Below are 144,179 nucleotides of genomic sequence, written 5' to 3' on the forward strand. Positions count from 1 at the left end.
TTTTAATGCTATAAAGTCATTGTCCTGGTTTGGTGGCCAGATAACGACAATTCCATTGACCGGTAAAAGTTAGCTCGTGATGAGAACCCTTATCTTATAATTAAAAGTTGTAAGCCATTACCCTGATTTGGTGTTCAGTGTGGTAATGTCAGTTTAATTGGTTCCCTATGAACATGGTAAGAAGACTCGTGATGAGACCTCTTATCTTTTTAGATTTATTATATTTTAGAATTACACTCTAAAAATTCCCTTTTTAATGGATGGGGAGGACTATTGACTCCTTAAGAGTTTTGGATGACGAATCTGAGTTGAAAGTTCTAAAGTTGTAAGACAGTCTTTACTTTTTAAGGATAACCTTTTTGACTGAAACTAGAGTAAAATGATATAATTTTTTGAGGTTTTTTTAAAGATTTTACAACTTAATGGAAAATATTTTCAAAGTTCTATAATTTTTATCTATTTTTTAATTTTGGTAATCACTTCTTAAAAGTTTCTGCCTTCAAAATGAAAAACAAAAATAACTTCAATAGATGTTTGAAAAGTCAATAAGATACTATTCAACATTTTATTAACAAAATCTGTAAAAGGAAAATAAATTGCAGCGAGATGTACAATGGGAGTGATTTTTAACAGATTTTATTCTTTATTCTATATATATATATATATATATATATATATATATATATATATATATATATATATATTTTATGAAAATACCTAAGAAAAGAATTTATTTAAGATGAGCCCATTTACAGGGAGAGAATCTCTCTTTCCTGATAAATCTTAAAGTATAAATGTAGATGGGCTTATCTGTACAACAATCTGAAATGGACCAAGCCATAATTTTTTAAATTTGGTATGTTTCCCTTTTTCTTCGAGTGTTTGTCCCACTTGTGATCCAAGTGGATATTGGTGGCCACCCGCCAATTCCACGTGGACCCCCACCATTGTTCTTTCAGTTTTTCAATTTCCTTAATTGTAACACAATTTACTATTTTAGCAGTTTTTTGGGTCCTAAACTTCCAGAGCCGTTTTGAGGCCCTAAACGACATTTTTTTTGCAATATAACGCCAGCGAATTTTAATAAGTGATTTTTTTCTTCGTAGTCCTCGGGGAGATCTTTCCAACGGGGTACAATGCACATCAAACAGAGATAATATGACAAAGTCACGACCCCAAGAAGTTGGCTGCCCAACTAACCCTAATGGGGCCCATAAACTCTTGGTGTTACATTTCCTCAGGTTAGGGTTTTGGTTGTTTAGGTTTTTCTCTTATTGTTCAATAATAAAAAGGCCCTTGAGCCTCATTGTAACACTATTTGGAGGCATGTAGCCGCCACATCTCTCCTCAGAGATAAGCTACCATTATCCGAGCTAGTTTATTTCCATTTCTGTTTGTAAGAATATTTTAGTATTTTACATTAATGAAATGAAGTATTATTTATTTTGCATCTCTATATTTATGGTAATCTCTGTAATTTGTTGCGTTCCTGCATAAATTTGGATCAGGGGTATCAGAGTGGTCTTCTCTTTCTCTGTTTTTCTTTGCATGTCCCCAACGAGATCGAGATATAAGGAGTTAGGGCTTGAATTGGTCGAACCTTTGCAAGACGAGCCTCACAAATCTCGACGGCCTCCCATGGTGGATGAAAAGAATTTAGATGAGGGGGCAAGAGATCCTATCAAAATCTTACTCGAAGAAGCCCTCGAGTGACAAAGGAACACGATGATGGAAAACATTGCCCAGATCCTTCAGTGGCTACCCAGGGGCGACACATCTAACAGCTACTCTGAAAACACCACACCCTTTAAGGTACAAGTTAACTTTGAAATCCCCATATTCGAGGGTAAATAGATGCAGACATTGTCGGTAAATGGTTGAATCTGCTAGAAGGATATTTTTCTGTTCATGATTTTTCTAGTCCAGAAAATATTACTTTCGCTCTTCTCAAAGCAGCCCCCCGCGTCAAGGACTGGTGGGAAACCTACTGCGAGCAGAAGGATGAAAGTATGAACTCACGGTTTTCATCAGCTCCCACTTGTAATTCATTCTGGGATGCCATCAAGGACCAGTACATAAAGTGGACCACGCTGCGGCAGGGGAAGGGACCAAGATGTGCTGGAGTTTACCAATGTTTTTCATACCCTTCGCATGAAGTTAGGTAGCAAGGATTCTAAGAAACATTTGGTACTCAAGTACCGTGACTGCCTACACAAGTACATCCAGGATGAGATGGAGTTCCTAGACATCTCCTTGCTTGGTACGACGTACCGATACGTCGTCAAGATGGATCAGAAATTTAAACAAAAGAAGCAAGACTTTGGTTCTGTGAATCCAAAGAACAAAGGACAAAGCCAAGGCAGGGTGACCCAAGACAACCTGTCGAAGCCACAAGAAAATAACAACACCACGAAGTCAAAGGACACAGGAAAGTGGTGTGAGTTCCATAAGAGCCCACTCACAGCACAAGTGAGTGTCGAGCCAAGCAATTGTTGGTGGCCGAGTTGAATGCTTCAAAATCAGATGCATGTTCTGACCCTGAGTCAAAACCTGACAAGAGGAATGACAAAGGGAAGCAGATCATTGATATGGAGCCCAGCGCCACTATTGCCACTGCTAAGATCCAGAAGAATGAGCCCAAAGATCTAGAGGAGGGGGTGCGTCTTTTCCACTCACAGATGTGAGTGAAGGGTTCGCCGCTGCAATTCATTGTTGACAGTGGGAGCCAAAAGAACCTCATTTCAGCAGAGGTTGTGAAGTGGCTGGGACTACGACCATATCACACCCGCAACTATACAGCATCGGGTGGCTTCACCAAGGACGAGATCTCCAAGTCCACTAGCAGTGTTGCCTTCCCTACAGCATCAAGCCCTTCACATATGAGGTATTGTGTGATGTTGCACCTCTTGATGTTTGTGATGTATTATTAGGCCAACCATACTTGTGGAAGCGACATGCTATGTATGAGTCAAGGCCTCACACTGTTATTATTTCTTTGTGTAATACATTATATAGGATACCGGAGGTAGCCCCACCTACCGCCACTTCTTTGATCTCTGCTAAGAAAGGCAGTAAGATCATCTCCCAGACTAGAAAATTCATTTTCTATCTGGTTTGCTCTTAAAGTAAGGGGAAGATCGTAGCCACATCCATGGCCCCCAGGAAGGGTTCCTCCACGCAGTAGAAGTAGGTGTATATGATCATAAAAGGATACGGGGACATCTTCTCCTCACTGACAGGGGTACCATTACACTGTCAAGTCAAGCATTTGTTCGATCTAACTCCTAGAGCACCTCTACCCAACGGGTCGATATATCACATCTCCATTCTGGAAAATGCCAAGTACAAGCAGTGACATGATCAACATCAGGTGTCACACAAGTTTCAAGTGGGCGACAAAATTTGGTTGCATTTACAGAAAGAATGCCTTACCATAGCCCATCAGAAGCTCAGTCCACTCCGATATGGTCCTTACACCATTAACAAAGATGTGGGAAAAAATGCTTTGGAACACAACATTTCCCCATTCCTTGGCTTGCACCGAGTGTTCAATGTGGACCACCCTCAACCATGCTTCCCACCATTAATGGACACATCAGAGATTGCAGAACAACTCACCAAGGACCAAGTTCAGCAGAAGTTTCTTCACCTCATGGAGGAACTCAACGTAATGGGGATGATTGCTTCCTAAGGGGGGAAGAATGATCCAGGTGGATATTTTTGACCACCCGCCAATTCCACGTGGACCCCCACCATTGTTCTTTTAGTTTTTCAGTTTCCTTAATTGTAGCACAATTTACTATTTTTAGCATTTTTTCGGGTCCTAAACTTCTGGAGCCATTTTGAGGCCCTAAACAACATTTTTTTGGCAATCTACCACCAGCGACTTTTGATAAGTCATTTTTTTTGTCATATTCCTCGGAGAAATATTTCCAACAGGTATCATGAGCATCAAATAGAGATAATATGACCAAGTCACAACCCCGGGAAGTTGGCTGCCCAACTAACTCCAACGGGGCCCATAAACTCTATGTGTTACATCTCCTCGGGTTAGGGTTTTGGTTGTTTAGGGTTTGATCTTATTGTTCAATAATAAAAAGGCCCTTGAGCCTCATTGTAATGCAGTTCAAAGGCATGTAGCCACCACATCTCTCCTCAGAGATAAGATACCATCGCCCAAGCTAGTTTATTTCCATTTCTGTTTGTAAGCATATTTCAATATTTTACATTATTGAAATGAAGTATTATTTCTGTTGCATCTTTGTATTTATGGTCATATCTATAATTTGTTGTGTTCCTGCATAAATCTGGATCAACTTGAGAACTAGGTATCCAACTTGGAAGGATCTTTGTTTGACTGAACTTGCATCAAAATAAGCTTTCACCATTTGTTGATGTTTTGTGTGTGTGAGTTTGGCCTTTTACCCCTCTTCTTCTAGTTTTAGGATTTGTGAATTTCTTAATTGCAATGAAAAAGAAGGTGTTTCATCAATAAATTGAACTAGGGCTAATGAAGGAAGAGCTAAATGTGATGTAATAATGGCTTCCTTCCCATAGACTAGGTTAAATGGAGAAGTGCCTATAGGGGCCTTCTGAGTTATCCTGTCAGCCCATAGAGAAAATATTAAAGCTTTGTGCCAATTTCTTTAATTTTGTTCTACAGTTATTTTGATTATTCTAAGGATATTTTTATTAGTGGATTCTACCAAACCGTTTCCTTGAGGATAGTAATTATCAGAATATTTGAGTTCTCCTAATTGGAAATTCAATCATACTAGTACCTGAAAAATAAGATGCATTATCAAATATAAGTGCAGAAGGCAAACAAAATGTTGTAATGATAAATTGATCAATAAATTCAATAACCGATTCAGAATTAACTACCTTTAGCAGAATTGCTTCCACCCACTTAGTGACGTAATATGTAGCAGTCAGAATATATCTATGTTTTTTAGAAGAATGAGGAAGGATCTCACTTGTGATGTCCAGTCCCATTGTTCGAAAGGTTGTTTGATGTTGACTGGCTACAAAGATAAGTCTGGTTTCCTTTGTCTTCTAGAAGCAATTAGGCATGTTTTTCATTTTCTTACGTAGTTGTGGGAATCTTTGAAGAGAGTAGGCCAGTAGTATCCAACATGTAAGATTTTGTGTGCAACAGTATCTCCTCCAAAGTGTCCAAATACTGGTCCATCGTGAAGTTCCTGCGAAATTGTTTGTGCTTCAGACTTTTCTAAGCATTTTAACCATACGGAATCATAATTTCTCCTAAATAACACATTATCAACAATCTCATAATGACTTCCTTTTAATCGTAAAGCTCCTTTTCTTTTATAATTGAGTTCGAGAGGAGCATATCCATTTTTCAAGTAAAAAATGAAATCAACATATTAGGAATCAACATCAGTTACACTTACCTCATAAACGTGTTCATTGTTACCTATGTCCCCTTCGGCTAGTATGTTGGATTCTCCTATAAATAGCTTGCAGAAACCTTGCCCTATGACAATTTTGGCTGGTTTTATTTCAATATCGTATTCCTGCAGAGTTGTTACCCAATTTTCTCTCTTTTCTCCTAATTATTTCTGCATTAGTAATTGTCTCACTACTGGGAATGGGACTATTACTTTCGTGTGTGTTTTTAAAATAAAAGGTCTAAAATGCTTTACAGATTTATATACAACAAATGTATGTTTTTCTACTTTTGAATAATTCAATTCAGCACCCTGAAAATTTGAACTGAAAAATGAGATGGGTGCTTCAATTTTTTTATTATTAATTTGTGTCAAAACAACAGTATAAGACGTTGAAGAAGCAAAAGTGTATAAGATGAAATGATCGGAGAAATTCGTAGTATTTAAAGAAGGAGCATCGATAATTGCCTATTTGATTAAATCAAATGCTTGCTTTTCATGATGACCCCATTTAAAAATTGTGTCTTTCTTAATCATTTGTTGTAATGACAAAATAATTTGTGAGAAATCAGGGACAAACCTTTTGACAAAATTGATCTGTCCAAAAAATGATTGCATGTTTTTTTTGTTATATGGTGGAGAAATTTATGAAATTTCTTTTATTCTATCAGGGTCAATGTAAATTCCATTTTTTGACACAATGAATCCTAAAAGTTTCCCTTCACTAAGAGTGAAAAAAGACTTTTTTGGATTTAATGAGATCCCATATTTTCTACAACGTTCAAAAATTTGTTTTAAGTCCTGCAAATGATTATTTCTATTCTTTGAATAAACAGTAATGTCATCTAAATAAACAACAATTGTTTTATTTAACAGACCTTTGAAAGTTATATCCATGGCTCATTGGAAAGTGGCCCCTATGTTTATTAAACTGAATGGCATTTTTTGGTATGCATAAGTTCCCCATTTGGTTCTGAAAGTAGTCTTTAGCCTATCATCTAGGTGGACCATGATTTGATTGTATCCTGAGAAACCATCAAGGAAAGACATAAGTTTAGAACCAGCGACTGATCGTAAAATCTGTTCCATAGTGGGTAGAGGGAAATTATCCTTTTGACTGGCCTTATTAAGATTCCTAAAATCTATACAAATGCGGATATCACCATTTTTCTTCCTAACGGGTACCAAGTTGGAAACCCATATTGAATGCCTAACAGGAAAAATGATTTTAGCCTTAAGGAGTTTATTCAATTCCGTTTTGATTTGATTTTCTAAGTTCATATGAATTTTCCTTAATTTTTGTTGGACAGGTTTATCATTAGATATCATCGGAATTGTATGTTGAAGATGGAAATTTCAAATTTTTTGAGATATTCGTAACTCCAAGCGAAGGCATCCTTATATTTTTTTAACAAATGAATGAAGGATAATCTTTCTTTAGACGACAGACCAAGTCCTAAACTGATGTTCTGAGGTTTAATATATGTCCCAATATTTATTAATTCAAATCTCAAAGTTGAACTCTGCAGTTTTGAATTAGTAACTCTTTTAAATTTGTATTCTAAATCATATAGATCCTCAAGTTTAACTACAGATTTGGGTATGGGATTATCCTCTATTTTATATTTTAATTGATTTTCGTGTTAATCTTCATCAATTGTTTGGTCATCGTATGATTTTTCAGAAGTTAAGAAGCTTAAAATGTCTTCATCATCATTAAATACCCGCCAATCAGTGATATTATCAAGGATGGATGGTCTAAAGATTAATTCTACAGAAAATCTATCAAGACTATAATCTTCGAATGGGATCAGTTTTGATGCAACGTTAGCAAGAAGGTCAGCGTTGGAATTCTGAATCCTAGGAATAGCATAAATGTTAAATGCTTAAAATGTGAATTGAGAGACTGAACCAAATACTGATAATGCTTCAAGTGTGTAGAGACACAATGCATCATGTTTCTTACTTGTTTAATTACAATTTCTAAATCTCCATAAACTTGAAGATATTTAACGTCAAGGCTAATTTCTTTGTACATAACTTAGACCAATGCTTCATATTCTGTAATATTATTTGTGCATTCGAATTCCAAACTGCAAGTCAGCATTGTCTTCACACCATCACTTGATTTCGACCCATCAAAATACAATGTCCAGAATAAAGAATTAACTAATGGTTTTTCTAGCATATTTACACATCTGGAAAAGTATTTCTATGAAAAATTTTCAATTTGAAAAGTTGCATAATTACTCAGAAATGGTGACGTTTGTGCTTTAAAATTCTTAAGAAATGATCCAGTAGATTAGTTTCCAAGAATGTTGTTATTAAATGCTACTGCGTCATTTTCACCTTCGAAATCTCTTACTGAATGCTTCATGTGTTTTTCTCGTTTGATTCTAATTTTATTTGGCTTTCCATTAAATGGGAACCATAAGTGAGAACAACCAGTGGCAAAATAACTGTGTAGTTTTTCTGACCAATCTCTATTAAGAATTAAACCGTATAAATCTGGGATATCAACAGCAAGTATATCAATTATTTGACAAACTTCAGGATTTGAAGATAATCTAATAAGAACTGAATTCATTTCCCCTATGACTTTTACTTTTGTCCTATCGAGTTGTATAATGTGAACTGGAGTTTTCTGGGGTGTCATGTTTAATTTCAGACAAACTAAATACGGCATGATATTTGAAGATGCCCCTGAATCTACCAAACAATTATGTACATTTTTATTAAATATTTAAAAATTCAAAAGAAAATGACGGGTATGTGAGTTAGACTTGTGACCTATCATAATAGCATTAGAGGAATTGAATAATGAATGACTAGGAGGTTTTCCTATTTCGTTAGAAGCTTTGGATACTACAACAACATGAAGAGGAGAATCAGGTACTGCATTCAATTCTTTCAGTAAAAATTTATGTTGTTGTTTGAGTTTAGTGAGTTCATGAAGGTAATGTTTGCTTTTATTTTCTTCATATCCTCAGCTATGTTGTACTCAATAGTATCTAAGACTACTAAGGTTTTGGGTAAAGATGGAGAATTGGATGAAGACAAAATTACTTGGGGGGAAGTGGATGTTATAGACATTTTTGGGCACTGCAACCCCAAGCATAAAATTTCCATAAACCAAGGGCTCCTAAGTCCCTAAAAGTGTTGTACCAACCCCTAAAGGAACAAGGTCAACTGATTACAGCTTCTCCCAGAAGTTCTCCATGAAAAACTACTCAGAACTGGTCAAAATAGGATCATTTCACCTGCTCCATAGGCAAAGTGCATTGCATCTCACCTAAGTACACTCAGTGGGTGCGTTGCATTTCAAAAATACCTTCTATGGGGTGCAATGGGCTAGAAGAGACAAATGGCAGTGTCAATCCGCGAGGTGGAGAAGCATGGAATCTTCCAGAAACTTCTCCTGTGACACTTGCCTTTCTGAATTCGACCAAGGATGAGTAAGAGATCATCAATCTCCAAGTGGAAGCAAGAACTATCAAAGGGAAGACACTAATCAAATCACAAGCTGACTCATCTCCCTTACAGATATCTATATATGGATCCCTCATCCCAGAGATCCAGGGGCTAGAATTTTTCATCTTGTAAGGAATTGTTGTTGGTTTCTTGAGGCAACATCATAGTGTTGGGTGATCTAAGCTTTGCATGAGGTGAAGAAGGGCTTACTTGCTGAGAGGATGATGCTGGGTCAGAACAACTGGTTGTAACTCTCTTTGCTCTTTCTTGATTATCAATAAAGCTATTCAAGTTTTCCTCCATACTCTTGTGTAATCTATGTTTTGTGCATTTGTATGGTCAATTTACATCTGATCCTAGATTGTTTGTGATAATAGATCCATGTTCTCGTATAGTGTTATGCTGCTTTGATTCTACAAGTACTCTGTAAAGCTGGGTATACAAGGAAGCAAGTAGCAAAGGACTATCAGAAGAGAGAGGAATCGAGCAAGGAACCAAGCGCAAGACAGAGCTTGGTCTCCTTTATTCTTCTCTCATCTATCTTTCATAAAGGAAAACGAAAGTAGTTTTACTTTGTTTGTTTCTAAGGTAGCTACCACACCTTAGTGGGATTAGCAGTTCTGCATAGACACTTTTCCCTGTAACAAAATGGCAACTCCACTGGGGACCGACTAGGTTGTTTGTTTACCTACATTTGTTTACTTTATAAACTTACAGACAAAGCCTGAAGTTGAGCTAGGTAGCTTTCGAACTGCATTTTCTATGCAAATGCAAAGTAGATAAATGCCGCTTCAGTCAATCTCTGGGTTTTGTTTATGAATTAAATAACTGATTTACAAAATCTCTAATTGCCCTTGTGGTGGCTCTAGTAACCTCCTTAGATCTACCCCTGTTGTTGATTTACTGATTACCACTTGCTCGGCCAAAATCCCTGAACTGAACTGCAAACTGTGACTTGGAACCCAAACAAAGTCTCGTCCCTGGCCCAACACACTCTTTGTTCTGTGAATCTGAAATTCAGCGCACTTCCCGAGTGTAGTAGGTGCGCTGCATTTCAAATTCACTATGTTACAGGTGCACTGATCAGACTAGGCATTGTTCCTGAATTTTGGTTTTTGTTCACTCTTTTCAGATCTATTCAAGAATTTTGTTGCCTGTAGTCAGTACACCTCTGTTTGAAACCCCTTTCCTTGTTGATATTCCGCCTCCATTGTGCAAAGAACTGTAAATGTTTTTGTGTATTTGTTGAGTCATTTTCAGTTCTCCTTTGCAAAAAAGTAATGTAATTGTACTGTCGTTTCTTGATTTGAAAGTGTCACAAGTGTCGTTTTCAGTCATAGAAGAGAGTCTGATTGCTCTTGATAGTCGATTACCCTATTACTGTTGTATGTGATCAGAATTTGTAGTTTTTCTAGTGTCAAAAGCAAGTCTTCATTTCCAAATCGCAAAGTGTTGTCATTGTCTTCATTTTGATTTTAAAAAGAAACTTGTTAGTAATTGTCGCTTGAAAAGTAATTCAGATTTGCGCATTAGCTTTCTTTTTATCATTCACATATTAAGAAGGCTGAAAACAAATACATGCATGTGCATTTGCATTTAGACTGTTTGATTGGTTTGCTTTAGGACGGTGCATATAGTGTGTGCTCTTTGCTCTTTGTTGAAAGAATTCTGTCTTTCTTTCCTTAGTAGCTAAGATTTTCATTGCACAAAGAAGATAAAAGATTGTTTATCATCTTAGATTGCATTTTAGGAATTGTACATCTACATCACGTGGTGAACCTGAAAAGCAAATTTCTTAAGCAAGATCAACTATAAACTAAATTTAATGAATCTAACAACGCTTTGGAACCTAACACACAACATCTAGAAGTCTAGGCTAGAGACGTATTCCGGCGTCGTAAACCCTGGTAACTGTTGTTCTCACTGCTGGTTGGGTGATTCCTCCACTTTGAGACGATAACTGCCAGTAAGGACTTGTGCTCCCACGTACCGTCAAGTATATTTTGGGAGACCGCAATAGGCTTAATCCTTTATCCTTAGGAAGCTGTGTCTGCCACCCTATCGATCGCAATGCACTAAACACAACATTCGGGAAGATTGACTCTTGTACCGTAAAAAGTATTCTACAGTTTTGCGATTGGTTTGGTAATCCCTCTGCCTAGATTTCCAGAGCAGTCCCTTTCGTTCCTTTTCATACTTCTTAACGGAAAAGGTCCATCTGAGCACTTGTCACTTCAGGCTCATTAAAAATCGAAGGCGACTAGAGTCATCTTTTGTTTTTTCTTGACTCTTTAAAATTGAAAAAACAAGTTGTGTCAAAGCGTCTAAAATTTATTTTAAACGGAATAATCATCACCTTTCCTACGTTGGTCTTAGGTTGAGAAAATGGAGTCTACCAACCAAGGAGTTCCCCTTGGAGGAAATCCTAGTCCCTTCTCCTCTTGGGGAGATGTTGGTGCACCCCACATGGCCACATTGTCACTTCCAGGATTGACGATTGGCTTGCCCGTATGGCTTTTCTCAACCTCCATCGTTCAGAACACCGCGATTCCTAAACAATCGAGTCAGTAACTAGACAATTACAGAGTTACCCCCCAACCTCTACTTCGTCCAATTCTTCCTCTCCTCCTTCCTCTTCGCTTGATGGGGCTGGTAAAGCCAAAGATCAAGTATCTGAGAAGAAGAAGGAAAAGAAGAAGAAAGAGAAGAAGAAGAAGGAGCCAAAGGCGAAAGGGGGCAACCAAGCGTAGTCTAGCGAAAATCCACACACTGCACCGACCAGGCCTAAATCGCCATGTGTCATTTGCAAAGGAGACCACTATCATAGAGATTGTCCCTACATCCCTCAGATCTTAAGGGACTGATCTCCTCGTTTGCACAACCCGGTGTCATCAACCTCTGATTATCATGTTGAAAGCACACCGTCGACTAGTGAAAGTGAAGTCCCTGGACAAAAAGGAAAGTACAAATTTCCTTGTAAACTGTGTGAAGGCGATCACACCGTCCACCATTGTCCCTTCTTAGACGAGGCTAAGAGAGTTTTGGATGATCGTCCGGTTTCACCGTTACGACTTCCTCCTGGATATAAGAAACTCTTGCCGAGTCCGTCGCTAGTTGAAAATCCGACTGACCCGCCCAGGTGGTCGGCCAAAGCATCTATCATTGAAGATAAACCATCTGAACCCATACCAGACGAAAGTGAAAAGGTCAAGGCGGCAGTTGACCCGGTCTTGCCTTCAAAGGTTCCATCTTCAGATGATACAGTCATCGAAGAGAACAAGGATGACACCGTCCAAATTCTTTTCGTAAACACAGACTCCGATGAACATGGGGACAATTTACCCATTCCTTTACCGCAGGAAGGAAGTTCGTCAGAGTCGTACCCGGCCGTCTATTCGGTCCCACCTCCAAGAAACCTAGTTGTTTCCTTCGACTGGAATTAGCTAGGCAGACCCCGTTTACCGGCTAGTATACCATTTCGAATAATTGCTCAAGTATATAGAATGGTTATGGCCGGTACCATCATAGATGAAGGGGCTTCTGTGAGTATCCTTTCCTCAACTGCTTGGAAAGCGCTTGGTTCGCCATCGCTTTTGCCTGAGATGAGAAATCTAACAGGCTTTGACAAAGGAACCAGTCAACCGTTAGGGATCCTTCCCAATGTGCCCATAACATTGAGAGGGAAAATTGTTCACATGAATGTAATGGTAGTCCAAGGACCCCTGGATTATAATCTACTCCTTGGACGAGACTATATTTATTGCATGGGAGCCATTGTCTCATCACTCTTTAGAGTAATGTGTTTTCCGCACGAAGGAAGAGTGGTCAAGCTCATAGACCAGCTTTCATTCCCTGGTTCACGCATAGCAAATAGTCATATACCATCCCTGAATGGTCTTTTCACACAAGGAATGTCTCATCAATCCCCAGTCCGTCCACCTGATGAGCGCGAGTGATTCGGGGGACATGACTGAAACCCAGGGGGCATGCACCCTGGTCTGCTTCGGCAGGAAAACTTTAGATATAGGATAGGTTTCCACGAGAGATATATGACTAGTCTGACACTCCCATCCGTGATTGGAAAAGGGGGTTGGACTTGAATAAGATTCCCTTGTCAAAGTTATGTGGGTGGAGGCGTCTGCGCCACTCCCCTTTGTATATTTCGGTAGGCATCGCCGAAAAAGTGTTTTGTTTGCGGGACAGATAAAACAATATTTGGTAACCTGAAAGAGGTAGGCCTTTCCCGATAAAATGAATGTCTTGTCGGTAGAATAAAAGGTGACCTTGAAACCTTTTGGCGTGCAAGCGAAGAGCGACCATTTATTTTTTTTAATTTGTAGGTCCTCTAACCCTTTAAATTCGTAGGATTGGTCATTTCCTAACTTGCATAAAGAAAGGATGTGGGGCAAAACTTTAAAAATTGTTGTTTTCATATATGAGACATTATTATTATACGACTGGATTATTCGAGCAGTTTTAACGCGGACTTCATGCTCGTTAGAAAATAAACATAAGCAATGAGCAAATGTTTCCCCCAGCGTTTAAGCTCAATAAAAAATGAACCAATTCCCAGTAAATAATCATTTTGAATGTAATACTTCAGCCTTTAAAGCCTTGGTCATGTTCCCATCATCACCTCCACTCTGTATTGGTCGATCATTCACCTCCATTTGATTGTTTACCCCTTTTGAGGAACAGCTACGAAGAGTGATCCTATTAGCCATCATTGTAACACTGCCGTGATTGGAAAATTCCAAACCTTACCTGGAATCAGCTGCTACCCAATTTTATCACTCGTTCCTCAAAGACGAGTCTCCTTTAAGCTCTTTTCAACTGACTCGTAAAATATGAAAAGATTGCTGAGCCATTGGCCTCTCCAGCTCGTTAAAGGGACCGGAAGTGCTATCCCTCCTTTAGATTTTAATCTTTTTGGACCTAAGGGATTATTACACAAAAAGATCGAGCGCTTGTTTTGTTCGACTCGTTAAAAGTATCGAAAATTCATCCCTTTTGTATTGTTTTATACTTTTTCAGACTTAAGGGATTAGATGACGAAAAAGGATTTTGGAGTTTCCTTTACGTCCCTTTTTAGACTCTCTAAAATTGAAAAGGACCGAGTTATCTTTGTCGTTAAACTCGTTAAAACCTAATAGCGACAAACTTGTCCATAGCAGACAAGAACGAGTTTCACTATCGCTAGGCTCATTAAAACATAGCGATGGGTTTGCCCGAAGGGCAAATTATAGAACAAGCATATGTTATCCTCCTCAAGCTTGACAAAAGTAAATAGGTACTGGTCAGTGATGACTGGGGAAAAATTGGGAAGAAAACTTGAAGAAACTTTGTTGGTAGCAAGTCGCTCTTGAACATGACACTTTCACTCCGCATCCAAGTCGGGTTGGGTTGTTTCATTCACCGGTCACATCACCATGGTCCCATCACGCCATCCACATTCGGGGTTAATGCTACCAATCCATCACGTCAGTGTTGCCGATATGTCCAAGAGAAGTCACTCAGAGAATTCACCTGTGTCTCACCTTCTACAATACATTTACGCTCCATTCTTTCATGACCACCACCCTGAACCTTATATCACCAGATCGTTTTCACCTCCATTAAAATCACTTGCTCCATTCCGTGTCATTGATGTGGGATTCATTAAGGCCCTCCTATGACGGATCGCTTCTTGTCGACATCAGCTCATTATCCACGAAGCCGATCTAGGGACACCCCTTTCAGTACTTTGAAGCTTTCATGCCTCAATGGCAAGTTTCTCGCTTCTGGTGACAGGTTTACATCAATGGCCTTCGACCGAAAGATTTTGCGTGGTGTTCGACGCCAAGTCCTTTATTCACACCACGTGAATTGTACTGCAGTACCTTGAGGGTCATTATCATTATCGGTGATTCCTCTCGCGCCTGTTAACAGCTTACATCATTGGCTGGTAATCAGGCGATGTCTTTCCATGTTCGACTCCAGAACATCTCTCACATGGATCGACTTGTACTTTGAGTGAAGATCGTACGAGATTGAAGACCCCGGATCTAGTTTCATCCATCCAGGCTGCGATATATATTCAGGAAAATAAAGACATCAAATGTACATCATTGCTGCACAGATAATCATCCAATCAAAGGGATGATGGCTCTACCAGAATCATCAGTCTACACTTAGACGATTGTCTATCCTATGTACATGAAAATGAATTTATAAAGCTGAGCATGGGAATGCCCGCCTCAGCTAGATCATGAAAATATTATGAAGATAATTTATTGTATTGTATCTTATTACAGGTCTCCTCCCAGCTTGAAAGAACTTCGGATCCTCATGATAAAGCATTTCACCCGACATCAAAAAAGATTAACGACCTCATGTTTTAGGGGTCAACTGTTATAGACATTTTTGGCACTGCAGCCCCAAGCATAAAATGTCCATAAACCAAGGGCTCCTAAGTCCCTAAAAGTGTTGTTCCAACCCCTAAAGGAACAAGGTCAACTGATTACAGCTTCTCCCAGAAGTTCTCCATGAAAAACTACTCAGAACTGGTCAAAATAGGATCATTTCACCTACTCCATAAGCAAAGTGCGTTGCATCTCACCTAAGTACACTCAGTGGGTGCATTGCATTTCAAAAATACCTTCTATGGGGTGCGATGGGCGAGAAGAGACAAATGGCAGTGTCAATCCGCGAGGTGGAGAAGCATGGAATCATCCAAAAACTTATCCTGTGACACTTGCCTTTCTGAATTCGACCAAGGATGAGTAAGAGATCATCAATCTCCAAGTGGAAGCAAGAACTATCAGAGGAAAGACACTAATCAAATCACAAGCTGACTCATCTCCCTTACAGATATCTATATATGGATCCCTCATCCCAAAGATCCAGGGGCTGGAATTTTGCATCTTGTAAGGAATTGTTGTTAGTTTCTTGAGGCAACGTCATAGTGTTGGGTGATCTAAGCTTTGCATGAGGTGAAGAAGGGCTTACTTGCTGAGAGGATGATGCTGGGTCAGAACAACTGGTTGTAACTCTCTTGGATCTTTCTTGATTATCAATAAATCTATTCAAGTTTTCCTCCATACTCTTGTGTAATCTATGTTTTGTGCATTTGTATGGTCAATTTACATCTGATCCTAGATTGTTTATGATAATAGATCCATGTTCTCATATAGTGGTATGCTGCTTTGATTCTACAGGTACTTTGTAAAGTTGGGTATACAAGGAAGCAAGTAGCAAAGGACTATCAAAAGAGAGAGGAATCGAGCAAGGAACCAAGCGCAAGACGGAGGTTGGTCTCCTTTATTCTTCTCTCATCTATCTTTCATAAAGGAAAACGAAAGTAGTTTTACTTTGTTTGTTTCTAAGGTAGCTACCACACGTTAGTGGGATTAGCAGTTTTGCATAGACACTTTTCCCTGTAACAGTGGAAGTGGATTTTCTAACATCAACTTTATCTTTAGCAGTGGAGGTTGAAGGTTTCTGTTTTTTAATTGGTTGTATAGGATTAACTTGACCTTTACTTGTTGTGCTAACAAAGTAATGTTTCATATTCATTTTCACTATCAGAAATAGGAAGAATATATTCCCACATTATATTTAACTCAACTATTTGTTCATCTTGGGATTCATCAGTAGAAAATGTTGCTTCCTCCTCATCTTCATCATCAGTTTCTGCATTAGAGATCGTGTTTGGATATTGTGGATTAGGTGGTTGATTTCTTCTGAATTTTCTAAAAGGTTTTTTGGAAGAAGATTCAACTACTTGTTTTTCTATCTCTACCGTCTCGTTAGACAAAGTCTTAAGGACTTGTTGTAAGCCTTCAAGTCAAAGGGATCTTTAGGTGCTTTCTTTTTAGCTTCATCCTTAAATGTAACTCTTTTTAATTTTCTGTCTTCCTAATCTTTTTTCTTTTCTAGAGCATTTATCCCCTTCTCTACAAACACAGCTTCTTTCATGTTTTCTACCAAGGTATTTTTATTAGCTCTATCTACAAAAATTCCTATGTTAGAAGGAAGAGATGAAATATACCATTCAATTTGTACATCGACAACAGGTCTAGAAGTAGCTGGGATTTTATTTAACAATTTGTTAAATATGGAATTGAAATATTTTATCTTTTCCCATTAATTCGTTTTTAAATTGGAATTGTCATTGATAAGAGATGTGGTTGAGCGATCATCACCAAATTTATTCAAAACTTGTTCCTCAAAAATATCCCAACTAGTAATAGAATTCACTAGGAATGAAAAGAACTAAGACCCTGCTGATCCTGGAAGAGTGTACAGAATAATCTAACAACAACATCTTCTTCATCTACCTCATTGAGATTGATGGCTAACATATAATTATGAAGGTGCTCTTCAGCAAGTAACCCATCATCAGAAAAGTTAATTTGGGAAGCCATCTTTCAGGATGTTTTGGTAGAGGATGAAGTGGTGCTCGCATTTGAATAGCTCCCAGATTGGACCATGCTCTAGCTTCCATTGTAACAGTTGAGGAGTTTGATGTGATGAAAGAAGAACTAGTAGCTGTGATAGTACTGCTTGAGGCAGCACTAGTTGTTTGTGTAGAGGAAATGGAAATAGATGAAGTGATCAATAGAGAGAAAGGAAATGAAAAAGGAAGAAATGGAGATGTTGGTGAATGAGAGAATGAGGTAGGCTCACTAGTAGATGTCTGGGAATATGATGTAGCAGTTTTTTTCCAGCGTGATTGAAGTGGAAATTCAAATGGTGACATGCCAAGTTTTTCACTTCGGGACAGAGTTAAAACAATAGTTCCTTGGAATATAGAAGTTATACTTCCTTCAGAAACTTTAGATGATTCAGACTTTTCTACTGAAATTGATATGTCTTTTAATTTCTTTATCAAAGATGTAATTCCTGGTGATTCTGGGGTATAATCGACAGGGATTACCTCAAGAAGTATTCTAGGAGACTTGGGAGGAGATTGTACAACTCCGGATCTAAAAATAGGAGATTCTGGAGGGGATCTGGAAGTTGTAGGAGATTTGGAGGGAGAATGACTCTTCGAATGGCCTTTTATTTTTGGATTGGACTCACTTGCCATTCATAGTCTACAAGCCCTCCTTCTACCTCCAAAAAAGTGTTGAGGCCTCGAAAATCATTGCTTCAACACAGGGGGAAAACCACCCGGTCCGGACCTTAAGACAACTCCCTTTCCGCTTAAGTAGTGGCTTCGAATGGATTATATGGGACTAGTTTCCCCATGAAAGGTGATTGAATGAGTGTGTAATGCTTATAGTGAAAGTGAAATAGATGGATTTTTAGTAATGAATTAAATAGAAAAATATATGCATTAATCTACTCTATAACCCGAGATTATTTAATTTTTATCTAGATGTGATCTATAATGATTTTCCTTCGTAAATGACAATATAGATTTCTCAAACAAAAATGGAAATGAAACTATTTCAAGATTATTTGTTTGATTAAATAGTTAATCAAAATAATTTGTAAACTCATATCACATTTATAATATCAAAGAAAATTTCTTAACATGTATAAAAATATCAATGGCAGCATGATCAGTAGTGAATACATGTAACATTGTTCTTTAAATATCAAGTAATAAGCAATATGAAAAGATACATTTACATTTTACTTATGAACAAAATAGAGGTACGATGATAGAAATACCAGATGCACTTCACTCAGCTCATAAAAGAAATAACAACAGTTTAGTCCTTCTCACAAAGATGATTCTTTATGAAAATTCGAAAAAACAATGTTCCAGTCGTTCTATTGGGAAAAGTATGAAAGTATAATAGTGCGAGATTTCATAAGCCTTTCTTCATAAAATTCAAGACCCTTATTTAATATAACAAGTAAGCTTAAATAACATAAAACAACTAAATCTATTGTGTAGAGCGTTGAGGGAATTTAAACAGATCCCTTCAATACGCTTAAAGAAAAACAGTTTTTTGGTAGCAATGTTCTGAAAGTGATTTGTTGTCTTCATCAGCTTTGTTTGTTCCATCGGATTCTCTAGATGTTTGTCTATCTGTTTGAATTGAACTGCCACTTATCAGCACAACTGTCTTCCTTTGTCATGAACCTGAACAAGAAAAACAGGAATCGATAAGCTGGAAATGAATGAAACTGATAAGCGAGTTTTATTTGAAACAAATCACTTTTGTAGGAAATCAAGAAAAATGTAGAGTTGTAATAAATTTTGAACACAACCATCATGGAGAGGAATGCGGAGTGAGGTCTGTGATAGGACAAGTCAGAATTTACGGTAAATCGCAATTTCTTTCTAGGTTGAGAGTAGTCTAAATAAAATCCAAAGGGGGCTTTCTTTAAAACATATCACAATCGCTTTGGAATCAGGGTATGAATTATCGTCATATTTCAAACAGGGAGAATCCCTATTGAAATATACGAAAATCCAAATAAGACCAAATCGCGATTAGAATGGGCAGAGGAGGAATGGTTTAAGTCCCATGGCTTTTGCAATAGTTGCGGATGCAGGGAATTTATGAAATGGAATTTATAATCCTATCAGGTCTCGGGCTTGATTGCATATTGCAATACTAAATAATATCGCAATCGCAATTATGGAGTCGCAGATGATAAGAGTTGGCTGGGAGATTTACGATTTGCGATATGCGGGACGGGATGATGTCATGGTGACGTCACTATGACATGGGAGATCCAAGTGGAATGGTGATGTGGAGGATGACTTGGATCTGACGTGGCAATGATGTGGAGTATGTAGAAATTTCACCGTAGATTAAACTGATTATGCAATGTACTAAAGCAAAATACTTAATCTAATTCTACCATCAAACTTGCAGAAGCTTAATCGATTTTGAGCAAGATCAAATAGAACACATATAACAGAGAAGAAGATTCAATCACACATGAAACACAGAAGAATACTATGGGGAAAGCCTCAGCTACAAACCCTACTATCTGTATTATGATACAAGTGGAAATATCTCAAGATTACACAAAGCTTTAGCTCTCAAGCTATCCAGATCTCAGTACAATCCCTCATTGCTGCTCATAGACAAAATAGACAACACATATGCCTTCCTTCAGTCCTCCAAGCCTCCCATTTCCTTGCGCAATTTCTCCTGGGTCCTCAAGTTACCACCTTTGTGTAATAATTCCTCACACACTGCTCTGACCTCTGAAATAACTGCGCAATCCTGAAAGAGTGAATTCCTTTTGCATGGATGAGTTTCCTTTATAGGAAAATTCCTCCAACTGATAGTACACTGTCCCTTCCTTTAATTTCAACTGGGTCTTTCTCTGAACTAACATGCATGAGTTATTTATGAGAGAATATTCAGTTATCTAGAGAACACTAGTTGCATGCATGCATGCATTAACTGACTGAACTCACTATTAGTTCCAAAAACTATTTGGAACTAATTTAACTGGACTTAACTCAGTTAACTGAGCTAACTAATTACAACGCATCCTTATCTACTTAATTAAGGGATAAGTTTCTCAATCAAAGGGATAACTGTTGCATGTCTTCACAAAGACTTCATGTTTGATTTTCTCCGACTAATTAAATCAAGATGAATTAATTAATTATTTTTCAAACAGCTAGTGAGACTAAATTCGAATTTTAATTCTCAATTTTGATTCAAGGACAAATCAAAATTGGAATATATCCCAAAATGATATTTATAGCAATGTTATTTTTAGCTTTTTTAATTTTAACATTCCTTGTTGCTATTTTCCATACTGGTACCTGAAATACTATCTATAGCAATGCTATTTATAGCATTTCTATTTTTAGCATTTCTTGTTGCTATTTTCAAAAGAGTATGACGTGGAGGATGATGTCACATATGTCGTCATATTGCAATTGGCATGAGGAAGGATATCACAATCGCAATTCAAATGAGGCATGACTCTTGGAACTTTGCGATTGCACGGATGCGATATTTAATTTAATTGCATTGTATAATTCCAACAGGTCCGGTTACATCACATATTGCAATTGGCATTGTGTAGTGGGGCATGGACTTTTGGAAACTGTGATAGCTCCGGACGCGGGGATTTATGGAATGGATTTTATAATCTCGTCGGGTCCGGTCTAATCACAATCACAATGGATAATGGTGGAGGGGTCTTGAGCCTTTGAAACTTTTTATTATTTGTGATGTGGGGAAGTCTTTTCCTTTAGGATAAGTCAGAGTTTACAGGGAAGTTGTGAGTCAGAGATTATAAACAATAAAACCATTGGGAATTAGAACTCCAACTATTTTTTTTAATCAAATAACCACTATTGTTTATTATTTAAGGCTTTTTAAAGTCTAAAAATAAGTCCTGGTTCCAGGGGCTATTTAATTTGGTTTTTTGGTATAATCAAGGTTTAATACTTGGGTTTTAATTATAAAACCTAAGTATTAAACTTTGATTATAAGATTTTTTTTTAAATTGAAGGGTCCTTATTTTCATATAATAAATTTCATAGGAAATTTACAATATATTAAAATAGGGTTGTTGAACAGTACAAGAGGACTACCATCCACTGAAGGCCACCATTATCATCAATCCTCATGCAAATCTGATTGGACTATCCAACTACCATTGGATGAGAAATTGTTCCTTTTGTTGAAGCTTCGATATCACTGCTCCTCTATCATGAAGTCACTGCTCCTATACTACTATGTGGACCTCCTTTCATCTATTTTCAAACTATATCCAAGATACTATGATCAACAAGAAATCAACTCTACATACATGCTCTCAGTAACAATCTATCATCATCAAATCAAAGATAAAAATCACAAGAAGTATGCTCTCCAAAATAGAAAACAATGGCCACACTAAATCTTAATACAATCATTGTAGAAATTTCTCTATAGATCAGCTACCTCTGATACCATGTAGAAATGATCACTATAGATCACCTGATAATGCAATGTACTAAAGCAAAATACTTGATCTAATTCTACTATCAAACTTTACAGAAGCTTAATCAATTTGAGCAAGATCAATCGAAACACATATAACAGAGAAGAAGAAATCATACACATGAAACATAGAAGAATACTCTGGGGAAAGCCTCAGCTAAAAACCCCGCTATCTGTATTATCATACAAGTGGAAATATCTCAGGATTACACAAAGTTGTAGCTCACAAGCTATCCAACTCTCAGTATAATCCCTCACTGCTGCTCATAGACAAAATAGACAACACATATGCCTTCCTTCAGTCCTCCAAGCCTCCTATTTCCTTGTGCAGTTTCTCCTGGGTCCTCTAGCTCCAACCTGTGTGATAATCACCTCACACACAACTCTGACCTATGAAATAACTACGCAATCCTGAAGGAGATAATTCCTTCTGCATGGATGAGTTTCCTATATAGGAAAAATCTTCCAACTGATAGTACACTCTCCCTTCCTCTGATCTCAACTGGGTCTCTGACTAAACTAACATGCATGAGTTATTTATGAGAGAATATTCAATTATGTGAAGTACACTAGTTACATGCATGCATGCATTAACTAACTAAACTCACAACCAGTTCCACAAACTATTGAAACTAATCTAACTGAACTTAACTCAGTTAACTGAGCTAACTAATTACAACTTAAAGTACAACTCATCCTGATCTCCTTAATTAAGGGATAACTTCCTCAATCAAAGGGATAACTGTTGCATGTCTTCACATAGACTTCATGTTTGATTTTCTCCAACTAGTTAACTCAAGATGAATTAATTAATTATTCTTCAAACAGCTGCTAAGATCAAATTCGAATTTTAATTCTCAATTTTAGTTCAGGGACTAACTAAAATTGGATTGTATCCCGAAATGATATTTATAGCAATGCTATTTTTAGCATTTCTATTTTATCATTCCTTGTTGCTATTTCCAACACTGGTAGCTGAAATGCTATTTATAGCAATTCTATTTATAGCATTTCTAATTTTAGCATTTCTTGTTGCTATTTTCAACACTCCCTCTCAACAAGAAAGGCATTCAACATGAACGCAATCCTAAACCTTTGGAATGTTCTGCAAGCCACACTTCTCCCTAGTGTTGTTGCTCCAGCAACTCTAGAAACAAAAAAATATCCAACTTGAATCAGAATGATGCCTCTATCATCAAAGTCTCTGATTGCTATTGCCTCTATCGACTAAAAAACTCTGCACCTCTGTGCTCTTGAATATCTGACTACTCTAGCCTTTGTCACTTTGATCTCTGACTGCATCAATCACACTGATTCCTCCTGCTGCATCTGTGTTGTTGTTGGTCCTATCTCCCAGCACTGCATTCGCACTGCACCTCCTCTCATCATGTTGCATCGTGCTGCCCACTGCTGCACTGCAACTCAGTTACTGAGAAGTAAGTAACTGATCTCCCAACTAACCTCCCTGTTGGGCTAGAAACACCCTCTGATGCTGAAGCTCCCTCTGCTGCTCCATCCACATCCGTCTTTACCCACTCAACTAGTATTGCTACTCCTCGTTGGGGTTCCCGTAGCAAGGTATAATCAAAGAGGCTGGGTACCTCAAGGATCCTACCCCTATTTCAACCTTCTTGGGACTATCACTCCACATCACCCCACCTCACACCTGGAGGTATGGATGCATGTGATCCCTCTGCCCACTTGGCTCAAAATTTCCCCCTACTGGAGGTCTCTGCATGAGTGGATGCCTCCACTTGGTCTCCTCTTGGCTTCTCCAATTGTGGCTACTCCATAACCTCCTGACGCTGCTTCACCAATTGTGGCTCCTCCATAATTATCTGAGACTTCTTCTGGCGCTGCATGTTGAGAGGTAGTGTACTCTCCCTCTCAACCACCAAGTCTCCAACAGTTGCCTTGCTCCTCAAGGCTTTGCATGCATCTTGAACCTCAAGAGCATACAGGTTCTTGACTCGTGAACTAATCTGCTTCACCTATCTCGTGGTGATGTGTCTAAGTGAAACCTTTCCCTTACTGAAGACTACATTATAGCCTTTGTCTTCAAGCATCACAATCGATACCAAATTCTTCTTCAGTCCTGGCACATACTTCACATCTGTCAAGGTAATGCAAGCTCCATGCTCCCTCTGAAAAGAAACCGTGACCACACCTGAAACACTATACTTTTCATCATTACCCATCTCTATGAGTATCTTGAGGTATTTCTCCTCCAAGGTACTAAACAGACTCTTATCGTCGGTCATGTGGAATGAGTCTCCACTGTCAAGAAACCAACCACAACCCATCATCAATGAAACCATGCATGCGATGAGGGTAAAATCCAATTCGAACTGAGAGGCCAATGCCTCACCTTCAGATCCTTCCAAGGATCCCTTCTTGGACTTCGTCAATGGACAATTAGCTGCATAATGGCCCACCTCATGACAATTAAAGCATCTCACTTTAGATTTGTTAATCGTCTTCCCTCCATGGGAAGAATTTGATTTGGAATGGGAAGCCTTCCCTTTCCCTTTCCTCACCTTACTTTCTAAGGCTAGATTTTCTTCATCATCATTCTTTGATGAAGAACCATCTCCGGTGCTTCTCCTGATCTCCTCCTGCATCAGATCTGACCACAGTCGTTCCCAATCTGGCAATTTCTCTCTTCCATTCACTGAGTCCTGGTAACTGTGCCAGCTCTTAGGAAGATCGAGGAGAGCAAGAATCACCATATCATCATCAGCTGTCATGATTCCTACACTTCCAAGCTCATCTCTGCAGGTGGTGAGCTTGTTCAGGTATGTAGAGATCATGTCTCCCTTTTCACACTTGATTTTCCAAAGCTTGTCTTTCAACGCCAGTTTCCTCTGATCGCTGATGTTCTAATATAGATCCTTCAATGTCTTCCACATTGAAAATGGTGTCTCCTTCCCATGGAGACTTGAGACAATATGGTCTCGAACTCCCTCCAGAAGAATCCTCCTCACTCTGGCCACACATTGCTTCCATTCCGCCAATTCTTGCGCATTAGCTGCTGCTGGCTTGGGGACTTCTTGATCAATGAAGTCCTTCAACCCATTGTCCTCTAATACTGGTTCCATGTGATCCTTCCAGGCTATGTAATTCGAGCTTCCATCCAGGGCATACTCGAGTCTCAAGCCATTGAACGCCATTGGTGAATTTTGAGATGTGATAAGAAATCGATTTTGTACCTACAATCAAGAACTTCAAAACTTCGAACTTCACAGTATACTATTCTCTGCTTTGATCACCTTTGCTCTGATACCATGTAGAAATTTCTCTACAGATCAGCTACCTCTAATACCATGTAGAAATTCTCACTGTAGATCACCTGATAATGCAATGTACTAAAGAAAAATACTTGATCTACTTCTACTATCAAACTTTGCGGAAGCTTAATAAATTTGAGCAAGATCAATCAGAACACATATAACAGAGAAGAAGAAATCATACACATGAAACATAGAAGAATACTCTGGGGAAAGCCTCAGCTAAAAACCCCATTATCTGTATTATCATACAAGTGGAAATATCTCAGGATTACACAAAGCTTTAGCTCACAAGCTATCCAGCTCTCAGTAAAATCCCTCACTGCTGCTCATAGACAGAATAGACAACACATATGCCTTCCTTCAGTCCTCCAAGCCTCGTATTTCCTTGTGCAGTTTCTCCTGGGTCCTCTAGCTGCAACCTGTGTGATAATCACCTCACACACAACTCTGACCTCTGAAATAACTACGCAATCCTGAAGGAGATAATTCCTTCTGCATGGATGAGTTTCCTATATAAGAAAAATCCTCCAACTGATAGTACATTATCCCTTCCTCTGATCTCAACTGGGTCTCTGACTAAACTGACATGCATGAGTTATTTATGAGAGAATATTCAGTTATCTGAAGTACACTAGTTACATGCATGCATGCATTAACTAACTGAACTCACAATCAGTTCCACAAACTGTTGGAACTAATCTAACTGGACTTAACTCAGTTAACTGAGCTAACTAATTACAACTCAAAGTACAACTCATCCTGATCTCCTTAATTAAGGGATAACTTCCTCAATCAAAGGGATAACTATTGCATGTCTTCACATAGACTTCATGTTTGATTTTCTCCAACTAATTAACTCAAGATGAATTAATTAATTATTTTTCAAACAACTGCTAAGATCAAATTCGAATTTTAATTCTAAATTTTAGTTTAGGGACTAACTAACACTGGAATGTATCCTGAAATGCTATTTATAGCAATGCTATTTTTAGCATTTCTATTTTATCATTCCTTGTTGCTATTTCCAACACTGGTACTTGAAATGCTATTTATAGCATTTCTTGTTGCTATTTTCAACAATCATATCCTCCCAGAAATATGATGTTGCATAATATAATCAACGACAAAAGACACTATGGCTATGTGCCAAATGCATCAGCAACTCCTGCAGAAAATAAGTGTGAGAACCACCAACATAAACAATACCTAACAACATACAAAACTTTCCAAGGAATCTCTACTCCAACAACTTCAATTTTGAACTATTTTGAATCATGCTTCAAATCTGCTCATTATGCAATAATTAAAACCCATATACTGAAGCATCTACACTCTCCAATAGGTGAAAAGAATACACTACTTCTTTGCAGCCTTCTCACTCATATACACATTCCTTCTACTGACAATCAACAACCACAAAGCTCACAAGACAAGAATATAAAACATGAGTTGAGCTTGCGACTAGAATCAAAGAAAATTGGACCAAATCAATCCACTAACACCACTTGTGCACTAAATGTATTCACATAATGGGAGGACCATTTCAAACCATTTTCGACCTTTTTCAAACAATTTTGGAAGCCTTTAGGAATTTCCAAGCTAATTTACTTCCGATCAACGCAAGGAATGCGGCGAAAATCTTGTCAAGTTCCTCAGTCGCATGCATGTCATTGACTCCATGTGACTAAGACCTATATTCGCTCACATAGGCTTGTCTTCCAGTGACTGGAGCCTTTCAGTCACTCCCATAGGCTTGGCTCCATGCGACTGTGGTTAAGGATGAGGAAAACCAATGAATCTTCAGTCCAAAACCTCTACCATCAGTTGGATCCTCTTCTCCAGCATTTGTACTAGCCTCCAAACCTATGACATGGCCTCTAACACATCTACAAGTAGATCAAACATATCTCCCAATTGTCACTACCAATTTGACCTACAAGGGCCAACAAACAAGTTTGGTAAGAGTGCCAACAAGTCCTCCACTCTCCAAAAAATATCTCCACAAGATGCAACACCTCTATCAGACTTGCAAAAATCTCTGTAGCACCATCATCAAGCCATCATATCACTACAACAATTCATCCTCATAAGCATAGACATGAAGACCTAATGAATACCTAGTTGAAAACTTAACTAATGTGCCATCAACCACAACTCAACTAGTGTGCCATCAACCATCACCATCACATGTAGTTTGCATGATCAACCTATAGTAGCATCATCATCCAAACCAATGCCATCATCTGACCATCATGAGTGTGTCATCAAATGTGATCAACATCAATCCCAACACATACTGACACACACCAATCGCTCCATAAATCTTCATCATCATGAGGTTGACATAGTTCATGACCTCATAAGCATAGACATCAATGGAAACACAACCATATCATTGCCAATACAAGTAGCTGCAACCATGCTACAATGAAGACATACAAACATCAACTAGTCCACAAGTGGTTGACATCAATGCCAACATCAGCTAGTAGTGATCATGAACTCATGCCAGCATCAGCTAGCTGGATCCATGCACACCATAATGCCACAGTCTCCCCATGAATTCCAACATAGACGACTAATATAATTCTATAGGATGATAAACCCATGAGATGTAGGTCAATTGGTTTTCGTGAGATTTAGTCCTCATGAGGTCACTGGTTCAAATTTAATGGGGAGGGGTTGAGTGATGGAGCTACATGTGGGAGATAAAATATATCCCAAGGGATGTCGAGGCTCAACACATCCCATAGGGTAGATCATTATTCCATCCAACATTGGGGTTAGACCTAGTGTTGCATCAACATAGATGGGAAAAAACAATGGTTAGTAAAATCATATCAATTTCAATATCAAATGTTCTAGTGACAGTCGTTGGCTAATAGAATCATTTTCAATATAAAATGTCATAAAAAATTGGCTAATAAAATCATTTTCAATATCAATTGTTGGCTACTAAAAAACATTTTCAATGGTGATATCATCCCATAGGGAAAATTATTCTTCTATCCCACATTAGGGTTGGCCCTGACCTAAGCTCAACCTACTTGAAAAAAGAAAAAAGAAAAAAGAAAAAGATGATGATAAAACCATTTTCAATATCAATCATCCTAGTGAAAACATCCCAAAGGACATCATTTTTCCATCCAACATTAGGGTTGATAGTGGCCTAAGGTCAACCTAGCTAAAAAGAAAAGACAAGATAAAAAAAAAAAAAAATTTAAAAAGAAAAGAAAGAAAAGAGGATGATAAAAAAATTTTCAATGTTGATCATCCTAGTGACAACATCTCATATGGCAAATCATTCTTCCATCCAACATTAGGGCTAGTTTCTACCTAGGCTCAATCTAGTTTAAAAAATGATTACATCATTTTTAATATCAATCAATTAATAAATTTAATGACTAATTAATCAATTTAATGACTTGTTTTTATGATATCCATTCCAATTTTAGTAGACATTCATCATCATTATCATCATTAATATCAAATTAAAATAAATAATAAAACATAATATTTCTCATAAATTTTAAAAATAACTCATTTCTTTTTTATTTTTTAAAGTAGGTTTAAATTTTCCTAGATGCGGGTGATTAAGAGGGCTGGTGCAATGCAACTCATCCGGGCAGGCAAGTGGCGTAGCCACATGGCCACCCGCGCTGCAACCAAGATGCCCACCACCAGTTTTAATGTTGTCTAAAATCTGAAAAACATTAATGATGGATGAGGATCGAGGCTACCTAATTCTGATCCTTAAGATGGAGAATGCAAACCGCCTTCCCCTTGTTCTGTGTCCTCTGGCCTGTAACTGCCTCCCCACTGCTACAGAGCCAAGCTCTCAAACGACCATGGGGAGAAGGTGCCAGATCCTCTGTTTCATTGAGATGATCAAAGGTGCCCACTTCTCGCACAACCTGCTTTGCTACTACAGAGCTGCTGATTCGGCCCTGACTTCCACCTCTGGTAATCGAATTCCTCACTCTCCTGCCTCCACGAGCCATTCCATCCCTTCTCCTGCTCCTCCAAGCACCCGGCGTTCCGATATTCACCAAGCAAACATGCCCCGTTTGAGGCAAAGAATGAGAAGTCGAAGGGGTAGCAGCAGAGGCAGAGAAACTCGCCCTCCCTCGCTGTCCCTATCTGCCTCAACTCCTACGGATTCCTCCTCGCCCTCGACTGCTGCTCACTGCACGGGTCAGTATCCCAACACCCGCAGTGGCAAAGGGCATGCCTAGAGGACTGGCTTTAGGCATGATGCGGAAGCCCAGCACCCCCCTGATGACTCTGTGCCGATGATGAATCCCTGTCATTCAACCCAGTTCCAGTTTAGATGCACTTTGGAACACCCTTGTATTATCGCCACCATTTCTGTCGCCTTCCGAGAAGAGCCACAGAGTATTGTCGTCCCGGCTTGAATCATACAGGACAAGACTGGCACTAGCAGACGGAACACTCATGGTAGCAGCTCAGGGACTCGTAGATCTCCTGATGACGCTTTGACCTGGACGGACGTTGCTCGCTCTGAACTGAACAAACAACACTCCAGAAGGTAATGTGAAGATGGAAGCCACGACGAGCACTCCTGGTGGCAAGACGCAGACGGAAGCCACGACGAGCACTCCTGGTGGCAAGACGCAGACAGAAGCCACGACAAGTGGTCAACAACAAGACGTCGAAGACAGGTATGCCTACAGGTGTCTCATCGTGGAGGAACCTTTGCCACCTGTTGACACCAAGCAGGCCTCAGTTTTTTTCAGGTTTTCAGACACCCGGTCACCATTTTAGGGGTCCTTTTTGTAGTTTTTTATTGTTATTGTTGTTATTTGGAGTCAATTTTGTTTTTGTCATGCTCAAAAACTCTTATACATGGGAATTACAGGCTGGTTCCCCTGCGTGGGCAGCTCACCCCATGATTTTTGGACTGGTTTCCCCTTGAGGGCAGTCTCTTTTTTTAGTTACTGTTGGTTAATACTTGGTAAACTCTGAGACAGGTTTTTCAGAGGCCGGTGCCTCCATGTATCATTATCTTTTGTATCTTTAATAGATTTAGTCTTACTTAGAAAAAAGAAAAAAATAGGTTTAAATTAACTTTTCTTTTCCACATACATTTTATAATATTGATATAAATTAAAATTAATATATAAAACACACACACACACACACAGACATATATATTGTTTTTTTCTTGTATATTTCCATAATTATTCATGTTAGAAAATATTTTTCTTTTCTAGAAGAGAACTGTGTATAATAGCTAGTTTGTCCAACTTTTTTGGTAGAACTCCACCCATCACCAGGGACTAGAAAGTTATGTGATGTTTGAGTGAGTGCCAAATAATCCTTTAAATAGATAATAGTACCTAATAACCATTAGATAAATGTTATAAATAATTAGATGGCCATTAGAAACAATAAATTAATTAATTAAATAATTAGATGACCAAAACAAATGGTATAAATTAAATGAATTAATTATTAGAATCCAAGATTAAAGCTCAATTAAGAAAGGAAAGATTGTGGAATTATATATATATATATATATATATATGGATTATTTAATAATAGTCATATAATTACTCTCTCATTACAAACTTATGTGATCCATATTGTTTTTGAAACTGCCTTTTGGATTAATCACATAATTAGTTATTTGATCAGTGGTTCATCCTCAAGACAAAGATGTAAAAACTCAATCTATCCACATGTTTAAGTAGTCAAGATGCACCATGTTCCAAATATAAACGTTAAAGAAAGTCAAATAAGATTAATAAAATTTAATATTAAGTTAAAATATGAATGTTAGGTTCTAAACTCGCACTTGCACTAGCTGTTGCAAAGGAAACACTAAGGCCTAAAATCGAGAAGAATCGTGACAAATAAAAAATCATTGAAGATAAAATTAGTAAACAAAATGCCATTCAAAGCTAGAAGATAAAGATAAATACCTTACATTATGCCAAATTGACAGATTCTATAACCTTTCCAACATAGACTACCTCTTAATCTTCAAACATGGCCTCTCAAGTTCCAATAGCAAATATTTGATAGATTTTGAAAAAAATACTAGTAGATGACATCAAATAAGCTAAATAAAGCAATATTTATTCATGAAAAATATGATGGTTATATTTCCAAATCTAAATTTGCATCACAACCTCAAAAATTTAGATATCATCACGTGTTAGATGGAAATGAGTCAAACATCAACTCCTAATTATTCATAACTTTTGTTGTAAAATCTACAACTTTGATGGGAAACTCTAGTGCAGTGCGGTTGATGATGTTCAATATCTCTAATGTTTCCTCTAAGAACATCATCTCTGAAATTGTAAAGAAACATTTTGAATTGCACTGACACTAGCAACACACTATTTTAGTATTTTGTATTTCCCCCTCAACAATATAGGGTTTACATCTCTTGGTGCAAAAATTCTAATATGTATTATAACTTCTTGTATATATCATCAATTTATAATGATAATTACAACAAACCATTGTAACAGTTTACATGGTGAAGAACCATCTACATGGTTGAAGAGATTGATTATTCACACAATCCAATAAACCACTAACCACCTATAACTTGACCAACTCAAAACTACCCAACAAAAATTAATTAAAAAAAACAATAACGAAGAATTTTTATTTTAGCATATGATTATTTTTATTTTTATTTCAAATTTACCCTAACTACTCAACAAAAGTTGATAAAAAATTAATGTAGAAATTTTATTTTAACATAGGGTTCTGTAAGTTTTCATGAGCTTCAAACTTAGGTATACATACTAATTTCGGAACATGTAATTTGAGCTCAAGGGGTTGGGGCTAGAGAAGGGCTTGGAAGAACAAATATGTCCTCAGGGAGCAGTGCTTTCTGCAAAATGTAAACAATGCTAATGATCAGTGTGGAAAAAGAAAAGTACTCCTCAAACTACTGTAAAGATTAAGGCCACGTTTTTAACAGAAGAAGCATCTATATTTATTGTTGTATAAATTCCAATTTAATCTTGTATAAGAGAATATAAATTTATAGTTATTTATTTACATTTGAATACCTGATTTTCATCTAGGCAGCCTGGGTTCAAATCATAGCACGAGAAAGTAACATTTTAGATATACCATGTAATGTAGAGACTTAATGTGAATTGTTCCTTCCTTCAAATTGCAGCATCAAAGAGTAATGGCACACATAATAAATCCACAAAACTATCGCTAAAATAATTCAATTGAGAGCATGACTTTCTAGAAGCCGATATGTGGCTATAATAACTCAGTTGTCATCTAGACTTCAGGGGCATGCTTGACCACAAAATACTCTGAAGGAAGGAACATTGGGCTTAACATGTGTTCAAGCTTCTATTGGAGTCATATTCAACACTTCCCTAGGAGGCATGCAATTCTGAATGTAATTTTCACAGTTCATTGTTTTAGCCTAGAAAGAAGGGGTTGTGTTCTTGCAGTTCGCCACTCTTTCAGTGACTAGTTCTTTTTTAGCAATGCCATTTTGCTGAAGGGTGTACACATTGATGTTGAATACCATATTTTCTACAAAATATTTGAATGCTTGACTGACATACTCCCCCATTTTTTGTGCACATTTTCTTCATAGTAAGGGATAATTGTTGCTTAGTAAAATCCTTAAAAAGGTATTAAAAGAAACAAAGACCTCACTCTTGTACTTAAGAAAGTACACCTAAGAGAGACATAAGTATCATTAAAGGTGAGTGCATACTTAGCCCCGAAAATAAATGAGTCAGAAATGGGATAAGATCACTATGTACCATCTTACAACATTTGATAACACACAAGCCCTTAACTTTTGGAAAAGGATCTTGATGTATGAAACTTTAGGAAGACCAAGCATCAAATTTTGTGGTCTCAATTATTGCAGATACCTGTAATTCATATGTCCAAATATTTCATGCAAAAATCTTCTCAATAAATCAACATGTACAATAAAGGAGGAACCTAAAGAAGGCTCAAAACCAATGAATGTGTATAACCAATAAATATGATCAACTCTTCCAAAAAAACATAATTTTTGAATTTGTATTTCTTAATGACCGCATCATGAAGAGAAAAGTTAAAACTCTATTGTCTTCCCATCACCAAAGTGACAAATCTAATAAATAGAGAGTAGATTGGTAGAAATTTTAAGAGTAAGGAGAACATTATCAATGTAGCCATTAGGTAAGTGTGCAATGCCTAAACCTAAAACATCAGGTCGAGAAGAATCTCCAACTGTAATTTGCGAAATGCTATTGTCAGATGGGGAAGGAAGAAATTCGTGAGAATGAGTCATTACATGAGGCTCTATAATCTCGAACATTCAACTATTTGAAATGCATGTAAAGGTTGAGTGGAAATTACATGCGTTTTAAAAGTTGAAGAAGGTTTGTCACTAAAATTTTGTGCTACTACATGGCTTCAATCAATGCTTCTAGTTTTTTCCAATATTTCCTCATGCCTAATTATGTTGTGAAAAATTCATGTTACACTTAACTTCTTCTTTGTCTTGGAATAAGATTCACCAAACTTGGAAGATAGAGGACAAGAGGATTTTATTTCTATTGAGGCTTGGAGGTAGCCTTACTAGCTTGAGTAGTATCAATCTCTTGTTTGTGTAGAGTTTTGTGCTTAGCTTTGGAGGTTTAAGCCACAAGGGATTCATTCTTAAATTTAGAAGGAACATCTAATTGCCCAAGCTTAGATTGTTTCTTGGTAAGACATTGACAGAAAAGATGAAAAGAGGGCACTTTGAGCTCTTATACAAGCACATCCATAGTGAAATACAAGGTAGAGAAAAATACCTAACAATGGCCTTTAAGCTTGGATAAAATAAGGGGAATGCATTCATTATTTGATTTGGATTTTCCACAACCTTTTAGTTGTGCTAATAGTAACCTAAATTTGGCAAGAAAATATTCAATGAAGAATGCTCATTATGTACACGGGATGAAAATTTGGTTTTCAAATAGTAAATTCAACTTGTCCTAACTCTATTTTGGCATTTTACATTCACCGATATGAAACATCATATTATTCGAAAAATACGGTCCAATCAAACCTATGGATTTATCAAGATTGTTCATATAAGAAAGTCTTTCAATTTCCTTGGTAACATGTAGCTTCAGCCAACATTTTCCATAGATCTTTAGATTGTATAACATGTTCGTCTTGAGTTTCCAAATGTAATATATGGGGAGTTATGATCTCAACAGTCTTAGACTTCACAATTTGAAAAGTAACCTTAGAAAAGTATAAAAAAAATAAAAACACTAAAATGTTCCTTGCAATTTCCAAGTAGCTAAAAGTGTTAAAAACTTAACCCCTAGGAACAAAATAACAAAGGGTGAGAAAGAGAAATTTATGGAGAAAACAACTAAAGAAGAAAAGAGCAGAGATTTTGCGAAATATGAAATCTGGATTTTTAGATTTGAATTGACAAGGTACATTAGATGTCTTAAAATGCATATCTAGAATGATGAATGGCATGTATTAAATTTAGGCATGTAGATCTAAAGTCAATGCAATGCCAAAAAAAAAAATCAATTTGCAGACTAAGTTCAAGATTGTTGGGAGCAGAGAATGGGAGTGGGAAGCGCAAATTTTCAAAGGCTTCTAAGAGCATAGCACTTATTATATACTATATACAATGGGAAATGCTTTCAAGTCCTATAAGTTGCAAGTTGGAAGGTTTGTCCCATATTTGTTCATGTCTCATCTGAATTTCATTTGATGTCAAGCTCTTGGAAATAACATAAAAGCCCTATTTGCTATGGGCATAATAACATAAATAGATTGTTGTGGGTATAGAAATGATGCAGTTGAGTGACTTTCTGAGTAAGTATTACCGGATGAAGAAGATGAGGTAGTGGTCCTTGAGGGAGATAGATTTTCAGCTTCAGTAGTAGGGGTTGGGGTTGGAGAAAGGCTTGGAAGACCAAATATGTCCTGAGGGAGCAGTACTTTCTGCACAGTGTAAAGTGCCATGGGATCTGTAACATGCATAGTGCAAAGGAAAATACATGTTTTGGGCATGAAGACTAAGCCTTAAATTTTCTATGTTCATAAAATTGATCTTGCTGATAGTTCATCAGTTGGCATAATTGAAAAATTTACTATCTAACATAGTTGAAAATTTTACTAATTGGTTGTAGTCTCATATTTTCTTTGCTTTATGTTGTACTTGCATTCAAGACTTAAATTTGGGAGAGTTCTTTCCTTTTTTTAGTGTGCCATGACATTGATCTTGTTGTTAGCTTAAATTTTGCGAGTTGCCTTTTTTGGGTGTGCCACAACCTTGATCATGCTGATAGTTCATCAATTGGCATAGTTGAGAATTTCACCAATTGGATGTAATATAATTTATTTCTTTGATTTCTCTATTCTTATGATGGTACTGACCTTCAAGACTTAAAAATTTGGGTTGTACAATCTATTTATTTGATTTCTCTATGCTTATGATGGTACTGACCTTCAAGACTTAAAAATTTGGTGTGTCATAACCTATCAAAGGTAGTGGTATGATGTTCACTCATTATTACACTAATCAAATACAAATCTAAATAGGTTGTACTCCTAAATATTGAACAAATAGGTGCATGTCCTAGTGAAGAAAGGCAAGCTTGGATCACTCGAAGAGGAGAAAATGCTCCAACCATAAATCCTATAGTGTGCAATAACCAACAAAATACAAGATTAGAACAGAAACACATGAATCAACTTGTAGAGAATCCTAGACACACATAGAAATCCATGATTACATAATGCAATGCATAAATTGATCATATAACAGAAACTTCATTGAGCTATATAGGCATGCTGGCCATATTAAAAAGAAGACAATCATTTATAGTCTATTCCAACAAATCTATCCTTCAACTGAAGACAAAACTAAATAGAATAAGAACCAACAAGTTCAGTATACAAAATATGAGATTAAATGGATGACCTCGAATAGATCTCGTCCACATCATACCATAATTAAGACTTAAATTAGAAATTCCACGTCTTCAGATTCCTAGGCATCAACAAATTTATATAAACAAAAGGAGCCACCTGGCTACTCGAATGCCTCCTTGGAGAGATTATATACTAGTTGATTGAGCTCAAAATAAATGTGGGTGAAGGATGAACATTCTAGCTCCTGAATGCGCTGCCAAATTTGAGATATCAAGGATTGAAGCCACACATTCTACATAGAAAAATTACATTAGCCAGGTCAACAATTTTGAGATTCCCCATCACTTGCAACCTCTTCAAACCACAAGCACTTTCCAAATAAAGAACAAAAAACCATGTTGATAACTTATCCCTTAAATTGGAACCATGACCCATAGTATATTTGATATGAATGAATTGAAATGCACTTATATATAAAACACCACCAATCCCACACCTAGGCAGATGTGCTTGGCTGGCCCCATCAAATAAACCCTATGGGGTATTAGAGTCCACAGTAGGCATAATCAACATAACATATTTCTTTAGTTTAGGATTTCACTTGAAGTTACTCATGAGCTTAACCATAAGACTGGCCACCACTTCTGTTGGAAGATGCTTATCTTGAACACATTGATATTGTGAGCCCACCATACAAAATGAAAAAAATGGCAAGGCATTGAATCATATTTAAATACATTTGCATCCAATAACCAATATTGAACACATATCTCTAAGATCTCCTTATTCCAAGATACCGTCAAATGATTTTTGAGCTCTAGGTAGGATCTATCCACCCACATTTGATTTCAATGTGTCATGTAAGTAACTTGTCGTTGAGTCAGCCACTGAATCTTGCAAAGTTTATACTGAAAAAGAAAGTTGGAAAACATTAGTATCTTTTGAAAATATGAAACCCTTGTGAAGTTATTTCATGGTCAAAGATCCATTTGGGAGAGATGGAACTATGAACCTAAGTTCAATTCTGCTGGATTTGAGACAAAATTTTCACCAAAAGGAAAAATACCTAATGTAAGCAGGGAAAATATAATATTCGTTTCTATTCAAACCGTAAGAAAATTGTATAATACAAAAGATTGGAAACCGTAAAAGTCCATAAATCATTGCAATATTAGTTATTAAGAGAGAACCATCATTTGAATCTCAAAATATTGCAACAAGTATTTGGTACCATCAACAAAAAAACACTTTAAGATGTTCACCAAGTAATACCAAAAAAGTGAATACTCATCCAAGCATGACATATTATAACATGGATAAAGTTCCAAATAACTGAAAACAACATCCATGTCTGAATATCTAATAGAATAAGGTCACATAATAGAATTGCATCAAATTATTACATGCAAATTTCAAAGTTGGTAAAGTCAGAAATGCTAATAATGTCCATTTCTTAACATAATGGAACAAGTAATAGCACGAACAGTTGATTTTTATCTTAAAATATGAATATCCACTTCCTATTAGGAATATAATGCTTAATACTTGTCCAAGGTAACAACAAGAGATGTGTTGCTTTAGGCCTAAAATAATAGGACCCAACATGATGATCAACATGTGCAAGGGAGTCCAATACTTGAATGAGTTTAAGGATTACATGGTGGCTACATTCTAATGGGAATGCAAGGAAGGAGCACTTGCATAAGAGAACATGCACAAGAAGGGTCTTCTATGCTACTTAGCTTACTGTTAAGACAAGGCTTCTGGAGCCTATATATCTAGTAGAGATTCAGGCACCTGAGCAGGCTCTGGGTTGAATTTACAATGTGTTGAATCAAAGGAGTGGCCATGTGTTTGAGGATCTGTAGAGACCTGGGACTCCACTATATAACATTAAAGCCTATTTTCCAGTTATAAAGTCTTTTAAATGTGCAGATGCTCTTCGGCTTGCAATTGGCGGGTAGGCTTTTCCTCAGACTGTATTTGATCACTGGGATTTGATGGGTATGATCCAATGGACTCTTGTTTAGAGGTTGGTCATCTTGTGATTGATATCAAAAGGAGAAAGGGACTCAAGGAGCATATCACTTCCCTCTCAGAGTATGAGGATAAGCTGTAAGGACTGAATGTTTTTAGTGTTTTTGTCATGGCTCTTTTGTAGAAGATGTTGTGAACCCTTGTAATTTTATGAAAATATTTCCAGTTGTTGTCAATTGTGTCCAGGATCTACGCATAAGTATCAAGTAGCATGAGCCTAATGAGGGCTCTATGGGATTGATCAGGACAATCCACCATTCATGAAGTGTGGAAGAAATATACATCCCCAATATGGATAATAAGGCCTAGGAAATTTGATCAATGTAAAAAAACCCCCTTATTATAACAAGATGCCATGGAAACCCTCCTTTCTATCATCCATGACCTGATATCAATAACCTAAAACCAAAAACAAAAAGGAAAGAAAAAAAAAGAGAAACTCCCACTATATATAATATAGTCACATAATAAGGAGCATCATACTTGTTTAATGAGATCACATGAAGATTCTCTAGTAATTTGATTGTGGTTTGCAACTCCTTATTTTGTCATGCACAGTAAAACATCTCACTTAGAGATGCCACAAACAGGACAAGAATGAACAGTCGCTTTGCCACTTCAAATGTGAGCTTGAATATGTGGTGCAAACAAAAGTTTATAGGCTCTATCCCATGAAAATAACTTCATTGGTTGAGGAAATATCTCCCACAAATTTTTCACTTTATCCAAATATAGATGGCTAATTTTTTCCAGGCTACTAGATTTCCCTCTATTGATATTCATTGCATCAAGAATTAATCGCTTAAAATTTCGATATGCAACTGTTCGTCAAGGACTTAAAACTGATGAGGCATTGTGGAACTAAGCAAGCTGCTTTCTGAGAGAAATAAAACATAATTAGATTAAAGTCTAGAAGAGTATAAAAGTATAAGAGGATTAAAAATAGATAGCCATTAACTTTGGAGCAGCTAACTTGTATCGCGACTACCTAGAAAGTCAATCTACATTTTCCCTAAACCCAAGCTTAAAGAAAAGTTGAAACTAAGAAGAAGACAAACATGCCACTAGGCTTGGATGATGACAAACCAAAATTACCTAACTTCGTGTGTCCATTCATAAATTGGGATCTCACTTAAAAAATTTAGTAGACTTGAGGGCCGAATTGAGAAAAAAAAGAAGGTATGCTGATTCACGAACTCGTTACCTATTTTATTTACAACGTGGTATTGCATAACCTATCAAAGGTAGTGCTATGATATTCGTTCATTATTACACTAATCAAATATAAATCATAGAGTTTGGACTCCCAAATATTGACCACACAGATGCTTGTCCTCGTAAAGGAAGGGATACTTGGATCACTCAAAGAGGAGAAAATGCTCCAAACACAAATCCTACAATCTACAATAACCAGCAAAATATGATATTAGAACAGAAACATAAGAATCAACTTGCAGAGAATCCTAGACACACATAGAAATCCATGATTACATAATGCAATGCATAAATTTATCATATAATAGAAACATCATTGAGTTATATCAGCATGTTGAAGATGAATATATCAACCATCACATCCGCCTCAGCTCATGAAATCCAACCACCCACTCAGAGACCATTTAAGAGATTTAGTAATTGAGGAGAACTTGAGCACCCAAGAAGAATTTTTATAACTTAGGTTTTTTTATTATTAATATTTTAAAAATCAGCTTCCCCACTAAAGAATCCTAAAACCCTAACTGGGAGCTCAAGAAGTATAGTTAACTAAATTCAAGAACCTGATTTTTCTATGTGGAAGAAAACACACAGAAGGAGTTGAAGCTACCAACAATCCAACATGCACCCAGAAGAAAACATTGAAGTTACATCATTAAAAATAAATTATTGTGTAAGAACTAAATGCATGATTAACCACAACAAGGTTTGCCACAACAGAGTTTTCCAGTTATACCTGCAAAATTTCTAGGTAGGGCAGTACCCTTGTCTACTTCTGTGAAGAAAAGTCTAAAAGGAAGTAAGACTGCAGGCATTTATATCTAAAGAAAAGTCGAGAAACAAGATTTAAGCAGGAGTCGAATTTAAACCAAATATTCCCTTTCCTAGCAAGAGTGTAGACCCTTTTTTCCCTAAATGATGACGTCGAAGACCTGGACCTTTCTAGAGAAAAATGAGAATAGCATCAACCATTCCATCCATGCTCAAAAACAAATATATCCCTGCCTTTATGAATATGTTTGAAAGGGATTAAAAGGAAGTAGGTAGAAACCCGGAAAGTGGTAGTCCTGTCTTAACAGAATTCACATCAGATGGAGTAAATCAAGGAGTTGGTTGATAGTTCAAGAGTCCGTGTTGGAATCCATTGGCCCAAAAAATTTCAAGCATCTAATATTCGATCTAATGGTGCAGGCTGGTACACAGTGGCAGCCGGGGGAGTTGTTCTCAAAGGGGAATGCCTTACGGCGTAAATATTTTGTCCTTTAAATTCTATTTTATAAGAAAATATTTAATAACATAAAATTAGCTATGGAAATAAATAAAAGAGAAAAACTAACCATTATAAAATCAAAAAATAATTATATATTCATATATTTATAATATTATTATAATAGTATATAGTATTATTATATAATGTTATTATATATATCATTATATCTTATTATTATAGTGAATTATCAATTAAAACAAAAAACTATTTATATATTTACAAAAAAACTATTTATATATTTATATTATTATTAGAATAGTATATAATATTATGATATATAATTATTACATATATCAATATTAATATAATTTATAATATATTAATATGATTAAAAACAAATATGCTAAGACAAATTATATTTTAATATAATGAAAATTTATTAAAAGAATAAAGTAATGCATTATGGTATGTGGACAAATACATAGAAAAGTATATTCATATATATGATTTGTTTTTTAAACATTTTTCAAAAACTCAAACTATATAGTAATGATATCTAAATAAAAACTTGAAGAATAACATTTATATATTACATAGGAACTAAGATTAAACTAGAGTTAAAAAAAAAAAAGGGAACTTGAGACATTCATGACTATAGTGCAAGAATCTGACTTTTACTTAATCTCAAATCATCATTCATGTTGAGACTATTCACCTGTTTCTCAATTTTGATGGTATCTTTTAACTTTCTATGTTGGAAGTGATCAATCTTTGCGATGACCCGAGAATCCTCAATGCATACATGGTGTTTAGTTTTCTCAGCATGCTCAATTATAACTAAAGACCACGAATGATTGTGTTTAATGTTTGTTGCATGCTCTTGAATTATCTAATAATGGAGCAAGCAGTTTCCCCAATGTAGGGAATCCCACAGGAGCAAGGGATTGAGAAAACCGTTTCATGTCTCTAAGGTCTACTAGGTCCTTAACGGATCCAAGGGAGCTTCGAATGGTATTAAGGGGTTTGAAGGCGACATTATTCTTAAATAATAGAAACAATATTATCAGTGGTCCCATGGATGAAGGGAAGTTGAACATTAGTAACCTTTTCATCAATATTTTTTTAATCTTAGGTCCTTTACTAGCTCTTCGAAAATATTTGAGACCTTGATGTTTTTCGTAGCCATTATTTAAAAAAAAATAGGATACAAGATTTATTATCTTTCAAGTGATCATCATCACAAATATTTAGAGCACGGGTAACTAGTGTGTTAAGAACGCTAAAATTTTGTGCTAAAAAATGATGAGAACTAGCATGAAGATATTGTTCAGCGTGAGTTTTCTTATGAAATATCTGGTGCGACAAGGAACCATCTTCCATTCTAGAGAGGATAACATCAAGGAAAGGAAAGCTACCATATACCTCCACTTCCATCATGAATTTGATGGAGTTAGATTGAGAATTGATATGATGAAGGAATAAATTTAACTTCTCATGACCATGGGGCCAAATGACGTAGGTATCATCAACAAACCTCTTCTAGAGTTTAGAGCGGAATTGAGCAGAATTTAAAGCCTTTGTCTCAATTTCTTCCATGAAAAAGGTGGCAATGATAGCAGAGAGTGGAGAAACCATGGCCACTCCACAAGTTTGTTCATAGAATTCACCCTGGAAGCTAAAAAAGGTAGAGATTAGGCATAAACCTACTAATTTGGCAGTGTCATGATAAAATTTATGTAACAGCTACTTGGTAGTATTATCTATTTAAAGGACTCTTTGACACTCACTCATAAATCACATAGCCTTTGAGTCCTTGATAATGGGTAGAGTTCCACCTAAAAAGTTGGACAGAATAACTATTATACATAATTCTCTTCTAGATAAGAAACATATTTTCAACATATAGATATTCTAAATTAAAGGAAAATCAAATATAATAATCATATATATGTGCTAAATTAAAAGAAAATAAAATATATACTCATTATCTCTTATATATATATATATATATCTATATATATATATATATATATATATATATATATATATATATATGCTAAATTTTCAAGGGCATTAATTATTTGTAATTATTAACTCAATTTAAAAAAAAAAAAATCTCATTCATATTAATATAAGCATAGTCTAACTTATAGATAAAATGGTTTTTTCACTGGAATCCAATGATGCAATTTTAAACAATATTGTGATTAACCAGTAAAAATGCTTGAAAAAGGTCATTTTGTCTATTAGTTAAACTAGGGATTTAATATATCTTCCAAACAATTGTGTTTTTTTTTAATCTCTAAAATAATAATCATAATAAATAAATTATAAGGGGAAGTTGGAGCGGGAGGGGTCATATTGGGCTCCAATGAAATATTAGAGATACAATATGCACGAGAATCAGGAAAAGTGACCAACAATCAAGTTGAATTCTTAGCTTTGTGGAAAGGGCTACATATGGTTATTTCAAGGAGTATTTAATAAATGGCAATATATGGAGATTCTATGATTTTCATCCAGCAAGTGAGAAAACATCAAGAGAATAAGAAGCAAGGCTCAATTGTCCATCCTGCAGAGAATAAGTCTACAATTGTCAAAATTCAAGAAGATTGATTTTTTCATGTCAGGTGCCATCCGTAACTCTAGTGTGGATACGCTCGCAAACAAGGGATCCCCTATCAATCAAGGGATATTGGTCCTAGACAACTCAAATGGGACATATAAACCTTTTCCATGAAAAAACATCAAATTCATTGTAGGAAAAAACTTTGGTTAATTTTAAATAGTGATAAAAGGACCCTTTAATTGGCTGATGGAATACTGGAGTTTCCTCATTCTCCATTTTCCATTCTTGTATGATATTTCTCTCTTTATCGGGATTTGAATTATGGTGCCCAGCTAGCTTGCACATGTGCAAACATGCATTAGAAAGGACAGATGGATTAAATCTCAATCCTCCATTAAATATGACAAGTTTCGAAGGTTAACCAAGATGGATTTTGAGGAGATTCAAGCATGCCCTAGGTACAAATCAGTTCTAGAGATGGATGGAATTTGTAGAGAAATCAATGAAGTATTCAAATGTTTGGTCTTGTGATTGTGCATAGTAGTTATTCTCATTGAATATGCATAGAACACTAATGAAATAATGGTAGCTGATGTAGGTTATAACAAGGGCCCATCCGGCAATGTTTAATAACTGGTATTTGCAAGATTTCTCAAATTTCATGTAAGCAGGGAGTATTGTGGGACTGAATTCATCATGGAACACTCTCGTGGCTCTAGGAAGGATGACTTTGCAAATCATTTGGAATATCTTATGATGTCTACAGAATATATCCTAACTTTTCTTACCAAGTAGGAGGTGATGGGAAGCTATGGTGTGCAAGCTCAATTAGTTCTCTTGTCTCAGAAAATTAGTCTTCTGCAGACCAAGGTAGAAAGGTTACATTTGATCTTTGACTCCATGGAGTGTCGCTTGGCTAATTAAGAAGCTTCGATAAGTATTGGTGTAGTTGGAATTGGACTAGATTTGAACGAGGGAGCAAACTCAATGGTGTCTTCGGTTCCTGAGGGAGAGGTTCATAAAAAAATTTCTGAGGTGGAAGAGGAAGGCCCAATCGCTACTCCAATATATCTGAGGTAGATGGCAAGGAATCAAGAAGAATCTAGTATTGATGTTGGTGTTAATGGGCATGCAAGTTAAACCTTTTGTTTGTTAAATTATACACTACAAGTATGTAGCTATTTTACGATTTTTTTGCGAATATATAGGCTCTATCAAATTAATAGTGTTTTAGGTTTCCAGGCTAAGAGGAAAGAAGGTATTTTTTTGTTACTTTTGAACATAGTAGATGAACCACTTATTGAAAATGTAAAGATTCTTTCCCAGAAACCAAACAGCTATTAATAAAAACTTATATCCACTCCTTTTAAAAATTAATTAATTAAACAACTATTATTATTATATATATAATTATATTTTTATAATAAAAATTCTACTATTTTATTTAATATTGTTTTATAATAATAATTTATATTATTTTATATTATTAAAAATTATTTAATAATCATATTTTTGGATTCTTTCCTTTGATTTTGTAATGCAAATAAAAAGTGCACTTTTACACTCTTTTCACCCTATTCCTTATATCTTTATAAAATATCTTCCTTTTTCATTAACTTTCAAGATTACTCAAGATGAATTCAAAGCCAATTCACCATCTTCTATATTATTATATATATTTATTTCTGATAAGGATATTAAAGTTTAAATTTGTTTTTGTTGTTGATATTGGTAGCTTGGGAGGTACTCCAAGCCCTAGGGTTCAGGGTTTGAAGCAAGGAGCGCCACAAAAGTCATTTGTGGGCTTAGAACCCAAGCTTGAGGTTTTGTACCCAAAGGTGTTGGACCAAAACCATGAGGAGATTTGATGACTTGCAACATCAAGATTAAAGAAGGCCCTAAAAGGATCTAGGGGATGTGAAGAGAATTTGAAACAGAGGTCTACAATGCAAGAAATGAATTTTGTATGTGTTAAGGATGGGTTTGCTTCAATTCAGCCTTATGTTTAAGGTGTTGTTTCAAGGGAAGTTCGTCGCACCCACAAGAACATATAAAATGAGAGTTATAGACCTCATTTGAATCAAATCCAAAGTGCAAGATACATCAAGATATCTCTTTGAAATAAGGAAAGTTCTGAGGGAGCGTAGCGAAGACTAGAAAGGACGATTTTTGGAGCATATTCTTGGTTTGTTTGCTGTGAGTTTCCTTGGACAACAAGCTACAAATTTTAGAGGTGGTTAAGGTTGGTTCAGTGCACAATTTGTAGTGTTTCGTGTCCTCTATTTTTGTCATAATGTTCTAAGTAGTTGCAGAAGTGTGTTGGCCCTTGTTTGGGGGGGGGGGGGGGGGGGGAGGGGGGGGGGGGGGGTGGGGGGGGGGGCGGCGGCGCGAGTGGCGAAAGGCCTAGTAAAGGTCTACACTCCTAGCCGCAACCATAGAAAGGACAACACAGGTATCATGGGGAGAAAGGAAGGTGGTTTTGTTGGAAACAATGTTAATACTAAGAGGGGGGTGAATCAGTATTAAGGCTAATTTTTAACTCTTTATGCCAATTTACTTTTCTTATTCAAACTTGGAAACCATCCATATAATCAACAACAACATATAATATGGCAGCAATATGAAATCAACATACAAGCACACACCATGAGCATCATACACATGAGACACAAGGTTTTACGTGGAAACCCTTTCAGGAAAAAACCACCAAAGCTTGTTGTTGTTATTGATGTAAAATATGAGCACCTACTCTATTACATCAATCTATTTTGTGAGACACCACTCACAGGAAGCACCAACTCCCTTTGATTGTTTGCTAGCACCCACTAGTAGGAAGCACCAACTTCCTTTTGTAGACACTTGTCTAGCTTACTAGAAGCACCATGTGAAGCACCAAATTCACAAATTTGTTGCAAGAACCAACTTTCAGGAGGCACCAACCCCCAAGCCTTCTTAATCACCCACTAGAGATGGAAGAACCAACTTCCTATATGCAAGCTCCAACCCACACTTAGCAAGGAACGTAATATTCTCTATAATTGGCAGCCACTCTACCTGACATCAACTTTGTTCTCTTAACAACTCAACTCGCTCTGCTCATTCTGCAACAACCCATTAATCTTCTTAATAGCAATCAATCATCACATCCCCTCGCATCACTCTATTATTCTTGGCCCTCTACATGATCTGAAGCAACTTGTTGTTCCACTCACAACACTCGCCAACACAAATAGACCACTTAGTCCTCTCTGCACTCTGCTCTTCAACTGCATATAGTCATCTCTTAGCCTCTTTTATTCAAAAAACCCTCTTAGCATACACACCATAGCACTGGCTCACTCAGCCTTCTTCACACGACACAGGAACCTTCGGCCTTTAGTCAGGGAATACTGATTCTCTTAGGGTCTTTCCTCTACACCAGCACTCTCCAACCTTTCTCTGTAGAACTATCTCACTCTGTCTCACACACAGTAGCACACTATCGAAGCCGAGCTCTCCACAACCAACTCTCTATTATGGTGTTTTTCCCTGCTTAGGCACTCTCAGCCTTTCACAGCAGAACATGCTCACTTCTCCTCACGCACAATGACACACTCACAACAAAGAGATCTCCACACAAGTCTCTCACAATAATGTTTTTTCCCCTACTTTTCTCAACTGAGCTCATCAGTTTTGTTCCTATATTGCTCACTGATCGATTCTGCCACTACTATCTTGTATCCACACTGCCCGAGTGTACCTTGGAATGGATCTTCCATTCTGTTGTTGTGTCTAACTTAGTCTCTACCATTGCATTGAACATCATAATGGACACTTGAGTGTTTCTCCATACTGAGAATTAATTCTCAGTCCACTTGCACACTTCAACAAGGCATTGTCCTCTCTGTGGAAAAATCTCCTATCGCTGAGGCTCTCCATTCTTATTCATGTTTTCACACAACTTGATTGTACTTCGACATGGCTTCTCTGATCTTTATTAAATTTTTTAGACATGCATGAAAGCACAGAGATGACCTGTCTCACCTCAAGGCAAGCCCAACACTCTTTTCTGCAAAATCGTGATCCTTGTTGCCTTGATCCAGCAATATTTAATAGTCACTATTACTTCTGAGACCAACTCCTCTGAGAAATCGTGGTCCTTGTTTCTTACTCGTCCATCTTCCATACACCTTTGTACTATTATATCAAAGCCACAACATATCCTAACTCATACAAGAGGAACGTTACGATATCACTTAGTTCTGATACCCTTAACCCCTTGGTGCTTAGCTCCCTGAACATTTTCTTTCTCATAAGACCAAGTTTGTCATCATCGGCTTAACATACCACTATAGCATTATATCGAGGCCCTTGTATATCGTAACTTTTGACAAGTCCCGATTGGCATTTAGCTCCTTCTGCTTATCCCTCATCACTTTTCAAGGAGAAGGTCTAATATAAAGTTTGAGCATATGACATCAACCCAAGTTCATTATGGACAAAGGACATTTGACAGTGATAGGTGGTAGCCATCCATGCCCTAAGTGTGTTTTCATCAGGAAACATAGGAAGCCACTAGTGGGAATCAAGTCCCTAAGAGTTGTGTCCTTGCACCTAGTTGGGCAAGAAGTCCCAAAGGATCTGAGGAGCAATAATGACTAGTTGAGAGTTGTTCACACATGGAGTTGTGAACAACTCGACAAGAACCTCAATGTGTTGATGCATTGAAGGAATAACGATCAAATAGAGAGCATTTGAAGTAGCGCTCAGGGACCTAATGGAGCTAGTTCATTTATAGAGGCAGATTGGAGTTGCTACAGATCAGAGTTGAAGGACTGGGCAGATGTGATACGACCAAGGGGAGTTAAGAGAGCATGCTACATCAACCAAAGGGTGAGTGTATCTTGTTCAGGCAGTTTGGTTGTTATAGTTCTCGACACCAAGTCCTAGTTGCAGTCTTGTATCAATGGATGTATGAGGGTCATTATCCTTGGTACGAGAGCCTAGACAGTTGTATTATCAACTTGTTAATATAAAAAATTTGGGCAATTAAAAATTGTAAAAAGTTGTCTATATTTGTGCACATGTTGATTTATTGTTATTTATTTTTCGTTGTGCAAAGTAGTTTGTTGTGATACTTAGACTGGTAGCATTAATGATTATAAGATTCTAACCTAGACTCCAGTATCATGGAAAAACAACAATTATAACATTCACAATCTTCTACCTATTTGTAAATGATAGTAAATATAGTTATAAATTTTAATAAATGATATAAAAGGGAAAAAAATGTTCTATTAATCATTCTTTAAAACTTTGATGTTCCTTTAAATGTTAAATATTGTTTTCAAAGTTTTGCAAATTTCCATAATACATAATATACATTCACATACATATAATTTAAAACTATATATATTTTAAAATATTATTTGTATATTAAATTTTAAATTATTTATTTTTATTTATTTATTTTAAAACTATATGCATTTTAAAATATTATTTGTATATTAATTTTTTAATTATTTATTTTTTATTTATTTAATAAAAAAAAATTGTTTATGGGGTGTAGAGTAGATAGTGACAAGGTGTTATGTTAAGGAACTCCATAATTCGACAGATTCTAAATTCTATTGGAAGAATTCAAGTCATGTTAAAGACTTGTGTGGCCCATGTTGGTGCCATCACCAAGTGATTTTGACGAATTAGATGCCCAAAACTACTTAAGTTACAAATTAAGCGTACGAGTAATATCAAGACTCACATTATCTAACAAAACAAATAAATAAATAATATTATTCATTATTTATACAATTTGAATAAATTTAATAATAAAAACATATATTAAATACAAAAAAACTCCATAAATTTTAATTATTATAATATTTTTAAAATATTACATCAATAAAAGATTTATTTTCATAAAACATATATATATAATCAATGTTATATTTATCACATTAATAACTTAGATTAAAGTTTAATATTATTATCCCAAACACATGAATTGATTTGGGTGTTGTTATTAATGTAATTAGGTAAGATAATATGGAAACATTAGAGATTTTAAGCTTCAAACAGATTCCCATTGTACTTCAATTAGCCGATAGTGTTGAAGATAATGGAGAATATCCTAGAATAGGTAGAGTTGGTTCACGTAACCTCGGGATAGGAATTAGTTTCTATTTCTTAGGATGTTGTTCTAACTTCCCTAAAACCATGTTTTCTATTTAATGTGTAATGTGCATGAACAATGTAGAGCATTCTGCAGAGCCAAACTCTCCTGGTTTAGACTCTCTTTCGTAGAGCTGACCAGTGGGTTTTATTTCATTTAATACAAACATTGCCAACTTTATCATGGTATCAGAGCGTCAGGGCTAAGGAACCTATACGTTGGCTGGTGGGTGGTTCTTTGAACTGAGATCATTACAGTTGTGAGAGGGATAGCTACGATGATTCTAAGATCGTCACTTGTTCTGAGTGTACCTCTGCGACGAGGGCACTGTAGCACCTTTGCACAGATTTTCTAACTTTTCCATCACAGGAAAGACGTGTACAGCTGCGACAACGTCGCAGAAAAGACAAGCATATATGCGACGATCATGGAAGCTAACAACAAGGTTGTGGCCGCGAGGGGAAGCCAAGAAAAAGGATATAGCTATCACAGAAGTTGCGTGGGGAAGCCAAGAACAAGGCTATAGCTGTTAGAGAAGCTGCGTGGGGAAGCCAAGAACAAGGCTGTCGCTAACAACAGAAGGTTGTCTAGAGGCTGAGAAGGAAGCCATGGTGATTAGCAGGTGTGCTGCAAGATCAAATAACATTGAAGAATAGTGATCTGTCTCTGTCACAGATCTGGGGTAAATTTAACATCTTTTACCTGTCAAATTTTTTTTTTCTAAATTGCCAAGATGAATAACAATATATTTGAAGCATGCATGAATGAGCATAACAAGCTCGATGGTTCCAATTATGAAAATTGGAAGTTCAAGATGCAGACTCTGCTAGAAGCGCAGAGTGCTTGGACGATTGTGAATGGGGATGAGCCGAAGCCCACGGCTGGATCAGCATCGATCCTAGATTGGGAGAAACGAGAAAGTAGAGCAAGGACAATGTTAAAGATGTCAATGAAAGACTACATTATACCACACATCAGAGAAGGTAAGTCAACTAATGAGATCTGGGGAATTCTGAAGGAATTGTACGAGATAAAGAATTCAAATCATCTTATGTTCCTCAAGAGTAAGATCCTTGTTGGCATTATGACTCAAGTTTGGCGCTATGGCACAGGTGTTGTCCTTGATGGCAACCCACTCAATTGGAAAATCTCTGTTCAGGCTCTCAAAATAATAGAAAATGTGATACCCGCAGGTGAGCCTAACAAAAGTTGTGGACCCGCAGGTGCCCTAAATAAGAAGTGCAGGCATACCCGCAAGTTCTCTGAACAAAAGGTGTGGACGTCAAATTCACTCACTTTCATGCAGAGAAGCGCACGCACATGGGAATTTTTATGACAGGTCCATGGTATCTAGTTCGACGTGTGTGATCCTATGGTTTTGGTCCGTGGTATTGCATCTAAAATATAGAAACCCAGTTTTTGGGTCCCTTGTATTGGCTTTCTATGGTTTTGATCCATGGTTTGAGTAAGGGCTTACCTATAAAAAGGAAAGGAGAGCAATTGGCTAATCATTTGTGTGTTGAATATCTTAAGAGGAACAAGATCTGAAATAATTGTAATCAGTTGGTGAGTTAGAGTTGAACCTGAGCATGAGAAGACAAATCAATTGAGGGGTCGTGATCTCTTTGGCGCATGATCAGATATGTGGATCTGACAGTCTGTGGCACATTGGAGGACTGATAATTTAGCTCTATTCTGAGGTCCACAGGTAATCCACAGTGCAGGTGCAGTGGTACGCAGCTCAGCGACAAGATTAGGGGCGGAGGTACGCAGTCCAGTAAAAGGAGCAGGTGCAGAGGTACGCAGTCCAGTAGAAGGAGTAGGTGCGAAGGTACGCAGTCCTATAGAAGGCGCAAGTGCGGAGGTGCGCAGTCCAGCAGAAGCCGCAGGTGCGGAGGTGTGCAGTCCAGCAGACGGATCAGGTGCGGAGATCTGCAGTTCAGTAAACGGCATAGGTGCGGAGGTACACAGTCCAGCAGACGGATCAGGTGTGGAGATCCGCAGTTCAGTAAATGGCATAGGTGCGGAGGTACGCAGTTCAGCAGACGGATCAGGTGCGGAGCTGCGCAGGCTGGACACAACAGAAGTGCAGATATTCGCAGGTTTATATTGGTGAAGTTGCGGACTTTTCTTGAAATATTTGTTGGTTGCCTTTTGTCTATTGCTACTGAATTCTGGGTTTAGATTACTGGTATTGCTTGTCTGGTTACTGCATTCTGAGAGGCTCATTAGTTGATTGTAAAAGGAGATTGGTTGATTCACATGTACTTGATGATCATTTGATGTTCATGGATCCAGTCTGAAAATTAATGAAACGTGGTCCTTGGAAGAAAAGAAGTAGGTCAGCACCTACGTACTAGTAGCTCAGCTAGTACAAGAGCTAAGGGGGTTGTAGCTCCCTTCTAGGAGAGACTGGAAAATGAGAGAGGGTTGTAGCTCTCTGCAGGTTGTAGCCTGCGTACTGGTAAAGGACTGCACCAGTACAGAATCATTGTAAAAGAAGTTTCTAATTGAAAGAAGATAGAGACATATTGCAGCAGGTGGTTTTCACCCACATTGGGTTTCCACCTTATATCTGGTGTTCTTTGGTGTGACTATCTGTTTTTCTTGTTCTTGTTCATTATTATATGGCACTGACATACAAATTAATGATCAACATCTGAAGAATAAATTAAAGTATAAATCTGGAAGATATATTGAAAAGAGTTTGATAATACTGATTCACCCCCCCTCTCAGTATTATTTCCAACAATTGGTATCAGAGCAGGTCCTTTAGAAGAAGCTTGATCGCTTGAAGGAAGATCTATCATCATGAGAAACTACGAGAGAGAAGCATCAATCAGGCCACCAATTTTTTATGGGACAAACTTCGTATACTAGAAGGTAAGAGTCACTGCCTATCTTCAATCTCTTGGTACAGAAGTTTGGGATATCATAGATACAGGGTACACTTTTCCGTCAGCAACACCTACAGATCCGGCTGGTAAGAAGCAATATGAAACAAATGCAAAGGCTTTCAATACTCTATTAGGATGTCTATCTCAATCAGAATTCGTCAAGGTTATGCAGTATAAATCCGCAAAAGAAATATGGGACAAGATTGTTCTGAGCTATGAAGGAGATGAACAGGTAAAACGAGCAAAACTTCAAACCCTCAGAATTCAGTATGAAAATCTCATAATGCACAATGATGAAAGTGTGGCTAACTATTTCCTTCGTGTAGATGAGATTGTTAATTGTATGAAAAACTTGGGTGAAGAAGTAAAAGAGGTTGTTTTGGTTGAAAAGGTTCTAAGATCCTTGTCCCCTAAATTTGAATCTAAAGTTTCTGCAATAGAAGAAAAAGAGAATCTACGAAATCTCACTATGTCACAGCTGCACGAAATTCTGACCGCTTACGAAATGAGGAAAGGAGGACCATCAAACAGAAGAGAAGCTGCATTCAAGGCTTCGGGCAAAGGAGATTACTATGAGTCGGGACATCTATCAGAAGAAGACAAAGAATCAAATTTTGTCAAGAACCTTCAACAGGGTGCTGGAAGATTCAGAGGTAAGTTACCTTTCAAATGCTTTGCTTGTGGAAGAGTCGGTCACTATGCTACAAAGTGTCCTCATAAAGATAAGCTTGATAAAGGAAAGGAACCTATCAGATGGAACAAGAAACAGAATGTAAATAAGAAAAGTTATTACACTCATGAAGACAGTGATGGACTTTCAAATAGTGACGAAGATGAACAAGGTAACAATTATAGACTCTTAATGGATTTTGAAGATGGTGATTTCATGGATGCTATAGATGAAGAAGGGCTGTATGAAGAGATTTCTAAACTCAAAATTTGTTTAGAAGAGAAAAATATGATTATTGATACTCTGCAATTCCAACTGGCTGAAAAAGAAAAACTTCATGAAAAGTTAGAATGTGAAATTGTTGGTCTTAGAAAAGAGATTGAGAAAACAAAAGCTCTTAATCTTAAATTTGTTAAAGGATCTGAAACTCTGGATGAGATTATCAATGTGCAGCGTTCTCCACTAATCAAGACAGGTCTGGGATATAATAAAGAAGCATCTCAAGCATCCACCTCCAAAAGCTATCTTGATGCAGCAAGGAGGAGCGAGCAAAGGCCTAATCATCAGGTAAATCAGGGACAGTTTACCTCAAGAATGAACAAAGACTATCAGGTAAATCGGGGGCAATCTACTTTAAGGACAAACAGAAGCTACAACCAGCCTCAGGTAAAACCTTCTCAATCTGCCTCAAGAATGGATGTCAATAGAAACTACAATCATTTGGCTAGTAGATTTGATAATCATAGGAGTTTCTTCAATGGCCAATGTTTCTCTTGTCGTAACTTTGGCCACAAAGCAGCTCAATGTGTTGCCTATAAGACAATCATGACTAGAGAAGCTCAAAAACAAAGAAGTATGATTGGGATCACGAAAAGAACCTACAATAACTTTTCTGCCCTTGAGAATGAAATTGAATGTTCTATTTGTAACAATTTTGGTCATGAAGATTCTAAATGCAAGAGCAGGTTTCAGCAAACAAAGGAACAAGCCTCATATGCCAAAACATGGAGAATGATGGAACCACAACCAGAGAGATGTGGTGTAGCTTTATATGCAGAAGGGCAAGAAAATCAATGGTACATTGACAGTCGCTGTTTGAAACACATGACGGGTGATAAAGAAAAACTCCAGTCATATAGTGCCTTAGAGAAGGAGAAGAAGGTATCTTTTGGAAATGACACCCCTGCGCTCATAAAAGGTAAAGGTTCTGTTCAGTTGAAAGAAAAGGTCAAAGCTGGAAATGTTATGTACATTGATGGGTTAAAGCATAATTTGTTGAGTGTCAGTCAGATGAGTGATCAAGGAACGAAGGTAATATTTCGATCAAATTGATGTAGTGTTCGTGATCTTCATACAGGAAAAATAGTGATCAAAGGCATAAGGACTCCAAATAATTTATACATATTCAAAGAAGGACAACATCAATGCTATCTAAGCAAGAATGATAAACACTAGTTATGGCACAGAAGATTGGGGCATCTTAGCTTCTCACAGATAAGGAAAGCATGTAAATACCAAGCAGTTCGTGGTCTTCTAGACATCAGAATTCCAGACAATACAATTTGCAAATCATGTCAATTTGGTAAGCAAACCAGAACTAACTTCCCTGAGAAGGAAGGATCAGCTAGCAGGCCACTTGAACTTGTCCATACTGATGTATGTGGCCCATCTAGGAAAAGGTCACCTCGAGGAGAAGAATATTTCATATTATTCATTGACGACTTTTCCAAGATGTGTTGGATAGGATTTATGAAGCACAAAGACGAAGCCTTTGAAAAGTTCAAATCATTCAATGCCTTGGTGGAGAATGAATCAGATCACAAAATCAAATGCCTTAGGTCTGATAGAGGTGGGGAGTTTACCTCAAATGAATTTTTCGACTTTTGTGAAGAACATGGAATAAGAAGGGAATTCTCTACAGCTAGGACTCCTCAGCAAAATGGAGTGGTAGAAAGGATGAATAGAACGGTTCAACAAATGGCTCGTGCTATGCTTGATGAGTCTGGAACTCCCACAACCTTCTGGGGTGAAGCCGCATTTGTTGCAGTTGTTATTCTCAACAAGACAAATATTCGGGTGAACAACACTCAAACTCCTCATGAGCTCTAGTATGGTGAGACTCCTTCGGTAAAACATTTCAAAAAATTTGGAAGTAAATGCTATATTAAAAATAATGATGAAAATCATGGCAAGTTTGAACCTAGAGCAGATGAAGGCATTCTCCTTGGTTATTCTCCTCACAACAAAGCATACAAATGTTACAATAAAAGGATTTGAATAATTGTCAATAGCATTGATGTAGTGGTGGATGAAAAAGAAAACACTCCCAGGCAGGTAAGATCTGAAGACTTCAAAGATGATGAGGACTATCCATCAACATCAAATCAGATTCATGATGAAGAAGAAACCCATGAGGCACCAGAGGAACATATAAGGATAGAAGAAAAGACTCCATCCAGGTATGTTCAAAAGAATCATCCAGAATCTCAAATTTTGGGGCAAAAGGAGGCAGGCATACAAACAAGAAGAACAATTGCAGAAGCTTCAAGCTATTTGGCATTACTCTCCTCCACTGAACCACAAAATGTAAGAGAGGCATGCAAAGATGAATGCTGGGTCAAGGCAATGGATGAAGAACTTGAGCAGATCGAAAAGAACAACACTTGGGAGTTGGTTCCTAGACCAAAAGATAAGAATGTCATAGGGACAAAATGGATCTTCAAAAACAAGTTGAATGAAAATGGGGAAGTAATTAGAAACAAGGCCAGACTTGTTTGTAAAGGGTATGCTCAACAAGAAGGAATAGACTTTGAAGAAACTTTTTCTCCCATTGCAAGACTTGAGGCCATCAGAATGTTCCTTGCTCTCTCTAGCTTTCAGAAGTTCAAAGTATTTCAAATGGATGTGAAATCAGCCTTTCTGAATGGAGATTTAGAAGAAGAAGTGTACATTGAGCAACCAGATGGTTTCATCCTTGGGAATGATCCAAATCTTGTATGCAGACTAAAAAAGGCTCTCTATGGTCTCAAACAGGCTCCAAGGGCTTGGTACTATCGGTTGGACAAATACCTTCATCAACAAGGTTTTTCAAAAGGATTAGCAGATAGCAATCTTTATATAAAAATTGAAAATGACAAGTTGCTAATACTTGTTGTGTATGTAGATGATATTATCTTTGGAAGTAATGAAGAAGCTATGAGTCAAAACTTTGCCTTGGTAATGAAGAAAGAATTCGAAATGTCTTTGCTTGGAGAGCTGACATATTTTCTTGGTCTACAAATCCAACAAAATGAAGGCAGTATCTTTTTATCTCAAACCAAGTACCTCAAGCAGATCTTGAAGAAATATGGCATGGAAGATTCGAAACCAGTATGTACCCCTATGGTTACAGGATGCAGCCTCAGTGCAAATGATGAATCACCAGAAGTGAATCAACCCTATAGATCCATGATTGGAAGTCTGCTTTATTTGACAGGTACCCGATCGGACATCATGCATGCAGTGGGAATAGTTGGAAGATTGCAGGAAAATCCAAAGGAAACTCATCTTCAGGCAGTTAAGAGAATATTCAAGTACCTTCAAGGAACTCAAAACTATGGCTTATGGTATACTAGAGATACAGATCTCACACTTCATGCTTATACAGATGCAGATTGGGCCGGAAGCATGGATGACAGAAAAATCACTAGTGGAGGTGCATTCTTCATGGGTTCCAGATTAGTATCTTGGTTCAGCAAGAAACAGAGTTCAATTGCTTTATCTACAGCTGAAGCAGAGTATGTGGCTGCTGCATCTTGTTGCACACAACTTCTTTGGATGATGCAAACTTTGCAGGACTTTCAAATCACTTGTATTCCACCTATCTCCATCCTATGTGATAATACAATTGCTATCAGCATTTCAAGGAACCTAGTCATGCATTCAAAGACCAAGCATATACCTATCAAATATCATTTTCTTCGGGAACAAGTGCTTGAAAAAAAGGTCAAGTTGGAGTATGTTCCTTCTAAGGAACAAGTTGTTGATATACTCACCAAACCACTGCCTAGGGAGACCTTTGAATACCTCAAGAAAAAGCTGGGGGTAGTTGATGCATCATCTTGTTGTTGAATCTTATCTGTTTCAGAGATTGTTGGTTGTACGCGAGTTTCATATGGGGTATACGCATACATTCACTGGTTTATGGATTGGTCAAAGACCAACTGGCACAGGTTCAAGGGGAGCATATATTCTTCTAATAATGCATTGTTGGCATTATTGTAGAAGATCTTGGAGGAGCATGTACAGAAGGAGTACATGGATGCTGATCTCAATATTGTTGCTAATGTTTTGTCTCTATTTCTTATATTTCTATTGTCAAGGTCATGTAATGGCCTATGTCCGGGATGAATGATGTAATGTACTTGGTTGTCATATGTAAATTTCTGATGTAACCCCACTTGGTTGGGAGGATGATCCCCACTTGGTTGGGTGATGAATGTATGTAGAATCTTTTGGTGATAGGAAGGTCATTTGGTGTATGGTGGTTTATGGTTCTTCTTGAAGAAAATTTCTTTTGCAGATCTGGTCTACAGTCAGGGGGAGCACTATCAGCACAGCAAAACAGAGTTTTCAGCATGTTCTCAGGGGGAGCATAACCCTTTTCCCTTGATGACAAAGGGGGAGAATGACTTTGAGGATCTTGGGGTTGCCATCAAGTCCAAAGGGGGAGATTGTTGGCATTATGACTCAGGTTTGGCGCTATGGCACAGGTGTTGTCCTTGATGGCAACTCACTCAAGTGGCAAATCTCTGTTCAGGCTCTCAAAATAATAGAAAATGTGATACCCGCAGGTGAGCCTAACAAAAGCTGCGGACCCGCAGGTGCCCTGAACAAGAAGTGCGGGCATACCCGCAGGTTCTCCGAACAAAAGGTGCGGACGTCAAATTCACTCACTTTCATGCAGAGAAGCGTGCACACGTGGGAATTTTTATGACTGGTCCATGGTATCTAGTCCGACATGTGTGGTCCTATGGTTTTGGTCCGTGGTATTGCATCTAAAATATAGAACCCCGGTTTTTGGGTCCCTTGTATTGGCTTTCTATGGTTTTGATCCATGGTTTGAGTAAGGGCTTGCCTATAAAAAGGAAAGGAGAGCAATTGGCTAATCACTTGTGTGTTGAATATCTTAAGAGGAACAAGATCTGAAATAATTGTAATCAGTTGGTGAGTTAGAGTTGAACCTGAGCATGAGAAGACAGATCAATTGAGGGGTCGTGATCTCTTTGGCGCATGATCAGATCTGTGGATCTGACAGTCTGTGGCACATTGGAGGACTAACAATTTGGCTCTATTCGGAGGTCCGCAGGCAATCCACAGCGCAGGTGCGGTGGTACGCAGCTCAGCGACAAGATCAGGTGCGAAGGTACGCAGTCCAGTAAAAGGAGTAGGTGTGGAGGTACGCAGTCCAGTAGAAGGAGCAGGTGCGGAGGTACGCAGTCTTGTAGAAGGCGCAAGTGCGGAGGTGCGCAGTCCAGTAGAAGCCATAGGTGCGGAGGTGCGCAGTCCAGCAGACGGATCAGGGGTGGAGATCCGCAGTTCAGTAAACGGCTTAGGTGCGGAGGTACGCAGTGCAGCAGACGGATCAGGTGCGGAGATCCACAGTTCAGTAAACGGCATAGGTGCGGAGGTACGTAGTTCAGTAGACGGATCAGGTGCGCAGCTGCGTAGGCTGGACACAGTAGAAGTGCGGATATTCGCAGGTTTATATTGGTGAAGTTGCAGACTTTTCTTGAAATTTTTTGGCTGCCTTTTGTCTATTGCTGCTAAATTATGGGTTTAGATTACTATATTTCTTGTCTGGCTACTGCATTCTGAGAGGCTCATTAGTTGATTGTAAAAGGAGATTGGTTGATTCACATGTACTTGATGATCATTTGATGTTCATGGATCCAGTCTGAAAATTAATGAAACGTGGTCCTTGGAAGAAAAGAAGTTGGTCAGCACCTACGTACTAGTAGCTCAACTAGTACAAGAGCTAAGGGGGTTGTAGCTCCCTTCCAGGAGAGACTGGAAAACGAGAGAGGGTTGTAGCTCTCTGTAGGTTGCAGCCTGCGTACTGGTAAAGGACTGCACCAGTAAGGAATCATTGTAAAAGAAGTTTCTAATTGAAGGAAGATAGAGACATATTGCAGCAGGTGGTTTTCACCCACATTGGGTTTCCACCTTATATCTGGTGTTCTTTGGTGTGACTATCTGTTTTTCTTGTTCTTGTTCATTATTATATGGCACTGACATACAAATTAATGATAAACATCTGAAGAATAAATTAAAGTATAAATTTGGAAGATATATTGAAAAGAGTTTGATAATACTGATTCACTCCCCCTCTCAGTACTATTTCCAACAATCATGTCCCTAAAGATGGAGGAGAATGAAACAATTGCTTCATTCGTAGCAAGGATCAAGGATCTGAAGAACAAACTAGCAAACATTGGTCATACAGTTGACGATACAGATCTTGTAACCATTACAATGAATGGTGTCACTGATGATTATCAAATGTTCATCACTGGGATAAATGCTAGAGAGAAGATCCCGCATTTTGAAGAGCTAATAGGTCTATTGATGCAGGAAGAAGAGAGGAGATTGACTCTGAAGCCCCAGAGTGTCGATCTTGCATTAATGGTGAAGAAAAACTTCTACAAAGGGAAAGGAGGTCCACAACAGCAAAATGGAGAAAGTTCACAGAAACGGCCAAATCAGACCTGAGGTATGCATCCCATTAAAAACTACTCTGAAACTAAATGTTTTTATTGCGTAAAATTGGGTCATATTGCTAGGGAGTGTAGGAAAAAGAAATGTCATGAAGAACAGCAGAAGCCAAAAAGACATGCAAGTCATCTCGCGAATAGTGTTCAGGTGTAGAATTTCAGATTATTCATGGCAGAAAGTGATGAAAATGTTGATGCAGACATCTGGTATGTAGATTTAGGAGCATCAACACACATGATAGGGAATAAGCACTAGCTTGAGGATTTTAAAGAAATCAACGAAGGCGCACAAATTTACCTAGGTGATGACAGAAGTCATCAAATCAAAGGATGTGGGAAAGTTTCTGTCATTCTACCTAATGGTAATATCAAACAAATTTATAATGTGATGTATGTGCCTAGCATAACAAAGAACTTAATTTTTGTGTCGATGATTACAGATCAAGATTTGAAAGTTGAATTTTTTAAATCTAACTATTACATTAAAGATCTGCTAAATGGCATGAAGACAATTGCTACAGGGATCTGAACAGGAGGTCTGTACAAGTTGGATGTGAGACCTGCACCGGTTCGAGCATTGACAGCAGCGAGCCTGACTACAGAAGAGCTTTGGCATCAGAGATTCGGCCACATCAACTACAATGATTTGCTGTTACTACAAAAGAAGGAAATGGTAAGAGATCTTCCTATGCTAAAGCAAGTACATAATGATTGTGATGCCTGTACTTTAGGAAAAATGCATAGAGAAGAATTCCTTGTAAGAGTAGAAAAGAAACAGAGGGATATACTGGAATTAGTGCACACAGACCTTTGTGGACCCATGCAGACAAAATCATTAGGAGATGCACTGTATTTTCTATTGTTTATTGATGACTGTACGAATTTTTCTTGGGTGTATTTCTTAAGTAAGAAGAGTCATACATTCGAATACTTTAAGCAGTTTAAAAATATGATTGAAAGACAAACAAGGAAACAGATAAAAATTCTCCGTTCTGATCAAGGGGGAGAATACAGGAAGGATGAGCTTATCAGATATTGTAAAGATCATGGAATTTTGCAGCAGTTCACAGTACCCCATACTCCATAGCAGAATGGAGTAACAGAAAGAAAGAATAGAACACTGGTGGAATGTGTTAGAAGTATGCTGAAAGGTAAGAATCTTTCGAATGGTTTTTGGGTTGAAGCAGTGAATACTGTAGTTTATTTGAAAAATAGGAGTCCCACAAAAAGTCTTGAGTCTAAAACTCCTTTTGAAGCATTATATGGATATAAGCCTGCAGTAAAACACTTAAGAATATTTGGATCTAAATCATTTTTCCCACATTCCAAAGGAAGATGGAAGAAAATTAGATTCAAAAGCCATCAGATGCACTTTTATAGGGTATTGTTCGTCACATAAAGCATACAGATTATTTAATCCCTCTACTCACAATATTTTTGTTAGTAGAGATGTTAAATTCCATGAGCAGGATCATGAGAACCTGATGAGCACTATGAGGAATGGGACATTCCGTACTTTGAGGAAGAAGAAGCAGAGAACAATCAGGGTCAGTAGCAAACAAAGGCAGAGGATGAGTAGCAGCAGCACCAGCAGCAGGAAGAAAAAGTAAATGATGATCAAATAAGGTTTGAAACCACCACCCCACCACTCAGGAGGTCAGGTAGGAAAGCTCAAATGCCTACAAGATATAGGGAAAATGCTTTTATAACTAGTATGATGAATGTGGTTGAACCGTCTAGTTATAAAGAATCAAATGAAAGTAGTGAATGGAAAACAACCATGGAACAAGAATATGATTCAATAATCAGAAATAACACCTGGGAATTGGTTGAAATTCCTAGAGGAAAACAGACCATAGGTTGTAAATGGTTATATAAACCAAAAATTAATGCAGATGGAACTATAGAAAAACTGAAAGCTAGGTTGGTTGCAAAGGGGTACACACAAAAAGAAGGGATAGACTATGAGGAAACCTTCTCCCCTGTAGCTAAATTGAACACCATTAGAATGTTAATCGCTTTAGCTACTAAGAAACTTTGGACGATGCACCAACTAGATGTAAAGTCTGCATTTTTCAATGGAGAACTAAAAGAAGAGGTTTATCTAGAGCAACTGGAAGGGTTTGTCCAGAAAGGAAAAGAACATTTAGTCTGTAGTTTGAAGAAAGCACTTTATGGACTAAAACAAGCTCCCAGGTCATGGTATGAGAAGATTGATTCATTTTTTCAAGCTGGCTAAAATAGAAATAAGAATGACCCTAAACTTTACACCATGAAAGATGAACAAGGGTGCGTAGTGTTGATTTCATTATATGTAGATGATTTGATAATTACAAGTAATGCTACATATCTAATCGATGAAATCAAGCAACAGATGTCACCGATGTTTGAGATGAAGCACCTTGGTGAACTCAGATACTATTTAGGTCTCGAGATCTGGAGAGATTCAGGTCAAACATTTCTGTCTCAAGCAAAGTATGTCAAAGGCCTGTTAGAAAAGTTTAGAATGGATCAGTGTAAGCCTGCACTGGTACCATTGTAGCAGAACATCAAATTGCAGTGTGAGGATGGCTCAAAAGTGACGGATGCAACACTTTATAGACAGCTGGTTGGGAGTTTAATCTACCTAACCACCACTAGACCTGATTTGGCTTATGCAGTCAGTGTGCTAAGCCAATTTATGTCTAAACCACTTGAAAGCCATTGGAATGCAGCGAAGAGTGTTTTGAGGTATCTACAAAGTACTATAGATTATGGAATTATTTACAATGACTCTTCTAATGTTAGATTGGCAGGATTTGCATATTCAAATTGGGCAAGAAATGTAGATGATCCCAGATCTATAATAGGTTATGCATTCAGTCTCGGATTCTGGGTGATTACATGGAGCAGCAAGAAGCAGAACACAGTCTCCTTGTCCTCAACGGAAGCAGAGTATCAAGCCATGTGCACAGCAACGTGTGAGGCGGTTTGGTTGCGGAGACTTTTCTAGGATGTTGGGGAAGAACAGACAATTGCAACAATAATCAGATGCGACAACCAGAGTTCAATCAAGCTTGCCAATAATCCGGTGTTTCACAAAAACACCAAACATATTGATACTCAATTCCACTTTGTCAGGGAGAAAGTGCAATCCAAAGAAATTCATCTGGAATATTGTAATACATGTGATAACGTTGCAAACATTTTCACTAAGCCTCTTGGAAAAGTTAAGTTTCAAATGTTTAGGGAGGTGTTAGGCATATATTTGAACCCATTCTCCATTAAGGGGGAGTGTTGAAGATAATGGAGAATATCCTAGAATAGGTAGAGTTGGTTCACGTAACCTCAGGATAGGAATTAGTTTCTATTTCTTAGGATGTTGTTCTAACTTCCCTAAAACCATGTTTTCTATTTAATGTGTAATGTTCATGAACAATGTAGAGTGTTCTGCAGAGCCAGACTCTCCTGGTTCAGACTCTCTTTTGTAGAGCTGACCAGTGCGTTTTATTTCATTTAATACAAGCATTTCCATTTTTATCAGATAGGTGTCAGTCACTACCATTCACTCATTGCACACATTTGTTGTGTGACCAAATCAAGAAAAAATCTCCAAGAACTCATCTTCAACACAATAATGGTTTTGACTCCTACACAGTTGATAGGATAGGAAACCCTCAGGCTAGCAGCAAAACCAGGTAAATTCCAAAACTAGGAGTTTCTCCATGAAATATGAAATCATTAATTTGAGAACTTGATCTAACCCCCAAAATATCAATTTAGAGATAGAATTGCACCTTAAAAGAAAAATAAGATTTTATTCATCTATTCAAAGAATATAAAGATATATTCTTTTGCATAACAAAAATTTCTATATACAAAATCGATGTTAATTATGAATAAAAAGTCCAATCATTCAATTTAGCCTTATAATAAAGTCTTAATAAACATTTTCATAAAGCAAGATAATATTATATATAGATATATACATGCGCATAGTGTTTCTTCCTTTATACATAGTAAAACTAAGTAGCTAGTGTTATATGAAATTCCTCCCTATCAGTAGTAGCATCATGAGGGTTTGAAGCAAGATACTACATCAGTGCTCGATATCAATTTTCTCATTTTTAGAATTAAGGCTCATATACCATATGTACATGTGTATCTTTTTGACAATGGAGCAGGAATACCTATCATGCTTTCTTTTTGTTTTTTTGTGTGTTAACTTAAACTTAGTGCATTTATTTCCCAAAATTCATAGAGAAGTATATATATATAGAGAGAGAGAGAGATAGCTAAAAATAATTTTAGTTTTCATATATCTTATATAAGATATGTTTCATTGTAATATATTACTGAGTTTTTATGAATGGAGAGTGAGGATGAAGCTAAGGCAGCTAGGGTTTGATGTTGCATCTAGTCGTTGGTAGTATTAGTGTTGGAAAATTTTGAGACTTGCATATTATAACTTATTTTCGTTAACTTGATAATACTTGTGATGTTAGATGTTTCTTAATTACTTCTTTAATTTTTTTCATCAAGTAATTACAAAAACAAGAAGATCACCAAGAGACAAAGTACACAAGATATAGGTTTCAAGTCAGGGAAAACCCTAAGAAAATGCGTATTTTCTTCTTTAGAATCTGCTTAAAAAAGAGACTTCCAAGACCCAAAGACTAAAGCCAACAAACCCTCCAAGCCCCAAGCCAACCCCCAGCAAGATCTCCTTGAAGACAACTTCCAAATATTTGATACTACTATTGCAACTTCGACCCCTGCAACAAATTTTTGGCCCTGCAACTTCAGCCGCCTGCAACTGCTATAGAATTTCAACCTTATGCAACTGGAAACTTCACAAACCGTAGCGAGACAAGAGAGAAAGACTTATTTGGAAAATTTTGACTTGGCTCCTCTTCTTCGACCTCCCAGCTACTCTTATTCTCCTTCGTTATTGCATATCAAACTTGCTTGAGATGAGTGTCCAAATGAAGTTAGGCTCCTTTGTATTTATAGCCTTTCTTGAGGTTCGAATAACACTCCTTTAAGTCAACTTGATCTTTGTATTGGGCCCACTTGATCTTGGGATTATCCATGGCTTTTACATGATAAAATAAATATTTTCCTTCATTACAATGAGTCCAAATGGGACTATGAACATGACCAATATTATTCTTTATCCTAGAAAGACCTAGAAGACCTAAAAGCATGAAGAACATTATTTTGACACAAACTTGATTATGAAACCCATACTCCAAAATAAAATATAATTTCTCTTTCTTTATAAATAATATACAATGTCATGATTACAATTACATCATAATGAAGATCAAACCTAGTTACAATTTTCAACAATCAGAAGTGCGCAGAAGGAGCTATTACAGGTTAAATGGTCAATAGAAGGTTTGTTCCAATAATTATTCGAGGAGCAGGAGGTGGGTTTTTAATTTTTACTTTTTACGGAGCTTATTTACAGTTATTTTTACTATTCAACCCCAACACCTTTCCAACAAGCAGTTGTTCCATAGGTAGAATCGGGTTGAGGTGGCGATCTTTCTCTGTAATTTTTTTCTGGATGAATTTGGTGGATTATGAACCAAAGAGCCTTGTCAGAGGGACAATATTGTCATTGCCGCCGAATGTTGGGGTTTATCGAGCTAAGAGGGTAGGAAGTGATGGTCCATGTTGGAATTCCCAACCCTAGTTGGAAGACCCTAACAGATCAGGGTTGCATGTCATTGGTCATTTGGTGGAAGCGAATGTGAACCTTAATGGGAAGGTGGGGGCCTGAATAAATGTAGTGGTGCACTTTCTCCTTATGCTGGTCTCCCCCCCAGACTACTGGATGCTAATACCATAAAGGTGTAGAAGTTATGGATTGATGATGTTAGGGTTTCTAAAGGAGTCCAATACGTAGGCTTTCAGTACTTGGGCCTTTTGAGTCATCGAGGGAAGGTGGCCTTGTAGATATCTCTAGACATGGGAAGGTAGTAAGGGATGCAATGTAAAAGGGATAGGCATCGAAATCGATTGTGGTGAGAACCAGACCGAATGTTCATCCTATCCAGTTTACTGTTGAGGCTCCTCATTTACTAGAACGATTACCCTCAATAAGTGGTACTCATGTGATCCCCATTGAAGGACCTCTAGAAACTGTCCCACAGCTAAACCCTACTCAGGTAGAGTCAAATGTGGGGGGGGGGTGGAGAGGTGAAAAGCGTAGGTGGAGATCCGAAGGAAAAAGCTCAGGGAAGTGGAAAAAAGGAAAAGACAAAGAAGAAGGAAAATGTCCTAAAGAGTGTAAACATTTCAATTCAATATAATATCTATGTAGGGGAGTATGTGGAGATGGAACATGTTGTAGAATTAGTTGAAAATTCTATAGTTGGAAAGGAAAGAAGGAGGGTTTTAAATGTGGAAACTTTGGAGGCATGGAGGTATGAAAACATAAACAACAAGGTTTCAACTTCACCAGAAGTAAGACGATTAGTGAAAGGTTGGATCCATCTCATCTTTCAAAACCAGGAGGATGTGGAAACGATGTTGGCATTGTAGTGTTGCCAATGATGTCAACTAGTTCTTGGTGGTGGGCTCCAGTATTGTAGCAATAATGCTACAACTCCTGGAGCTTCCTTCTCTAATTTAATCAACCCGGTAGTTCGTAACAAACTTGGAAGCGACGGTGCTGTATGCACAAGTACTAGCTCTTGTCGCAGCTGTCACTTGGTTAGCTGGCACAAGCCCGCTAGGGCCTCAAGCCAACTTCTATGAGCTCTTAGAATAAGCTTTTTAACCGATGAACGAAAGCTAACTCAAAGGAAATTAACCTACTTGCAGAAAGGAACTGAAAGCCAACAAGAAATGAAAACCCTAGCAAACCCTAATTCTACCAGCTAGTCCTACTGATGCAACGGTGAGAATGCAAACTACTGAAAGTGATGCCATTACTTCTATGAAGGTGAGATGCATGTGTCTAGACTACTTTTATTTGAAGAGAACATATTTTTTTATTTTTGTTCAAGTTTGTTGGAATTATTATGCATGTGCTTCTAACTGGGTCTTTACTGTGCAGGGATAGATCAAGGGGAGGAATGTTTGGAAGAGGTCAGGAAGGCTCAGAGAGGGTCTAAGGAGTCCCTAGCATCCTTTCAGAGAGTCTCACAAAGTTTGGATGCCAAGCAACCGTGTTTATGAGCTTCTACAGGAAGTCTGCAGGGGTTCTACAGGATGTTCAGGATTTCTACAGGAAGTTCAGTAATTCCTACAGGATGTTCTACAATCGGATTTTTGGGTGATGGATGAGTGGAAGTGGCTGCATCGATGGATATGGAGGTAGGAGGGGAGCTTGTAAGGACTCAGTGACAGAGAGATGAGATGAAGAGGGGGTGCGCTAAGCTGGTTGGTCTAAAGGAGGGTAGAGGGAATGGAAGGCCGAAAAGGTAGAATAACGTGGGTAATAGAAGAGTTGGGAGGCAAGGGGTCTACTTGGGAGATGAGTAGATGGCCTAGGCACGACTTAGAAGGATAAGGGATTGAGGGAGTAGTACTGCACAGTGTAAACGAAACAAATCATCCACGTCCTGCACATAACCGCAATTTCATCAACCTATTCTAACTGTTTTAATAAAACCAAAGAACAGCAACGCTATTTCTGAGGAAAATCATGCATGGTGCTGAAACAAAGAATCATTCCACAAGATCTGAACGCATGGACACTTCTACAAACGAAAATATTGCATCAAGGATTTCATGAACATGTAAAACAATGTTTTTGGTGGGTGGCACTGTCTGCAATTCCAGCCCCTAAACAGAGGTGAAAATGAGTGTGCAATCAACCCTTTTTTGGAACTCTTATTACCTCCAATATCTTTACTCTATTCTAAAACTGCTGAAGCAACTTTGTCTCATAAAACTAACCTACTCAACCACACCAAGGAATCTAGCTCAGCAAACTACGTTTCCAAATGCATGTAAAGGAAAAGAACAAAAACACGATGCTGAAATAAAGATAACAATACAAAGGAAGGAGGCCTTAGGCTCTCAGGTTGGGCCCAACCCCGAGAGCTATGGCTCCTTTAAGAACTCAGCACTGAACTCAAATATGCCTGCTTTCCATTAAAAGATAACAATCATAAGTCAAATAACATGCCACTAATGGCTTACAGAAGAGCAAAACAGAGCTATCAGCTCGTAGTCTAGAATGTGCAACAAGGTTTCAAAAGTCCTCTTCGAAGGCTACAGCCCTATCATTTATACATCTTGAGGCCCCAAGCTGGCCTCCTAAATCAGTGGGGCTTGGCTGACCAAACTAAGAGTGATCTGCTGCTTCCTCAAAATCCGTTTGGCTGCCTTCTAACTCGGTGGTGGTGGCTGTTGGAGCTCGGAGTTGGGGGTGAAGATCACGAGGAAGGCCATTCAATGTTGTGGACAACCTTCCTACAAAATCTCAATCCCATCTTGGCTGTCTCCTAGCCCTCATCTGCGTGGTTTTGCTCCATTAAATGTCAAAAAACCTGAAATAAGCACGTGTTAGCCACCTAGGAATAATGACTGCCCTCATTCGTACAAATGACATAAATATACTAAAAAATGATGCATAAGTCATGAAAAATGAAGGGTTGAGCAAGGGTAGTTAGGCCAAATGAGCCCAAAATGTTACCAAATTTGGGGCTCATCACTTGGCATTGTTGTATCCTTGTAATCACCATTTCTATGATATGTACAAGTTTATTGTGTGGTATCCTGCATTTGGAATAGTGTCTCAAAGTTGCATGTCCATTCTGGAAGTTTGGAGCTGGAAGAATTGAGGAAATTAAAGTTTTGAGGAGCATACACAGGTTTCCTTCACAATAGTTGCATATAAGATTCACATATACATCCTGGAAGTGAATTTTTACGCATTCCTCATGCATATTAGGTGTTTTATTGGTTTTTCTGGTTGTTTTTTTTCAGTATTTTTTTATTATAAAGTAGGAAAAGGCTAACCATCATCTAGAAGGTGGTTAAAGTGGAAATAACTCTCTCATTCAATGGAGATAGTGGCAAATCAATTCAAGGATGAAGATATGATTCAAAATGTCGAAGTGTATGAACAGATATTTGTTGAGCACAATACTCTTTGGTAATTATTGAGTTAATCACTTCAGATAATCTATATATTAGAGAGAGACCAATGATAGATGGGTTGTTAGTGCTATGTGATGAGTGAGTGTGAGAGAGGAGAAGTGTATACAAGCTATGAGAGATATGATGTAGAAATTTTGAAGTAGTTTGCGAGTATTTCAGATGGTTGTAGAAGCATGATTCAGCCAACATTTTATGTAGAAGTGAAGAGATGGAGTAAGTAATGATTGAAGATCGTTTCTTGTTGTTGAGAATGCAACAAGATGATGGAGCTTAGTGGAAAGGAGTCGCCTTCACTAAGTGGGCCCGCAGGCAAATTAAGGTGCAAAGTCTATTTTTAGACTATGTCTATTTTTAGACATATGGATCATGGTCTATGAGTTGCAGGATGGTGTTTATGGATGATTGGTCATGTTGGGAAAAATAGATGGACTTCTATTTCTGGTTCACAGCAAGAGTGATCAAAGTGTATTTTTATACTGCCAGGTTAAAAAATAGAAAGTCAAATATTATTGTCTCATAATAATATTTGGACTATAAACATTATCTTATTCTCTTGGAGCACTTCCGTTTGAGCTATAGATGTGGCACATGCAGCTGTCAGAAGGAAATACACTTTTCTTGTGAGTCATTTGAGCTATTGCATGCATGACATCAGTTAGAACTCATGCATGTGAGTTCTGTGGAGTTGGATGTGGAGTTGATGGAGTTGTGTTCAGTTTGACTTGGTTAAACTAGTTGTAATTAGTCTAACTGCAAATAGACTAGTGATGAGTGATGTGAATTAATTGATTAAATTAATTCACTAATTATTAACTCATAATGCAACTAAAGAATACATCAGTTAACTCAGTGCATGTACAGTTCAGTGGAGACAGGTGTTAGAGGTTGAGATTGCTATCAGTTGTGACTATAGTTGTGCATGAGGTCTTGCACAATCAATGTATTGAGTATGCCCATGAGAATTTCCTAGTATATGCCCAGTGAAATAGCCTGTGCTCACGTGATTTCCAATGTGAGTGATTTTCACATGGTATTGTGTGCAATAGAGGCAGGCAAAGCAGTGGAGAAGATTTGAACCTGTGACTTGTTCGGATCTGAGCTAGTTTTGTGTGTAACAGGTGGAGATAGTGCTGGATACTTGTGAGGAGTATTGTACTATGTAATGTTACATGTTCTCAATCATTAATATACAGATAGTGTGGGGTTTTCAGCTGTAATCTTTCCCCGGGATACATATTGTGTTAATGTGTGCATGCGATTGATGTTTCATTGTTTTTGATGCTGCTAAATTGTTGATCAACGTAGAGGAGGTTATGTATTATGCATGTATTCCGCAATAGTGTATAATTGGGATAATCTCTGTTGAATATGTGTTTATTATTCAAAATTTCTACATGGTATCAGAGCTGTTGATCATCAGATCTACTATTCAGAAAGTGTTTACATTCTATTTCTTCAGGCAGAGTCTGTAATCGGGCCAGGTAGCCTCTGGATTCATCCTTCCTTTGGAAGGTGAGATATCCGGTAAAAGCCCATACAGTCAATCTCTGTACGAGAAATACTTTGTTCTCATGAATCTTAGATTGGAGGCGGTTGAGTTTGGAGCTGGTGGAATTCGAATTTGCAGCAGCGTTTTCTTGGTATCAACGAGGCAATGTCTTTCAACGGATTGTGATTGGAGTATGCTCTTGAGGGCAACTCAAAATATATTGCATGGAAGGACAGGATGGAGGCAGTGTTGGATGATATGGGGCTGAAGGATTTCATAGAGGCTGATGTCCCAAAGCCTACTGATGTTGCGCAGGTTGATGCTTAGCAAAAGAAGACAGCAAAGTGTCGAAGGATTCTGTTGGAGGGTGTGAAGGATCACATTGTGTCCAACCTGCATGGAAAGGCTTCTCCATACTTGATGTGGAAAGCGTTGACAGATATATTCCAAAGTAAGAGCGATCAGAGGAAGCTGGCACTCAAGGATAAACTCAGAAACATCAAATGTGAGAAGGGAGACAGTATACCCAAGTATCTCATGAAGTTCACTCAATGCAGAGATGAGCTGGGAAGTGTGGGGGTGACTGTCGATGATGAGGACTTGGTGAGCTTGGCTCTACTTGGTCTTCCGAAGAGTTGGAATTCTTATCAGGACTCTATCAATGGTCGGGAGAAACTGCCAGGATGGGAGAGACTTTGGTCAGTTCTTGTGCAGGAGGAGATCAGGCGGAATACCAGGGACGGATCTTCATCAAAGGGACCTGATGAAGAAAATTGCGCTTTGGCTGCCAAAGCAAAGAAGGGGAAGAACAAGAAATCTTCTCGGTCCAGTGTAAAAGGCAAGAAGCAGGACATGTCCAAGGTGAAGTGTTTTCACTGTCACCAGCACGGACACTATGCCACTAATTGTCCGCAGAAGAAGAAGAACAAGCAAGCTGCTGGATCTGCAGCAGGAGAGGCTCTAGCCTCGCAGTTTGAGCTTGATTTTTCATTGATCGCATGCTTGGTTTCAATTGTGATGGGATTTGTGTGGTTCTTGGACAGTGGTGCATCTTTTCACATGACAGGAGATCGAGATTTGTTTTCTGATCTGGAGGACAAAGATCTTGGAGTGCACATCGAGATGGGCGATGATGGTAGATACAGTGCGACCGGTATCGGTACCATTTCCTTTGAGAGGGAGTCTGGTAAACCCTTCGTATTGAAGGAAGTGATGCATGTTCCAGGATTGAAGAAGAATCTTATCTCTGTGGCGATGTTAGAAGACAAGGGATATGATGTTGTTTTCAACGAGGGAAAGGCTTTCCTGCGCAGCAAGACAACTGGAGAAACCTGGAAGATAGGGGTTCGAGTGAGGAACCTTTATCAGTTGCATGTAGATGGATGCGCAGCAATGGCATGTAAGGTAGAAGGATTGGTGAGCCAGGATGATGGCGAGCTGTGGCACAGGAGATTGGGTCACCTTCACCATGGAGCCTTGAAGATATTGCAGCAGATCACTACAGGGCTTCCTAAAGGCACTCTTGTGCAGTCAAATCAGTGCAAGGGGTGTACTTTGGGAAAGTTTGTGAAAGCCACCTTTCACAAGAAGGATAGTCACACCATGACGATCCTTGAGAGAATTCACACAGGCGTGTGTGGACCTTTCTCAGTAGCTTCAACAGCAAAACACAGGTATTATGTGATTTTTGTTGATGGTTTCTCTCGTAAGTGCTAGATCTTCTTCATGCAGAAGAAGAGCGAGACATACTCAAAGTTCTGTGAGTTCAAAGCACTGGTCGAGAAGGAGTCGGGGAAGAAGGTGAAGGCTCTTAGGAGCAATAATGGTGGTGAATACAACTCTGGAGAGTTCAAGGATTTCTGCAAGGCAGAAGGGATTCGAAGAGAGCTCATAGCTCCCCATAACCCACAACAGAACGGGCTTGCTGAGCGGAAGAATAGAACGATCGTGGGTGCTACACGGGCGATGTTGCATGATCAAGGCCTACCCCTTCACTTGTGAGCGGAAGCATGCAATACAGTAGTTTATGTGCAAAACCATTGTCCTCACAGGATACTTGGCATGAGTACACCCGAGGAGACTTATTCTGGTAAGAAGCCAGATCTTTCTCATTTGAGGATTTTTGGTGCTAACGTTTACATGCATGTGACGAAGGATGCCAGGAAGAAGTTGGAGCCGACCGCAGAGGTTGGGATATTTGTGGGGTACACTGATATGCCCCACAACTATCGTGTGTATTTGCCAGACAGTGGTAAAACTGTTGTGCGACGGGATATAAAATTTCAGGAGGAGAAAGCCATGAAGTGTTCGCTTGAGAGGGAGCCACACTTGCATGCAGATGAGGAGCTATTAGTTCCTAAGGATGAGCTTCAAGACGTGGATCAGCCAAAGGACGAAGTTCATGGAGTGGAAGAGAACACTCATGCAGCGCCAACCATCAAAGGGCGAAAGCGCTTGACAGAAGCTGAGTGACTGGCTGAAGATGCAGAGAAAGTTGTAGGACCACCTACAACCCAATGCAGGTAGAGACAGTCACCTGATCAGTACACTAGATACATGGCTCTTATGAGCAAATGTGTTGTGACTAAGCCATCCTCTTTTGAGGAAGTTATGGAGGATCCCACATGGGTAGACGCCATGGTGGAAGAGTATGCTTCTATTGTCAGAAACAGTGCATGGGAGATTGTTCCTAGACCAAAAGGGAAATCAGTGGTGGGTTCGAGATGGATCTACAAAGTTAAGCAGGCATCTGACGGGAGTTTGGAGAAGTACAAGGCAAGATTTGTTGCCCGAGGCTTTTCACAGATAGAGGGGATCGATTATGAGGAGACCTTTGCACCTGTCACAAGGTATTCTTCCATATGGACGATTCTTGCTCTCTCAGCACATATGGGATGGCACACTCATCAGATGGATTTGAAGACTGCATTCCTCAATGGAGTCATTGAGGAGGAGGTGTACATAGAATAGCCCGAAGGTTTTGAGATCTTCAGCAGCGAGTCGCATGTGTGCAGGCTCAAGAGAGCATTGTATGGGTCGAAACAAGCACCACGTGCTTGGTACACATGGATAGAAAGTTATTTCACCAGACTTGGATTCTCCAAGAGTGAGGCAGATCCTAACCTATACCAGATTGTGGTGGAGGTTAAGTTGCTTATCATTGTACTGTATGTAGATGATTTGATTCTAACGGGTGATGAGATGTTGATACTTTCATGCAAGGATGATCTTGCTAAGGAGTTTGAAATGAAGGACTTGGGCCTCCTTCATTATTTCCTAGGATTGGAAATCTGCCAGCGCAGTGATGGAATATTTGTTTCTTAGGGTAAGTATGCTCGGGACATACTAGAGAAGTTCAACATGCATGGCTGCAAGCCTGTTGATACTCCTCTTCCTGGAGGTTGGGGGAAGGAGGATGCCACTTCGGCAGAAGAAGTGGATGCCACTGTTTATCGACAGTTGGTGGGGTCCCTTATGTATCTGGTCAATACACGACCTGATATATGCTATGCTGTTAACCAGCTTTCACAAGCTATGGTTAAGCCAACCAAGCTCTTCTGGAAGGCAGGCAAGCATGTATTGCGTTATTTGAGAGGCACATCGGGATATGGTTTGTGGTATAGACAGGAGGATGAGGTGAAGCTATGTGGCTTCAGGGATGCAGATTGGGCAGGGGGCCCAACAGATAGTAAGAGCACATCAGGAGGAGTCTTCAGTATCGGGTTGACAGCAGTTTCTTGGTACAACAGGAAGCAGAGATCCGTGGCACTCAGTTCAGTAGAGGTCGAGTATATGGCAGCAAGTTTGGCTGCATGCGAGGCTATATGGATGAGGAAGATTCTGGTCAGTTTGTTCGGTTCTCACTTGGATCCTACTGTGATTTACTATGATAACCAGAGTTGCATTAAAATCTCGGCTAATCCTGTATTTCATGATAGATCTAATCACATTGACAGCAGGTACCATCATATCAGAGATTGTGTGCAGCAGAGAATCATGTTACTTTCATACATTCCAACGGAGGATCAGGATGTTGATATCTTGACGAAGGCGCTCACAAGGAGAAAATTCGAATACCACCGAGGTGGGATAGGGGTTGCTAATAATCCATATCTTGTTGAGAGGGAGTGCTGAGAATGCAACAAGATGATGGAGCTTATTGGAAAGGATTCGCCTTCACTAAGTGGGCCCGCAGGCAAATTATGGCGCAAAGTCTATTTTTAGACATATGGATCATGGTCTATGAGTTGCAGGATGTTGTTTATGGATGATTGGTCATGTTGGGAAAAATAGATGGACTTCTATTTCTGGTTCACAGCAGGAGTGATCAAAGTCTATTTTTAGACTGCCAGGTTAAAAAATAGAAAAGTCAAATATTATTGTCTCATAATAATATTTGGACTATAAACATTACCTTATCCTCTTGGAGCACTTCAGTTTGAGCTACAGATGTGGCACATGCAGCTGTCATAAGGAAATACTCTTTTCTTGTGAGTCAGTTGAGCTATTTCATGCATGACATCAGTTAGAACTCATGCATGTGAGTTCTGTGGAGTTGGATGTGGAGTTGATGGAGTTGTGTTCAGTTTGACTTGGTTAAACTAGTTGTAATTAGTCTAACTGCAAATAGACTAGTGATGAGTGATGTGAATTAATTGATTAAATTAATTCACTAATTATTAACTCATAATGCAACTAAAGAATACATCAGTTAACTCAGTGCATGTACAGTTCAGTGGAGACAGGTGTTAGAGGTTGAGATTGCTATCAGTTGTGACTATAGTTGTGCATGAGGTCTTGCACAATCAATGTATTGAGTATGCCCATGAGAATTTCCTAGTATATGCCCAGTGAAATAGCCTGTGCTCACGTGATTTCCAGTGTGAGTGATTTTCACATGGTATTGTGTGCAATAGAGGCAGGCAAAGCAGTGGAGAAGATTTGAACCTGTGACTTGTTCGAATCTGAGCTAGTTTTGTGTGTAACAGGTGGAGATAGTGTTGGATACTTGTGAGGAGTATTGTACTATGTAATGTTACATGTTCTCAATCATTAATATACAGATAGTGTGGGGTTTTCAGCTGTAAGCTTTCCCCGGGATACATACTGTGTTAATGTGTGCATGCGATTGATGTTTCATTGTTTTTGATGCTGCTAAATTGTTGATCAACGTAGAGGAGGTTATGTATTATGCATGTATTCCACAATAGTGTATAATCGGGATAATCTCTGTTGAATATGTGTTTATTATTCAAAATTTCTACACTTGTATGGTTGTTGCTAGTATTTTCATTTGATTATTATTTTTTCATGCAACATATTTTTTGTTGTTGGGATTTTATAGCAATGGATTGGGTATTGTTGTTTTTATTTCTATTAGTTTCTTTTGTTGATTTTGAGCTAATAAGAAGAGAATTTGTTGTTATATTCAAGTTGAGTAGTTCATATTGGTTACAGTCTGAAATATTTTGAAATGAGAACCACATAAAGGAGAGGAGTTGGTGGACTCCAACAAAGTCAGTGTAGGGAGCATTTTTCTCCATATCCCAGTAGTAGTTGGGTGAGGCTTGTTGGTTGTGGAGGCTTCTAGTGGATGGTTGTCCGCAAAGTCATGAGTTGACAAAGAGACTTACTTACTGGGAGTATCCAACTGAGATTTCTATGGAATGATTTTCTTAACAGATAATAAAATATTTTGAGCAGTGCAACAACAACAAGGGTGGGTTTTAACCTAGAGGGGGTTTTCCACCAGACATCTTGTGTCCTCAGGTGTTTGATTGTGTGATTTGGATTATTGTTATTCTTATGGTTGTTTGGTTTATTCTCATATGATTCACATGATATGATCTATTAATATTCAATGTGATGTTGGTTAATTTATGCATGATTCAATGTTTGAGAAAAGAAAAGTTAAAATTGGTAAAATATATCATAAGGCACACTACTGATTCAGCCCCCTCTCAATAGTGATCTACATTTCTAACAACTAGTAGTTACAAATGTGCGGTTTGTAGATTCAACTCCAGTTACCTTCAAGTCTTGGTCACCCCTATTTGATGCTCACAGAGAGAGAATGGATGTGATGCCCATCTGGGTCCATATACCAGGCCTTCCCACACATATGTGGAACACATAGAGCTTCATAAATATTGTAAACACACCAGGGAAATTTATGGGGATGAATTACTACTTCAGGGAGTCCATGGATTGGTTAGTGGAAAGAATTCTGATTATCTTGGATTTGACAGTAAAATTATATCAAACCATGAACACTAGGAAGGAGGCAAATTGGTCGTTAGATCTTGAATAGGAAGGGATCCCTTTTATATGTAATATATTCCACAAATATGGACATCTATCAAGAAGTTGCACACTATCATTCAATCCTAAACAATTCCAACACGGAATTAATAAGGATAAGAGGAAGTTTGGAGGGGCATTGGTTTCAATATTAAGTATGTAGACAGAGGAGAAGAAATCATGGGGGTCAAAAATGACTAGTGTGGGGATATAAACTGAGTCGGTGGATATTGTGGGAGCGTCAGGGGGTGGGGTTCAGGCTACAAGTGGGATGAAAGCTTAGACCTCATATGACCCAGAGCAAAGGCCAATAACCGAGGATGTTGCGGACATGGATATACAGCCAGAGGAAGGTGAAAAATTAATGGGTACATATTTTCCTTCCCTTTTTGCCTCTTTATTTTCTTGTCTTGCTTCAGTTATGGCGAAGACTTTGGATAAGACTCTTAATGAACAATAGGTTGATGCCATTCAAACCCTAATTACTTCTCTTTCTCCTGAACAAGTTTCCTGCTCTCTTCTGATTGGTTTAGTGGGTTTTACAACCTCAATAGTCTCTTTAGACTTTGTGTTCTCTGAGGGTGGTGGTATAAAATCCATCCAGTACAATTTAAGGTCAAGGAAAATCCCCCCTGCATCATTCAGATTCATGGGAAGTTTCGGCCAAATTCCTACCCCTACTTGTTAAGCAAATGGTAGGGGAGGAAATCAAATATTTCATTGGCACAAGCTAGAGAAAGAGTAGAGTTAGTTGTGGGAAAACAATCTTCAATGGATAGGGAACTTAGAGCATTGAAAGGCCCAATGTGTAGCTCCCCATTGAAAGTCCTCTCTTTCAATTGTAGAGGGTTAGGAAGTAACCCCAAAAAACTTTCATTCAAAAGGCTGATACAAATCAAAGGTCCTGTGGTTATTTTCTTACAAGAAACTTTGGGCGAAGGGGACAATATTACATCCTTCCTTGAACGAGATTTGCCTCTATGGAAGTTTGTCGGAATGGACATTAGAGGGTGTTCCATGGGTATGGCTTTGGGATGGGATACCCATAAAATAAAAATTGGATTGTCTTCCTAGGCCTTGGGATGGAAGGCTTTTTGGTGGATTTGATTACAAATTTTACCTTTCTCAACTTCTATGAACAGAATGAGGAGCAGATCAATTTCTAGACCGATCTTTTTCAGAATTTGATCTTGAAGAGGGACAAGTTAATCATGGGATGGTATCTTAATTTATCTATGGGGGTTGTTGAATCATGGGGGGAGAAGGCCATACCAAACATACTTTCTGATTTTTTCTCTCACAATCTAGACTCAAGCAAACTGATTGATATAAAACCTATCAGAACCAAACCAACATGGAGGAATCAAAGGGTCGGGGAGGATAGAGTGGAAAAATGAATAGATAGGTTCTTTCTTGTGGAGGCCTTGCTACATAGGTTTCGATTCTTGAGTCAATGGACACGAGTATGAGGAGAATCTGATCATTCTCTAATTCTACTAGAAATAAATGGGAATTCTCAGAAGTCAACACGCCCTTTTAAGATGAATTTTGGGTGGTTAAAGGACAAAAGCTTCAAAAAATTAGTTAATAGAAACTCACGACATTTTGATAGGGGTTCTGTCCATTCAAAAACTCAATAGTTTGAGGACAACTTAAAGTCATTCAAAATGTTGACAAAGGATTGGGCAACACAAAAACATTCCAAGGAGGAGGAATAGTTCAATATTGAAATGCAGTCGCGTATGGTTTCCGACTCAAATGATCAAAGCTTCAAGGATCATGTATCTATGGAGGATCTGAGAAGACTGTCTACAAGAAGAAAGGAATTTTTTGTTGCTAGGGAGGTAGAATGGTGTCTGAAAAGAAGAGCCATTTGGATGGATAAAGGAGATGAAAATACCAATTTTTTTTAGGCTTATGCAAAGAGTTGGAAGATGGTAAACACTATTTGGAAAATGGAATATCACTTGGAATGAGATATCAAACTTTGAATTTCAGGTTGCTATGGGTGAGATCACTTCAAAAACCTTTTTAAATCCCTTAAAGAGACTTTTATTGCAGAGGTCATCAAAGTATAAAAAGATTTTCCCTAGGTTTGTGGAATAGGAAGAAAGTCATTCACTTATGGAAGAGGTCTATGAAGAAGAGCTCAAGTCTATCCTTTCTATTTTCCAGAAAGAAAAATGTCCAGGCCCAGAAGAGTGGACTAAAGAATTCTTCATCGAGATTTTCGATCTAATAGGTGGTGATCTATTGACAGTGGTCAATGAATCAAGATAGGAGGGAAGAATACTTCCTTCCCTCAACTCAACTTTCATTGCATTAATTCCTAAAGTTGATAATTCCTCTTCCTTTGAGGAGTTTAGCCCTATCTCTTTATGCATTTTTGTGTATAAAATGATTTCTAAGGTGATATCCCAAAGGATCAAACCTATTCTCTCAAAGGATATCTCTAATGAACAATTCAGTTCTTTGGAAGGGAGAAAAATCCATGAGGCAATAAGAGTGGCCCAAGAAGTACTTCACAACATAAATACCAAAAATATAAAAGGGGAAATAATCAAACTTGAGCTTTTCAATGCATATGACTGAGTCAATTGGTTGTGTGTTCATCTCCTACTGACTCATGTGGGATTCGATGTAGCTTTCATAATTTAGATCATGAGTTGTATGATGAAAATGTCCTTCACTATCCTTATAAATGGAGTGGCTTCACCATTCTTCAAAGTGGAAAGGTGTCTTAGAAAATGCTACCCCATGTCTCCCCTTTTGTTTATGCTTGTAGTTGAAGGGCTTAGTAGGATGCTAAAGGTGGCCAAGCAAAGAGGGGATTTAAAAGGTGTAAGTGTAGGCCATGCTCTTACCGTTGCTCACCTACTTTTTGTAAATGACATTTTAATTTTTTGCAATGGAGCATTAAGAGACTTATAGACCCTTCATGAAATCCTAGACTTATTTAGCAGATCAACTAGAGTTATTATTAATGCAACAAATCTACAATCACTATTCACAATATAGAGATTCAAGATATTAATAACATCATAATGGTTTTCCCTTTTGAGATATTGAATTTTGATACTGGACTCAAATACTCGAGCTTCCACTTGAAACCCAACAATTATAGACTCGAAGACTGGTTTTGACTTCTTGCAAAATTGGAAAAGAGACTTTCATGTTGGAGCCACAGATGGCTATCAAGAGCTGGATGATTAGTGTTAGTAAATTCAGTGTTGTTAGCAATTCCTATTTAATGGATGTCATTGGTGTGGGTTCCAAAAGGAATCCTAGAAATGACTAGGAGAATTTGCTTTAAATTTCTTTGGGAAGGATCATAAGAGAAATTTGTTTTTCCCAAGGTAAAATGGTCAAGGATTGCAACTCCAAATCTCTTGGGGGGATGGGGCTTAAAAAACATTTTAATGTTATTTAAGGCTCTAGCAGCAAAACTTGGATGGAGGTTTCTCTTTACAGATAGTCTATGGACTGATATAGTCTACTAGAAGTATATTAGGCCTCAATCCTTGGAGGACTGGATCAAAATCCCAAATAAAGTAAGTGGTAATATCTCAATAGTGTGGAGATCAGTATTGAATTCATTTTATTTAATAGCCTCGGGCCTAGCCTGGAAAATAGGGAAAGGAATAGAGTTTATTTTGGCTATGATCCATGGCCAGGGAGTGGTGTGGATGATATTATTTCCCAAAATCTCATAGAAAATATTCGCGATGAATGATACACAAGGTTGAATCAAATAGTAAATCCTGCTGCAACTACTTTGTGGATCCAAGGGTGGCATTCTGCAGATGAATTAAATATAATTGAAGGCCTTTAGGGTGAATGGAGGCAATATATTGAAGCTCTGTCTAGGTAACATATAAGGTTAAAAAACCATGAATACAAGATTATTTTGTCCTCATCTCCACATTGCATCTACCCCCCAAAGATGGGCTACATCCACCTAAATGTGCAGGCCTAATTGGCATAACCAGAGTAGTGGTGGCATGTTGTGTGGAATGCAAAATTTCCTTCGAAGTCTAAGCTACAGACATGGTGCATCATGGAAAAAAATACTCCTACTTGGGATATTATGCAGCAAAGATATATGATCGGCCTGGGATGGTGTGCTTTATGCAAAGGATGTAGCGAAACAATAGATAGACTCTTTATATCATGTCCTTTCACATAACAAGTATGGAACAAATGCAGGGAGTATTTAGGCATTCAATGCAGGTGGAATGGTCTAAATTTTACAGAATCCTGGAAAAGTTGGTCACAGGACCGAGTAACAGATTCTTTAGATCTCTCCCTCTAATTCTCAGTTGGGGTGTATGGATTATAAGAAATAAAGAAATTTTCCAATGCCTATCCTCCTTTATGGATAAGATTGCAACTAAGATCCCAACTATTCTCTAACATTATCAGCAAGTTAAAGACAAAAAGTGTGTTAGAAATATCACAGAGGATATGTTAGACAAGTTTATGCCCTGGGGATATTTTTACAGGGTTGCTAAGGGGGATGGGAATTGTTGTAGTGGCTACAACCACCCTCCAAAATTTTTCCTTAACTTCGTTTTGGAGCCTCCCTTCCAACCTTCACAGCAACTTGTCTTGCTTCATTAGGTTCACAAGCTTCAGTGTTTTTCTTGCAGAAAGGCAGCCTGCCGATCACAGTTTGATCCATTCCCCTCACAGGTTGTCCACCTGGACTTGGTCCAGCTGCAGGCTGAGCAGCTTCCCCAAGAAAATGGTGCATTTCTAGAGGGCAGACAACCTTCCCTCCACAAATTGTGCAATCTTGTCTGGCAGCCTATTGGGCTCCAAGATTGCGCAATTCTGCCAGTCAACACTCCCAGCAGGAATAGCGCAATTTTCCCCAGAAGGGCTGCTCAGCCCATAAATTGTGCAAATATGGGCAGAAGTCAGCTGCTCAGCCCATAAATTGCACAAATCTCCTGGGAAGTCAGCCCAACTCCTAGCCATAAATGTGCATTTCCTTCCAACAGTTGAGTAGTCTCTTGCATGTGCAGCTGAGTTGACCAGTTCCCTCCGGGACCGAGCAAAACTGACTTACATGCATGGGTTACTTCTCCCAAGGCAACATGCAAAGGCATCCCTTGTTTTAGGGATCTATGTTTAGCAGTTGGAGGTTATATGCAAGGGTCATTTCAGAAACCTCCCACCAAGTGTTTCTTTCCCTAGATTTGTGGCATAAGAGCCAACACGTTTTCACACATGTATTGTATCTATTGTAAGACTGATCTTTAACACTTGTAATGCATGTTGCTTTAACCTGTGTTCTACATCTGAACTGTTTCATTTGTTGTAATGCATAATCTATTAATGGAAATGTGTTGTGTATGTTGCTAATGTTGTCCCGTCCATGTCGACTACATTGTCAGACATCAGATAGACCTTTCACATGAATCTCATTGTTACAATTGTTCCACTAGTTCGGACTGATCCGTGAGTGTTGTACGTGTTATCTTACCTTGTATGTTGTGACTGTCGCATCCTTGTGGACTGCTCCGCCAGAAGATGTGTAGGTCATGTGTGTTGTGTATTCCTAGCCGAATTGGGACTGATCCCTTTCAACCTGGAACCCACCTTCACCCTCATCTCAAACCACCTATGTTAGAACCTTTCATACACCTTCCTTGACTCACTACAACAGTCACACTGATCTGGATTTAAACAGGAACACAATAAAGTACAGAACTAAACACAAATACAGAGAGACAACAAAAATAATACTTCATTTCATTAATGGAGAATACTGAAATATGCTTACAAACAGAAATGGAAATAAACAAGCTCGGGCGATGGTAACTTATCTCTGAGAAGAGATGTGGTGGCTACATGCCTCTGAACTACCTTACAATGAGGCTAAAGGGCCTTTGTATTATTGAACAATAAGAGCAAACCCTAAACAACCAAAACCCTAACCCGAGGAGATGTAACACCAAGAGTTTATGGGCCCCGTTGGGGTGAGTTGGACAGCCAACTTCCCGAGGTCATGCCTTGGTCATATTATCTCTGTTTGACGCGCATGATAACCCATTGGAAAGATATCTCTGAGGACTGCAATGGAAAAGACGATTTTAGATAGAAAATCATTGGTGGTAGATTTCCAAAAAAACGTCGTGTTGTTTAGGACCTCAAAACGGCTTTGGAAGTTTAGGACACGAAAAAACAGCTAAAAATAGTCAATTGTGCTACAATTAAGGAAACTGAAAAACTATAAGAAGTAATGGTGGGGGTCCAAGTGGAACTGGTGGGTGGCCACCAATATCCACCTAAATCATTCCTCCCCCCTTAGGAATCAATGGTCCCCATTACGTTGAGTTCCTCCATGAGATGAGGAAATTTCTGCTAAACTTGGTCCCTGGTGAGCCACTTACCCTGGTGAAGGAGTTGGCCTGCTTTGAAAACTTGATACAGTTGTATCTTCTGCTGGTGAGTGTTCTTGACCTCCGTATCCATGATCTGAACAATTGCAGCTTGCAATCTAGATTTAACTCTACTAGTGTGAGTTGTTCTGTAATGTCGAATGTGTCTAGTAATGGTGGAAAGTATGGTCGAAGGCAGTCCACATTGAACACTAGGTGCAGGCCAAGGAATGGGGGAATGATGAGCTCAAATGCATTGTCCCCCATAGCCTTGGTAATGGTGTAAGGACCATATCGGAGTGGTCTGAGTTTCTAATAGGCTTCGGTAAGGCATTCCTTTTACAAATGCAACCAGACTTTGTCACCCATCTGAAACTTGTGTGACACCCGACGTTGATCATGTCACTGCTTGTACTTGGCAATTGATTTCTCTAGAATGTCGTGGACCTGTTGGTGGATATGTTGGATGTTCTCAATGAAGTTGTTTGCCTTATCTATTTCGGACTGGACATGAGTTGAATCTACCTGAGTAGTTGTAAATGGCATGGCTACATCAATGGGACATAGTGGTTGGAATCCCAAGCCCACCTGAAAAGGGTTGTGTCCAGTCGAGCTATGGATAAACTGGTTATAGTTGTGTTGAACATAGGAGAGGATCTCATCCCATGTGCATGGATGCTTTGAGTTGTACATGCGTACAATATGTACGATCATCATGTTGACAACCTCTATCTGGCCATCGGTTTGGGGATGGAAGGTTGTGGACTTAGTGAGTTTGGTGTCCAACATCAATCAGAGACTGGACCAAAATGTACTAAGGAAACTTTTGACCCAATCTGAGATGATAGACTGTGGGATCCCAAAGTGTACCCACACTCGTTCAAAGAAGAGTTTATTCTGCTGTGATATTCTTCTTGTAGGCCGCCATAATGGCCATCTTCGAGAACCTATCGACAACCACAAAAACACAGTCATTTCCATGCTTAGTAGAAGGAAGGCCCGACATGTAATCCATGGAGATGGATTCCCAAGGTCGACTAGGGGTAGGAAGCGGGGTATATAGGCCTTGCTTCTTGATGGTCGGTTTGGCAATGGCGCAGGTAGTGTAGGATCTGATGTACTTCCTAACATCCTGTCGAAGATTCGGCTAGTAGAAATACTTCTGCAGTACTGCCACCGTTTTCTCGACCCCAAAATGCCCAATAGCCTGACTGTAGTGTGCTTCCCAAATCATCTTGGCACGCTCGCTTGAAGGAACACAAAGGTGACCCAGGTAGCACAACAGGGCATCCTAGAGGTGAAAATTTGGAACATGCTGACCCTCCAAGAGTGTCTGGTATGTGTGGATGAATTTTGGGTTGCTTTTGTAGAGAAGTGGCCAACCAGAAGTCTCATACCCACAAGAGTTGAGCACAATGGTTAACGCCATGATCAGTGGTCGACTGAGGCAATCTAAAACATTATTGGTGCTTCCCTTCTTATACTTGATATTCAAATGGAACTATTGCAGGTCTGTTGACCACTTCTGATGGCAATCATTCTGCAACTTCTGTAGCGCAATCAATGCCAAGGAGCGTAGGGTAGGGGTCGTTGTCATCCACGATTTCTATTACTTCAAAATGAGCCAATGCGCTTGCACCTTCAATATCTACAGTTTCTCCCTGCAACCATCCCATGGGGATGATCTTTTGCTGATTTTCCATCCTTAACAGTGGTCTGTGTGGATGACTGTTTCCTTCCCCAAAATGTAATGCTTCCATTGTCAGTAGGCTTGCACAATGGAATACAACTCTTTTTCATAAGTGGGATACTTTCGGACTGTGTATAAAAGTGTCTCACTGTGATATGCCACTGGATTCCTGTGTTGAGTAAGGACTGCCCCAATAGTATAGTCAGAGGCATTTGTCTCGATCTCAAATGGTTGTTGCAAGTCTGGTAATGTGAGCACTGGTACCGAGTAGAAGTGATGTTTCAACTCTGTGAATGCCTTCTTTTGAGGTTCAGACCAAAAGAATTTCACTTTCACTCCTCCCTTGGTGACTTGACTCAAGGGCCAAGTGATATGAGAAAATCCCAACACGAACCTGCAGTAGAAGTTGGCAAGACCCAGAAAGTTGCGGAGCTCTGTCAGAGTGGTTGGAGATGGCCAATCCTAAATGACTTGGATCTTGGATGGATCTACATGCACCCCCCATTCATCAATAATGTATCCCAGATACTAATTAACCTATGTCATGCCAAAAGTGCATTTCTCCAAATTGGCACATAACTTGTGTTGCCACAGTGTTTGGAGAACCTACCAGATGTGGTAGAGGTGCTCTTCCCAACTCTAGTTGAAGATCAAGACGTCATCCAAGTATACCACTACAAATGAGTTGGTGAATGGCTGCAAGATGTCATCCATTAGCCTCATGAAGGTTGCAAGAGCATTCATCAACTTGAAAAGCATAACCAACCATTCGAAAAGGCCATCCTTGGCTTTGAAGGTAGTCTTCCACACATTAGAGGGTTTGATTGGTACCTAGTGATATCTTGACTTCAAATCGATCTTGCTGAAATATTTTTCCCCCTTCAGTTGGTCCAAAAGGTCATCAATCCATGGGATCAGGTACCTATTCTAGACAGTGATCTTGTTCAACACCTGATAGTCAATACAGAGTCTCCAAGTCCCATCCTTCTTCTATACCAACACAATCGGGCTCCCACAAGGTGATGAACTCGGTCGAATGTGACCTTTCTGCAGCAGCTCCTGAATCTACCTCTTGATTTCATTGTTCTCCAAAACAGAGTGCCGATAGATTGGTCCATTGGGCAGTGGCACACCTTGGGTCAGGTCGATGAAGTGCTTGACCTGACAGTGCAAAGGAACCCCTGCGGGGGAGGTGAAGATGTCCTCGTACTCCTCCACGGCCTTGTCCATCTGTAGTTGTCATGCGGAGGGGACCTGTCTGGAGGTCGTGGCCACTGCCTTCTTCTTTCCTTGAGGGCTTATCATCAACAACAAAAAAATTCCCTGTTTTGGAAATGAGCTTACTACATTGTTTTACAGTAACCAAAGAGATGGCAGTAGGCGGTGCTACCTTCAGTATCCTGTACAACTTATTTCCCAAAGTAACAATAACATCACAAGGCCTTGATTCATACATAGCATGTCGCTTCCAAAAGTATGGTTGGCCTAATAATACATCACAAACATCAAGGGAAGCAAAGTCACACAATAACTCATCCATGAAGGGCTTGATGTTGTATGGAAGGCGACACTGTTGGCTCATGCGAAGATCCCGTCCTTGGTGAAGCCACTCGATGGTTTACAGTTGTGGATGTGTTGTGGTCGGTAAGCCCAACCACTTCATGACCTATGCTGAAATGAGGTTCTTTTGGCTCCCGTTGTCAACAATGAACTGTAGCGGGGATCCCTTTACCCACATCTAGGAGTGGAAGAGGCACTCCTCCTCATCTAGATCTTCGGGTTCCTTCTTCTGGATCTTCGTGGTGGCAACGGTGGCATTAGGCTCCGCATCAATAATCTGCTTCCCTTTGTCATTCCCCTTGTCGGATTCTGACTCAGAGTCGGAACATGCATCTCATTCTCAAGCCTTTAGCTTGGCCACTAGTGGCTGCTTGGCCCGACACTCACTTGTGTTGTGAGTGGAGCTCTTATGGAACTCACACCACTTTCCCGTGTCCTTTTTCAGCTGCATGGCATTTTTCTTTGCTTGTGGCTTTGGCGGGTTGTCCTGGGCTACCCCGCCTTGGCTTTGTCCTTTTTTCTTTGGTTTGGGGGCACCTTTCCCCTGCTTCAGATTCGCAGATCCAAAGTCTTGCTTCTTCCGTTTAAACTTTTGCTCGATCTAGACGACATATCGGTATGTCGTGCTGAGCGAAGAGATGTTTAGGAATTCTATTTCATCCTAGATGTACCTGTGTAGGCAGCCACGGTATTTGAGTACCAAATGCTACTCTGAATCCTTGATGCCCAACTTTGTGCGAAGGGTATGAAAAATATTTGTAAACTTCGGAATGTCTTGGTCCCTTCCCTACTGCAGTGTGGTTAACTTTATGTATTGATCCTCATAGCTTCCAACAGGGTAGTACTGCTCCTTGATGGCAGCCCAGAATGAATTCCAAGTGGGTGCGACTGAAAACAGTGAGGCCGTACTTTCATCCTTCTGCTCGCAGTAGGTTTCCCACCAATCCTTGACGTGGGGGGAGGCTTTGAGAAGAGAGAAAGTAATCTTTTCCTAGCCGAAAAAATCATGAACATAAAAATACCCTTCTAGCATATTTAGCCATTTATCTACAATGTCTGCATCTATCTGACCCTCAAATATGTGAATGTCAAAGTTAACTTGTACCTTAAAGGGTGTGGTGCTTCCAGAATAGCTGCTGGAAGTAGATGTGTCACCCCTAGTTAGCCGCTGAAGGATCTGGAAAAAATTTTCCATCATCATCTTCCTTTGTCACTCGAGGGCCTCTTCAACCAATATTTTGATAGGATCTCCTACCCCCTCATCTTTCTTTTCATCCGCCATGGGAGGCCGTCGGGATTTGTGAGGCTAGTCTTGCAAAGGTTCGACCAGTTCAAGCCCTAACTCCTTATATCCCGACCTTGTTGGGGACATGCAAGGAAAAATAGAGAAAGAGCAGATTGATTTGATACCAATGATCCAGATTTAAATATGAATGCAATAAAGTACAGAAATAAACATAAATATAGAGATATATTAGAAATAATACTTCATTTCATTAATGGAGAATACTGAAATATGCTTACAAATAGAAATGAAAATAAACTAGCTCGGGCAATGGTAGCTTATCTCTGAGAAGAGATGTGGTGGCTACATGCCTATGAACTGCCCTACAATGAGGCTCAAGGGAATTTTTATTATTGAACAATAAGAGCATACCCTAAACAACCAAAACCCTAACCCAAGGAGATGTAACACCAAGAGTTTATGGGCCCCGTTGGGGTGATTTGGACAGCCAACTTCCCAGGGTCGCAACTTGGTCATATTATCTCCGTTTGACATGCATGATAACCCGTTGGAAAGATCTCTTTGAGGACTATGATGGAAAAGGTGATTTTAGAAAGAAAATTGCTGGTGGTAGATTTCCAAAAAAATGTCACGTCATTTAGGGCCTCAAAACGGCTCCGGAAGTTTAGGACCCGAAAAACTACTAAAAATAGTACATTGTGCTACAATTAAGGAAACTAAAAAATTGTAAGAAGCAATGGTGGGGGTCCAAGTGGAATTGGCAAGTGGCCATCAATATCCACCTAGATCATACACCCTTGCTACTGACAAAGTTATCTTACTTGCCTCTGTGCAACATTGCTCTCAAGGCATTACCATACAACCCACTGTTGGGACTCCTACACCAAACAGTCTAAGGTCTAATTGGGACTTCTTACCGGGGAGATCCCCTTATGTTGGCAAGTCCAGCACCATCAAAATTTTGGAACTAGAAGGAGGGCCAGATGACAAGCTGAGTCGTCACATCTATTTTGAATCTCTGCACATCTATCATGACTCACTACCGAGCTGCTCTTTCAGAACCGGAATGTATGTCTTATGGAAACGATTTCATCATCCCAAAAATGCTCTCGGATAACTTGTCTCATAAAAATTTTGATGGTGGAGGCTACATATCCTTGGTAAGGGACTCTCTTGGCGTTGTAGGCTCACGCGAAAGACATGGATTCTTTGAAGAATACATGAGCTGCGCGTTGTTCATCTACACGCTTCCAGGGAACCCAATGCACTGGTGTGCCACGCTGCTCGAAAATTCTATTCATTCTCTTGCTCATCTGGTTACAGAGATATACCGTGCTTTCAATCACTATAACCCTAAATCACTCAATGAAGAAATTCTGAAATTACTAAAAGCACCTGATGAATCCGTTGAACAGTTTCACACACACTTTTGCAATCTTGCATATCGATTCCCGGAGGATGATATTGATTGGGAATTTCTTGATGGAAGATTTGAGTATCTTCTTCACATATCCAAACCCTGATCATCACACTTCAGTGATGGAGCTGCACAATCATGGGCAGGCACAGTTGTTGTCACAAGTAACTGTCTCCCTCCACCTCATCAAACAACTCCACCACCACGGAGTGATGTGGGAGATCATGCACACACCTCGGTTGAAATGTCGCGCTCTCCCACCCCACCCGCTCTTAAGATTTGTGCAGAGTTGGCTAGAAAGTCTATTGGTTGTCACGTGGACTCTTTCCCTCGACCTTTGTCCTCTGTTGATCCTCTTGATTGTACTGTCTTGTGTTCCCCCATTCCAGACTCCTCACCTATTGTGAACGAGCATCACCCTGTTGACGGAGTTGGTGTTATGCAGCCAACCTATGCCATCATTCATTATGAGTGTGTGCAGGAATCTAAAGAAGAGCCCGCGGTGAAGGATGACTCCCTTCTAGCCACGCCTCATCCACTTCGTCTTGACATCCCTTGTGATTCTATCACTGCTAATTTCTCCTGTGAAAGCTCATTTCCAGATGCTTCTACTTCCGATCATTCACAAGACACGTTGGATGTCAGTCTGTCATTATAGCATGGAGAGGACACATCTTCCTCAGAACATCCATCCAAGCTATCATCTATCTTTATTAAAAACACAAAGGGTGAACAACTTTGCTTCTCATCTACCCCTTTACCCGATTCATCAAATCATGAGGATGCCAACGAACATCCTGAATTTTCTGATCTTGGTTGTCGTGATCTATTCACTTCCTCATCCGATCACAATGTTGATTCAACCGTTGTTAATCTATCCAAGACACTGGTCTACAATGATTTATCTGTCAACGAAGTTGAAACCCCCCATTATGTCGAGGCACTTCATTCTGAGCTGATGGTTATTTCAGGCCCTCGCTGTCCTGAGGTTGGTTCACTTCCGGTTGGGAAATTTTTGAAACAATCAAGGCTCCTCATCACTCTCTGCTCTGCATAGAAGATCAACCAAACACCCAGATTTCGCTTCCTCCACTTGGACTATACGATCCCATCGCCCATGCGTTGGAGGAATATTACACAACAAGCACACATGCACAACACAATTGGTCTACCTTTCTCACGTTTGCTTGCATGTCATAGTCAATAGAATGCATACACTCAACATCTTCATGCAGCGAAGCACAACACCATGGCAGAACCACAGAATTCCTGTCATGCACTTTCACTTATCTTTGTTCTGTGGTTGCTTGTAAGCTCGAAGTGTGTTTGTCTTCATTGTTACATCTTTCTTGCTTGTTGGTTCACACAATTGTCTTGTTCGCGAACCATGCCTTCACCAACATGTGTCAACCAATGTGCCGGTGGTTGCATTGGAAGTATCACTTCACATGAGATGACCCATGCACTGTTAGCTTAAGAGTAGGAATAGCGTTTTCTTTTGAGTTGTTTGCTTACATGCTTGTTTTCTTAATTTGTTTGTTTGTTTGTTTGATTGCTTGCCTATTTGCTTACTCGCTTTTCTTTCTCTTTTGCTTCTACCCTTGCTTTGCTTTGTTGTTTTCTAGTTCGCTTGTTTCATGTCGTAGGATAGTTTTGCATGAAACCATGTATGAATCTTGAAGCAAGCTGGGTAAAGTACAAGAGGCCTTGTGTTGCTATCACTACTTGGTTATCTATCATCTTGCCTCTATATGAAGAACTTGCTACTTTCAGTCCATGATACATCGATGGAAAATCCGTATTGTTCGAAGTGAACCTTGGTGAAAACACAATGTTTGTGCGCTAACTAGTGTCACCTACTCTAGTCGGTTGTTTTTGGGTTAACCCTTGTCAGCTCAGTCAAGTAGAGTAAGGTGAGGGGGGGAACTTTAATAGGCACGTCAGAGGTATAATAAACTACTTATTTGTAGGAACAACCTCTTCTGCTCTCAATAAGTCGGGATCCCTCTTCCACCTCTGAAATGAATAAGTGATATGCACAGTTACGAAAATAAAAAATTTAAAAGTGAAAAAAGTTTGCAAAAATGAAAAACCAATAAGGCAAAAGAAGATAGAGGCTTCCGGTGCAAAGAGGTGGTGCAACTAACTCTGCCAGGGTACTGACCAGGCTCGTTGGTAGTGGAGCCATTCTTGTGTTCTTATGTGACTCTGTCAGGGTACTGTCTAGGCCTGCTCTCAACAGAGCAAAACCAAAGATGAAACTAAGACTCTGACGACTATATTTCTTGTGCACCAATATACCCCTCAACCCCAATCAAAACAACTATGTTTCCTTGGCTTGGAATGTGTGTCAATCAACCAAGAGCTTGGCAGATGCTACATCTTACAATCAAGCTAGTGTGAAGCCAAGACGAACTGAGAACTGAACAATACTTCCGAAGGTGTTAGACTTGCTTCCCATGAACAAGGTCCATTCAGAGAGCTGGAGTTCTACCAGTGTGTTGCCAAGTGTTGTAGCGGCTACAACCACCCTCCAAAATTTTTCCTTAGCTTCGTTTTGGAGCCTCCCTTCCAACCTTCACAGCAGCTTGTCTTGCTTCATCAAGTTCACAAGCTTCAGTGTTTTTCTTGCAGAAAGGCAACCTGTTGATCACAACATGATCCATTCCCCTCACAGGCTGTCCACCCAGACTTGGTTCAGCTGCAGGCTGAGCAGCTTCCCCAAGAAAATTGTGCATTTATGGAGGGAAACTAGCCTTCCCTCCAGAAATTGCGAAATCCTGTCTGGCAGCCTGTTGGGCTCCAAGATTGCGCAATTCTGTCAGTCAACACTCCCTGCAGGGATTGTGCGATTTTCCTCAGCAGGGCTGCTCACACCAGAATTTGCACAAATCTCGGCAGTAGTTAGCTGCTCTGCCCAGAAATTACACAAATCTCCTGGGCAGTCAACCCAGCTCCCAGCCAGAAATACGCATTTCCTTCCAGCAATCAAGCAGTCTCTTGCATGTGCAGCTAAGTTGACCGATTCCCTTCGGGACTGAGCAAAACAGACTTACATGCATGGGATGCTTCTCCCAAGGCAACATGTAAAGGCATCCCTTGTTTCAGGGATCTATGTTTAGCAGTTGGAGATTACATCCAAGGGTCATTTCAAAAACCTCCCGCCAAGTGTTGTTTTCCCTAGATTTGTGGCATGTGCATCACAACCTCGATGTTATCAAAATTCATCAACCGGACATTGTAGAGCTCATTCCTCACATCAACCTTGCAGCCCTGACATCGCACATCACATCTAGGAGCAGAAAGCACATTCAGCTCAATTATTTTGGGGTAAGCTCGCTTCCCATGCCTTGTGTTGCATTTCTGTCGCTTTTTGTGTTTTCGCTTGTATGAGTATTGTTTGATTGATTTCTTTGAATTCTTGTTGTCGTTTACATGTATATTAGCTTGTCCTCGCACCTTTTCAGTTTTCTTCAACATGTAACTGTTGTTGAATGCATGAAACTGATTTCCGCAAACGATCCCTGATTCACTGACTCGCCTCACCCACATGAATGCTATTCCATTTTCTGAATCTATCATTCATAATTTGCATGCATGATCATTCACTTATGCCTACACTTAGTATCATTATGCATTCATTGTTCTATTCGCTTTCAGTTGCCCGTCGGCGAGTCAGGCCAACCTTGGCCCAGACTCTACCTTCACCAAGGTTGCATTGCGCAATCTGGGGAAGGAAGGCTCTGCCTTCCTCTCCATAAATGCGCATTTTTTCCCAGAACTGGCCTCCAGGACTATTTTGCACATTTCTGGAGGACAGTGACTGCTTGGCCCAGGAAATTACGCAAATCAGCCCCAAGGCCTGTAGTCCTTCCCAGTTGGAATTCTGCATTGCACAATCCCAACAACCAGTAGCCAGACTGGATTGTGCGTTGTGCAGTTCCAACAACCATTCAGTCTCCCAGTAGCCTAGACTGTGCCTTGCGTAGTCTTAGCAGTCAGTCTTCCGACCTCTCGGCCGAAATTGTGCAACCTTCATGATCAGTCACATAGGTATGTGGCAAGTCAATTCTCAAGTTCATTTTGGTTTTCGACTGACAGATTTCTTACCATGAGTGTTTCCATGTCTCTAGGTACTGCAATTGTTCGTTGACCTCTCAGCAGTGTAGGTACAATGGTTTCCCAGAGGGCAGAGTCAAAGATACCATTCAGAGCACACTTGGAGATGCAGTCGATCAAATGTCTATGACCTTGCCTACTCACGAAGATATCAGGTTGTTCGTAGACAAGGACATCAAGATATGAAAATAGTATCATCATGAACAATAGCTGAAGGTATCATACTGAATGCAACGAACACGGCAAATGCAGCGAACACAACAAATGCAACGAACACAACAAATGCAATGAATGCAAGAGGAAGGTTGTTGACAACACAGAGGTGGAACAAAGTTGCAAGCTCAACATGATGAAAGAAACTTTGGAGACTTAGGCTATGAGGTGACAGCGCTACATGATGATCGTGCAAAGACAGGGAATGGAACAAAGAAGGAGTTGCATGTGCTGAAGCAACAACTCAAGGAAGAACATGAAGCTGCACAGACGAACAAGTGAGTTGCAGTAGGAACAGGAACAACAGTGGGCGCAACATGCACTCATGGATGAAACTGCGCCCGTACAAGTTAAAGATCCATCCCAGCAGCTGGCAAGGAGCAGACATGGTGAGCAGTGTTGTTGATTGCATGTAAGGGATTCAGCAACATGCATGCTATTGTGTGCATGCATGCAATCCAACCCATTCAACACACTCACCAAGGTGAAGACAAGAAGCAAGTCCAACTGGAGCTGAACATGTACTTCGGAAAGTTGATGTGCATGACCACCAGCACACACTTGAATATCAACATGGACACTATGCATCAGTGTGTTGTCGGTTCAGCTGCACCCAAGAAGACCATGTGCATGATAGCAAGTGAGTTGGATGAAGGGGCCAAACTAATGCACCAGTTGCAATGGAGGCAAGAGTTCGCTTCAGCAAGATGTCACCATGAGGTGCATGCACACCATCACGGATGACCAAGCTTGGCATCATCTCACCACCTTCACCATCACAAGCATGTTAAAGAGTTGGTCTCATCACAGCAGACCGAGTTTCAGTGATGTCTTGCTTGGCTTGCTCAAGCCATGTTGTCTCACATGAGTGCATGTGCATTATAACGTTGAGTCATGTCAAGTGTAATTCAAGTGTCAATAGTTGGATGTAACAGTCATAGAGTAGGTGAAGAGTCATGAGGTTAGTTGAACTGTCGCAAAGGGGAATGTCAAGGGTCACCCCACACTTTGCTATAAATAGTCCCTCATAACTCACTGTAAAGGCTTTTGGTTAGCCAAGCTTATTTTAAGACTATCTTGAAGAAAGCTTGGAAATTATTGTAACATGCCTTGGCTTCCCCACTATACGGAGCTAGTACATTTCTTTGGAGGAGCAAGCGGTGTTGGGCAGCAGAACCCTCGCGTACGGGTTTTGGGGCTTAAAGCTCACAATTTGGGGTAAGAGTATGGTAAAGGTTGCGCGAAGCGCGAATTGTAATGAGTCAAGTCAAAGGGTTGTCCACCTGAGAATAATGTAAAATAATAGAAAGTGAGTCAACCTGCCCATGGTTCGCGGACCATGGGAATGTATAAATAGAGCAGGGCTCTAGGGTTAGAAGTCAGTTTTTGGTAATTCTTGGGAAGATCTGAAGTGTATGGGATTGTGAAGGCGATATTTGCTCTGAGTCTATAAGTCCGAGTCGTGGGTGATAGTAGTAGAATAGGCTCTGCAGTTGTGTGCACAGAGGCCTGGTAGAGTCCGCAGCTGTGTGCGTGGACCTCTACAGCTGAGTGCACAGGGTGGAAGTGGAATGTACTGGATCAAAGTTAATAAAAGATAAGTTGTTCTGGAAACATTGTGTGTTTTATCGCAGATCTATATGTTTATGCTTTTGTTTAGATTTTATGCAAATTTGTAAGATTTATGGGTGCGTGCACTGGTTATAACTGTTGAATGCTTGATTAAAGACCTTAAGAATTAGATCTGATCTATAATAACAATGATAATAATAAGAATCTAAGAAGTGCCTCATCTCTCAACTACGCGAGGGCCCGATAGCTGAGCAGAGTAGTGCGAGTGTGCAGATCGGTTTGTGACCCTTCTAGTCCCCATCAAGACATCCCTAGGGTGCAGAAACCTGGTTCTAGCACCCTCCCCTACTACCTCGGGTTAGACTTCAGTCCGCGCTCCACGGATTTTTGCTGAAAGGGCCGATAGTGCGGGATTTGTTTGGCTAAAAAACTTCTAAACCTGGGTCAAGCCCCATCAAGCCAACAAATGGTTCTGTTGTCGGGACTGGGATCGGCCTAAGTGATGTCTGATGTCGGAACGCTAGAACCCTATGAAGAAAGAGATTGAAGATTGGTTGGATCAGAAGCTTCACGAGTTCATGGTATAGGAAAACAAAACTCTACAGATATCTAAGAAGAGGTGGATGGATCGCTACATATACACATAAATTCACAAGATCTTCTTCGCGTCCTTCTCGACAGAACTGTATGATTGGATCGCGAGGCTAGCTGACAGTCAGGGAAGGTGCAAACTAGAATAGCCCATCGTGTGGACTCCAGAGTTGGTGTGCAGGCTAGAGGCATCTGAAGATAAAATCACACGGGCAGTAGATCACTAGTTGGATTGGATAATAGGAGGGTTTATCACTGAGTTCACGATAGACACAACCGTGAGCTACAGTGAAGCCGAGCGGCGTTTTCTCAAGGGACCGCGAGGTAGGTACATAAAATCCTTGAATACCTGAATTAAGATGCTCTTATGTGAAAAACAGGTGATGCGAATCCATTAATGAGTGGAACGACGCGGAGTGGGAGAGCCTATCAAGGTATCGAAGGGCTAGGAAATAGTCCGTTAATTTCACCTCCACGAGAGGACGAGGAAGAGTGCACTTGGGCTTCTCCAAGGAGTGCAATCAGTTTGATAAGGCAACACATTCCACAACTATCATCTCTGCTAACACCACCACTCGCGTCGCCCCCATCACCCCCGTCTTCGCCCACACCACCTCCACCAAACCAGTGGTTTAACATGGTGAGCGCGATCAAGTTGCCTGTATTCAAAGGAGTAGGAAGCGAAGATCTAGATCAGTTTTGGTTTGTAGTAAGAGCAGTGTGGGAAGCGCACGGAGTTATGGATGATAACATTAAGAAGGCCACCCTGGTAAGTGCGCTGCAGGATCGCGCGCTGACTTGGTATATCAAGCATTTGAATGATCATCCGAATGTTGGGATAGCAGAAATCCAGATTGCACTAAACAGAGAATTTAGTCGGCTGAAATCAGAGACACAGTCGATCATCGGATTCAAGGAGATCGTGATGCTTCCAGGTGAAACCCCTTGGGATTTGGATCAGAGATTGAAGAGCATGATCTGCGAAGCTAACATGACGCTGACGGATGCACAGCACCATGCGTGGTTTGTGGCGTCTTTGACACCACATCTAAGGATGGCGCTATCACAGCAGAAGATCTCGACCCAGGCTAAAGCATTAGAAATAGCGATGAGGTTGCATGAAACTCCAATACAGGATCCTAGGTTGGGAGTTCAGTAAATCCACGCGCAACTACAAAACCTATGCTTGGAGATGCAGAGTTTGAAACAGGATAGGGTGCCCTAGCCAGAAGCATGAGAAGTGTGGTGCATAAAATGTAGAAGCCAGGGCCACGATAAGGATCATTGTCTGGTATTCATGAACTATTTAACAGGGGGAGGGCCAATTCCATTGAGATAGGAGGCGCAGGCAAGACCAAGTGTGGCGCCCATGCTCTAGTGCGCGATCTATCAGGTGGGAGGAAAGCACATAACGGATAACTGTCATCTATTGCAGAAGTTTACACAGACCTCCCAGCAGCTATTTTGCAACTTTTGTAGATCGATGGGTCATGACAAATGAAACTGCTAGAGTTATGAATTATTGATGGATCGAACACCCGCCTACAAGATGCAAACCGAGGCGCAAGGCCAGGATCTAGCCGCCGCAATAGTGCGCGGAGGATTCTAGGGACGAGGACGGGGATGAGGAGGAATGGGACCCAGACGAGGCCGTGGATAGCTAATCTGCTACAATTGTGGAGGACCTGGGCACTACACGCATGACTGTACGAACCTGACCAGAACATGTTGTCCGCACTGCTATCAGTTTGATCATGAAGCGATAGATTTCCCCACTCTAATTGCACAGATGCATGAGAAAGGAGTGCTTCAGACTACTCCAATGCAAAACATCCAAATGATGAGGTCTGAACCGCGCGAAGAAGACCCCAACGTGAACATGGTGCTCAGAAGCAGTGTAACCACAGGGAAAGATAAGGGGAAGCAACCTCAGAAGAATACAAGGGTTCACAAGGCCCCTATAAAGCAACCAGATTTTGACTTGGAACACGCGAAGGAGACATTTATGGAAGCTAAGAAGAGCTTCGCGGAGGCCTCTACTTCAGGTAGTAAGGATCAAACTGAACCAGGAATGGATCCCTCTATGCTAACTACCCTTTTAGAGACATTCATGAAGCTACTACGGAACAATAAAGCAATTAAGGGATTGCAGGAGCTGATAACTAGGTGCACAGGGTTGGGCGAACCCCGCGTGGTCTGAAAACTAGGAAAGAATTCTTTGCACACACAGCGGGAAATGCGATTGACAGCTCAGATTGGCAACTTTGAAATGGATCAAGTCATCCTGGACTTAGGTTCGGATGCGAATGTGCTACCTAAACAAACATGGGAATGCATGGGCAGGCCTGCATTACAATGGTCTCCTATTCAATTACGGATGGCGAACCAACAAAATATCTTGCCCATGGGGAGATTGCAAGGAGTCACAGTGGACATCGAAGGCACGAGCACACAAATAGATTTTGAGGTAATAGAAATTGTGGATGACAGTAACCCTTACCCCGAATTGTTAGGGATAAACTGGGCCATGGACATGAATGGAGTCATCAACCTAAAAAGACAAAAAATGATATTCGAGAAAAAGTCTCTACATGTAGTAGTTCCACTGGACCCAGCCGAGGGAGCATGCTACACTGAACCTGTGCGTGATGAGGACAGTGACGATGAATTGGACTGCATCTACCAGATAACAATGTAAGACCAGGATCGGGTGAATCTGACAGCGGATAGGAGAATCTCATGGGAACGCGACAGTTCCTGCACGTCAGATTCAGATGAAGAGATAGAGCGATGGCAGAACCGATTGCATGAAGTAACAACGATGAATTGTAATATGATGGTTAGATCACTGCAACACGTGACGACCGAAGCAAGGGAACCACCAACTGATGAGGATGCAATGAACATGGAGGAACCCGTAGACCACTATGAAAAGATGATACTGGAACAGAAGCGGCATGGTGCACAAACAGGGGTGCGGCACGCTACAACTGCATAGGGGTGGAATGCACGGCAAAAGACTAGGTGGACCTGGCGCGAATGTAAAAGGGGGGCGCGTGTACGGTTTGGACGACGAAGTGGGTTGAGCGTTCACCAGTGTCATATGATGCAGATGTATGTTGTACAACCACCTACCCGACTAAGGATCAAAATTCAGAATCCACCATGACAGCAGGAGAAGTGACGCATTCCGCCAGCCGTTCGCGACAAAGCACCAAGGGGTCGATGGGTATACAGGGCCATAAGAAAAAAGAGGAGTGCGAAGGTGATCCTATCATCGATAAGACAAGATGAAATTAGGAGGACAGCGGAATCTCCCTAGACCACAGCCCCTGCAGTTAGGACAGAACGCGAGAACCGGGGTAAAGGAATTCGGCAGTTGCAGGAAGCCATGTGGCGCGAGAACTTGAGACTTTGCGAACTCGATGAAGAATGGGCAAGGCTGAAGAGGAAAAGCATGATATTAGACGAAGAAATTGGCCAACTGAACACCAGAGTCGCAAAAATGGACTGCACGGAACTAAGAGGATCAGGCCTAGTCGGCCCTACTGCTGCATTAGAAAAAGCTGCGACCCTGCTATCATGGCTGCAACCGCACCTTACTGAACAAAGGAGTGTAGAACACGACGTGCTACTGAATACAAAGGTACTCGAAGGGTGCCCGCAGCCCGGGCTAGCAGGGAAGCGGAAGTCTTGCACGTCGGGTGCGACCACCTGACTATCTGTGGAAAGCACAGTCTCAGTGCTCCAAGCAGTTGAAAGGAGGCGCAGGACTATAAACAAGTTTGCAGGAGAGCTGCGCGGAAAGGAGGTTCCACGTAGGGCCAGTCGGTCATCAGGATCGCGGTCACGCAGAAGAGGCTGCGCTGCCACGTGGGAAGGCTGGGAGGTGACCGTTGACATCACTGTTCATGACAAGAAGTCCGAGTTATGGCAGAAAGGAGTGGGCGACGGGCCATTAAGATAGGAATTCCAAGCTAGATACGAAAATATCTGCCGCCAAGAAGATATTAATGACTCAGAAGTGGAGGGAAGGGTCGAATTCAAATTCACACATTCCTATAAAAACCCTAAGCATAGCCCCACAACAACACTTGGATATTTGAGATTTGAGCCAGCCTAGAATAGCAAACACCCAGCTACCTGGCCACCCATGAGTACGTACCCGAGCGGATCCAGGATAGAAACCATGTCTAGAACCAGAGTAAGGTTCGCGGAAGAGCCGTATCTGACCCAGGAGGAGCCGGAAGAGGCGGCTGCTGCCCCAGAGGTTCCAAAGTCCCCACGCACGCCACGACCCCAGAAAGACAAGCAGACTATGGGGCCAGTCTGGGTATCACCGAGATTCAGTAAATTGTCAGTGGCAGAAAAGGGCAAAGCAATCACCACTGAACTCAAGGAGGAAGAGGAAGATTTGCAAGCCCTGATCGCTCAGATTGAAGCACAGGATGAGGAAGAGGAAAATGTTTTCCAAATACCTTCGCTACCACCATATATCTCTCCATGGAAAGGGATGGCCAAGATACCGAAGGACCTGGAGGCCACGAAGAGTACGCTCCAAACTCTGCTTCTTCCGGATGAAATAAGGTTTGACGGTCCACCGCTGGGTCGAGTACCGAATATCAAGTTCGAAGATTGGGATCTTGCGGACAGTGAGAAGTTCCCCCAATTGGCCGAGGAGAAATTACTGCAACAGAAGTGGTTACGGGGTGTGGAAAAGGCAGGATTACTCAATCTGAGGTGGATACCCCACTATCACCGCACGGCCATCACGATTTTTGTTATCCGACAGTTACTATGTCTAGTACATGATGGGTATCTCTGGCTGGAGGAACCAATCCCCATCATGGCCGATTTAATACATTGAATTTCCCAGCTACCTACTAAAGGGCACGACCCTACGGACATAGCCGAAACAAGTAGCGACGTGGGCCTTGCAGAAGCCATGAAGGTTAAATATAAGCTAGAAAAGTGGAAGCGCAGGTATGTAATAGCAAGCATCAAAGACCGAGGGGTACGCATCGCCACCCAATTATTGGCCAGTAAGCTCATGAGGAAATGTTGTGCAGACGAGGTGCCAGCCTCTGTCATTGTGCTCGTGGAGCAATGTGCAGAAGGGGTTCAGTTCAACTGGGCGCAGTTTCTCTGTGACGAATTTTTGACGAATTGTTGGGAAGCCCAAGAGCAAGGTAAGACTTTCCATTACGCATGGTTGCTCCTAACAATCCTACTGGTTGCAGGAGAACTGTTGAAGGGTAGCTAGTTTCCTAACACTGACAAGAAACTACCTGAAGTCGTGCGATATAGCTCGCTTTGGGCTACAAAAGATGCCACAAGGATTCGTGAGATCAAGGTGTTTTGGATATTCATGGAGGCGAGTATCCAAACACGGACCAACCGCAGGCCATGGTTATCCCCAACAGTATATAATCGTTTGCAAAGTGTGGCCGAGTTCATGGCGGATATACATAATTTGTATATTCGGGTGCAAAAGGATCCCGCTCGAACATGGGTAAAGCTTCTGTTCATTGCAACAGATGATGCAATGTTTAAAGCAATGGTGGCATGGCCTCCAGAGTGGCGCGCTCCGGACTTGGTCGAATTAGACAAGATTGTAGCTCAGCAGCAGAAGAGAGAAATCAAGTTGAGCATCACAAAGTTGGCGGAAAGAATGCCCCAGGGACAGAAAACGCCCATGCAGTGGGAAGCGACCGAGGCAGCAGCAGAGACCATCACTACAGCCACAGAAGAGATTGTGGAGGAAATGTCCATAGAGCAGGACATACAGGGGGAAGTGGAGACACAGGAACGCACGGACCTGACCACTACATCGACCCAACTTAAGAGGCCGCGCATCCAGGAGTAGCCACCTACCCGCAAAAGGACGAAGACAGCAAGGACCTTGGAGAGAGACCTTCTCGCCAGCAGTGAACCAGTGCGTGACATCACTAAGGGTGCTCTGGAGGAATTGATGACGGAGCAGACAACTGTGTTGGGGGCGCTCAAAGCACAGCTGCAGGCATTGCAGGTGCGATCCTCGGGAGGGATGATGCTGAACCTGGTGGACAGTGCATCTGCAACTGAGCAGATGGTGTGCACCCACACAATGAACACTTTAGTATTACTAGCAGGCGCTATCCTAGCAGAAGTCGAAGGTGACATGAGGAGTTGGGGCTTGAATTTGGCCGCCCTGCCCAGAGAGACCCTATACCAGCTGTAGGATGGGGTAACCACTGAGCTCTGTGCCAGGGAAGGCCGCACCCTCCAGGTCTTGATGGAGCAAAAGGGAAATCTGGAGCAGGTCTATCTACAGCACGATGACTTGGTCACACACAACCAAGAATTGGAACATGCCGTGGTGGAGGTCTGTAGTAGTGTACCAGAGCTGGCTATGCTAGTAGAACTCCCAATAGCCGAAAAGGTTCATCACATGGCTGCAGGATTCCGTAAGGCCCAAGAGGAGGCTGCCAAAGCTCAGTGGGACTTGAACTTGCAGATCGTGGAGCTAAGGTTGAAAACGCAGCCTCCCACGCCACCGGAAGTCAGAGAGCAGTGCCGCCGCGCCATTCAGGCAAGGTTGGAAGTGATAGAGAACGCTATACATGATTGCACGGGATTGTTGGATCAGTCCCTTCTTACACTCACATCACTGCAAGAAGACCCAACGCTGCAGCAGGTGGAAACCGAAGTACGGGAGTTACAGCAAGCTTATGACAATGTCAGGGGGACTGCGCAAACGGTCGCACTCACTCAGCGCTTAGCCAAGATGAGGGAGGCCCAAGCCATGAAGGAACTGGTGGACGCTACGCGCCAGAAAGAAGATGGGATTATCATCACCACTACGATTGAGGGGAAGCTGACTCAACTGTAGGACACATATGCCCTAGGACAGGAAGGTGCCTCCGACAATGCCTCAGAAAGTTGTGCACAAGTGATACAGTGGACAGCAGAAGCATGTGTGGCCGATATCAGCACAGCGCAGACGTTGTTGGATGGACTCTGAGCCAAGATCACCGCGCCAGCTGAGTGACTTAGGACGAGTCGCGATGATTGTGTTGGGGGCCTGTTGGGCAGCAGAGCCCCTGCGTATGGGTTTTGGGGCTTAAATCCCACAATTTGGGGTAAAAGTATGGTAAAGGTACTGCGAAGTGTGCGAAGTACGAATTATAATGAGTCAAGTCAAAGGGTTGTCTGCCCGAGAATAATGTAAAATCATAGAAAGCGAGTCGGCCTGCCCATGGTTCGCGGACCATGGGAATGTATAAATAGAGTAGGGATCTAGGGTTAGAAGTCAATTTTTTTGGGTAGTTCTTGGGAAGATCTGAAGTGTATGGGATTGTGAAGGCGATATTTGTTCTGAGTCTGTAAGTCCGAGTCATGGGTGATAGTAGTAGAATAGGCTCTGCAGCTATGTGTGCAGAGGCCTGGTAGAGTCCACAACTGTGTGCGCGGACCCCTGCAGCTGAGTGTGTAGGGTGGAAGTGGAATGTACTGGATCAAAGTTAATAAAAGATAAGTTGTTCTGGAAACATTGTGTGTTTTATCGCAGATCTATATGTTTATGCTTTTGTTTAGAGTTTATGCAAATCTGTAAGATTTATGGGTGCACGCACTGGTTATAATTGTTGAATGCTTGATTAAAGACCTTAAGAATTAGATCTGATCTATAATAACCACGATAATAATAAGAATCTAAGAAGTGCCTCGTCGCCAAGCTACGTGAAGGCCTGACAGCTGAGCAGAGTAGCGCAAGTGCGCAGATCGATTCACGACCCTTCCAGTCCCCATCAAGACATCCCTAGGGTGTGGAAACCTGGTTCCAGCACCCTCCCCTACTACCTCGGGTGAGACTTCAGTCCGTGCTCCGCGGATTGTTGCCGAAAGGGCCGGTAGTGTGGGATTTGTTTGGCTAAAACACTTCCGAACCTGGGTCATGCCCCATCAAGCCAACAGGCAGATGTGGCTATAACGTTTCATTGTTGGGGCTAGTAGGTTTACATGGATGTAATGTATGATTGGAACTTACACTTATTTATATAATAAGATCCAACACGTTTTCACACATGTATTGTGTCCGTTGTAAGATTGATCTTTAACACTTGTAATGCATGTTGCTTTAACCTGTGTTCTACATCTGAACTGTTTCATTTGTTGTAATGCATAATCTATTAATGGAGATGTGTTGTATATGTTTTTAATGCTATCCTGTCTGTGTTGATTGCTTTGTTGTACATCAAACAGACCTTTCACATGAAGCTCGTTGTAACAATTGTTGCACTCGTTCGGACTGATCCGTGAGCGTTGTACGTGTTATCTTACCTTATATGTTGTGACTACTGCATTCGTGTGGACTGCTCCACCGGAAGCTGTGTATGTCCTGTGTGTTGTGTGTTGTTAGCAGAGTTGGGACTGATCCGTTTCAACCTGGAACCCACCTTCACCCTCATCTCAACCCACCTGTGTTAGAACCTCTCATACACCTTCCTTGACTCACTACGACAATCACATCCTTGCTACTAACAGAGTTATATTACTTGCCTATGTGTGACATTGCGGTCAAGGCATTACCATACGACCCACGGCTAGGACTCCTACACCAAACGGTCTGAGGTCTGATTGGGACTTCTTACCAGGGAGATCCCCTTAAATGTTGGCAGGTCCAGCACCGTCAACAGGAATCAAGCTAGAGGGGGTTTTGTACTTTACCTATCTGGACATCATGTTTTTCAAGTAAAAATTGGAATGGGGAATGCCACAACTAACTAGGATGAATCCATCACATGCAGGTATTTAATTTCTTATGCCCTTAAGAAGGGCTATGATAGAATACAAATATATTGTGATTATTTAATGGTGATAAACTGGGTTAACACCATTCAACAATGCAGGATATCCGAAGATTATGGAGGATATCCGAAGATTAATTCTTGATTTTGTACACTTCTCTTGTAGGCATATTTACATGACAAGGAACCAGGAAGCTGGCAGACTTTCTAAGGAGGGCATTTTTCTGGACCAGGGGACCTGACAGGTAACTACAATATGAGGATTGTACCCTTTCGATTTCTTCCACTGACCTTACATAGACGAGGGACAAAATTTGAGGCTTGGATCCTGCTCCAAGCATTGATTGGGTTTTTGCGTCATTGCCTTGACCTTTCAATTTGTTGATATTAGTCACAACACACTAGGTCTATTTATAGTGCAAGTTTTAGGGACTCTCAATTTTTAGAGAGTTGGCTACATCATATGGTTTATGTTTAGTCTTACCTCCATGGATTTATGTGGGTCAGAAATTTATTTTTGATATATTTTTGTGGCATATTATATATATATATATTAGACTACAATGATTTTTGTATCTCAATGATGGGCTTTTACATCCTATGTTGTGATAGGATATGGAAAAAATCCTGAGGAATGCACTCATATGGTGTATATGCTAAATGTAATTTTGTTTGGAAATATGAATGAAATTACAGTTTTTTCCTTGGAAAAAAATTATAATATGTTATTAAAAATATATTCAAAAAGTTTTCATTTAAAATACGAATATTATTGTAAATTTTGAACTTTAAATTAAATAGAAATATTTTTTACATTTTAAAAATTGTTTTAACAAAACCAAATTTCAATAAATTTGAAGATTGAAATGTTTTTTTTTATTAAATTGAACTTAGACTCCATATATCTCATTATAATGTTAATATAATTTGTATAATTACGAATAATTTACAGGTTTTAAGAACAAATTTAATTGTTGTATTGTTAACATGATCATAGTGAACCTATGTCACATATATCTCATTATAATGTCAATACAATCTACATGGATTACTTAAAAATAACAATTTATGGGTCTTAGAAGCAAATCTAACTGTGATATATCTAGTTGATGTTGAAATGAATTATTTAAAAAACACATATTTTTGGATTTTAATTTTAAAAAAACATTGCGTCATGATATGTGTTGTGTATAAAGAAATGTTGTTTACTTAAAAATAACAATTTATGGGTCTTAGAAGCAAATCTAACTGTGATATATCTAGTTGATGTTGAAATGAATTATTTACAAAAACACATACTTTTGGATTTTAATTTAAAAAAAACATTGCATCATGATATGTGTTGTGTATAAAGAAATGTTGTTTGCATCTTAAAAACTATTAAGACAAAATAAAATTTGGATAGAATTAAACAATATTTGACGTATGTTATTTGGGTGGAACTTAACAATATTTGATAGAGGTTTTTTTTTTAAATGAAGAGAGTCAACATATATCTCTTTATAATTCCAACAAGAAAATGACATGCATTTTACCAAAAAAAATGCATGAGTTAAAAAAGCAACAACAACACTAGTAGGCATATATTTCACCATAACTCTAGCATGACTACCTATACATGTAATATGTTTAAAAGAAAGGGCTTCCACTTAATAACAAACTCCATTTTCATGGGATTATGTGTTTTGAGTTAAAAGAATATATTACTTGTATCTCAAAAATTATTCACATACAACCAAACTTGGGTGAAACCAAGGAAGACTAGGCATGGTTTTGTGAGTAAGGTTTTCACAAGTTACCACCACTCTTGGTCGTGAATAGAGATAGCCATGGACAAATATCCTTTAAATTTATATATATGGTACCTTTTTAGACTACATCCATTAGACTACAAGATTTACGAACGAATAATCATGCTGTGAGGAAATTGGATTAAAATAAATAACACTCATCTAATGCGAAATGTTGAATGCTTTATTTAGTTTCTCCTGATTGAATGTTGAATTATGAGTAGGTGTAAGAGATTGATGCAAGGCCAAGGGTCAATGTAACCATGTAAATGACTACTTAAGAATTTGGCACTTATTAACAACTCATGCAATTATATGATTACTTATGACCAAATAATCATGAATGAAGGAGGAATGCTAAGGGTAGGAGGCGGAAGGAAATGTAGAGAATGGATAAAATTTGCATCAAAGAAAACATTAACAAGGACCTCTAAGAAAAATGAAGGAATTTTCATTTATGCATGAGGATAGTGTGATGGAGGAATGCTCGGGGAAAGAGGTTGAACATAATGTCGTGAAGGAAGCATAAAGGAGGGAGGATGTAAGGAAAAAATGAGGATGAATATACTCCATGATGGGTTCTAGTATTATTCAAAGCAAGAGATTGAATAAAGTGCCAATAAAGCATCACAAAGTAGGGAGGATGTATAGTAAGGACTTCACTTGAAATTGAATGTCGTTTTACTTGGGATCCAAGGTAGTATAACAAAGTCACAATGACCCATCATGGCCCATCAGTTACTGCATCATTCTTAGATGAAATAATTCATGATAATGTGATGGACTTATTTGGAATGATGATGCATGGAAAAAAAATAATGGTGAGAGTCCAAGTTGTACTAATGGTGGAAATAAAAATATTCAATGCTTATGTACAAGAGGCACCAAAGTTTGCATAAATAGGAGTTGTTGAACTTTGGAAATCAACATTAATAATGTAGCAAGAAAATAGGAGCGAGGGGGGATAACCTAGTGCCACAACATCATGGGTCTCACTTGTGCACCTCATTAATAGTTGTTGTGGACTAAATTTATCCTTATCAAAATCTAATAAGTCAATTAATAGATTTGAAAACCATTCACAAATCTAAAAAGGAAGACTAAGATTGCAAAATTCCCATAAGAAAACCTTTTTCTTTTCATTCACCATAATCCATGATGTGTTTCACTTGGTTTTGATTTAATGACTTGACATTCTTCTTTTATGTAGGGTCAATCACTAACACAAGCTTGTAACTACAACAATAGATTATATTGCACCACTACCATCAAAGTATTGATAACATATACCCAACCAAATAATTAAACAATTAGTTCCCCTCCTTATGTTAAATATAAACAAATTAATGCACACTTTCCTTAAAAGTGCTATATATATAAAACATGGTATGAAAGAGAAAAATCAACTAGAGGCATGGACACCATCACCAAAAGTATGTTATCCACCATATACAGTTTCCATGATTCATAAAATCAATTACCCATCGGACATCATTAATGCAACTAAACAAATGTTCCAATAAAGTCATATCATGATCAATTATGAGAAAATGTCCTACACCAATCCGAAATCCAACATTCATTCTTTATTACCCTAGGAAAAACACCAGTAATCCTACATGGAAAGTCTCTTACAAAAGCTTGGAAGTACAACAACACATGATATTCAACTGGTGCCATCATCAAAGTAAGATCCATACAAAATAATCAATATCAATAACATAGCAACAATATATACCCAACTAATTTTTGATCCACCTTATGTTAAATAGAAATGTATTAATGCACAAGTGCCTTAACTTAGTGTAAATGATAATGAAAGAACAAAATCAATTATATGCTTAAGCATCATTACCAAAAATATGTTATCAACCATATGCATTGCCCATAATCCATGAAACCAATAATCCATTAAAGACCATCAGTGTAACTAGAGCAATGTGGTAATAGAGTCATGTCATGATCATTATGAGAAAATATCCTACATTGAGCCAAAAGCCATCATTCATTCTCGATTTCCCATGGAAAAACACCACTAATGCTATTTGGAAAATGATTGATACAAGTTGGAACTACAACACGATATTGCACTATTTCCATCAAAGTGATTGATCCGAATTGGATCATTATATTGTTTTTCATCTATCTCGATGCATTTGGAGTGGAAAAAGTGGAGGAATCAGCTCATGGGACCGTTTTTACCGGCATGACCTAGTTTGGTGAAACGGGGTCTGAAACATTCCAGGAGCATTTTGAGGCATCAAATGACATTTTTTGGGGGTAAAAATTTTATTCCTTAGATTACACCTTTTCATGCTATTCTACACACATATACCTTTCCAACAACACAAGAAGCACGTCAATCAAAGTCTGCATGCAAAAGTTATGCCACTCAAAAGTTAACCTTCCTATTTTCACACCTATAGTTCGGGAGGATGCCATGTCAATGCTCATTATTCATGGAAAAGGGGTTAGCCACATGTTTGTGATGTAAAATACTCTAGAAGAGACTATTTTTTAATTCTGGTTAAGATTTGATGTAGTCAAACTTAACCCCGCCTATCGGGTTGTGTTATAATCGGGCCACTAGGAGGAAGAGCCATTCATTCTTTCAAGAGAATTTTGTTCCATAGCTAAGAAAAGATAGCCAGGAGAGATAGGAGGTAGAGCACACAGAGATGATCTATGCATTGTAGTAGCCAACGAGCCACAAGCATTATTTCTTTGTACCTGCAGCCATATTTCCAGATAAGGAAAGAGAGTGAAGTAACCTCACCTTCCAGCTGGGTTTTCTCCCAAAAGGGTTTCCCAGAGAGCATATCTTGTGTCTTATGTGTATGTGAGATTATTTTGTCATTCTCTACTTTTTTGCATAATTTATATTTGCATGCATGCGCTAATTACAGTTAAATCCATAGATCTTAAAGTTTAATAAACTGTAATAGTGTATAATTTTTAGAGTTTTAATATAATATTATTAGATCTATTGTGATGAACTGTCTATAGGAATATACATTGCAGTTTATAGATCATTTGGTATCAGAGTGAGTTTCTTTGGTTATTTTGTGGAGATTGCAGGTACCTAGATCAACGGGCTGAAAATCGTAAAACCTTAATCATGGGCAACGAATTTGTAAATGGACCTTGTGATCCTGCAAAGATGAGGTTTTCGTGGCTCGAACAACAACTCACAGGTATAAACTGCAATGTAAGCCTCCTCATGGCGGCCCTAAGAAACAAGTTGGGGATATTTGGAGAAGATAGGGGTTCGAATACAAAGGACAAATTAGAAGGGGGGTCAGGAGATCGGGAAGACATAGATAACCAACCAGTGAAAGGACCTGTAAAAAATGAAGCTAGTTCAAGTGTTGTGAACCAATCGCAGTCCCTGTTTAAAATGGAAGAAAAAGTCGATATCAAGCCATACCATGGTGATATCGACACTCTGAAGTTGAACCACTGGTTGCAGCAACTAGAATTTTATTTCAGTGTCCATCAGATTGAGGAAGGGAAAAATATCTCATTTTCACTGCTGAAATTAGAGGGCCATGCATTGATTTGGTGGGAGAGCCACACGGAAACCCTGAGGTTGGAGGGAGAACCTCCAGTGACTAAGTGGGAGGATTTCAAAACCCTCATTAAGTCACAATTTTATCCCATTGGGTACGTGGAGGACCAGTGGATCCGGTGGCATTACTTTAGGGAAATGTCGAGCCAAAGCGTGCATTGGTGCACCACAGAATTCAGGAAGATGGTTATAATGTTGGGTATCTCTCCAAAGAACCCATATGTACTCCTCAAGTATTTGGGGGGTCTGCACCGCCATCTGCGTGAGAAAGTGATGCTATTCAAGCCCAAATTGGTGGACGAGGCTTGTGTATAGTCACAATACCTGGGGAAAATAGGCTTAAAAAGAATGCAATCAAGTGGATTGAAGCAGAAGGATCAACATGAAGCTTCTAAGGAGTGGAAGAAGAAGCAAAAATGGGGAAAATATAAAAATATGACGGCCACAACACACCAGTGCAAATATTCTAGCAACCACTACAACATTGATGGTCGTACAGAGGAGAAGCGCTGGAAGTTGCATCTAGAGCTAAACTCGAAGAATAAGAAGAAAGATAATAAGAAGAAGAATCTCATGGCCACTGATTCGAGCAACCAAGTTGAAAGAAACTCGGATGTGGATGAGAAGATCGTATGCACATTAGTGCAGAAGGAGGTGAATTTGAGTAGCCTTCAGCAACAGGAAGATAAATAAATGACCAAACTCTTCCATATAAAGATACAGGTCAAGAAGACAAATATTGATGCTCTGTTTGACTCAGGATCGTAGGCGAATCTCATTGCAGCAAATTTGGTCAAGAAGTTGGGGCTAGAAGTTCATGACCATCCAAACCCATATCCACTAGGATGGGTAAATAAGGATGCATAGTTGAAGGTAACAAAATAGTGAAAAATTAGATTTGATATTAGTGTTGATTTTATTGATGAAGTAGATCTAGATGTGGTTCCCCTTTATTTATGTGAATTCATGTTTGGGATTACATACATGTACATGCATGTTGCAATATTCAAGAGGAGAGCTAACCAGTATAGACTCATCAAGGATGGAAAATCGTTCATCATCAACACGCACAAATGCAAGTCAAAAATTTCACTGGTAAGTGCCAACTAGGCCAAGAAATTGATCAATTCCAGCAAGAAGTATGTTTTATTATTTTTAAGAGAAAGTCAGTCTGAAGAGGAGTCAATAAGAGGCAAGGCATCCCTGGAGGGGTGTACTAAGAAACATAAAAAACAATTTGAGGAGTTGTTATAGGCATACAAGGATGTGTTCTGAGAACCTAAAGGGTTACCACCTAAGAAAGAAGTGGAGCATGAGATCTAGCTATTTCCAGATTCTCCATTGCCAAATATTGGGTTGTACAGGTAGTGTGTTATAGAAGAAAGTGAGGTGAAGAAATAGTTGTAGAAGTTGTTGGAATAGGGTGTCATTCGACCAAATACATCACCATGTGGGTCACCCATCATCATTGTGCCAAATAAGGATGGGACTTGGTAGATGTGTATAGGTTACAGGGCATTGAATAAAATCATGCTCGAGAACAGATACCCCCTACCCAAGATAAACGATCTGCTATATCAATTTCAACAAGCAAATTATTTCACAAAGCTGGACTTGAAGTCTGGATATCACCAGGTTCGAGTCAAAGAATAAGATACATGGAAGACTGCCTTCAAAACCAAGCAAGATTTGTATGAGTGGTTGGTTATGCCAATTGGCCTATGTAATGCACCAAGTACATTTACGAGATTAATGAATGATATGCTGCACCCTTTTATAGACTCATTTGTTATTGTGTATTTGGATGATATACTAGTATATAGTGCTATCTAGGAGGGGCATATTAAACATTTGACGCAGGTGCCAGAAACATTGAAGAGGCACCAGCTGCTAGCAAATCTCAAGAAGTGTGAGTTTGTGTATCAGTCTTTGGTGTATCTAAGGTATTTGATCATTGGAGGAGAGTTGAAGATAAATTCTTCCAAGATGGAGGTCATCATGAAATGACCAGTGCCTACTAATGTTTCTGAGCTCAGGAGTTTCAGCACAATACCTAAGGAAATTCATAGCCTTATTTCAGTGGTAACAGCACCTCTCTACACCATAACAACAAGTGGCAAGAGTTTCCAGTTAGGAAAAGGTCAGTAGAAGGATTTCGAGGAGCTAAAGAACAAGAGCATTCAAGAAACCCTTTGAAGTGGAGACATATGTGAGTGGGTATTCTATGGGAGCTATCTTGATGCAGGGAGGAAGACCTATTTTCTACCATTCTGAAATATTTCATGGCGTAGTTCTTAATTACCCTACCTACAATAATGAGCTCTATTCCATGGTGCAAGTTGTGAAGAAGTGGAATCACTATCTGATGGGAAAGGAGACAGTAATCCATACAGATCACCAACCGTTACAGTACTTGTAGGCCCAAAGTAAGATACAACAGACCAGGCATTACAAGTGGATGGGGTTTTTATAGGAGTTTCATTTGGTGATCAAGTATAAGAAGGAAAACACAAAAAAGTTGGTTGATATTCCTTCAAGGCTGCCCACATCAAATATTACAGCTTTGGGGACTCTTAGGCACATGGAGAGATTCACCCATGATGCTTACAGAGAGGCATATTCAGAATATGAGGACTTCAAGGAGGTGTATCAGTAGTTGTAGAGTCAGATTCATGTGCACGATGGTGACAACACCATTGACTACCATATCCGGGATGGGTTACTTTACAGGTTGGATAAGCTATGTGCTCCTAAAGGTGAGAATTTGTAACTAATTAGAGAGGATCACACCTCCAATGTTGTAGGACACTTTGGTATAGGGAAGATTGTGGCTAACTTGCAGAGGTATGTGTATTGGCTCAAGATGCAAGAGAATGTAACTGTGTTCATAAGAGGATGTATGATTTGTTTTACCAACAAGCCTAACAACAAGAAACAGGGTATGTATCATCCCTTACCTATACCTACTCATCCTTGGGAAATCATTTCCATGGACTTTGTGGGAGTTTTACCAAAAACCAGGAAGGGATATGACTACATGTTTGTGGTACTTGACAAGTTCAACAAGATGTGTGTTTTGATGCCCTATAAAAAGACCATCAACAAACAAGAAGCAACAAACTTTTCCTTTGGATAGGTTTGGGTGTATTGTGGGATACCAAGGAGACAGGGACACAAGATTTCTAAGTGCATTCTAGACTACATTGTGGGAGAAGATGGGCACAAAGTTGAAGAGATCTATAGCATTCTATCCACAGACAGATGGGCAGACAGAAGTAGTCAACATGACTTTGGTGCAACTTCTAAGGGGATACAACTAGAAGCATATGAAGACCTGGGATGAAAATATGGTATATATACAACATTATTACAACAGAGCAGTCCACATTTCTACAAGAAAGTCCCCATTTGATACTTTCTTTGTATATTTTCCACCTTCACCTTTGGATATTGCATATGGGCAGCAAGGCTAGGCACAAGAAACACTACAGAAGTCGCAGGAGAAGTATAAGGCTAGGCATGATTAACATAGAATAGAGAAATCATTCAAGGTGGGAGACAGGGTATGGCTACAGTTGAACAAGGAGAGGTTGCAGGGACCTAGTAAGAAAATCAAGGCTCTAAGGTATGGTACCTTTGAGATACTGGAAAAAGTGGGTGATAATAACTATCGACTCAGTTTACCACCATATATGCACATTTACTCAGTTGTGAATGTGGAGAATTTGAAACTCTATGAGCCTTCCATTCTAGATTAGGAAGAGGAACATTCCCTACCTTATGTGGAGGATTTGGCACCAGACGCTCAGGCAGAGTTGACAGAAGATACAATTTTATAGAAGACGTATAGAACTACAAGACAGGGGCAGCATGACCTTTGGAAGATTGGGTTGAAGGGACAACTTCCAAGCAAAGCTAAATGTTACACCAGAGAGAAGTTGGAGGAAAACATTCCTCACCTCATTCAGTAAAAGCTTTTGGGGACCAAATATGTAACTAGGTTCGGTCTTCATAAATGTACATTTGATATTTGTATTTATTCAAGAAAATAAATATTGTTTTTATAATATATGTCAATTAGTTTCTTTCTCATTGAAGTAGGTCTAGCACATGTTAAAGTGCTATAGGTAAATCAAAAGGTCAAAAGAATTATGTTAAAGACCTTAAGGGTATGTTACATTATGTATAAGAGTCAAAGAAGTAACCTCCAAGCAAAGTCAAGTCATCCCCTAGCAAAGACACCATCAAAAGAAGCAATGGCACCATTAAAAGCACCTATCGCAGCAAAGGAAGACAAGTCGGCCTCAAAGCAGTAAGTCGGCCTACAAGTTGGCCTAAAGGAGGGACAATCCTCTATATATAGAGGTTGTCCACTCCTCTAAAGAAAACGAATTCATATCTCTGAAATATGCGAAGTAAGGAGGCAAGAAAATGATAGTTAAAGGATGAAAGAAAGGTCTCCAAGGACAGCAAAGAAGGAGAAGTCACCACCAAAGACTTAAGGAATGTTTTCCAGGGTTAATACAGTGACACGTGTGAGAAAATATAGGACAATCTGTGGTTATATCAGCAATAAGGTCACAATCACGTGTTCATCATCATTTGGGTTAGAAATTAGACCTACAAGGCCTCTAAAGTCAAGCAAAGAAGACTCTCTCTCTATCAAAGGAAAAAGGACCCTAATTCTCTAGGGTACCTCTCTCATGTGCAAGAATTAGGGCTGCAATGTTGTCACACTAAGGAAGAACGAAGTGCCGGAAGAAGGATGAAGTGCTAGGGAACGAAGTCCCGGAAGGAGGTGAACAAAGTACCGGGGAAACATAGTGCAGAGAAAAGAAGGACTTGATTTGTGCTTGGAGGATCTTCTAATCAAGGGTCTAGGGCTTGGCATTGATAAAAAAAGAAGCTTCAATAAGAGAAAAATTACCGAAGGGTTTTCCTCTCAAGAGAAGAGAATTTTTTACCTTGGCAGAGAGCCAACATTTGTGTTCTTGTCTTTATGTTTTTGGTAGCATTTCGATGAAACACACACACTAATAATAAGAAGAAGATAAAGCTAATATAATTGTAAAAGTGCTTCACAAATTGTTATCAAGTAAAGAAGAATCACACTACACCTAATTTCCCTAGATTCTTCAACATGGTATTAGAGCTAAGGTGACACATCAAGGAAAGGGCAACTCACGAACACTCATCAAGGAAAGGCATCTACAAGGTTGAAGCATCAAGCCAAATCTACTCAAGGAAAATAAGGCCTACCATCTATCATTCATAGAGGAAGACTTCATAGCAAGAAGAAGATCCTTACACAAAGGTACATACAAAGGAGAGTAGACCAAAGAGGGACCTACATCATCCTACAAGTTACCAAGCAAATATCATCATCAAACAAGTCCACTTGGAGAAGGCAACTTGAAGAACATCAAGATCCTGGGAAGGCAAGCCATCAAGTATTCAAGAAGAAATAAAATCCATTACATCTCAAAATCTATCAAGTAATTATATGTCCCCTTTTGAATATACATCAATGTCTTTTTGCAAGGAAAGCAACAAATTGGTAGGTACCGATAACTTTCTTTCATGGAAGAAGAGGATTGATTTACTTCTCAAGGAGAATGAACTCCTAGAACATGTCAAAGGGAATATCACTATCCCTGCTAAGGAACAAACTCAAGCCTTAGCCAAGTATAATAAGGATGAGACAAGAGCTCAAAGGATTCTAATAGAATCAATCAAAGACTCTCTAATTCCTTATGTCTCCAAACTTGAAACATCAAAAGAAATTTATGATAAGCTAGTAGAGCTATTCTCGGTATCCACAACCAGAGAATTGATATCTCTAAAGAAATGAATTGTGCAAGATGAAGATATCCAAGGAAGGAATAGCTCCCTACTTCATGAAGATCTCTGAGATTAGGGATCAACTTCAATATCTTGGGGAAGTCATGTCTGACAAAGAAATGACAACTGTAGTACTCAATTCTCTACCTGAGGATTGGGGCAACTTCACATCAAGCATATATGCCAAGAAGGAAGCAACCAAACTCAATGAAATTTGATCTCTATGCAAGACAAAGGAAACCAAACTTAAAGCAAAGGAAGATGTGGGATCAAAGGAGCAAGAATTTGCTACCATGGCCAAGAGAAATGGAAAATTGGGCAAATTTGATCCACGAAGAACAAACAACGAAGATATGTCCAAAATCCAATCCTATGGATGCAAATAATATGGACACTACAAAAGGAATTGTCCTAAGCTTAAGAAGGACAACAACAACAAAAGAAATAAAGAGGAAGCTCACATGACTCAAGAGGTGAAAGAAGAAGAAAAGAAGCAAAAGAAGGAACATCCTCCAGATGTCTACTATGACTAAGTCAAACTCTTTACTTAAAGTATTCTTTCAAGGTTTTGAGTAGGATAAGAGCATGTAGGAATAACATAAAAATTGCATGTCTAGAAACATCTTCTAGAATTTAGAAGCATGGAGTACATAGAGTTCTAGACACTCATGAAGAATTAGCATTTATAATGAGAACAAAATGCATGGTTAGAAATATCTTCTAGAATATAAGAGCATGGTATATATAGCTCAAGGTATTCATGTAGAAGGAGCATACCTAGTATAGGATCTCATCCATGATGAAAGAAAATTGATCATAATTAAGAATCTTAGAAGACCTCCATCATCAAAGGGAAAGAAACATTTGCAAGGTAAGGGTCTTTAAGATCCTATGATGGAATCTTCAAAAGAAGGGTCATGAACCAAAGCACATGTCTCATTGGGAATCCCATTCATGGGATTCAAGAAAAGAATGATATGCAGGCAAGCTAAGATGAATCGAGAAGGGCCACACCAAGGACAACCAAATGAAGCTAAGATGATCAAAGGAGAATAAATATGAGGTATGTATGCATTAAAGTTTAGTCATGTTATCATTTGTATATTATTGAGTCATGGGGATAGTTCTATAGCATGACCAAATATGAAAGAATCTATTTCACCAAGGACATGTTCGAAGGCATGTTCTACATTACAATGAAGGTCGACAAAAGGATATGCTCACATAAGGAGTATAAGATTGCTGACTAAGAAGCAAGAAGAAATTTTGACTAGTCCAAGAAGAGCAATGAAAAATTTATCTCACAAGGAGCATAAGGTGGTTGACAAATTTATCCAAAGAGAAGCAAATGAAGAAAGAGATCAAGCATGTAAAGAACACCATGATCACCAAGAATCACTATCTGACAAGATACTTTGAAGATATCTCCCGAAAGAAGGTAGGACAACTCTGACAAAGGAAGGAAGGAACCTTGACACCTATGAAGGCTTTGGAGATATGAAAGATGTAGATAATTGATTCTACTCTACAAATTTGTCATGATGAAGAAGCCATCCAGCAAAAGAAAAAGAAATGTTGAAGCAATATTAGGATGAAGTCATGATGGGCTACTAGGTCGAAGCATGTAAAAAAGAAAGTGCGACCAAGCATCCATGAGAAGAGTATTCTGAACCATGGACATATGACAAAGGAGTATCCAGATGACAAGAAAACCTGATGTATGACAAGAAAGACACTTTCCATGAAGGAAGCAATGATATGATAAACCAGGAAGGAAAATCATCGATGGATGGTGCCCTACCTAGAAGACATTCGAACAAAGACTTCATGACATCAAATAAATGAAAGAGATCAGGCAGCTAAAGGACCCACAAAGAAGAAGTTGTTTATGAATGAAATATTCCCTAGTTCAGAGGGAGCTTTGACAGGTCCCTGATCAAGAGGGAGTTTTGAATCACCCTTGATTACAAAGGAGTGACAATTGTGTTTTTCCATTTCATGGGTCATGCATTAGACCAGGACTAACAACTGTAAGTCTAGATGAAGGCCATGAATGGAAATATGGACACAATATAGACACAACATTCTTGTCTTCACTTGGGAAGAAAGAATGAGAGGATTGGGTAATCATCTGACACCTGATACTCTTTGAGGATGTGTAGGGCATCCAAGACAAGAGTAGACAAGAGGATCGATATTCTTTTAGGGATGGGAACCCAAGACAAGAATAGTCCTAGAAGGTCATACTCAGAGAACACCTGGGTAGGTATGTACCTTGAGAGACAATGCTGAAGGTATCTATAAATCGTTGGTCTCACCAACATTGTAGCTCATGATCTCATGAAGAGATGGAGATGTTAGTCAACTCCTTGCACTATGACAATGCTGATTGATATGATGCTATAACAGATGGATTGCAAATCCGATTTCTCTTATGTGAATTCTTCAAGATTGAAACATAGCCAAACACCTTGTAATGTTGTATGAATACCTCCCTAGTTAAGAGGGAGTGTTGAAGGAAATGTAACTAGGTTTGGTCTTCATAAATGTACTTTAGATATTTGTAGTTATTCAAGAAAATAAATATTATTTTTATAATATATGTCAATGAGTTTCTTGCTCATTGAAGTAGGTCTAGCACATGTTCAAGTGCTATAGGTAAATCAAAAGGTCAAAAGAATTATGTTAAGGACCTTAAGGGTATGTTACATTATGTATAATAGTCAACGAAGAAACCTCCAAGCAAATTCAAGTCATCCCCTAGCAAAGACACCATCAAAAGAAGCAATGGCACCATTAAAAGCACCTATCGCAACAAAGGAAGACAAGTCGGCCTCAAAGCAGTAAGTCGACCTACAAGTTGGCCTAAAGGAGGGACAATCCTCTATATATAAAGGTTGTCCACTCCTCTAAAGAAAACGAAATCATATCTCTTAAATATACGAAGTAAGGAGGCAAGAAAAGGATAGTTAAAGGACGAAAGAAAGGTCTCCAAGGACAGTGAAGAAGGATAAGTCACCATCGAATATTTAAGGACTGTTTTCTCGGGTTAATACAGTCACATGTGCAAGAAAATATAGGACACTCTACGGTTATATCAACAGTAAGGTCATAGTCACATGTTCATCATTACTTGGGTTAGAAATTAGGCCTACAAGGCCTCTCAAGTCAAGCAAATAAGACTCTCTCTCTATCGAAGGAAAAAGGACCCTAATTCTCTAGGGTACCTCTCTCATGTGCAAGAATTAGGGCTACAGTGCTATCACACTAAGCAATAATGAAGTGTTGGAAGAAGGATGAAGTGCTAAGGAACAAAGTGCCAAAAGGAGGTGAAAAAAGTGTCGGGGAAACATAGTGCAGAGAAAAGAAGGACTTGGCTTGTGCTTGGAGGATCTTCTAGTCAAGGGTCTAGGGTTTGGCATTGATCAAGAAAGAAGCTTCAATAAGAGAAAACTTACCGAAGGGTTTTCCTCTCAAGAGAAGAGAGGTTTTGGCCCTGGCAGAGATCCAACATTTTTGTTCTTGTCTTTATGTTTTTGGTAGCAGTTTGATGAAACACACACATTAATAATAAGAAGAATATGATGCTAAGATAATTGTAAAAGTGCTTCACAATTTGTTATCAATTCAAGAAGAATCACACTACACCTAATTGACCTAGATTCTTCAAGACCAAAATCCTCCCAAAATGGGGAGGTATGATCCGAATTGGATCATTATATTTTTTTTCATCCATCTGGATGCATTTGGAGTGGAAAAAGTGGAGGAATCAGTTCACGAGACCCAATTTGGCGAAACAAGGTCTAAAACCTTCCGAGAGCATTTTGAGGCATCAAACAAAGTTTTTAGGGGTAAAACTTTACCAATTTAGCGGCACAACTTTTCATGATATTCTACACACATAGACCTTTCCAACAATACAAGAAGTGCGTTAATCGAAGTCCGTATGCAAACGTTATGCCACTCAGATGTTGACCTTCCTGTTTTCACACCTATAGTTCTGGAGGATGCCGCGTCAGCCTCCATTACTCTTAGAAAAGGGTCTACTCACGTGTTTGTGATGTAAAAGACTCTAGAAGATTCTATTTTGTAACTCTAGTTAAGAGTGGATGTAGTCAAACTTAACCACTAGTAGGCTATCGGGCTATGTTATAACTAGGCCATTAGGAGGAAGAGGCATTCATTCTTCCAAGAGAATTTTGTTCCATAACTGAGCAAAGATAGCCAGTAGAGATAGGAGGTAGAGCACACAGAGATGATATGTGCACTTTAGCAGCCCACAGGCCACAGACATTACTTCTTTGTACTTGCAGCCATATTTTCAGACAGAGAAAAGAGCGAAGCGACCTCACCTTCCAACTGGGTTTTCTATCGAAAGCATTTCCCAGAGAGCATATCTTGTGCCTTATGTGTGTGTGAGATTATTTTTTCATTCTCTACTTTTCTGCATAATTTATATTCACATGCATGAACTAATTAGAGTTAAATCCACAGATATTAAAGTTTAATAAACTATAATAGTGTAGAATTTTCAGAGTTTTAATATAACATTATTAGATTTTTGTGATGAACTGTCCAACAGAATATCCACAGCAGTTTACGAATCAGCGATGCTCATAGAAAAGTATCCATATCAACAACATATACACAACCAAATAACCAAACTATTAGTGCTATGCTTTTTCTTAAGTATAAACATATTAATGTTCTAGTGCCTCAAAAGTACTGTGTAAACCAACGCTGGTGATGAAAGAGAAAAATCAACTAGAGGCATAGGCATTATCACAAAAAGCATTCTATAAACCATATACATTTCCCATGATCCATGAAACCAATCACCTATAAAACATTATTAATACAAATAGAGAAATGTTCTAATAAAGTCATATCATGATCAATAATGAGAAAACGTCCTACATCAAACCAAATAACAACATTCATTCTTAGTTGTCCAAGAAAAGCCATCATTAATCTTACTTGGAAAACCACTACTAAAAACGTGGAACTAACAAAACATATATATTGCATTAATGCCATTAAAGTTAGATCCACACAAATAGATCCATATTAACCACATATATTCAACCAAATAATTAATGCTCCACCTTAAGTTAAAAAAGAATATATCAATGTACAAATTCCCCAAAACTGTTGTGTAAATAAACATGATAATAAAAACACAAAAAAATAACTATAGTCATAAGCGTCATTGATACCAAAAATATATGTGAGGCGAGGAGGTAACTCCTCAAATCAACTGTATTTATTCATTTAGATTGTTCATAGTTATATACATGAGGGAGTGAATCTTGGGTTTCACCTCCCGATGACTCTTCCTTTTCCATTATTTATTATTTACATTATTTATAATTGTTCACCCAATCCTCGTGATTAGGTGTCAACATTCCACCCCCCACCCCCCACCCCCCCCCCCCCCCCCCCCCCTTAATCTAAAGAGATGTTGATGAGTCCAAGCATCATTCTGAATCTTTCAAGCTTTTCTCTTCCAAGTGCTTTGGTGAATATGTCTGCGATATGCTCATTAGTGGAAAAATGGCGTAGAGGGATAGTCTTGGCCTCAACATGATGTCGAATCAGATGGTATTTTTTATTGATGTGCTTCGTTCAATCATGGAACTTTGGGTTCTTGGCCAACTTTATTGCAGAGGTGTTGTCAATCATGAGTGGAGTTGAATGTACTTATTTTACCTGCAAATATTCCAAATTTTTCCTAAGTCACACAATTTCTTTTTTGCCTCAGCTATTGCCACATATTCTGCCTCTGTTGTGGAATATACTGGAACTGATTGTTTGCGTGATCTCCAGGAGACAGCTCCTAATCCAAGAATCATAGCATAACCAAAAGTAGATACCCTAGTTTCTTTTCTACATCAAAGTCTGAATCAGAGTATTCAATCAAGTTGAAGTCTCCCACCTGTGTATACTTAAGTCCAAAGTCTTGAGTTCCTTTCAAGTACTTTAGAACTCTTTTTGTAGCAAACTGATGTCCCTCATAAGGCTTTTGCATAAACGTGGAGAGGATTCCAACAATAAATGAAATGTCTGGTTTGGTAGTAGTCATGTAGTTGATACTTCCTACAAGTTGTCTATACTTTGTTGCATCCTCAAATTATTTTCCTTCAATGGATGTGAGCTTTAAGTTTTGTTCCATTGGAGTAGTTAGAGGATTGCACTCAGTCATACCAAACCTATTCAACGGATATCCAATGTACTTCTTTTGAGAAAGGAATATAGACTTTGGATGTTGAATTACTTCAATACCAAGATAGTAATGAACATAGCCCAAATCAGTTTTCAAAACCTTTCCTCAATTCCTTCTTTATGGATGCAATGTAGCTCTCATTGTTCTCTATCATCAAAAGATCATCTACATATACCACAAGATATACCACTGTTTTGCCAAATTTCTTGACAAACAAAGTTGCATCATCAAGATCCTAATGTTTGAAATTAAGTTTCAGAAGATGCTCAGTTAACTTTTCATACCAGGCTCGTGGTGCTTGCTTGAGGCCATACAAGGATTTCACAATTTTTCATACTTTATGTTCATTTCCTTTCATAGCAAATCCTTCAGGTTGGGACATAAAAACATTTTCTTGTAGATCTCCATTCAAGAAAGTATTTTTTACATCCATTTGATGGACTTTCCAACTGTTCTGAGCTGCTAGGGCAAAGAGTGTCTAGATGGTAGCCCATTTTGCTGTGGGGGAAAAAGTATCCTCATAATTAACCCATTCATTTTGTGCAAAACCTTTTTCCACAAGCCTAGGTTTATGCTTGTCAAGTGAGCCATCAACTTTATACTTGTTCTTGTAGACCCACTTGCAGCCAATTGGTTTGGTTCCCAATGGAGAATCAACCAGCTTCCAAGTTCCATTCTTTATCAAGGCATCATACTCCTTTTGGATCACTTCTTTCCATTAATCATGAGAAGTGGCTTCTTTGAAGGAAGTTGGTTCAAAATCTGTAGACAAATTCAGTTCACAATCATAAGAAACATCCATATTAATAGGTGAATAAGAATCATCTACATCACCTCAATTTTGCTTAGTTGAATTTCTTGTTCCTGTCTTTCCAACCTCATCAGGATGAAAACTTTCAAGTGTCTTTGTCAGCCACTTTGGGGGACCTTTCTGAGATGGTCCAGACTACTCGGTTGATTGAGTTGGGACTAAATCAAGATTGAGTCTCCCAATTCTGTCAATCACATCACTCAAAGTATCATCATTGGTTGGAGTTTCATGTGAGGGATAGAGTGCTTCAGAAGAAAATTCCATAGATTGATCCAGTATAGGAATCCCCCCTTTAATATGTGGAGTCTGATTATCAAATTCTTGAAATGATTTTGCATTTCCGAATCTATCCAAGTGATCAAGTTGCCGCTCAACAACATTGTTAGTTTTGGAAGATTCAATAAAGATTACATCTCTAGATACAACAAACTTTTTATTAACTTCATCATAAAGACGGTATGCTTTGGAGGTATTTGAATACCCCAAGAAGATACACTTACGACTTCTTGCACCAAGTTTATTTCTATGTACTTTTGGTATCAAGGCATAACAAGTGGAACCAAAGACCCTGAGGTTCTTTACCGAAGGAATGTGGCCATACCACATTTCAAAAGGAATCTTGTTTCTAATAGCATTAGATGGACATCTATTCTTTACATATACATCACATAGAAATGCATCATCCCAAAAAATCAATTTTACATTCTTGAAAAAAATCATGGAACGTTCCATATTTAAGATTGTCCTATTCATTCTTTCAGCTACTCCATTCTGTTGGGGATTATAAGGCACAATTGTTTGATGTTCAATCCCATGCTGGCGAAGATAATTTTCAAATTCATTTGAAGTGTATTCTTTTCCATTATCAATGCGAATAGAGCCAATATGAGATTGTGCATCATTTTCAATCCATGTATGAAAGTTCTTGAATGTTTTAAAAGCATCAGATTTGTTCTTCAATAAATAAACCCAACACATTTTGGTGTAGTCATCAATAAATGTCATCATATATTTATTTCCATTTGCAGAAGGAACAGGCATTGGACTACATAAATCTGAATGAATGAGTACAAGTTTTCTATGTGCTCTGGAATGTGAATCATGAAAATACTGTTTGTTATGCTTTCCTAGAATGCAAGCATCACATTTCTTAAGTTTCCTAGGAATTGTAGGCAAACCAGTAAAACCATTTTTCTTCAACAAGTGAAGGTTGTCATAGTTCAAGTGTCCAAATCTAGCATGCCATAATAGACTTGATGGGAATGTACCTTCATCATAATGAGAATTGTATGAGAAATTTTGTGCACGAGCAGAGGTACCTTGCAACTTGAGAAGCATTTCTTCTTCTATCCCCGTCATGACAAGTGAGTGATTTGATGCTTTTATCACCTCAACCATGCCATCAAACATATGAATGGAGTGTCATTTCTGGCGGATGTGGACCAAGGACAACAAGTTTCTCCTCAGTTGTGGGAGATATAAAACATCATGCAGAAGAAAGTCTGGAAGACCAGGCAATTTGAGAGTAATTGTGCCAAGCCCTGATGGCTTGAGTTTTGATTTGTCTGCAAAGTATGCTGCTCCATCAACATTGTCAGTAAATTATTCAAAAAATCTCTTCTAAAATTCATGTGGCAAGTTTCCCCTAAATCAAGCAACCAATCATTTTTCCAAGAAGCAAGTGAAGCATTAAACAAGTCTTCATTTACTCCAATATTACAATGTGCTACAACATAGTGAGCGGATTCAGGTGCTTTACCTTTCTCTTTATCATTAGTTTTACATTTGGGTTGATTTCTTTCCTTCTCAATTCTTTCCCAAGGTAACTTGCACGTGGATGCACCATGTGATCCATCTCTATTGCAACGTATGCAATGCAAATCAGACTTTTCTCCTCGAGAGTGTTTGCCCCTCTGCCTCTGAAATTTCTTCTTCCTCTTCCTCTTCGACCACCTCTTCTTCTGGAAGAATCTTCTCTCTATGTGCAAGACACACAGACTCTTCAGGAGACTGAGGAGTTGTCTTCTTCCCAAAATCTTTCTCTCTCTCAACAAATTTATTCACAAGGGAGTCAAAGATAATTTCATTGAGGTTTCCATTTTCTTGCAATGACTCAAGATAATTTGAATAAGTGGGATAAAGTGCCTTGACAAAAGCTATCAGAGGAATGTCTAGTTCAACATTAGTGACTTTGATGTCATGCATAATAGATTTTATTTCGGATGCAAGAGCAAGAGGATCATCATTTTGTAATTCAAGGTTGAACAATTTAATCATGAGTTGAACAACTTCAAGCGCAGAGTGTGAGTCATAGAGTTCCTTCAATTTTTGTAAGGCTTCGAAAGCATTTGAAAATGGCGAAATATGGTGACTCACCTCTTCATTTACAGATGCTGCAATCAAGGCATAGGCCTTGTTGTTCTTATTTTCCCAAATGGCGAATTCCTTGTCTAAGGTAGGATTTTCTAGTTCTTTGTCTCCTTCTCCAACACAAACTCCTTTCCACATCTCATTAAAAATGAGAGTGTGTTTGATCTTCCGTGACCATTCTGAATGGTTCTCCTTCCCGTTGAGAACCACTCCCACAATAGATATCAATGAGTGCATTTAAAAATGTACTCTGTTGTCAAAAAAAAAAAAAAATTGCATTTCTGGTGGTTATGGGGGTGGCAATGTAAACCTAACGTATAACACTGCAATGTATGACCACCGTTACGTATGATCACCGGAGGAGGTAACGACAACGAAATATGAGTGGTATGGGGAGGTATCACTGTGATATAGTGGAGATCGGAGAACGGTTACAGATTCCATTGGCTATTACACGGTAACAGTGTGTTGAATGATAAACAAAACCGATATTAAAATTGGTATCATAGTCACGATAAAAAAAATGCAGCTATATATTAACTGATGCAGGTATGTCAGAGGAGGAGCGATGGTTTCAACGTAATGCAGTGACTGTGCTCAATTTAATGTGTATGGGAGGAATCGGTATGGTAATTCTGCAACAGAGAGCAACGATAATATGGTGAGATGGTGGTATGCGATGTGGTATCGGTATTATATGTTCTCAACAAACAACGTTCCAGGGAACTGGTACCTCGGTATGGGAGTGGCGTTGTATGGAGGGATGGGAAACATCGATGGTAACACTGGTTAACATATATCGTTGCAAGAAAGGTCGGCGGAGGTGGCTGGTTGGTAAAGTTGGACTCGTAAAGACGGTCAGGTCTTATGCTCAAACCTGAGCAAGGGCGTTCACTAGTCGCAGATGTTACTCGTTTCCTGGGCCAAGCCCACTCACCTTTTGAAGGTCGGCGGAGGCGGCTGGTTGGTAAAGTCAGACTCGTAAAGACGGTCAGGTCTTGTGCTCAAACCTGAGTGAGGGCGTTGACTAGTTGTGGGTGTTACTTGTTTCCTGGGCCAAGCCCTCTCACCTTTTAAGATCGACGGAGGCGACTGGTTGGTAAACTCGGATTCGTAAAGATGGTCAGGTCTTGTGCTCAAACCTGAGCGAGGGCGTTGACTAGTCGCGGGTGTTACTCATTTCCTGGGCCAAGCCCGCTCACCTTTTAAGGTTAGCAGAGGTAGCTGGTTGGTAAAGTTAGACTCGTAAAGATGGTCAGGTCTTGTGCTCAAACCTGAGAGAGGGCGTTGACTAGTCGCGAGTGTTACTCATTTCCTGGGCCAAGAACGCTCACCTTTTCAAGGTCGGCGGAGGCAGCTGGTTGGTAAAGTCAGACTCGTAAAGAAGGTGAGGTCTTGTGCTCAAACCTGAGTGAGGGCATTGAATAGTCGTGGGTGTTACTCATTTCCTAGGCCAAGCCCGCTCACCTTTTCAAGGTCGGCGGAGGAAGCTAGTTGGTAAAGTCAGACTCATAAAGAAGGTCAAGTCTTGTGCTCAAACCTGAGCGAGGGTGTTGACTAGTCGCAGGTGTTACTCGTTTCCTGGGCCAAGCCTGCTCACATTTTAAAGGTCAGCGGAGGCGACTGGTTGGTAAAGTCGGACTCGTAAAGACGGTCAGGTCTTGTACTCAAACCTAAGCGAGGGCATTGACTAGTCGCGGGTGTTACTCGTTTCCTGGGCCAAGCCCACTCACCTTTGAAGGTCGGCGGAGGCGGCTGGTTGGTAAAGTCATACTCGTAAATACGGCCAGGTCTTGTGTTCAAACTCGAGTGATGGCATTGACTAGTGGCGGGTGTTACTCATTTCCTAGGCCAAGCTTGCTCACCTTTTAAGGTCGGTGGAGGCAGCTAGTTGGTAAATTCAGACTCGTAAAGAAGGTTAGGTCTTGTGTTCAAACCTGAGCGAGGGCGTTGACTAGTCGTGGGTGTTACTCGTTTCCTTGGCCAAGCCCGCTCACCTTTTGAAGGTCGGCGGAGGTGGTTGGTTGGTAAAGTCGGACTCGTAAAGATGGTCAGGTCTTGTGCTCAAACCTAAGTGAGGGTGTTGACTAGTTGCGGGTGCTACTCATTTCCTAGGCCAAGCTCTCTCACCTTTGGCCAAGCCCACTCACCTTTAGGAGCCTGGAGCAGCCTACGCAAGAGTAACCAGATAGCGGGAGCCTGGTGCAGCCTCCGAGGTGGGTAGGAGGAAGCCCAGGGAGTGCGTAAAGATACACAACCATCCATGAGTCTACGCGAAGCTTCAGAGTCATGGCCCTAGGAGGGGGCTGCGAAAAGGAAAAACCCTTGCCCCCTGAGCTAGCTGCATTCTGGAATATAGTTGCAACATGCAATAAGCAACCAACAACCGAAAACCAACAGAAGTTTGTAAAAAAAATGGAATCCATCCCCACAGTCGCTCTGCTGACTGAAGAACCCTGCAAAGTGGCATTAAACCTAGGGGATATCAGGGGCATGAGGAACAATTTACTCCACAGATGGACAAAAACAATACAGCTTCAGTTGGGGCCTTGGTCAGAGCACCAACAACCAGGACGAGATCCTCGGACTTCTCAAAGCGTGTCAGCTGGCCCAGAGGAATAGAGGGGAAAACCTTCAAATCTTCGGGGATTCTGAAATCCTAATTAAAATCCTTAACACAGGCGACCAACTCAATAGCTTTGATTTAAATAAGACCCTTGAAAGAATAAGAAAGATGGCTCAAAACTTAACATCTTGCTCATTCTACCATATCCTACGAGCTCTGAACAAGGAAGCTGATATAATGGCTAACAAAGGATGCCTTCTAGCTCAAGGTATGCTGGTAAATAATGATGAAGAACTTGAAAGGCACCCAATTCCTTAACAGACAAGGGGAGCTGATCAAGGACAGAATTCCGTAGAACAAAGGTTGGCACAGATAAACTTTCACTGTCGAGAAAGAGTGGGCCACTCCTCGACAGACTATAGGTTTTCACGTGGGCCAACAGTTTTTGGGTGTTTTAACAGGGCGCGAAATTGTATTCAATTAGAGGACATTTTTGAAGGATGTGATGCATAGAATCTGGGCGGGGGATGATCCGATGGTCATCGCGCACTAGAAAAGGTGGGGTGTTAAAGTCGCGAGGAGTGGTAAGTCGTTTACATCGTAGCGCTTCTAGCTGCTAGGCAGTATTTCATGAATCGAACGCGATGTACCTTAGGTGCCGACGTGTGGCTAGTCAAAACCGCCCATATCGCGTGCTCCTATGGTGTTAAGGTTTGGATAGTGAGGGACGCAATAAGCATTAGATTTGGGCGAGGGAAGATCGGACGGTTATCACACGTTGTACTTGGCGGGGTATTATCCTTGTTGTGGGGTCAGGTACGGAGGTGGGATCAAGTAAAGGACTGGACAACGAGGGACGCGACAAGCGTCAGATCTGGGTGGGGTTGATCTGACGGTCATCGTACTTTGCAAAAGGAGGGGTGTTAACTACGCTGGGAGTGGTAAGCAGTTTTCATTGCACCGCTCTTAATTGCGGGCAGTTTTCTACGAAATGGACGCGATGCCACTTAGTGGCTGACGCGTGGCAGGACAAAACCGCCCATATTGCACGCTCCTGAGGTGTTAAGGGCCGGACAGAGAGGGACGCGATAAGCATCGAATCTGGACGGAGGAAGATCTGACGGTAATCGCGAGCTGAACATGGCTGGGTTTTAACCTTGAAGTGGGGTCAGGTTCGGATGAGAGCCTTGGTATATCGGAGGTGGGGACAGGTTATATATTAATACAATTTAATATATGCGGGTTTTGTATAATTGGGCCAGGATTAAAGTTTATTCAGGAATTATCTTAACCCAAGAAAGTACCAAAGCAACAAAAAAAAGAGGAGGAAATGTAAGACAGGACTCTAAGACGCCAAAAGCATAGCAAGCATCTCTCAGCCATGCCAAATGCATAAAAGCAACAACTAATCTCTGTTATAGAAGCCAGAATATGAGGACTCTATAGAACCAGAATTCTCTCAATTGACTGTAATCGAGGTTGTTTGGCATACCCAACCTCTTCTTATAAATAAAATTCAAACGTTCCTGTTAAAAAAAAACATATATCACTGCAAGTAATACAATTAATACAACATAGTAATACAGTAACGCAGTGGTAATACCATTCACGCAGCACCTCCAGGCAGCATCTCCACGCTTACCGCACCACAACCAACATTCGCATAGGCCATCATCGCATGCACCTCTCTTCAATTGTTCTAACAGCACCAGAAAGCAGACTTTTCCACCTTGAGGTTCATCTACGCAAATCCAAAACTTTATCGCAAAAATCTACAATGGTTGGGACGTAGTGTATATACAACGGTGGTATATGGGAGCCTTGCAGCACAAACCTCAACGAGTGGATGTTCAATGCATTTATAGAGAATTTTAATGCACAGAAGATGATGGCAGGGATGAGCAGATATGACAGACTACAAAAAATGGTAGAAGGGAGTCACAAGGTAGAGAGGGAAGCCAGAAATGGCGCTAGCTCTGATACCATGTCATGCCAGGAAGTAACTCCTCAAATCAACTGTATTTTTCATTTATATTGTTCATAGTTATATAAATGAGGGAGTGACTCTTGGGTTTCACCTCCCGATGACTCTTCCTTTTCCATTATTTATTATTTACATTATTTACAATCGTTCAACCAATCCCCATGATTAGGTGTCAACAATATATCATATCACAAGCGGCATTGATACCAAAAATATATCATATCACAACCATGCAACGATAAAATCATATCATTATCAACTATGAAAAATATTCCACACCAAACCATAATTAATTTTTAGTTATGCAAAGAAAAGCACCAATAATCCTACTTGGAAAGCTCAAACCCTACTCGGTAGTTAATTAATTATGAGCAGATCATCAAATTCAAATGGAATGCCTTAAACACTCAAATATAATTTAGAATATCATACTAAGAAGTTTAAAAAAAAAAAAAAAATGTTAATATTATAAACGCAATATATATTCCTTAAAAATGGTTGGTTATCATATGTATTTGTGTTTAATTTGTTGTGTCAAGATGTATTTGTGCTTAAATTGTTGTGTTAAGATGAGTTCTCTAATCCATTGTAATATAATGTTTTAACATTTTGACTAAATCAAAATAAAATAAAATAATAGTAATTATCAATAAAACATTTTTACTAAATCAAATTACATAAAAATAAAATTAATAATTAATAATTAAAACTAAATTAGTTTAGATCTATTTTAAATATGAATCTACTAAGCATTAAGAGGGATCAATCTCTTTTTACTTTAAGAGAGGTTTATATCTCGGATGATTTGATCCCTCAAGGGGCTTGGCAAATATGAGGGCAAATATGAGGTTAAGATGGATCTAAGATAGTGTGTAGTAAAGAATGTTTTGGAATTTGTTTGAATCAAATGGTTTTTTTCCATAAAAGTGTCTTAACAAACCTTTTATGAGCTTTCTCCATTTTTATAAATAATATCTTGAATAAATGTTATTGCATTATAATATGTTTTTTAATCAGCATAGATTTATCTTATCTTTAAAATTTTCCCTCAAGGTGCAAACCCCTTTTTTGAGTGCAAAAGAGAACTTGATAAACAGGTAGTTAAGATGGATTTTTTTCTCAAGGTGCAAACTTCTTTTTTGAGTGCAAAAGGGATTTGATCCCTCCCTTGATACATCCTTAAGATGGATATAGGCTTATTCCATGTGAATACATAGGTTCTCAAAAACCATCGTAACTTAACTACCCAAAAAAGTATAATAAAAATAATAACATTAACGTAAAATTTTATTTTTATTATTTTTAATTTAATATAGAGTATTTTATATTTATTTTTTATTTTTATACATTACATGACAAAATATTACAACATCTCTTTCGTATCGCTAGAAGAAAATCCATCAAATTTCAACAATATTTACCTTAAAACAAATTAATTTAAACAAAATTAACTAACTAAACAAAATTAACTAACTCAATTCACTATTTTCTTAATCAAATTATTTTTTAATTTAATTAAAAAATTAATAAAAAATAAAATTTCACTTCAATATAATCACCTAATGCTTAAAAAAATAAAATGATTAAAAAAAACAAAAACATATTTAATAATATAATAACCTAATGCTTAAAAAATAAAATGATTGAAAAAGAACAAGAACATTATTTAATAATGTCACCAGCTGGAATGATACAAAGATGTAAAAATTGTCCCTTTTACACCACCAAAACTATTACACAAATCACATCACCTGGCCCAATAAAATCACTATCTGCAAATTTTTTACAAAACATATATATTATAGTGTCGAGGAAAATACTCAAAACTTACACCCACTTTGTTAATATGGTCCAACATTAGAAAATTTAGGTATAATCACCTTTAGCATATAATAAATTTGTGCCAAGTGTTAAATTGAGCATTTTTTTTAATTTACACATTAAAAATAACCATGTGAACTCTCGGATGCTTTTGAAATAAATGTTTATGGCTAGCATCTTTTTGATAGTAAAAGGTTTCTTAAATGATTGCAAGGAGGAATGGAGGGGGCTCACGCTAAAGTGAAAACATTGAAATGACATTTTGCCTTTATAAAGATTCCGAAAATAAATTTTATATATATTATTATTATTTCAAATGAGGAGAATATAGTTGTATAATTATTTCAAAAGATTCGTGTAATGATTACAAATGAAGAATGGAAGGTACCATAAAGCGAAAACATTAAAAACAATAATTTGCTTAATCCCGCAAATCGCATTATAATGAGAAAGTGAAACCCATGTGGAGCGCATAATCCTACATTCATTTAGCTGGTCCACGTGGAGGAATATTTGCATGGTTGTGGTTATTCCTTTATAAAATAACATGAATTGAACACATCTTTACCAACCATCGACATTATATCTTTCGGCTCTCGAGAAGAACAACAATTTCTAAGATTGGTTATACTGTATAATATTTTAATTTAATTATTTTAATGCAAGTTACTAAATAGAAACTGAGGATTGGACATATAAATGAGAAGAGCCTATTGAGTTTTAGAAACAAAAATCTTGTCAATTATGGTTATATTTTTAAAATATATAATTATATATGTATGTGGGAAATAATTTATGTCAAAAATTTGTGTTTGTGGTATAATGGGGGTATAATATTATATTCAAAGTAAAAAAATGGAAGCATTTAGACTTATGAGATTATAATTTTCCTCCATTTAATATAAAATTGAAAAATACTTTACTAATCATATATTTATTTAACTAGCATACTTTCCAAAACTTTATTAAGACTAAACAAAATGTAAATTTCATGGCACTTAGTTTTAAATATTAGAAACCTCCTCCCCAAACTTAGAAACTAGCTCTAGGGAGGGATCAACAAAATTCAAATCAAGAATGTGTTGAGGATTAAAACAAACAAAATTATCAGAAACCTAAGATAGTTGACATCCCAATTCTTTCCCTTTTTGAATTTCCTCAAATTTTGATGCCACAAATGTCTAATTTTGTCCTCTACCCTTCACATTGAGTTCACTCATCTACTAGGATTTCCATGGTGGTTGTTAAACTTGATGTTAGTTGATTATACTGATTTGCAGTTGATTATATTTGACTTGTAGTTGAAGCATTTCCTCTTATAGGGCTTGGAGGTCTTATTCAATTTTATCATTATAAGTGCACTTAAACATTATCTTGATTAACTTTCGACACCGATCAACCTCAATGATTTTTCGAGTAAGATAAATACTCCTTCCAAGTTGTGCTTATGTTATGAATTTGGAGTCACCAAGACTCCATAATACCTCCCATTCCCAAATGAGGCATCATTTTTGTTGTCTCCTTGCTATTTGAATTCGATTACTTGTTGAAAAGGGACAAAGCACATCCAAATCCGAAGGGGGGATGAAATCTATTGTTATACTGCTACCTATTTCCACTTTAGTAGTCTGTTCTTCGTCTTGCTATCATGACCAAATACGACGTCATATCCTCATTAATCATCGTGAATAATTCACTACTCAAGTTGTCAACTCTCTATAAGGGGATTGGGAGATTGCATTAAACTAGATATCATCACCCTTATGTTGCTTCCTCCAACTCCTACATGGGAGTAGACCAAATATGCCAAACCAATGCCATCCCTTTGGGTGTGAAAGTTCCAAGAATGCATGACGTCCCATTAGAAGAGGCCATCAAATTAACCTTAGGTTGAATTAATTCAGTTAGTACAATTTTATTTACAACTACGTCAGCCACTCTCCACAGGCATGCATAGAAGACATATTTTCCATGGGTAGATTTTTTTTTTGCATTGAGAAGCCACATAACTCAGCATGGCCAATGATAGGTTGAGTCCTCATCTATGCATGAAACATAAATACATATTAAACCCCTAGTTTATTAAGGGACATGATGATAATCCCTCTCCTAGTTAACACTTAGAATGCCAAGGTCTAAAGATGATCCATGATTAGCCAAAAAATTAGTTTCCTAGTTATTATGTCAAAGAACATGATATATTGATTATACAACCACTGAATTGGTGAGAAAATAGATCCTTTTAAACATATTTATTAATTTAAGGTCTATCATGAAGGAACCTAAAATAATATGGTGTATTATTAATCACGAATCTCTACTATAATCAATTTATGAAGGTTAAGAGCAGAAGCTTGAAGCAACCCTTGAAGAAGGACATTTGCCTTAGGTTGATTGTCTGTGTCCTATCCTAGACCTGGGCAGGAAAAGGACTGTTCAACATGTCGATCGAGGTGAATGATCATCCCCCTACTCCTACCACCCCTATGGCATATGTAAAACATAGTTGTGTTTAATTTTATTTTAGTTCTTACCAATCTTTAGGATTGTTGGGCTTTCATTTTGATGTATTTGGTCCAACAAAAATTCTTTTTTGATTCCTAAAGCTTTGTATTGTGTCATTTATTTATGATTATTTGACAAGGATATGGGTATAATTTCTTCAAACTAAATTTGAATTTTTCAGTCAATTTATGGAGCTTAAAGTTGTCTTGGAAGATCAAGCTACTCAAAATATTAAGGCATTGAGGATGGTGGTAAAAAAATTTCTACAAATTTTTATATTTGAAAGAAAATGGCATTGAAAGACATAAGGAAACTCCATATCCTCCTCAACAATATGGAGTTTCAAAACATATTAATAGAATATTGATGGAAAGGGTTAGGAACATTCTTAGTAGAGGCAACTTAGAGAAGAAGTTTTGGGTAGAAGTAGTTTCTACTACATGTTACTTGATCAACATGTATCCCACATTAAATCTTGTCAATAAGACCCCTATGGAGGTTTGGACATGCAAGAAACCCTCACTTTAACATCTTTGTATTTCCACTTGTGAGGCATATTCTCTTGTGCCTAGGAAGAAGTGATTGAAGTTGGATAACAAGGCTATAAAATGTATCTTTATCATCTATGATGTTGGTGTGAAAGGGTACAATCATTCAGATCTTATGGTTGGAAAAGTTTTGTATAAAAATAATGTCAATTTTAGAGAAGTTAAGCTTCCTTCATAATGCTGTAGATAGAAAGAGGATGAAAAGAAGTTAGAGGTTCAAACTACAACCCAAGACCAAGAAAGCTAAACTGTAAAATGAATAAGAATTCCATGATGGACCCAATCAGGAGAAATGTTTAGAGAGTTTAGAAGAGGAATAAGAAGCTCCACCTCAAATTTTAAGGAGGTCTACTAAACAAAGAAGGCAACTAGACATGTTTTTTTTTCTAATTTTAGATGTTTATTTTCTTTATTTTCTAGCATTAATGATCCTATAACTATGAAAGAGGAAATCAATATGGAAGATAAGGAGTCTTTAAGATTGGCCATAGATGAAGAAATGGCTATGCTTAGGAATAATGATACATGGGACTTGGTATCATTGTTGATGGACAAAAACTTATTTGACATAAATGAGTGTTCAAAAAGAAGATAAGTTTCAATGATGATGTTGAAAGACACAAGGTAAGGTTGGTTGTAAAATGATATTCCTAAGTTGAGAGGATAGAATTTGGTGTGATATTTTCCTTAGTTTCTAAGTTAACATTTATTTGGTTCCTATTATTTGTAACACCAGCTTTTGATTTAGAGATATAACAAATGGATGTGAAAACAACATTCTTACATGGTGTCTTGAAGAAGGATATCTATATGACACAACCAAAGAACTATGTTGAAAAAGGTAAAGGATCATTGGCTTGCAAGTAAAAAAAGTTCTCTATGTAGTATTAATCAATCTCCTAGAATGTGGTTCCAAAAGTTTGATTCTTTTGTGTTAGAATTAGGATTTATGAGATCCAAATCATATCACTATGTGTATTACAAACATGATGATATAATTATCTTTTTATCACCCTATATGTAGATGCTATATTATTCTTTGGCAACAATAACTTTTTTCACAATTTGATATGAAGGACTTATGGCATGGAAAGTATATCTTAGAGATTAGGAGAGATAGAGCAAATAAAAAACTTTGGTTGAACCTAAGTAAGTATGCAAACTCTAATTTACAACATTTTCTCATGGTAGTTGTAGACCAATACATGTTTTAAGTTTCATGAGAACTAATATTTTTGGTTGATTAATGTCTTACAACACTCATAGAGATGGAGGACATCACTTATATTCCTTATGCTAGGGCAATTTGTAGTTTGATGTATGCTATGGTTTATACTAACACCAAACATTGCTAAAGTTGTGGGAATCTTGAGTCTATTCATGGCTAATCTTGGCCATGAATATTGGACTACAATGAAGAGGGTTTTGAGGTGTTTGTGAGGTACTTTTGAATGTTACTTTTGATTTCATGGTGATATTTCAAAGGACACACACTTAGTTGATATACATAGTTATGTGGATTTTAGTTGTGTAGGGGATGTAGATGGAAGGAGATTTATGAGCATATATGTGTTTCAATTATTTTGTGTAGTATGTTGGATAAGAAAGTGATGAGATATGATATCTTTGTTAGTAGTAGAGGTAGAGTATATGACAACTACACATGCCTATAATGATGCCAACTGGCTTATTGCATTCTATTTAGAACTAAGGCTAAGTCAAAGAACTATTACAATTTGATGTGATCATAACAATGCCATTTTTTCTATTAAGAACTCAACCATTCATGCAAAGACAAAGCATATATGTTTCCAATGCTATTTCATTAGGGACATAGTAGAGGATGGACAGGTGATACTAGAGATTTAGTTGACACTTTGTAGAATGAAGTAGATGCATTGAAAAAAATAGTGAGCACATGAAATTCAAGTGGTGTTGTAAGTTTATGGGCCCTATGGCCCCTAAAATAAGGACCATAACAATTAGCTCACAATTTAGTGCAGTCTCCCTTATACTATTGCAAGGTAGATGACAAGTGAGAGAATGTTGGGACATCATACACCTTCCAATCTTGTAGTGGAGCAGGTAATGATTGCTAGGTGATGGAAAGGAACTGGTGTCATGGATAAATGTAGAGCAATAAAAAAGAATACATGTAGAGCATTGGTGACGTAGGAGAAATCTACTTTTCCTGCAAGCTCAACTTTTAAGTCATGGAGACTTCTACAAAATTTGGAACCTTGATAGGTTATACCCAAATTCAATCTTGATCTAGTTGGAATTCCAAATCGGAATTCTATCTAGCTCTGTTGTTTAATTTTATTTAAACCACATACCTATTTAGGGATTGAAATTCAAACCAATTCTAGATTTCACATAAACAAGAATTCATTAAGTGATCATGCACGTAGATAGTTCATACACATAAAGTGTTAAACTCTATTCCATTAATTAAAATATGCACATACACAAATACTTAGAAACACTTTTCCTCTCTTGGTCTAATTCTACATTCATTTGGCCATTAGCTTTGCCCTTTGGTTTACATTAACTAAATACAACTTTAGAAGAAAAATAGATTTTCGTAGATCCCAAAATCACTCCTTGGTTTCTTCCCTAAAGCTCTCATGATTTATTCACTAAAGCGCTCATGATTTATTGCATAAATTTCTCATGCTTTTCAAGGCAACTTTGATTTTGTAAGTATGGAAATATCTCTTCTTTCCATAGGTTTTCTAAAACTATTCTATAATAATTAAAAGAAACTAAGAATATTTACAATTAAGGAATTATAATTCCTTTACAATATTGAAACCCCTTTCGGAGTTTTTCTTCAAAAATCTTGATGGTTTGGAAGATCTAATGCTCTTGCATCAATTGGCAAGGAATAAATGTGCACTAGAAGACAATGAATCATCTACACTATTTGGCCAATTATTTGTTTTTGATTTCTAGCATGTAGAATTGGAAAGCCGTAAATGGTTTGATTTTTTTATGCTTATTTATTTTGTGTTGGGTTGGAAGAAACAAGAGAGTAACTTGTATCTTCTTGTTATGTTTTGAAAATTTCTCTGTAACCCTTGTGCTACTTGTTGAACACTCATGTTGAGAGCACAAAGATTGTTTCGTAACCATGTAGTTGTTATATCATAAATTGAGTGTGCTTTATAGTAGGGATTTTCTTGTTGTCTCTTTTATTTGTCTACAATTTGTTTTATTTAAAGCTTTTTTCTCCTTCTTCTCTCATGGATTAATGAATTGTATGATTCACGTGCTTTTCTCATGGATTAGTGAAGTGTATGATGCATCTGAGTTTTCTTCCATACAATACACCTTATCCAATCTCCACTATAATAATGTATTTAATGTAAAAGTACAAGATAATTAACATAATTAATGAGAAATTTTCTATCACCACTTTAATCATTCATAAATGTTATTCAATGTTCAAAAGAAATCAAAATGTTATTGTAAAGAATATGGTCGAAAATATAAATATTATTGAAAACAACCATCAAAACTAAATTTAATAAATAAAAGTAAAATAATGAAATGAATAAGAAATTGGACATATATTTTTTGAGTTAGAAATAATGCAAAAAAAAATTTGAGTAATAAATAAGTCTTTTATTATTAAAAAGTGAATCCATACAACTTTGTCAAATTTTTAAATATTTATAATATTTTTTATTATTTATCATTTTGATAATAAAAATGATTATTATTTATTAATATTAATATTGGTTTATCAAATTAAATTAGAAATTTTAATTATATTGTTTTTTTAATGATATAATTTGGAGATATTTGATTATTTTAGATTACATTATGAATTTGAATTTGGATATATCTTTTTGAACTAGTAATAATACAAATAACATTTTGGGTAATAATTAACTCTTTTATTATTAAAGAGTGAATCCATACAGGTGGGTCACATTTTTAAATATTTGTGAAAAAACCTGTTTGTGGTTTAATCAACGTTTCAGTAAATCCATCATCAGGGAAGTGTATTCCACATTTTGAGAAGTGAGCTTGAATAATTCAAGCTCTAATTATTCACAAAGGCTCAGCTTATGGACACCCACCCATCATAGGTGGAGGAAGCAGAGGGCTAAAATGCTTCAGGTATCCAACTCTCTAGAAAAGGTGGATAGCGATAGCGATGGCAAACGAGGAGAACTATTCAACACGAATGCACCCAACCTTCCCGCGACAGTATGTATTAAGTACTCTCACTTTGATGCATCATTTGCGTATTTTTCTATTTCCTTTCCCTTTTCTAATTGAAAAATGAACGGTAGGCGAAAGTCCTCGCCATTCTCGTCGGTAGTGTAGCACGCTTATAAAACGGGCAGGGCCTCTCTTTCTGCCTTCAGATCGACGCAGACAGTGTGAAACCGTTAATTGCCGTCTAAATTCTCGTTTACCGTCGTCTGGTCTTCACGCTTATCTGGTTTTAGGAGAACGAAGGCAGGCTAGGAGATTCGAAGCGTAAGCGGAAGCTCCGCATCGTAAGCACGCGTTTTGCTGTTCTGTTCCAGAGACCCCGCGGAAAGCGAAATTGCCTTGCAGGATCATTTTTGCCTTTCTTTTGAAGACTTCAAAAGGGCCACCAGTCTGTCTGTCTCTAAACCTGATATTCAGGTGCTTGTTCCGCGAGTTTGAAGAGATCTTCTTTTTCTATTGTAAAGTAAGGGTTTCTTCTGTCAGGTCCGAGTTTCGATTCCTCGAAGTATTGTTTTCAGAAGAATTGAAGAATGAGGCAGCCCCTAGCACTCATGTGTGCAGCTGCAGCGGCTGCGTCTGTAGCGTTCACTGCTTTCAGCGACCACGAGATCCGAGTCACGGCATCCTCTCCTGTGGTCAGTCAATACGTCCTTCTAACGCTAGATTTTTAGATCCGTTTTATTCTTTTCTTTGCTTCTTTCCAACGCTGTCTGAAACACTAAACTTTAAATTTCAGATGGAAATTTTTGGATTTTGTCTTGAATTTAAAGGCCTTTTGGTTGTGTTTGCAGGCCAAATCGACAAATGATGACATGGCAGTTTCTCAGAAGTCGAATTCTGAGAGCGTCGAGGAGGCCTTCGCGCCGAGGTTCGACGGGCTGCGATTTATTGAAATTCTGGTGACTTCTCACAGATAGGGATAGGGATCGAACACAGGATCGATTGGAACTAAATTCTCCCCCATTCTTTTGAGCAATTTATTGCTTTTATTATTATTATCATCATCATTTTACCTGCTAAATTTAAAAATTTCTCTTCAAAGCCGTGCCATTTTTGCGGACTGGCACTTTGAGATGTTTCTAAATTCAGATACTAGGTTATGTCCGACGCGGATCGGTAAAAGTAGCCGACGCAACTGAATGTAGTGTCATGAGTAGAGTCACGAGAATGCGTGATATTTGTGCCGTATTTACTCTGTAAATCAAATTGGTATTTCGGAATGTTTGATCAATATCCCCAATGCTGCGCTGGATTTTGTCGGAATTTGAAAATTCACGGCAAACGGAAAATCGTTGGCGTACTTTGTCTGTGTCCCATTTCGTGCCATATTAGTTGTCGTTGGGCAGGGGAGTTGTTTTTTGGTTGCCGTACGTGGCGTACACGTCACGTCTGCTCTGTAACTTTTCAATTTTTATAGGCAATTTAATTTCGTTCGAGCATTTATGTCAGCGTTCTCGAAATACAATAATATGTTCTCCAAATATTATTCGCTACAATTTTTTATTTATTTAATGAATATGGATGTAATTATTTTGTCTTTATCAAGAGAAGTCGACTCCATATTTGGCAGCAGAGTTTCATAATCTCGAGGGCGTCTGCCCCTGGGATTTGGTACGATCGGGAAGGATTTTTGTGTAATCCAAAAGCTTAAAAATGGAGTCGTTTCCGATGATTAAAAATGTTAGAATAAATTTAAATTTTTTTTTGTAGATGTAGTGTTTGAATCATATTTTTGATGTGGAAATAGATTTAGTATCATCAAAAACTTTTAAAACACTTAAAATTATGAAATTTGACAATTTTTAATTGGATTCACAATATCCTATCAAATTTTTTAAATTTCCATAACTTTCAGAAAGAAAAAACATAATCCACTAAGGTCTTAAAAATTAGGAAAAGCCTTAGACTGATACCGGCATAACTTTGCTTATGGGTTAGCAGAATTCTCAGCAGTAGTCTAACCGTTTGCTTCTGGGTTAGCAGATTTCTCAGCGGTAGTCTAACGGTTTTTAGAATATGGTAAAGATTTTTTAATGTATTCTCTATGATCCAATTACCTTAAAATGCTTTAAATAAAGATTTCTTATACCGCTAAATTTATATATATATATAATTAAAAATACACTTTCACCAACCAAATAAAATTATTTGTGTCAGATTCCAATTTAAAACTCCCTAACGTCTTATAACACCGAATTCTGATATGGGCAGGACAATCTAAATGTCCTTTATAAAGCTTTTTGAAAAACTTGAACAGACAAAGATTCTGTATGGTAGTTTTCACCGAAAGCGATTTAAAGAATCGGAAAATGAAATGTGTGTTAATAAATCTCATCACTGACGTACACTCTCTACATACCAAAACCTATTAATATTTTTTTGACACTAATCTCGTTTATATTAAAGGGTTTTACGGTGACTCCCGGTGAAATTTTTAATCTAATGCGTCTATTGAACATACTGTAATTGATGTGTTCAATAATTTGTCTTTTGTAGTTATAATATACAGTGAATGTATAAAGTACTTTATACCTGCAACGCGAAAGCACCTTTTCTATATATATATAAAATTAAATTAATGTGAGTATAATAAGGGAATGGCTAAATCTTAATTTGAGAGGTATTTAATATTTACATGGAGTTATTTAAAATATCCATATTTGTCAAACATTGGATGTGATCCTTTGTATTTTATCTCTAAAAAAAAAGTGTCTGCTCCTTTGTATTTTATTAAAAAAAAAAAGGTGTGACGTGTGCACAGCCGTGTCATATGAACAATGAAACAATCAAATAACGTCGTTTAAATTCAATGGTTAACAATTAAATAAACTAGTTGATTGATACCTCTCATGAGCGGTGATTGATAAAAAAACAATCTTATTTTATTGTAAAGGAGGGTGATGTGATTTATTAAAAGAAATATAATATTTATTTTATTTTAAAATATAATATTTTCTGTATATATATAAATATTGTTTTAATATTAATAATTTTATCATATTATAATTAGTCTAGATTTATATTAGCACCGGATCTATCAAGCATCCAGAGTGATCAAATATCTCGAGGTGCAAATCTATTTTTTGAGTTTTTGAGTGGGATCAAATCTCTCGAAGGGCAAATCTATTTTTTGAGTGCAAAATTTGAGAAAAGGTTTGCAAGATTTGATACCTTTTGGTGCTTGATAGATCCAGTGTTAAGATAGATCTAGGGTGGTTTGAATAGTGTGCGAATTTGCCTAGCTACCTCAGTTTCTTGAGATGAGAGACACTGTTAGTAACTTGAATGAAGAAGAATGATGAAATACAAATTTTGAGTGCAAAGTGTCTGTAACAATTTTGATAAATAGAAAATGTGAATACTAAGAATATAGTCAATTACAAACAATCTTCATTGCAATCAATCTAAAACTATTTTCTTTTACTGTTCCTATTGTCACACCAATTAGTTTTTCCATTTTCACATATCGATCATATGAAAAGAGTAGTTGGAATCATAGACCATTCAAATATTTAACTCGCCCTCTCCAATATTAATAGTAGTTTTCTCCAAAGTCAATCATTGTTACTTATGGAGTGTTAAACCCCAAATAATTTTGAATGGTAGTTATTTTCTATTATAATTTTGAATGGTAGTTATTTTCTATTATTGTGTTTGAATGCAAGGTAATTAACAATGTTGAATGATGGAAAATGGGAATAATAAGAATGTACCCAATTATAAATAGTTTATAGTTTCAAGAATCAAACATTTGGGGTAAGAAAACATTTTATTTAAGATGAAAATTCAAGTATTGTATTTATGGTTGAATAATTTTTATGTGCTTACATTGAAAGAAAGTGTGTGTGTTTTGGGGTGAGAAGGAGAGACAAGGGGAGATAGAGATATAGATGGGGGGGGAGAGGGAAGAAGAGAGAGGCAAAGACAAGGAGGGAGGAAGAGATATATATATATATATATATATATATATATATATATATATGGAGAGAGAAATGTTAGAGAGAGAGAGAAGGGGAAGAGAGAGAGAGGGAGGGGAAAGGGAGGGACGAAGAGAGAGATAAATACATATATAGAGAGAGAGTGTGTGTGTGTATGTTTAGGGGCTAAGATAGAGAGATAGAGAATAAGAGACAATGGGAGATAGAGAAGGAGAGACAATGGGATATAGAGATATGGATGGAGGAGGTAGAGATGTGCTTACACTGAAATCACTACACACTATTAATCTAATTACTTTGAAATTAATGTACATCATACATCTTGTTGCATCAAATCAAAAATCAAAATCTACAATGCATCTAGTGCAAACAATCAAATAGGATTAGAATCAACATCTATACTGAAATCAATGCATCTAGTGCAAGAAATCAAATAGGATTATAAATCAATATCTACACTGAAACCAATGCATCTAATGCAAGCAATCAAATATGAGTAGAAATCAACATCTACGTTGACATCAATGCATCTAGTGTAAGGTATTAAATATGATTAGAAATGGACATCTACACTGAAATCAATGCATCTAGTGCAAGCGATTAATTGGGATTAGAAATCAATATTTACACTAAAACCAATGCGTCCTGTGCAAGCAATCAAATAGGAGTAGAAATCAATATCTACACTGAAACCAATGCATCTAATGTAAGCAATCAAATATGAGTAGAAAGCAACATCTACATTGAAATCAATGCATCTACTATAAGATATTAAATATGATTAGAAATCGACATCTACACTGAAATCAATGCATCTAGTGCAAGCGATTAAATATGATTAGAAATCAATATCTACATAGAAACCAATGCATCATGTGTAAGCAATCAAATAGGAGTAGAAATCAATATCTACACTGAAACCAATGCATCTAATGCAAGCAATCAAATATGAGAAGAAATCAACATTTACGTTGAAATCAATGCATCTACTGTAAGGTATTAAATATGATTAGAAATCGACATCTACACTGAAATCAACGCATCTAGTGCAATCGATCAAATAGGATTAGAAATCAATATCTACACTGAAACCAATGCATCATGTGCAAACAATTAAATAGGAGTAGAAATCAACATCGACATTGAAATCAATGCATCTAGTGCATGTGATCAAATAGGATTAGAAATCAACAACTACATTGAAATCAATACATATGTTTTAGTGAAAATCTAAAATATTCATGACTTTCTAGATCTAACTTCTATGTTTGTATTCGTCTCTGTGAGACTCTTTCTTCTTCCTTATCTCTCTACCTTCCATTATGTGTCTATCTACCTCCCCCTCTCCTTCTCTCTCTTCCCTTCCCTCTCTCCCCCGTCTCACTCTATATGCCTCTCCCTAATTTTCTCTATCTTTTTCGTCTTTCCTCTCTCCCCTGCCATCTATCTTTATACCTCCCTCCATCTCTCCTTATTTGTCTCTCTATCTCAACCCCCTAAACATATGTCACCCTCTCTCTCTCTCCCCATATCTATCTATCTATCTATCTATCCATCTATATCCTCCTCTTCCTTTCCCTCTCTATCTCTTCCCCTTCTCTCTCTCTCTCTCTCTCTCTCTCTACCCCCTCCATCTATATCTCTATCTCCCATCTATCCCTCTTCCTCCCTCCCTCTCTTTGTCTCTCTCTTCTACGCACTCCCCCACCCCATCTATATCTCTATCTCCCATTGTCTCTTCTTATCACCCCCAAAGGATACTCTCTCTCTCTCTCTCTCTCTCTCTCTCTCTCTCTCTTGCCACTCTCTCTCCACCTTTCTCTCTCTTTGTATTTCTTCCCCTTCCAAATCCATATCTTTCTCCCCCTCTCTCTCAAGTCCTCTCTCTTTTTCCTCCCTCTCTCTCCCGTTCTCTCCCACCTCCCTCCCTCTCTCCCCCAATCATACACACACTCCCTCTCCACCCTCCAAATTTGTCACAATCTCCCTCCCTCTCTCCTTCTCTCTCTCCCCCTCTCTCCCCCCTCCATATC

At 38.7% G+C, this 144,179-nt stretch overlaps 1 protein-coding gene and 1 pseudogene across 1 annotated transcript; one reads left to right on the forward strand and one right to left on the reverse strand.

The window, feature by feature from the left end:
• Nucleotides 1-38,257: 38,257 nt before the first annotated feature.
• On the reverse strand, nucleotides 38,258-100,622 carry LOC149221220 (uncharacterized; annotated as a pseudogene).
• Nucleotides 100,623-138,236: 37,614 nt separating this feature from the next.
• On the forward strand, nucleotides 138,237-139,651 carry LOC149221221 (uncharacterized). The gene is made up of 2 exons (XM_089382921.1): nucleotides 138,237-138,843; nucleotides 139,000-139,651. The coding sequence occupies exons 1-2, from the start codon at nucleotides 138,739-138,741 to the stop codon at nucleotides 139,123-139,125; spliced, it is 231 nt and encodes a 76-aa protein (XP_089239047.1). The 5' UTR covers nucleotides 138,237-138,738; the 3' UTR covers nucleotides 139,126-139,651.
• The last annotated feature ends 4,528 nt before the right edge of the window (nucleotides 139,652-144,179 follow it).

The sequence above is a fragment of the Pinus tabuliformis genome, chromosome Q (assembly GCF_031772625.1).
Source record: "Pinus tabuliformis cultivar Carrire ecotype Pingquan chromosome Q, CPIR1, whole genome shotgun sequence".
NCBI lineage: Eukaryota > Viridiplantae > Streptophyta > Pinopsida > Pinales > Pinaceae > Pinus > Pinus tabuliformis.

What these genes read in the sequence shown, in the direction of transcription:
- LOC149221221 (XM_089382921.1), top strand. Translation starts at nt 138,739, where the DNA reads ATGAGGCAGCCCCTAGCACTCATGTGTGCAGCTGCAGCGGCTGCGTCT. An exon ending in TCACGGCATCCTCTCCTGTG is followed by an intron (nt 138,844 to 138,999) that starts GTCAGTCAATAC and finishes TTGTGTTTGCAG; the next exon opens with GCCAAATCGACAAATGATGA.